The following is a 144,179-nucleotide window of genomic DNA, read 5'->3' as shown; positions in this document are numbered from 1 at the left end:
CTTCTGATCTCTTTCCCCATTATCCCTGGGTATCCTCATATATGAATACTCCCCAGATCTTAATGAGCAACTCATATCTTTCAGTGGAGTTCTAGATCTATATATCTAGCCACCCACTGGATAGCTTCACATCTGCACTTGAATACACAAACACCTAAAACTGAATTTATTCTCTTTCTTCACGGGGGTCTCCTCTTACCATGCCCATCATTTACTTAGTTTTCCAAGCCAAAGCCCCTAGAATCCTTGCCTTTCTCTGCCCCTCACTTCCCATCTTCTATGAGCCCCAATACCATGTCCATGACATATTCACAAGTTCTGGGGATTAGCAGGTGGATACCTTGAGGGCCATCATTCTGCTTACCACATGATCCATCAGCTTATCTTTACTAAAATGAAATGGCTTTGTCTTTCTACCTTTGTCTCAATCATCCCATTGTATCCAATCCATTGGAAGGATTGGAAGATTGTGACCTGGGTGACCTCTCTGCAGCAGGGTTGGTTCCTGACAGGCTCAGGGTTGTCTGCTGACAGCATTCTTAGAAGCTGGGGCAACAAGCTCCTTTCTTGAAGGAAGAACCATATGGTGTATCTCCAAGTTCATCAAAATTCACTCTTTGAGCCATTTAGATTCACTTCTTCACAACTGTTTTGGGAACAGCTCCTCTTGGATTCTGGTGAGTCTTTCTGTCTGGGAGAGTTTCACAATAAGTGGTGGGGAAAAGCACAATTCTGACCACTGCTGCAGATCCCGACTGACACTCATCTTCTCCCTCCCCACTAGCAAGCCTAGACCCCTGTTAGCCCTGGCGCACCTCACGGCACAATGCAGATCCTGTTTTTGATCAAAGCGCTTGTTCATTTAATGTTACAACTGAACAAGGGAGTATGCAAGTTGTCCCCACATGAGTTACTCAGCATATTCTCTGCCCCTGGTGTATACTTGTAGCCCTGCCTCTTCTGATCAACTGGGATCAATTACTTTAGCCAAGATGGTGACTTCTCTTCTTTCCTGCTGATATCTGTATCCCTTGGTGGGAGAGTTCTTCTGCTGAAGACCAAGATTTCTAACCCTGCAAAGGCAAGAGCCTTATGAACAGGAGGCACCCATTTCTCAAATGGGTCATGGACGTCAAGGTAAGTGTGGTCACTCTGGCTTCTACCCCTTGGCTGCTAGATCTTTTTGGTCTTCCTAATGATGCAGCACTAAATGAAGTTTTTGATTCAAGGTATGTCCTGTGTCCTGGAGGATGGTCCACCATGTTCATAAAGTATCACCCTCAAGCTGGCATTTTAGCTGTACTTTGAGAAGGCTATCCTACTTTCTTCCCAGAAGCTTCTTAGTGTGGAGTACGGGATGGGACCAGTGAATCCTGCGGTCATGAGCCCCTTCCTGTGCTTCAGGTAATGTGAGTTCACGGATTTGCCATAATGTTTTGTGGGGCTCCTGGGTCCATAGAACAAATACTCTGCAAGCTCTTGGTTAATAACACTGGCTGAAGCCCTGCAGGTTGGAAAGGCAAACCCATACCAGGAATATGTGTCTAGTATGATCATGAATCACTGGCCGTTTCAGACTAAAAGTGGCCCAATGTAGTCAACTTGCCATCAGATGGTCAGTTCATCTCCTCAAAGAATGGTGCCATATAGGAGTCCAAGCTAGTCTCTGTTCATGGCAGGCTGAACATCAAGTGGCAGTGGCAGCAACACCAGCCTTTGTTAAGGGGGCCCTGGCTGGCTGGGTCGGGAAGGTCCCCTGGAGGAGGAAATGGCAACCCACTCCAGTGTTCTTGCCTGGAGAATCCCGTGGACAGAGGAGTCTGGTGGGCTGCACTTCATGGGGTCGCAAAAAATTTGGAAAACTCAGCAGTGGCCACAGGACTGGAAGAGTCAGTTTTCATTCCAATCCCAAAGAAAGGCAATCCTAAAGAATGCTCAAACTACCGCGCAATTGCACTCATCTCACACTCTAGTAAAGAAATGCTCAAAATTCTCCAAGCCAGGCATCAGCAATAGGTGAACTGTGAACTTCCAGATGTTCAAGCTGGATTTAGAAAAGGCAGAAGAACCAGAGATCAAATTGCCAACATCCGCTGGATCATAGAAAAAGCAAGAGAGTTCCAGAAAAACATCTGTTTCTGCTTTATTGACTATGCCAAAGCCTTTGACTGTGTGGATCACAATAAACTGTGGAGAATTCTTAAAGAGATGGGAATACCAGACCACCTGACCTGCCTCTTGAGAAACCTATATGCAGGTCAGGAAGCAACAGTTAGAAGTGGACATGGAACAACAGACTGGTTCCAAATAGGAAAAGGAGTACGTCAAGGCTGTATATTGTCAGCCTGCTTATTTAACTTATAGAGTACATCATGAGAAACGCTGGGCTGGAAGAAGCACAAGCTGGAATCAAGATTGCCAGGAGAAATATCAATAACCTCAGATATGCAGATGACACCACCCTATGGCAGAAAGTGAAGAGGAACTAAAAAGCCTCTTGATGAAAGTGAAAGAGGAGAGTGAAAAAGTTGGCTTAAAGCTCAACATTCAGAAAACTAAAATCATGGCATCTGATCCCATCACTTCATGGGAAATAGATGGGGAAACAGTGGAAACAGTGTCAGACTTTATTTTTGGGGGCCCCAAAATCACTGCAGATGGTGATTGCGGCCATGAAATTAAAAGACGCTTACTCCATAGAAGGAAAGTTATGACCAACCTGGATAGCATATTTAAAAGCAGAGACATTACTTTGCCAACAAAGGTCTGTCTAGTCAAGGCTATGGTTTTTCCAATAGTCATGTATGGATGTGAGAGTTGGACAGTGAAGGAAGCTGAGCGCCAAAGAATTGATGCTTTTGAACTGTGGTGTTGGAGAAGACCCTTGAGAGTCTCCTGGACTGCAAGGAGATCCAACCAGTCCATCCTAAAGGAGATCAGTCCTGGGTGTTCATTGGAAGGACTCATGCTGAAGCTGAAACTCCAATACTCTGGCCACCTCATGCGAAGAGTTGACTCATTGGAAAAGACCCTGATTCTGGGAAGGATTTGGAGGCAGGAGGAGAAGGGGATAACAGAGGATGAGATGGCTGGATGGCATCACTGACTCGATGAACATGGGTTTGGGTAAACTCTGGGAGTTGGTGATGGACAGGGAGGCCTGGCGTGCTGTGATTCATGGGGTCGCAAAGAGTCGGACACGACTGAGCGACTGAACTGAACTGGCTGGCTGGGCCCAGGCATAGCCTCCATGTCTGTCTTCACGGCTGCTGCATGCATATTCCCATGTGTTGGTAGTGGAGTGACTGATGACACGGCCTTGCTGGTGTTATCTGGTTGAGTCATTTTGTCTACTTTGTGGCTGAGTGTCTCTTCTGTGTAGTTGATGCCCTGTGGTAGACTTTAAACTGTGATAGAATGGTCTGTTTTTGCCCACTCCCTTCTGTGCTTTCATGGATCTACCTAGTCCTCCTTGTCTCCTTATTTTTCTAATCTTCCTGCTTTCATGCTCCTGACCATCTGGCTAGGCCATTTGCCTCTACCTACGAGTTGTACATATATTCTAACTTGGGCCATTTCTCTCTATACAAATTGGATGACCCCCTGAAGCTTTGCTTATTGGAAAGATTTTTCCTTGCTACAGTTTTGGTTCTCAGGGAAGGTGTACAGGATATCTATTAGGGAGTTTCCTTGATTTCCTTGCAAGGACTGTGGAAAAAAGAGAATGGAAGCAAGATTAGGTAGGGGGAGATGGACAGATTGTTATGGGCCTGATGGCAATCTGATAGGAAACTCTGGAGCTAAAATGATCTTTTAGAGTTGTGCTATACTGTTCTATCATGGCTGGGCCTTCATATCTCCATCTCAACTAATCACTGGATCTAGGCTGCTCTGAGAAAGGCGTGATTCTGTCAAGGAGTTTCTGTGAGGCTGAGTCAAACCCTGAACAGTTTGACAGCTGAAGGTTGCAACTGCTGACACTCCCAGAATCTGTACAACAAGTCTTCTCTTGTAGGGGAATTGGGTGGCACATTTCTGTGTCCACACACAATCAGAGAGCCTGAACTCAAATCCTGTCTGTCTTATTACTTCCTGGGTGATCTTGGATAAATTAATTAATTGTTCATTTCCTCATCTGTAAACTGGAAGTCACAGTGTTACTTATTTCCTAGGGATATTGTGAAATTCTAGGACATAATTCATGTAAAGCACATTATATGAATCACTAGGAAGAGTCCAGTGAAACTCAGCTATTATTATTATTTTTTATTAGAAAACTAGACCAGGCTATGCATCATAGTTCTTCCAGAACCTTTATTGTTGGATAGCTATCATCAGACCTTCTCCTTTTAAAATGTGTTCTATTTTTCTTTCTGAGTTTAGATGTAGGATGTTGGTGTTTTTGTTCAGTTTCTCAGTCATGTCCAACTCTTTGCAACCCCATGGACTGAAGCATGCAGGCTTTCCTGTCCTTCACCATTTCCTGGAGTTTGCTCAAACTCATGAATCGGTGATGCCATACAACCAACTCATCCTCTTTCATCCCCTTCTCCTTCTGCCTTCAGTCTTCCCCAACATCAGGGTCTTTTCCAATGAGTTGGCTCTTCACATCATGTGGCCAAAGTATTGGAGCTTCAGCTTCAGCATCAGTGCTTTCAATGAATATTCAGAGTTGATTTCCTTTAGGATTGACTGATTTGATCTTCTTGCTGTCCAAGGGACTCTCAAGGGTCTTCTCCAGCACCATAGTGTGAGGGCATCAGTTGTCACTCAGCTTTTTTTTATTGTCTGTTCTTGCATCTGCATTTTTGACTACTAGAAAAATCATAGCTTTGACTAGATGGACTTTTGTCAGCAAAGTATTGTCTCTGCTTTTTAATATGCTGTCTAGGTTGGTCATAGCTCTTCTTCCAAAGTCAAGCGTTTATTAATTCCATAGCTGCAGTCATCATTTGCAGTGATTTTGGAGCCCAAAAATATAAAGTCTGTCCCTGCTTCCATTGTTTCCACATCTATTTGCCATGAAGTGATGGGACTAGATGCTATGATCTTAATGTTTTGAATGTTGAGTTTTAAGGCAGCTTTTTCACTCTCCTCTTTCACTTTCATCAAGAAGCTCTTTAGTTCCTCTTCATTTTCTGCCATAAGGGTGGCATCGTCTGCATATCTGAGGTTATTGATATTTCTCCTAGAAATCTTGATTCCAGCTTGTGCTTTATCCAGCCCAATATTTTGCAAGATGTACTTTGCATATTCATCAAATAAGCAAGGTGACAATATATAGCCTTGACATACTCCTTTCCCAATTTTCAGCCAGTCTGTTGTTCCATGTCTGGTTCTAACTGTTGCTTCCTGACCTGCAGACAGGTTTCTCAAGAGGCAGGTTAGGTGGTCTAGTATTCCCATCCCTTTCAGAATTTTCCACATTTGTTGTAATCTACACAGTGCTCAAAATTCTCCAAGCCAGGCTTCAGCAATACATGAACTGTGAACTTCCAGATGTTCAAGCTGGTTTTAGAAAAGGCAGAGGAACCAGATAGCAAATTGCCAACATCTGCTGGATCATAGAAAAAGCAAGAGAGTTCCAGAAAAATATCTTGTTCTGCTTTATTGACTCTGCCAAAGCCTTTGACTGTGTGGATCACAGTAAACTGTGGAAAATTCTTAAAGAGATGGGAACACCAGACCACCTGACCTGCCTCTTGAGAAACCTGTATGCAGGTCAGGAAGCAACAGTTAGAACTGGACATGGAACAACAGACTGGTTCCAAATAGGAAAAGGAGTATGTCAAGGCTGTATATTGTCACCCTGCTTATTTAAATTGTATGCAGAGTACATCAGAGAAATGCTGGGCAGGATTAAGCACAAGCTGGAATCAAGATTGCCAGGAGAAATATCAATAACCTCAGATATGCAGATGACACCACCCTTATGGCAGAGAGCGAAGAACTAAAGGGCCTCTCGATGAAAGTGAAGGAGGAGAGTGAAAATGTTGACTTAAAGCTCAACATTCAGAAAACTAAGATCATGGTAATCCGGTCCCATCTCTTCATGGCAAGTAGACAGGGAAACAGTGGAAACAGTGACTGACTTTATTTTGGGGGGCTCCAAAATCACTGCAGATGGTGACTGCAACCATGAAATTAAAAGACGCTTGCTCCTTGGAAGGAAAGTTATGACCAACCTAGATAGCATATTAAAAAGCAGAGACATTGCTTTGTCAACAAAGGTCCATCTAGTCAAGGCTATGGTTTTTCCAGTGGTCATGTATGGATGTGAGAGTTGGACAGTGAAGAAAGCTGAGTGCTGAAGAATTGATGCTTTTGAACTGTGGTGTTGAAGACTCTTGAGAGTCTCCTGGACTGCAAGGAGATCCAATCAGTCCATCCTAAAGGAAATAAGTCCTGGTGTTCATTGGAAGGACTGATGGTGAATCTGAAACTCCAATACTTTGGCCACCTGATGCAAAGAACTGACTCTTTTGAAAAGACCCTGATGTTGGGAAAGATTGAAGGCAGGAGGAGAAGGGGATGAGAGAGGATGAGATGGTTGGATGGCATCACCGACTCAATGGACATGAGTTTGAGTAAACCCCAGGAGTTGGTGATGGACAGGGAAGCCTGGCGTGCTGCGGTTCATGGGGTTGCAAAGAGTAGGACACGACTGAGTGACTGAATTGAACTGACACAGTCCAAGTCTTTAGCATAATCAAGGAAACTGAAGTAGATGTTTTTCTGGAACTCTCTTGCTTTTTCGATGATTGATCCAACAGATGTTGACAATTTGATCTCTGGTTCCTCTGCCTTTTCTAAATCCAGCTTGAACATCTGGAAGTTCTCAGTTCCTGTTCTATCGAAGCCTAGCTTGGAGAATTTTGAGGATTACTTTGATAGCATGTGAGATGAGTGCAATTGTACAGTAGTTTGAACATTTTTGGTACTGAAATGACAACTGACCTTTTACAGTCTTCTGGCCACTGCTGAGTTTTCCAAATTTGCTTGCATATTGAGTGCAGCACTTTAACAGCATCTTTTAGGGTTTGAAATAGCTCAGCTGGAATTCCATCACCTCCACTAGTGTTGTTCACAGTGATGCTTCCTAAAGCCCACTTAAGCTTACACTTCAGGATATCTGGCTCTAGGTGAGTGATCACACCATTATGGTTATCTGCATCATGAGGATCTGTTTTTTTACAGTTCTTCCATGTATTCTTCTTAATATCTTCTGCTTCTGTTAGGTCCATACCATTTCTGTCCTTTATTGTGCCTATATTTGCATGAAATTTTCTCCTGATATCTCTGATTTTCTTGAAGAGATCTCTAGTCTTCCCCATTCTGTTTTTTTCCTCTATTTCTTTTCATTGTTCACTTAAAAAGGCTTTCTTATCTCTCCTGCTGTTCTTTGGAACTCTGCATTCAGATAGGCATATCTTTCCTTTTCTCCTTTGCCTTTCACTTCTCTCCTTTTCTAAGCTATTTGGAAGGCCTCCTCAGAGAAACATTTTGCCTTTTTTGCAGTTCTTTTTCTTGGGGTGGTTTTGATCACTGCCTCCTGTACAATGTTATGAACCTCTGTCCATAAGTTCTTCAGGCACTCTAAGAGATCTAATCCCTTGAATCTATTTGTCACTTCCACTGTATAATCATAAGGGATTTGATTTAGGTCATACCTGAGTGGCCTAGTGGTTTTCCCTACATTCTTCAATTTAAGTCTGAATTTTACAATAAGGAGTTATCTATACTGTATTTAGATTCACATCTCTGGAGTAGTCTGGCATTTTCCTTGCACACACAGCATCTCTTATATGCAGGAGGCTTGCATTTCTTCTTGCAGCTAAAGGATATGGCAAACACAGTATGGAGTCTTGGGGCAGGCTGAGTAGGGGATGGTGGACATCATCGTTTTCTCATGACCCCAGATGGTGACTGGCTCTCCAGTGAACTCCACCTCAGCTATCTGTGAAGAGGAGCCTTCCATCTGGCATGTACTCAGTGTTGGTTGATTTTAAATAATCCCTAGCTAAATATCATCTTTTGTAAGGAGCCTAGGCACCTTGGATTTAAGCTGAGTAACCATACTTTGTTGAGGGATCAGACTGGCCCCTAGTGAAGGAAACAGTGAGGCCAACAGCCCCAGAGAGGAGCACTCCAATCCAGCATCTTAGGTAAAGCCCCGAGGGCAGCGGCTTTGGGCTGCAACCCATAAAATGCAAAATCATTTTATTTATTTAAGTGGATGTGACTAGTTTTTTTTTTCCCCCCTTTGAATGAGCTAAAGAAATATAAAATATCTGAATGTATTAATATTTAACTTAATAATATTACATTATTCTTACATAATCTTACTGTTTCAGAAAACTTTTTCGTTTGTTCATGTATTGTTTTTTTCTGGAATACAATGTAGAAAGAGGGTGTATTTGGTTGTGTATCTGGTTGAAACACAGCCTTAGGGAGAAGACACTTATAATAAGAACAATTACCCTGACATTCTTAGTCCAGAAGCCTTACTTTTCTTTCCTTTTTTTTTTTTTTTTTTTGAGGAAGGGTTTGAGACATTTCTCTTAATCCTGCCCTTTTCATTCATCTTCTGTTCATCCTACTTGGGATAATCAAGAAAGAAAACATTTGCTTCTGTCCCTCCGATGCCCCTTCTCAGTTTCAGGCCGTGCCCAGGAGAGTCTAGAAGCCTGGGCTACTCCATCTCTCTCCTCGGGGGCAAAGCAGTCAAGAGTGAGCTGGGCTGCTGGGTTCTGGAGAGGGGTTGGAGTAGCCTTCTTACCTAAGATAGACGACATCTGTGAAAAAAATTACAGAAAATCTCCTTTGGATCCTCAAACCTAGGTTGCTAGGCAGAAATCTGGAGCCAGTGTGCAGAGACAAACAGTGTTTAAAACAAAGTAGAAAAAAAAAAAAAGTAGAGGAGGAAGAGTTGATCTTGCAGTGTTGAAATGGGAAGAGGGGAGGTTAAGGGGAAGAATTCCCAAAATGAGAAACAGCCATAGTAAGGCTTCATGATCTGAAAATGAGAAAAACTAAAAATCTGTAAGCTCTTTCCTTATCTACATATTTACATATTTTAAATATGACCAGAAGGAGATGACGGAGGTGTGTGTTACATGGGCATATCTGTTTCCAAATTATGTAGCTAACTGTGCATTTCAGTACATATACATTTTACTTAAAAAAAAAAAAAATAGATCCCTCCCACCATGTGAGGGTACAGTGAGAAGGCTCCAGCTATGAACCAGAAAGGAGGTCTTTACTGGAGAAGGAGACCATGCTGGTACCTTGATCTTGAACTTTCAGCCTCCAGAACTATGAGAAATAAATTTCTGTTGTCATATATACATATGTTAAATATATATGTATATATACATATATATATATATATATAGAGAGAGAGAGAGCAACAACAATTTATTTCTCATGATTCTGGAGAGGACCATGAGAATTAAATTAGACATCAAGAGGTCCTCTTGATAAATTTAGACCTTGAGGTCCTCTGGTAAAGACCTCCTTCTTATATATATATATATATATATATATATATGACAACAGAAATATATACATAAAATTGAATAAGAGTGGGAAGTGTATGGGGCTTCCCTGGTGGCTCAGATGGTAAAGAATCTGCCTGCAATGTAGGAGACCTGGGAAGTGTATGGCGGTACATATGGGTCAAGAATGGCTGATTATAAAGGCTGGGTGATGGGTACATAGGGATTCATGATATTATTCTGTTTACTTTGTGTTTGAAAATTTTCACAGTATCTCAAAAGCCATTAGCAGTCTTCCTTGTTATTAATTCACCCAAGGGCTGATATTATGTTTTTCTCCATAACCTGTAACCAACATGGAATCAATGAATGGGCTACATTTTTCCACATTCTTAACTGCTCCCAACAGCCAAGTCCTGAAGTCAAGATAGACAAAGGTCTCCAGGAGTGGTATAGCTACCACATTTACACTGGACAATCAGAATAGATCTAAAAGAGACAATGAATTTGTGTCTGAAAAATTTATTACATCCAGCATTCTACAGATCTCTTTATTTATTTATTTTAATTAGAGGCTAATTACCTTACAATATTGTAGTGGTTTTGCCATACATTGACTTGAATCTGCCATGGGTGTACATGTGTCCTCCATCCTGAACCCCGCTCCCACCTCCCTCCCCATCCCATCCCTCAGGCTCATCCCAGTGCACCAGCCCTGAGCACCCTGCCTCATGCATTGAACCTGGACTGGCCTCTTTAATGTCAGACCTTTCCAGAAGTCTGTGGAGGTAAGAAGAGACTTATGCTTGTTATATCTGTGTGCCTTGATAATTAAGGAGGCAATAAGACTTGTAGCTACCTAGCAAGTACCTGATGTTGTCAATGATGACTGAGAAGGTGGGATGGCAACAGCTGGAAATTCAGCACATGTGGTTTGCTCTAACAGGAAGCCACAAACTAATCTTTGAGACCCAACACAGCATGAAACTTGCAGAATTGCTTTCTCAGAGCTAAGAATATAAAGGCTTGCTAGGGAGGAAATGGTCCCCTTCATCTACCTCCTCATTAACAGGTCCAGAGTGAGGGTGTGCTGCCGGAGGCTGATCTGGTTGCCTAATGACATGAAGTAGAACTGGAGCACTGATGTGAAATTATGTAACAGAAAGGCGTTCTAGTCTTGAGTCTTCAAGTAACTACAGTACTGGACAATCCATCCAGCTAAGTTATACTTTCATGAGGTAATTTGGTTGTATTTTAATGGTCCCTTTTATTTCTAAAATTCCATGATTCATTTGCCATAGTTAAAGTTTCACTCACCCATTACATGAGTAAATTATCAATAAGGCAAAATTGTCCTCTGCTCATGTGTGACCTAATTTTTTTTGTTGAAATATAGTTGATTTACACTACTTGTTAATTTCAGATAAGAGTCAATCTCACAAGGAGAGAGAATAATAATTACTTCTATGTCATGATTTAGGGCATAATGAGATGGAATCTGAAGTTTGCAAAACCTCACTAGCTCTAGCATTTCCTGAAATTACAATAGATTTGTCTCTTTATACTTTGGAGATTCCTCAAGACTCCGTTATTAAATGGAAATGCACTTGTAAGTATATTCAGCCCTTAACACCGATTTAAAACTTTATGAGAGTAGTCTATTAGGTAGGGCTTTGGGGCAGGAGGAGAGGAAGGGGTGAAGAAGAGTAACACAAGTGTGAATCCAGTACACTTCCTGAAGGATGGATTAGTTGTTATAGGACAGGGAATATAGGGGAATTAAGGTGAGACAGTTGTTTGGGGAGACTTGAACCAGTTGGAGTCAACATGAATTTTAGCATCTCTCAAATTCCTTTCATCTCTGTTATGGACTGAATATTTGTATCCCCTGAAATTCACATGTTGAAACTCTAACTTCTAATGCTATGGTATTTGGGGATGAGGCCTTTGGGAGGTAATTTGGGTTCAATGAGGCCATGTAGGATGGGACACTTATGATGAAATTAGTGCCCTTATAAGAGGAAACTTGAAAGAGTTTACTCTCTTCGTATATACACACAGTTTACTCTCTCTCTCTCTCCATACATACCAAGGAAAGGCCATGTAAGCATACAGTAAGAAGGTGGATGTCTGCAAACTGCAAAGACAACTCTCACCAGAACTGGACCCTATTGGATGAGACTGTAGGCTTTCCAGCCTCCAGCACTATGAGAAGATAAATTTTTAGTTAAAGCCTCAGTCTGTGCTACTTTGTCTTGTCAGCATGAGCCAACTAATACAATCTCCTTTTAATCATGTAGCCCCTTTCCCTTCCAGTGTTAGCCATGAACCAATTTGCCAGAGTAAACATGAAAGAAATGTCCCTAAGATATCTGTCCAGGATTATTCTTTAATGTTATTCCTCAAGCAGAGGTTACCAGGCTAGTTTCCTTGTGGTACTGTTGCTGACATTGACTACTTTCAGAGTCTATTCAAACATGGTGGTTACATTTCTTAAAGAAACATTTCTTTCTTAACCTGTCCCACGTGTGAAGTGGGTTTATTAACTTGATATCTATTGGAACTGAAAAGACTTATAATTTTTTTAAAATTATCAACATTTTCAAACAGGTTCCAAAGTAAAGAGAATGCTACAAAGAGAACCCGTATACCCATTACCCAAATTCAGTGATTACCAGGATTTTGCTGTTGAAGATTTTAAAGAAAAATACAAATGAGTGACAAAGGATTGCATTTAGCATGATATGGGGAAAGTAAGCTCAGTATTTTGTGGGGTGTGAATATACTATCAAGTTAGAGAAAAAAGCATATATCTAATTCTTCTTCAACTATATGCAAGGGTAAATTTGACCCAAGCTTTAAAGACTTAGATTCTTTAATAAAATGCAAACATTAAAATTCAGTGATAAATCTTTTTTTTTTTTTTGACTGCACTCTGTAGCTTGAGGGATCTTAGTCACCTACCCTCAGCAGTGAAAGTGTGGAGGCATAACCACTGGGTCACCAGGAAATCCCCAAGAAATCTTTTCTCCATCAGTAAGTTCTTGATGTTTTTTTCTCTTTAGAAGATCCTAGGAGAGGATTTCCAGGAGAGGGTTCCACAAATAGATAGGTTCTTTCTCTTCATTTCTGAGTTCATCTGAACACTCTTCTGAGGGAGAAATCTAGGGGCATTCACTCTCCAACTGTGGCCTACCAGGCTCCTCTGTCCATGGGATTTTTCCAGGCAAGAATAATGAGTTGGGTTGCCATTTCTTTCTCCAGGAGATCTTCCCGACCCAGGGATTGAATATGGGTCTCCCACATTGTAGGCAGATGCTTTACCGTCTGAGCCACCAGGGAAGTCTCATTCTCCCCACCCTACTGCATTCTCTCATAGATTCTATCTGATTCTTTTTATGCTGCTGCTGCTGCTAAGTCACTTCAGTCGCGTCCGACTCTGTGCAACCCCCATAGACGGCAGTCCACCAGACTCCGCCGTCCCAGGCAAGAACACTGGAGTGGGTTGCCATTTCCTTCTCCAATGCATGAAAGTGAAAAGTGAAAGTGAAGTCGCTCAGTCATGTCCAACTCTTAGCGACCCCATGGACTGCAGCCCACCAGGCTCCTCTGTCCATGGGATTTTCCAGGCAAGAGTACAGGAGTGGGGTACCATTGCCTTCTCCGGATTCTTTTTATAACCACAGCTAAATCCTAACTTTGATTTTTACAGCCTACTCTTACGGGCCCCCTAACAGCATCATTTCCCTAAAATTCAACAAAGATGTGTGCCAAGGGACATATTTTTATCACTCCTATCTTCCAAACAGTATAGGGGTTCTACTTCCCAGTAAACTCAATTTCCTCTGCTTCAAGACCACAGATTGGACTCATATGTCTCCCTTTGGGTTGCTGCTTTCTTCCTTGCTTCCTTCAACCTGCCTTGCTGTGTTCCCAGAGGGTAGTCTTCAGGGTTGTGACATGGTACTTTATCTTCAACACCCTTTTGCTTAGAAAGTCCTTCCCTGTGAGCTTTTCCATACCTCTTCTTCCCCTTTTACTGTGTGTCTCTTTAAAATTACAACTACTTAAAAAACTAGTAGTCATATATGGATGTGAGAGTTGGACCATAAAGAAAGCTGAGTGCTGAAGAATTGATGCTGTTTTGGAGACGACTCTCGAGAGTCCCTTGGACTGCAAGGAAATCAAACCAGTCAGTCCTAAAGGAAATCAGTCCTCAGTATTCATTGGAAGGACTGATGGTGAAACCCCAATACTTTAGCCACCTGATGTGAAGAACTGACTCCTTAGAAAAGACCCTGATGCTGGGAAAGATTGAAGGCAGGAGGAGAAGGGGACGACAGAGGATGAGATGGTTGGATAGCATCACTGACTCAATGGACATGAGTTTGAGCAAGCTCCGGGAGATGGTGATGGACAGAGGAGCCTGGTGTGCTGCAGTCCATGGGGTTGCAAAGAGTTGAACATGACTGAGTGACTGAAATGAACTGAAAAAACAAGTAAGACAGTCTGTAAGAGGTGATCTTCCTCTTCTCCTCAGTCATCCTCAGCATGAGATAGCATATGCTGGGTGAGTTATACAGTGCCTTTGCTGGCCTAATGTACTCACATTTTGGTGCTGAGCTTTAGTGTTTGGGAGAGGTTTAGGGGGTCCTAGATATTTTGAAGGCATATCCTGTAAAATATTCATTTAAAATTTACACTCTGAGACCTAAAATGCCACGCTTATTTCAATTTTCCTCCAAGTGCTAAATATATAGTGTTTGATATTTCAGGTAACAGTTGGGATATTCTACAGTGATATGATAGCAGATAAGAAAAAGAGGAAGAATACAAAATAGTCGATAGCAACTTGATAAGAAAAAGAAGAAGAATATAAAATAATTGATAGCAGCTTTCACAGTCTATTTTTTAATTTTTAAGTATGAGCATTGTCTCACATGAACCTGCTAACTCAACTTCTGCTCTGATTACTGCAATTACAGTTGTTCACAGTTGTATTGATATATCAAAACTAATGACAGTCAAGGAGGGGCTAGAGCAAAAGATAGATTTCTAGTACCACCTTGTGGCCAACTTATTAACATACATTTTAAGCCAATTACTATGTAGGCAGGAAGGTAGATACATATAGAGAGAATTAGCAAAATAAATATTTTTGATGTATCTGTAATTATACATGTAACAAATGATAGAGCTGGAAGAAATTTCACAATTACTGAACACTTAGGTAGTGGGGACAGATTTCACTACATAGATTTTGACATGCAGGACTTAATTTCTATGTAATTAAGTTAATCTCAGTTAATTCAGTGGCCCCTAGGCTTGTTATTAAACTCTGGATGACTCAAGCGGTGTCATGACATTAGAAAATGTGGTTTCTGATCTTTTGTCATCTTATTACTTGTCCTGAGTGGGCACAGGAGGGCCGAGAGGAGCTACTCCACGTTCAAGGTCAGGAGGGGCGGCCGTGAAGAGATACCCCACGTCCAAGGTAAGAGAAACCCAAGTAAGACGGTAGGTGTTGCGAGAGGGCATCAGAGGGCAGACACGCTGAAATCATAATCACAGAAAACTAGCCAATCTGATCACATGGACCACAGTCTTGTCTAACTCAATGAAACTAAGCCATGCCGTGTGGAGCCACCCAAGACGGACGGGTCATGGTGGACAGGTCTGACAGAATGTGGTCCACTGGAAAAGGGAATGGCAAACCACATCAGTATTCTTGCCATGAGAACCCCATGAACAGTGTGAAAAGGCAAGATGATAGGATACTGAAAGAGGAACTCCCCAGGTCGGTAGGTGCCCAATATGCTACTAGAGATCAGTGGAGAAATAACTCCAGAAAGAATGAAGGGATGGAGCCAAAGCAAAAACAATACCCAGTTGTGGATGTGACTGGTGATAGAAGCAAGGTCTGATGCTGTAAAGAGCAATATTGCATAGGAACCTGAAATGTTAGGTCCATGAATCAAGGCAAATTGGAAGTGGTCAAACAGGAGATGGCAAGTGTGAATGTCAACATGCTAGGAATCAGCGAATTAAAATGGACTGGAATGGGTGAATTTAATTTAGATGACCATTATATCTACTGCTGTGGGCAGGAATCCCTTAGAAGAAATGTCATCATAGTCAACAAAAGAGTCCAAAATGCAGTACTTGGATGCAATCTCAAAAACGACAGAATGATCTCTGTTCGTTTCCAAGGCAAACCATTCAATATCACGGTAATCCAAGCCCATGCCCCAACCACAAACGCTGAAGAAGCTGAAGTTGAGTGGTTCTATGAAGACCTACAAGACCTTTTAGAACTAACACCCAAAAAAGATGTCCTTTTCATTATAGGGGACTGGAATGCAACAGCAGGAAGTCAAGAAACACCTGGAATAACAGGGAAATTTGGCCTTGGAGTACGGAATGAAGCAGGGCAAAGGTTAATAGAGTTTTGCCAAGAGAACGCACTGCTCATAGCAAACACCCTCTTCCAACAACACAAGAGAAGACTCTACACATGGACATCACCAGATGGTCAACACCAAAATCAGATTGATTATATTCTTTGCAGCCAAAGATGGAGAAGCTCTATACAGTCAGCAAAAACAAGACCGGGGGCTGACTGTAGCTCAGATCATGAAATCCTTATTGCCAAGTTCAGACTTAAATTGAAGCAAGTAGGGAAAACCACTAGACCATTCAGGTATGGCCTAAATCAAATCCCTTATGACTATACAGTGGAAGTGAGAAGTAGATTTAAGGGACTAGATCTGATAGACAGACTGCCTGAAGAACTATGGACAGAGGTTTGTGACACTGTACAGGAGACAGGGATCAAGACCATCCCCATGGAAAAGAAATGCAAAAAGGCACAATGGCTGTCTGAGGAGGCCTTACAAATAGCTGAGAAAAGAAGAGAAGCAAAAAGCAAAGGAGAAAAGGAAAGATATACCCATTTGAATGCAGAGTTCCAAAGAATAGCAAGGAGAGATAAGATCAGTGATGAATTCAAAGAAATAGAGAAAAACAACAGAATGGGAAAGACTAGAGATCTCTTCAAGAAAATTAGAGATACCAAGGGAATATTTTATGCAAAGATGGATTTGATAAAGGACAGAAATGGTATGGACCTAACAGAAGAAGAAGATATTAAGAAGAGGTGGCAAGAATACAGAGAAGAACTGTACAAAAAAGATCTTCATGATCCAGATAATCATGATGCTGTGATCACTCACCTAGAGCCAGACATCCTGGAATGTGAAGTCAAGTGGGCCTTAGAAAGCTAGTGGAGGTGATAGAATTCCAGCTGAGCTATTTCAAATCCTAAAAGATGATGCTGTGAAAGTGCTGTACTCAATATTCCAGCAAATTGGGAAAACTCAGCAGTGGCCACAGGACTGGAAAAGGTCAGTTTTCATTCCAATTCCTAAGAAAAGCAATGCCAAAGAATGCTCCAACTGCCGCACAATTGCACTCATCTCACACGCAAGTAAAGTGATGCTTAAAATTCTGCAAGCCAGGCTTCAGCAATACGTGAACTGTGAACTTCCAGATGTTCAAGCTGATTTTAGAAAAGGCAGAGGAACCAGAGATCAAATTGCCAACATCTGCTGGATCATCAAAAAAGCAAGAGCGTTCCAGAAAGACATCTATTTCTGCTTTATTGACTATGCCAAAGCCTTTGACTGTGTGGATCACAATAAACTGTGGAAAATTCTTAAAGAGATGGGAGTACCAGACCACCTGACCTGCCTCCTGAGAAACCTGTATGCAGGTCAGGAAGCAACAGTTAGAACTGGATATGGAACAACAGACTGGTTCCAAATAGGCAAAGGAGTAGGTCAAGGTTGTATATTGAAAAAAAAAAAAAAAAAAGGCTGTATATTGTCACCATGCTTATTTACCTTATACGCAGAGTACATCATGAGAAACGCTGGGCTGGAAGAAGCACAAGCTGGAATCAAGATTGCAGGGAGAAATATCAATAACCTCAGATATGCAGATGACATCACCCTTATGGCAGAAAGTGAAGAAGAAATAAAAAGCCTCTTGATGAAAGTGAAGGAGGAGAGGGAAAAAGTTGACTTCAAGCTCAACATTCAGAAAACTAAGATCATGCCATCTGGTCCCATCACTTCCTGGGAAATAGATGGGGAAACAGTGGAAACAGTGTCAGACTTTATTTTGGCGGGCTCCAAAATCACTGCAGATGGTGATTGTGACCATGAAATTAAAAGACGCTTACTCCTTGGAAGGAAAGGTATGACCAACCTAGATAGCATATTAAAAAGCAGAGACATTACTTTGTCAACAAAGGTCCGTCCCTAGTCAAGGCTATGGTTTTTGCAGTAGTCATGTATGGATGTGAGAGTTGGACTGTGGTGTTGGAGAAGACTCTTGAGAGTCCCTTGGACTGCAAGGAGATCCAACCAGTCCATCCTAAAGGAGATCAGTCCTGGGTGTTCATTGGAAGGACTCATGCTGAAGCTGAAACTCCAATACTTTGGCCACCTCATGAGAAGAGTTGACTCATTGGAAAAGACCCTGATGCTGGGAGGGATTGGGGGCAGGAGGAGAAGGGGATGACAGAGGATGAGATGGTTGGATGGCATCACCGACTTGATGGACATGAGTTTGAGTAAGCTCTGGGAGTTGGTGATGGACAGGGAGGCCTGGCGTGCTGCGATTCATGGGGTCGCAGAGTCGGACAGGACTGAGCGACGGAATTGAACTGAGCTGCCAATGCCTGCAGGTCTGGTGTGTATTTCTGCCCATTCAGGCCCTCTGGCACCGGCATCTGTGTTCTGTGCCACTTGAATCCCACCTGCCCGGATACCCTCTTCACCTCTCTTCCCGGGGCTCCGCCTGAGAGAGGAGGAGTCAGGCTGGTCCAGGGTCTCCCAGACCAGGTGGAGCTTCTGTTTTGTCCTCCTGTAGGAGGATAGAGCTCAGGATCCTTTTTATTTCTTACTTTATTTTTTAAAATTAAGAAAACACTTCTGTCCGTGTTGTGCAGTATGCCGGATCTTACTTCCCAGACCAAGGATTGAGCCTGTGCCTGCTGCAGTGGAAGCATGTAGTCCTAACCACTGGACCTCCAGGGAATTCCTTCAGGATCCTTCTTAGCGACTCACTAGCATGTTAGTACTTGACTTCTTGCTCCCCGTTTCCCCATTTCTTCCACCTCCTAGCCCCTAACAACCACCTTCCCACTCTCTGTTTAATTGAGTTTGACCTAATTTTTTTTGTATCTTAAAAAAAAAAATCACCTTTAAGTGCTTATAATTCCACATGCAATGTTTGTGTTTCTCTGTCTGCCTTATTTCACTTAGCATAATGTCCTCCATGTTTATCCATGTTCTTGCAAATGATAGAATTTCCTTATTTAAAAAAAAAATATTTCCTTACTTTTAAAAAAATGTGAATGACATCCCATTTTGTATATGTATATGTGTATATATATATATATATGTACATATACACCATATTTTCTTAATCCATTCATCCATTGACAAACATTTAGGTTGTCTCCTATAAGGAAGGATGTTTCAGTGAACATGGGAGTACAGATACCTTTTTCAGGTAATAGTTTTGTTTCCTTTGCATTTATACTTAGAAATAGGATTGCTGGATCATATGGTGTGAAAAGTGTGTGAAAGTGTTAGTTGCTCAGTTGTGTCTGACTCTGCAACCCCATGGACTGTAGCCCGCCAGGCTCCTGTGTCTATGGAATTCTCCAGACAAGAATACTGGGATGGGTAGCCATTCCCTTCTCCAGGAGAGCCTCCCAACCCAGGGGATGAACCTGGGTCTCCTGCATTGCTGGCAGATTCTTTACCATCTGAGCCACCAGGGAAGCCAAGTTGGTATTTCTCTTTTTAATTTTTGAGAGGCAACAATTCTTTTGTCCACAGAGGCTGTACCAGTTTACATGTCCATCATTCATGTACCTGTTGGTCATTTGTATGTCTTCATACAAATGAGGAAATGCTTTTTCGGGTCTTTTGCCCATTTTTACTTGGGTTATTTGTTGTTTTGCTATTAAGTTATGTGAGCTTCTTATATGTTTTGGATGTGAACCCCTTATGGGATATATGACTTGAAAATATTTTCTCCCATTTCATAGGTTGCCTTTTCCTTTCGTTGATCGTTTCCTTTGCAGAGAAGAAGATTTTTAGATTGATGTAGTCGCACTTATTTTAATTATTTTTTTTTGCTTTTGTTGCCTAATTCAAAAAATCCAAGGCCAATGTCAAAGAGATCAGTCCATGTGTTTTATCCCAGGAGTTTTGTAGTCTCATGTCTTATGTTTAAAAGCTTAATCCATTTTGAATTGATTTTTCTGTATAGTATAAGGTAGGAGTTCAGTTTCTTTGTTCTGCTTGTGGTTGTCCAGTTTTCTCAACACCATTTATAATTAGAATACTTCTGTAAGGAAGAGCTGTCCTTTCCCTTATTTATTGATATATTCAATTATATATTAATATTACTTTCAGCTCATGGATGTTTATTTTATGGGTTATATTCTAATACTATCATTATTTTATCAAATTATACCAGCACTAACTCTTAGGAAGGAGCTCCTTGAGGTTGTCTCCTGTGTTCTTTTGATAAGAACCCTGTTTTGAGCAATTCCTTGCTTTCTGATATATAAAGATGATTCAGGTGTATTTTGTTCTGTCCTTTCCAAGCCCTAGAATCAACCATTTTTTTAGGGAGCCTGGGTTCCTTTTATTAGAGAGTGGTATTTAGAAAATAGGATCTGAGAGCTAGGTGAACTCAAAGGTATCAGGGTGTCACTTGCTTCCAGGCCATCTCAGTGTTTACACTCACACATACACACTTATTTTTGTCTATCTATCCCTCTCTGTGTATATATTAAGACCCAGATACTGCTAATTCCAATGCAATACCACAGACCTCATTCTGATTTTCCCTCTTATTTGTAATTCCTTCTTCCAAAATCCAGCTGCAGATTAGAGAAGAGGGAAAATCACAGGAGGAGGAAAGTAAATCACTTCTGTAAACATTCCACTGGCTAGAACTTAGCTATTTGGCTTCACAATTTCAAGGCAAAATTAGAGGCAGACACATGAGAGGATATGGTAGAAATACGGTCTAGTGTTCTTAGAAAGAAGAGGAAAAACATGAAAATTTATGAGCATGAACATTCTCTGCCATATACGTGGTGCCGGACAAATATTGTAATTTTCAAAGTGTGCTATGAAGTGGAAAAGTTTGGGAAGTACTAATCTAGAGAGACTCAATGATTTGTAACAATTAAGGATCCACTACATTTCTTCCAATTAAATGATGTTATCTAATTAGGGCTGAGCACAACAATTTTACTATTATTATTATTAGGGAATACTTTTGAAAAGTAAATAATGGAGTTAGTGGAAAAACATCAAAACTTAAGTGTAATAAGTAGCTCAAGGTTTCAATTCAGAACACGTATTTTTACCTTAATCTCTAAGACAAATAGAAATCTGAGTGTTTATGTATATAAGTCTATTTGTTGTGTTGGGTTTTTGGGTTTATTTTCGGAACTATCATTATTTGTGACTCTGTGACATCCTGGGAAATCTGTAAAAAAGTGACTAACATGGTAGAATAATAATTACTCTTTAACAGATACTGGGTTGCCAGTTCAAATTCTATGTGGATGTATGAGTGGTGTGGTTTTTTCTACTTTAGTAAAGGAGACAGTTACTTTCTGTGGCCTACTTTCTAATTTCTTATGAAGTCTTAATGCACCTTCTGGGAATTAAAATATTCTACCCTCAAAGATAGCTGTTCTTCCCCTTTTAGTGTAACCATATCTCTGTTATTTGCTTGTGGAAAATTAGACATATTTACTTGAGATAAATTATCTGAACTAAACAGATCTGCAAGTTAGTACCTGGTATAAGGGACTATTTAATTAATAAAGAATATTTGATCATTCAATTTGAACTTATAGTTCATTTTAAAACATAAAAAATCACATAACAACTCTGTTTATCTGGAGGGCCAAGAATGACTTTTATGAAGAAGGAAAACCAGTATACCTATGCCTTCTGTTATTATGTAGGAAAAAATAGTATTAGATTCTAAGTCTTGTAGGTTATTTTTTTAAAAAACAAATTTACTGAGGTATAATTGACTACAATAGTACATATATTGGCAGTGCATCATTTTAAAAGTTCTGAAATATGTGCACATAAGTGAGACCATCACCCAAATCAAGGTAATGAGTACACCCGTAACCCAGACTTTGCTCACGCCGCCCTGAAACCCCTTCCTGTCCATGCTGTGCCTAGGCAACAACTCATCTGCGTTCCGTCACTGCAGATTAGTTTGCACTTTCCAAAGTGTTGCATGAATGTAGTTATATAGCTGTACTCTTTTTGTCTGACCTCTTTTATTTGGTATATTTATTCTGATGTTCATCCATGTTGCTTGTGTGTAACAGTAGCTCATTTTTTTACAGTTGGGCAGTGTTGCACCGTACGCCTGTATCACCATTTCTTTATCCATACACCTGCAGGTGAATGTTTGTGTTCTTTCCAGTGTTTGAGCTATTATGAACAAAGCTGCTATGAACATTTGTGCTCTTGTCTTTGTAGATACATGCTTCTGTTTTTCTTGGGTAAACACCTAGGAATAGAATGGCTGGATTTTGTGGTAACTATATGTTTTGTGTTCTAATTAACTAACTTTGGCTCTGCTCAGTCTTTGCTGCTATGCATGGGTTTTCTCTAGTTGCAGAGAGTGGGGCTTCCCCTCCAGCTGTGGCATGCAGGCTTCTCGTTGCGGCACTTCAGTAGTTGCGGCTCTCAGGTTCTAGAGCATAGGCTCAACAGCCATGGCACATGGGCTCAGCGGCTGGGCAGCATGTGGGATCTTCCTGGATCAGGGCTCGAACTCATGTCTCCTGCATTGGCAGGTAGATTCTTTACCACTGAGCCACCAGGGAAACCCTGTGTTTTATCCTTTAAAGAAACTGCCATACTGTTCCAAAGTGCTTTGTTTCCCATCTTAGAATATGAAAATTCCAATTCCTCAGCTTGCTCTCTGATAATTTGTAAAATCAGTTAATTTTAGATTTAGACATACTGATCAGTAGGTAGTGGCATCCCTTGGTGGATTTAAGATGCATTTTTCTAATGATGAATGATGTGTAGCATTTTTAATGTATGTATTTTCCACCCATATATCTTTTTTGGTCAAGTGTCTGTTCAAACTTTGCCCAAGTTAAAAAATTTGGTTGTTTGTTTTCTTAGTATGGTATTTGAGGGTTATTCATATATTCTAGACATCAGATATATGATTTGTAAATATTTTCCCCCAGTCTGTGTTTTATGTTTTAACAATGTCTTTGAAAGAACAAAAGTTCTTAACTTGGATGAAATCCAATTTAGCAGTTTTTTACTTTAATGAGTTGTGCTTTTTGGTGTTATATCTTAAAAAAGTCTTTGTCTAACCCAAGGTCACAAAGATTTTCTTTGATGTATCCTTAGAGAAGTTCTATAGCTTTAGTTCTTATACTTAGGCAATGCCTATAATCCATTTTGAGTTAATTTTTTGTATGGAATGAGATAAGGTTTGGAATTATTTGCATTTGGCCTTTCAGTTTCAGCACCATTTGTTGAAAAGCTCAGCTTTCCTCCAGTGTGTTAGCTTTTACCTTTGTCAAGAATCAGTTGTCCAAATATATATGGGTTTATTTTTAAACTCTATTTTGTAGCAATGTTTGTTCAAATTTATGTCAGCACCACACTATCTTGTGAAATGTAGCTTTTTACTAAGTTTGCAAATCAGATTGTGGTAGCCCTCAAACATTTTTTTCTACTTAAAATTGTTTTGGATATTTTAGTGCATTCCCATATGAAGCATCAGCTTGTTACTGTTTTAGAAAAAAGTTGTGCTGGGTTCCAGAAAATCATTTATTTCTGCTTTATTAACTGTGCTAAAGCCTGTGACTATGTGGATCACAACAAACTCTGGAAAATTTTGAAAGTGATGGGAATACCAGACCACCTGACCTGCCTCCTTAGAAATCTGTATGCAGGTCAGGAAGCAACAGTCAGAACTGGACATGGAACAACAGACTGGTTCCAAACAGGGAAAAGAGTACATCAAGGCTATATCTTGTTACCCTGCTTATATACAGAGTACATTATAAGAAACGCTGGGCTGGATGAAGCACAAACTGGAATCAAGATTGCTGGGAGAAATATCAATAACCTCAGATATGCAGATGACACCACCCTTATGGCAGAGAGTGAAGAGGAACTGAAAGGCCTCTTGATGAAAGTGAAAGAGGAGAGTGAAAAAGTTGGCTTAAAGCTCAGCATTCAGAAAACTAAGATCAAGGCATCTGGTCCCACCACTTCATGACAAACAGATGGTGAAATGTTTTTTGGGGGCTCCAAAGTCATTGCAGATGGTGACTGCAGCCATGAAATTAAAAGATGCTTACTCCTTGGAAGGAAAGTTATGACCAACCTAGACAGCATATTAAAAAGCAGAGACATTACTTTGGCAACAAAGGTCCGTCTAGTCAAGGCTATGGTTTTTCCAATGGTCATGTATGGATGTGAGAGTTGGACTATAAAGAAAGCTGAGCACTGAAGAATTGATTCTTTTGAACTGTGGTGTTGGAGAAGACTCTTGAGAGTCCCTTCGACTGCAAGGAGATCCAACCAGTCCATCCTAAAGGAAATCAGTCCTGAATATTCATTGGAAGGACTGATGCTGAAGCTGAAACTCCAATACTTTGGCCACCTGATGCGAAGCACTGACTCATTTGAAAAGGCCCTGATGCTGGGGAAGATTGAAGGCAGGAGGAGAAGGGGACGACAGAGGGTGAGATGGTTGGGTGGCATCACTGATTTGATGGACATGAGTTTGAGTAAGCTCCGGGAGTTGGTGATGGACAGGGAGGCCTGGCGTGCTGCAGTCCATGGGGTCACAAAGAGTCAGACACAACTGAGTGACTGAACTGGACTGAATTGATGCTGATAAGAGGAGAATTGCTGTCTTATTTCTACTGACTTTTCTCATCCCTGAACACAGTATATGTTTTCATTTGTTTAAGTGTTTCATTTTTCTCAGAAATATTCTCTTGTAGTTTTAGGCTTTTTAAACAATTTGGAGTAGGATAATTTTCTTTCTTTCTTAGACATGTTTTGTTAGTTGTTTTAGTTGCTCTTAGACATATTTTGCAGTGAAAAGTGAGGTCAAAATGAAAGTGAAACATAGCACTTCAACTCACCCCTCACTGGCCAGAACTAATCAAATGGTCCCACCCAACTGCAACAGGGCCAGGCAGGACAATTCTGAGACATCCTGGAAAGGAAGAAAACCAGAAATATTTGATGAAATCATTGTTGACTGACATATCCTTTGTTGCCTATGCAACAGTCATTCTCCACCCTTTTTTACTTGCTACGAGAACATAAATTCAGTCCATTTTCTTCTAGGTGACCACACTGTTCAACACAGACCAGACATTTCATGTTTGTTGTTCAGTTGCTCAGTTGTGTCCTACTCTTTGTGACCCCATGACTGCAGCACGCCAGGCTTCCCTGTCCTTCATTATCTCCCAGAGCTTGCTCAAACTCATGTCTATTGAATTGGTGATGCCATCCAACCATCTCATCCTTTGCCATGGTAATCCCACTTTTCTTTGCTGGTTGTTGGGTTAGCCATGTTCTGACTAGGATACATAAGCATATATACTTCTGGAACTTCTAGGAAAGCTTATCTTAAAAGAAACATCAGACAGGAGGCACTTATCTTGTCTTTATCTCAGGCTTTGTAATGATTTGCTTACTTGGACCTACAACCAAAAGGGTAATGTCAAGCCCTAAGGAGGCAGGCTGGTAAGGTGGACAGATTCTGCATGACTGACAACATCGGTATGCAATGTTGAAATAATCAATTCTGGAAACACCCTATCCTGTGACTTTATTTGGGCTTTTTTTTTTTTTTTAAAACTTGGGTTTCCTGTTACTTGAAGTTAAAAGCATCTAGCAGTTAGTGCTGACTGTTAAGACTGAGCCAAGAATTGTACTAAGTACTTCATTTGCATAAGGGTAATATAGTCTAACTTAATTCCTATAATATTAATAACAATGTGGGTCAGGAAGATCCTCTGGAGAAGGAAATGGAAACCCACTCTAGTATTCTTGCCTGGAAAATCCCATGGACAGAGGAGCCTGGTGTGCTACAGTCCATGGGGTCACAAAAAGTTGGACACGACTGAGTACGCGTACACACATAGGGAAGGTAAGTCCTTCCACAGACCGTAACTATACAGTGGTAAAAACAAACATTAAAACTTTAGGTCTCTCTGACACTAAGTTCAACTTGAAATCATTTGTAAATATTCCATATCTTCTCTAATTTTAATTTTTCCCCCAAAGCATATGTATAAAGTAGAATTGCAGTGTTTCACCCTAAGCACCAGAAATTTCTAGGAGTATGCAAAAATGTTAGATAATGAAGAATCTGATTAACCTTATAATTTATTGATATATAATATAGGTAAATATTCTCTTTTATTTCAACAAACATATTCCCTACTCTTACTAGGTACTGCTGCTGCCGCCAAGTTGCTTCAGTTGTGTTTGACTCTTTGCAACCCCATAACTATAGCCCACCAGTCTTCTCTGTCCATGGGATTCTCCAGACAAAAATACTGGGGTGGGCTGCTCTTTCCTTCTCCAAGTAGGACTATGAATATTTTGGCATTTATTCCAAAAGAAAAGAAAGAAGGAAAAAAGAAGCACACATCAGATCAATGCTTGATATTTACATCTTATGTCAAACTCACAGAAATCCTATAATATAATATTAAAATACCCGTTTTATGGATGGGAACATGAAGCTAGGAAGACAAAGTAACTGGTCAAGTCACAAAGCTTATAAATGATGGAGCCAATAAACAGTGGAATAAAGAAGTTATGGAGGGAGATTAAATATATGTCTGACCCCACATAAAATATTTTCAGTTTCATCACAATATTCAAATATTATCTTCTATTTATGATTTGTCCTGGAATGAAACTAGGCCTCATAATCAGCTGGGCCTAGTTTCCATTACCTCATTAATTATTGCTAATTAATAAACCTTGGACCAGTTTTAACCTCATCCAGCCAGTTTCCTCATTTGTATCTGAGGTAATATAACTACTTCATATGAATTCATGAGGATTGGAAAAATAAAAACAGTGCCCTGGGCACTTAATAAATTGTGGGCATTATTATTGCACAGCTAAGGAACTTAGGATACACAGAAATCAACATAGTGTTAATAGAAAATGTCCACACAGTTCACTGGTAATGCCAGGACCAGGGTACAGGACCCATTTCTGCTTATCAAGAACTCTTTCTAGCGGCCAATCAAATTGATTCAGTTCAGTCACTCAGCCATGTCTGATTCTTTGCGACCCCATGGACTGCAGCACAACAGGCCTCCCCATCCAACACAAACTCCCAGAGTTTACTCAAACTCATGTCCATCAAATCAGTGATGCCACACAACCATCTCATCCTCTGTCATCCCCTTCTCCTTCTGCCTTCAATCTTTCCCAGCATCAGGGCCTTTTCAAATGAGTCACTGCTTCACATCAGGTGGTCAAAGTATTGGAGTTTCAGCTTCAGCATCAGTCCTTCCAATGAATATTCAGGACTGATTTCCTTTAGGATGGACTGGTTGGATCTCCTTGCAGTTGAAGGGACTCTCAAGACTCTTCTCCAACACCACAGTTCAAAATCATCAATTCTTTGCCACTCAGCTTTCTTTATGGTCCAAACCTCACATCCATACATGACTACTGCAAAAACCATAGCGTTGATGAGATGGACCTTTGTTGACAAAGTAATGTCTCTGCTTTTTAACATGCTGTCTAGATTGATCATAACTTTCCTTCCAAGGAGTAAGTGTCTTTTAATTTCATGGCTGCAGTCACCATCTGCAGTGATTATGGAGCACCCAAAAATAAAGTCAGTCACTGTTTCCACTATTTCCCCATCTATTTGCCATGAAGTGATGGGACCAGATGCCATGATTTTAGTTTTCTGAATGTTGAGCTTTAAGCCATTTTTTTCACTCTCCTCTTTCACTTTCATCAAGAGGCTCTTTATTTCTTCTTCGCTTTCTGCCATAAGAGTGGTGTCATCTGCATATCTGAGGTTACTGATATTTCTCCCGGCAATCTTGTTTCCAGCTTGTGCTTCTTCCAGCCCAGTGTTTCTCATGATGTACTCTGCATGTAAGTTAAATAAGCAGGGTGACAATATACAACCTTGAGGTACTCCTTTCCCTATATGAAAACAGTTTGTTGTTCCTGTCCAGTTCTAACTGTTGCTTCCTGACCTGCGTACAGATTTCTCAAGTTACTTTACTAGCATGTGAGATGAGTGCAACTGTGTGGTAGTTTGAGCATTCTTTGGCATTGTCTTTCTTAGGGATTGGAATGAAAACTGACCTTTTCCAGTCCTGTGGCCGCTGCTGAGTTTTCCAAATTTGCTAGCATATTGAGTGCAGCACTTTCACAGCATCATCTTTTAGGATTTGAAGTAGCTCAACTGGAATTCCATCACCTCCACTAGCTTTGTTCATAGTGATGCTTCCTAAGGCCCACTTGACTTTGCATTCCAGGATAGCTGGCTCTAGGTGAGTGATCACACCATCGTGATCATCTGGATCATGAACATCTTTTTTGTATTTCTTCTGCGTATTCTTGCCACCTCTTCTTAATATCTTCTTCTTCTATTAGGTCCATACCATTTCTGTCCTGTATTGTGCCCATCTTTGCATGAAATGTTCCCTTGATATCCCTAATTTTCTTGAAGAGATCTCTAGTTTTTCCCATTTGTTTTCCTCTATTTGTTTTCCCTATTGTTTTCCTTTATTTCTTTGCATTGATTGCTAAGAAAGGCTTTCTTATCTCTCCTTGCTATTCTTTGGAACTCTGCATTCAAATGGGTATATCTTTCCTTTTCTCCTTTGCCTTTTGCTTCTCTTCTATTCACAGCTATTCGTAAGGCCTCCTCACACAACCATTTTGCCCTTTTGCATTTCTTGTCCTTGGGGATTACCTTGACTCTTATACAATGTCATGTACCTCTGCCCATAGTTCTTCAGGCACTCTGTCTATCAGATCTAATCCCTTGAATCTATTTATCACTTCCACTGTACAATTGTAAGAGATTTGATTTAGGCCATACCTGAATGGTCTAGTGGTTTTCCCTACTTGCTTCAATTTAAGTCTGAACTTGGCAATAAGGAATTCATGATCTGAGCCACAGTCAGCTCCAGGTCTTGTTTTTGCTGACTGTATAGAGCTTCTCCACTTTGGCTGTAAAGAATATAATCAATCTGATTTCCGTATTGATCATCTGGTGATGTCCATGTATAGAGTCTTCTCTTGTGTTGTCAGAAGAAGTTGTTTGCTATGACCAATGCGTTCTCTTGGCAAAACTCTATTAGCCTTTGCCCTGTTTCATTCCGTACTCCAAGGCCAAATTTGCCTGATACTCCAGGTGTTTCTTGACTTCCTACTTTTGCATTCCAGTCCCCTATAATGAAAAGGACATCTTTTTTGGATGTTAGTTCTTGAAGGTCTTGTAGGTCTTCATAGAAACGTTCAGCTTCTTCAGCATTACTGTTTGGGTCATAGACTTGGATTACTGTGATATTGAATGGTTTGCCTTGGACATGAACAGAGATCATCCTGTCATTTTTGAGATTGCATCCAAGTACTGCATTTTGGACTCTTTTGTTGACTATGTATGGCTACTCCATTTCTTCCAAGGGATTCTTGCCCACGGTAGTAGATGTAATGGTCATCTGAGTTAAATTCACCCATTCCAGTCCATTTTAGTTCACTGATTCCTAAAATGTCGATGTTCACTCTTGCCATTTCCTGTTTGACCACTTCCAATTTGCCTTGATTCATGGACCTAACATTCCAGGTTCCTATGCAACATTCCTCTTTACAGCATCAGAGTTTACTTCCACCACCAGTCACATCCACAATTGGGTGGTGTTTTTTGCTTTGACTTTGTCTCTTCGCTCTTTCTGGAGTTATCATCTTATCTGAAAGATGATCTCCAGTGCCATATCGGGAACCTACCGATTTGGGGAGCTCATCTTTCAGTGTCCTATCTTTTTGTCTTTTCATACTGTTCACGGTGTTCTCAAGGCAAGAATACTGAATTGCGTTGTCATTCCCTTTTCCAGTGAACCATGTTTTGTTAGATCTCTCCACCACGACATGTCCATCTTGGGTGGCCCTACAGGGCATGGATCACAGCTTCATTGAGTTAGACAAGGCTGTGGTCCTTGTGATCAGATTGGTTAGTTTCCTGTGATTGTGGTTTTCAGTCTATCTGCCCTCAGTTGGAAAAGGATAAGAGGCTTATGGAAGCTTCCTGATAGGAGAGACTGACTGAGGGGAAAATTGGGTCTTGTTCTGATGGCAGGGGCCATGTTCAGTAAATCTTTAATCCAATTTTCTGTTGATGGGTGGGGCTGTGTTCCCTCCCTGTTATCTGACCTGAGGCCAAACTATTGTGGAGGTAATGAAGATAATGGTGACTTCCTTCAAAAAGTCCCATGCATGCACTGCTACACTCAGCGCCCCCAGCCCTGCAGCAGGCCACAGCCGACCCCCGCCTAATCAAATTGATTAGGATTCCTAGAATTATGAAGAAAACTTGTAGAGGATAAAGATGATAAATCTTAATTACAGATTCTATTATATAATATGGAAAATCAATAAATATTTATTGTATGACCATACAGTTCTTGCTGCTGATCAAATATTGACAAACAAGATAGGCAAGTTTCCTGCTCTTAAAAGGCTTATGTTGTAGTGGGAAGAGCAAATAATAAATATATAAATAAAGTAATTTCAAACAACAGTAAATGATAATGGATTACTGTGGGAGAGCCTATCTAAGTAAGGGATGGAATCCTGGCTTTAATGATGAGAAAGAGGCATCCATATGAAGTATTGGGAGGGAGACTGTCATTGCAGGAGGAAACTGTTCAAGTGGAAAGTTTCCCTGACAATAATGAACTTCATGTGTTCAAGGGACAGGAATGAATCAGTGCATTTGAGCACTGTGAGGATGAAAATGGTTACAGATGAGCCTTATGGAGGTAGACAGATGCCAGATCATGCAGAGTCTTAAGGGTCTTAGTAAGGAAATGAGGGTATTTTAGAGTTGCAGTGGGGACTGATAGGAGTGCGTTGTGTAGGGATGTTATCCTACTTGGCTTGTAGAGTTGTCTCTCTGTCCGCAGGGATTGGTTCCAGGACCCCTTGAGGATACAAAAATCCAAGTCCCTTATCTAAAATGGCAGTGAGTGAAAGTCACTCAGTCGTGTCCAACTCTTTGTGACCCCATGGACGATACAGTACTGGAATTCTCCAGGTCAGAATACTGGAGTGGGTAGCCTTTCCCTTCTCCAGGGGATCGTCCCAATCCAGGGATCCAATCCGGGTATCTTGCATTGCAGTCAGATTCTTTACCAGCTGAGCCAAAAGGCACTCCCAACAATACTGGAGAGGATAGCCTATCCCTTCTCCAGGGGATCTTCCAGACACAGGAATCGAACAAGGGTTTCCTGCATTGCAGGCAGATTCTTTACCAACTTGAACTATCAGGGAAGCCCTTAAAATAATAGTAGTATTTGCATATAACCTATACACATCCTGTTATATACTTTGAATCATCTCTAAATACATATAATACCTAATAGGATATAAACACTATGTACATAGTTGCAATGCATAGTAAATTCAAGTTTTGCTCTTTGGAACTTTCTGAATTGAAAACAATTTTTTTTGGCTTAGTGGTTGGTTGAAACAGTGGATAAGGAACTCAAAGATACTGAGAACCAAGATATTTTTAATGTGTTTTAAAAAAGATCATTCTAGTTGCTTTCTGGAGAATGGATAATAGGAAGACCAGAGTGGAAGCAGTGTGGCTGGGTTTAGGTTTGTGTTAGTGTAACTCTATAAACGTAAATGGACATTCTCATAATCTTCCTGGACTTCGCAGACTAAAGGGTCCATCTTCCTATTTATTCCATTACCTCACATAGCACTTACAACTACCATTTACTCATTTTTTTTTTTTTTTTTTGTTTATTGCCTGTTTTTCCCTTCTAGGGTTGCCAAATAAGGCCGCTCAGTTGAATTTGCATTTCAGATATTGAGTAATTCTTTACTCCTAGTGTCCTTGTGTTCTCAGTCGTGTCCAACTAAAGACTGTAGCTGGCCAGGCTCCTTTGGCCCCGGAATGCTACAGGCAAGAATACTGGAGTGAGTAGTTATTCCCTCCCCCAGGGCATCTTCTCAAGCCAGAAATCAACACCCCTGCATCCCAGGTAGATTCTTCACTGTCTGAGCCACTAGGGAAGGAAGCCCAGGGAATTCTTTAGTCTGTGTGCTCCCAAATACTGCATGGTAAAGCCCTATGCTAAAATTTTGTTCTTTATCTGACATTCAGAAAAACGGGGCATCTTGTATTTTTACTTACTAAACCTGGCAACATTACCCCCAATAGAACGCAAACTCCTTGAAGGCAGGAACCCCTTCTGTCTCCCAATTGGTTTCCCAATGTATACCCAGGACATGGAGTAGGAGCCCACACATGCCTATTGAATGCATTAACAAAGGATTTAACTACAGAGCGATCGAACAAGAGCCCCTCGGTGAGGGTGCAGGTGAAGACCGGAGACAACGGGGAGAAACATAGGTGTTGACCTGGAGACGGGTGCAGCGCCACCGGGCCTGGGCGGCCTGCGCGCTGAGGTCACGGGCGCCGGCCCCGGTGACGTCATCACGGCCGCGCTGTCCGCCGGGCTGGAGCTTCATTGGCGCCGGCACCTCGCCGGCTGTTGTGGAGACCGAGGGCTTTCTGGTGCCCCCTGCGCAGTGCAGGCCGCCTGTGAGGCCGCCCAGCCCCGGCCAGGGCCCCAGAGGCCCACTCGCGCGGTCGTTGGCTGTCAGCCAGCAGGACTGGCCGCTCTACCGCGGGGAGAACGTCTCCTCAGGGCCATGTCTAGGCCGAGCAGCGTCTCCCCGCGGCCGCCGGCTCCCGGTGGGGGCGGGGGCGGCCCCGCGCCCTGTGGCCCTGGGGGCGGCGGCCGTGCCAAGGGGCTGAAGGACATTCGTATAGACGAGGAGGTGAAGATTGCAGTCAATATCGCTCTGGAGCGCTTCCGCTATGGGGACCAGAGAGGTGAGGTTCCTGACCGGGACCCCGCCGGCTGCCCCACCTCCCGGAAGCCCGGCCCCTCGGTGGGCAGGGGCTGTCTCACGCGTGGGAGGGAAGACGGCTCGGCGCAGGCGAGGAGGGCGGGGGGCGGAGGCCGGCGTGGTCGCCCTCTCCCGGGATGTAAAGAGCCGCAGAGTGCTGCGGGTCAGCCGAGTTTCCGGACCCTTCGTGGCGTCCGAAAGCGAAAAAAATCAGGTTGCTCCGTAGCGGGAGGCATTTCTTTCCCTAGGGAGAGGCCTTCCGGTAGCTTTGCCACAACTTTTAGGTATTGTTTAGCCCCTGCTTTTTTTTTTTTTTCCCCCTAAATTGAGGTAGATTTAGTTTGAGTTACGGAAGTAGGGGAGCGGAAGGAAATCGTAGAGATAAATGAAGTGGCAACATGTAGTCCTTTGCTTAAATCCTGGAAGCATCACTCTATTGAACAGTTAAAAAAAAAAAAAGGAGTTAGACTCCTGGTAGACAAAACATCTTCCACACCTCTTAAGGTTAGAAAGCGACGTGAGTCACGCAGTGCAGAGCCAGCAGCCGATCTGTGATCAGTACAGTATATATTAAGTGCTCATTCTGATTTGCTGGTCTAAGTACAAGACCCCCTTACTCTGGAAGCTTAATTAAAAGCGTCTTAAAGAAAAAGAAGAAAAGAAAACAGATGTGAAGCCCCAGAAATACGCAACATATCCAGTCTGAGATAGTAAAATATGAATTCTGTGCAGTTTTGAAGGCAAAGACAATGGAATCTGATGCTGAGCGTTCATAATTCTTGAGCATATCTCATCATTGAAGGAAATAAGCATTTTGTTAATTAAACAAGAAGTAAGATAGTAAACTTGTCAGTTTTTATAGGAGCTCAAGCAGCACAAGTAAGAGTAGTAATCTTTGGTGAACATCAGAGCCCTTTATCATATTTAGGTTTAAGTGTTACTAATATCAGAATTCTGGTAGACATTAAGTGGTTAATTAGTATAGGTATATCTGATTATTACACTTTATTGTACTTTGCAGATTTTTTAAATAGTTGTTTTTTCTTTTTTAAACAGTTGAAGGTTTGTGGCAATTCTCTGCTGTCAGATGATGGTTAGCATATTTTATCAATAAAGTATTTTTAAATTACTGTGTATACATTGTTTTTTAATACATAATGCTGTTGCACATTTAATAGACTACAGTGTGGTGTAACCATAAATAGGCCCAGGAACAAACCAGCATAGGCCCTGGAAACCAAAACAATTTGTATGACTTGCTTTATTATTTTTTATTATTTTATTTTATTATTTATTATATTTGTTTTATTGCAAGAGTCTGGAACCAAACCCACAATCTCACTGAGGTATACCTGTATCTACTTTTCACATAAAATATGGTAAATGTGATTATATGCTTCTATGATTTTTTCAAATTTTATAAATATATGTGTACTGAAATACCTTGAAAGAAATTGCCTATCAGCAAATGATGCTTTGTGGGTTGTTTTTCTTTTTTTTTCATGTAGAAATGGAATTCCCTTCTTCTTTGACCAGTACAGAAAGAGCCTTTATTCATCGATTGAGTCAGTCTCTTGGTTTGGTTTCTAAAAGTAAAGGGTAAGCTGATAACTTTTCTTAATTAGAGAAACTTTACTGAAAAAGAGAAATGTTTTTGACTAAATAGTTAATACCATTTTAGATTCACGTTCTCAATTATATTGTATATAGAAGATCTGATTTATGTTTGTACCAAAGTCAGCTCTTTGCTTTTCTTCCTATCCCCCTTTTTTGGTTTCCCTGATTGGGAGAGGGTGGGAGAAGAAGGTAAATTTTAAGATGTTAGCAAAATGGTTTAAAAGTTGAAGTTGATTGCATTCAGAAAGATATTTTCTTTTCTTATAGAAACCAAAACTCTTTTTTTTTCCCTTGAAGAATGGATAGCCTTAAAATAATAAATACAATTATTAACAGAACTTATCTTTTAAAGCTACTGTACTATAATGGTATGCTTTAGAACACATGCTTATTGTTTTCTTTCATACCAAGTCACAAAGCTGATTAGAAATGATTAAATAAAATGGAACTTATGTTCACTCCTGAGATCTTTTATTTTTAATCTCCTAGAATTAACTTTGTTAATTTAGCAAATTAGTCTTTCTGTTTTTTTTTTTTTCTTTTGTGCCTGGTATTATGGTTCCATTATACCTATTTGAGAGGTATGGAGAAAAGGGCAAGAAACCTGGATTCTACTCCCAGGCTGTCAGTGCTTCATTCTTTAGTTTGATCATGTCCTTTAACTTTAAATGCCAGTGTTTTTTTTAATGTAAAAAAATGAAAGAGTTAATCTCTTTGTGCTAGTTGAGATTCTGTGATCCTGCAGTTTATTTTGAGCTTCTTCTATGAGTTTTAAAAACAGATCGCAGAATTACTGTGTGATAATTTACAGTTGTTTTTCTGATCACTTTTTTTTTATATCCTTTCTTTTGAAATGAAGCTATGTATGTTGGATTTTGTTTTTCATCTCCTCTTAGAGAGTTGAATTTACTTTGAATTGTTTTTTTTTTTTTAAATAACTTCACCTTTTGCTGAAAATACTCTTGTTAGAATAGCACTTGTTTTATGTTCTTTACTATATCCTTATGTTTTCTTAGAAATTCCAGTCAAGTATTCCCATACCGCAGATTTTACCTCCTTATAATTTGTGTTATTTTTCCTGAACTGATATCACTATGTTTTGGTTCTAAGAGCACACTTTTCTGAGTCTTTAATTTGTTCATGAATAAAACAAAATTGTTTCCTATTCTTCTTAGTCCAAGTTAGACAAAATGAAACTTACAAAGTGAACTTGTTAAAAACTTGTAGAGGGAATAGATATAAAGTATATGAAAGCAGGTTTTCCAAGTACAGGTTTTTAATCTTGTGATTGCTGAAGGTGCTGCTTAATAGGTATACACGTATTTCACTTGGGCTTCCCAGATGGCTCAGTGGTAAAGAATCTGCCTGCCAATGCAGAATATACAGGAGACACTGTTTCGATCCCTGGCTTGGGAAGATCCCCTGGAGGAGGAAATGACAACCCACTCCAGTATTCTTGCCTGAGAAATCCCCTAGACAGTGGAGCCTGGTGGGACATGGAGTCGCAATAGTCCAACACGACTTAACGACTGAGCGTGCGCACATGCGGCGTGCATGCAAGTATTTTTCTCACCCTGACCAGGATGCTGTGTCCTTCAAGGCCTTCCTTTCAGATATGAATTATTGCCTCCCTTACCTTCTGCCCTAGAAGATTGAATGCTGCACTCCCCCTCTCTTCCCCTAGCTAAAATAAGAAAAATGGGTTAAAAGTGAGGAACCCTGTTAATGAAGTTTTGGAAATCCATTAAAACCCTGTGATGTACAGAAATAATAGTAACAGTAGCTAATATTTATTAAGTGCTCTTGTGCAACAGGCATTGTGCTAGGTGCTTTAAGTAAATTATCATTTGATCCTCACAATAGTCTTGTATGGTAGGTTCTACTTTTTTAATACGTGATTCCTATATAACAGATGAGGCAAGTCAAACTTAGAGATATTAGTTTTCCCAGGTTCACACAGGTAGCAAGTGGCAGAGCCAACAATCAAACATAGTTACTGTTTAGCTAATTTTTGTTGTTTGTAGTGAATTCATAGCAATGTTTTAGGAACTATGAGTAGTTAAGAGGGAAATATTAGATAATGCTCATTTCGACAAGGAAAAAAAATTGTCACAAACATAGTGTGACATGGAAATAATTGTGTTTAGTGACAAAATTAACTCGGTTTATTATTTCTGAGCTAATCATGAAAAGGCACAGATTTGTGTGGTGTAAACTTCAATAAATTTGTAAATTTGTATTACAGTATTGAAGGTAAAATGGTTTGGAGTTAGGTCTTTGCATCTGTCTGCCTGTGCTTAGTCGCTCAGTGGTATCTGACTCTTTGCCACTCTTTGGACTGTAACCACCAGGCTCCTCTGTCCATGGGATTTTCCAGGCAAGAATACTGGCGTGGGTTGCCATTTCCTACTCCAGGGGATCTTCCTGACGTAGGGATTGAACTGGCATCTTCTGTGTCTCCTGCACTGCAGGTGGATTCTTTACCTGCTGAGCCATTGGGGAAACCCCTCTATCTGCCTAGTGGAAGTATAGATTAAAGGGAAATGAAATTAAGTATTTGCTAGACATTAAACAAATGTGTATTATCTTTGTGAAGTGAAGTGAAAGTTGCTCAGTGGTGCCTGACTCTTTGTGACCCCATGGACTATACAGTCCATGAAATTCTCCAGGCCAGAATACTGGAGTGGGTAGCCTATCCCTTCTCCAGGGGATCATCCCAACCCAGGAATTGGACCAAGGTCTCCTGCATTGCAGGTGGGTTCTTTACCAACCAGCTATGAGGGAAGACTTTGTATCTTTGTATAGAGACATTAATTCCTTGGTGGCTGAGAACTTTTAAGTAGTGCTTTCAGATTTTGGCTCTTCAGCAGATTTTTAAACATTTCTCAGGTTTGTAAAGTGGGGAATAGCTGTATGGTTGTATTTGAGGTAAATTGTTCAGTAATATACTGTGTAAATGCAACATTTATGTCGTGGTCCATGAGTGGGTTGGAAAAGAATTTCCAGACATGAGACAGAATGAGAGGGAAATAAAGTTTATTAGAGTGGGGGAGGCTGTTAGAACAGTGGGCTGGCCCAAGGGAGAGCTGACATTGAACAGGTCCTTGGTCTATTTTTATAGCCAGGGCACAAGGAGTGGGATAGGGGTCTTGTGGGTCATTTGCTGATTGGATGAGGCCTGTATACTGAGTCGGGGATGAGTAAGGCAAATACTTTTTCTCTGTCGGGTAGAAGGGGAGACAGGTTATGCTGCTCAGGAGGACCTGAAATTTGTTAATAGTTACAGCATGGGTGAGGGAGGGAAGGACACTAAGGGTCTGGTTTTTCTGTTCCTACATTCCAAGGCCCTCCTTGGTTTCATCTGCTCTTTCATCCTTGGGTCACCACAATTTATTAATATTAAAGTTGCATCAAATTTGATTAGTTATATAATCATTTCTTTAAAAGGAAGAAGCTGTTGAAATATCAGAACTTCATTATAATGTATGATTACTTTTCCCTTTGAAAGTTAGAAGTTACGATGTTCTTACCTGTACTTTCAGTCCATCTATACTTAAATATGGCATATGTGGCTTGCGTGCTACTATATTTTTAAAACTTCTTGTGAACTTCACTTATCTAGCATCTTTCCCACATTTTTCAGGTTTCTAGTTAATTTTGCTTTGTAAAGGGACTACTAGATTTTCATGGTAGTGTGTTACCTTGGAATGAAATCATGGTGAGATTTCATTGTATTAATTTACTTAGTAGGACAGCTGCTGTATAGAATGTTTTCATCTGCACAATAACAAAGTGAATATTTTGCCAGAATTTCACTAATTTTTGAATTATATATCAGTGCCACTGTGGTGTGGAATGGTATAGGGACAGCACTAATATTGACAAGTAGAATTTTTTACTAAAACATAAAAGCTAGTAAGTTGGTATTACCTTTCTGTCCACCATCTGTGTTCAGACCAAATTTAGTAAATTTTAAATGCTAGTGGCTAAGTACTCCCACTGCTTAGTATGAGTTATTTTTATACATTGTTTTGCTGTCTTTTGCAACCCCATGAACTCTGTAGCCCATCAGGCTCCTCTGTCCATGGAATTTTCAAGGCAAGAATACTGGAGTAGGTTGCCATTTTCTTCTCCAGAGGATCTTTCTGACCCAGAAATCAGAGTAGCATCTCCTGTATCTCCTCTTTATCACTGAGCCACCAGCGAAGCTCATTCTTATACATTAATTCTGTATGATTATTAGGCAATCTGTGTTAGGAAAATTTCAACCTAACCCGTTAATTTAGTTGTTAGCTTACTGAGGAAAAGTGTGTTTTCCTCAACTTTGTAATTCTGACCTCTAGCATAGTGCCTGGCATACAGTAGGTATTCAGTATATGATGAATGATTGAATAAAAGAGAATTAAAAGTAAAATCTAGGAAAACTTTCCTGAGATGATTTTTAAGAAAATTAAAACATCTTGGAACTGATAGACATATTCGAGATTCTACTGTGTCAGAGAAGTAAATTGATTTATTTTTGATCGCATCGTTACTTGAAAGATTATTACTAGGTGAACAGAAGCCTCCTGACTCTTGCTGTAGTGCTCATTTCAGCACACTCTGGCCTTCTATAGTTAAAATTTTATGAAGTAAATGAGAAAGAAGGGGAATGAGTGACTGATGGGAAAAGAACCTACTACGGAGAACATCTCTAGAATCCAGTAATTCTAATTTACCATGGAATTGACTAAAATTTCTAGATAAGTTTAAATTTTAATAAGTTCATCTTTATGTCATCATTTAAGCATCACTAAGCACTTGTTCAGGAGTAGATGATGGCATAGAAAGGTTATAATTCATGGAGGAATTTTCAGAAGTTAAAAATCTTGGTAAATTGAAGACCAAGACTTAGAAAACTTAGATAGCTGAAACTGTATAAGTTAATCTTTGGTTTCATGTCATTTTATAGTGAAGGTATTGTTGAAAAAAATTTAAATCTAATGAGAATTAGAAAAATTATACATGCATTTTTCATTGTATTTGTGGCTTTGTTCATTTTTGTAAGGTGATAGTGGCATTAACAAATTGTAAAAATTTTATTATAAAGTTTTGGTTAACTTTTTTGGTATAAGAAATGATATTTTTTCCTGGCTATGATAATTGCTTTCATTTATTATATTTAGTATGTACACAGTAACAGATACTGCCCTTTATGCATTATCTCATTTAATAATGTTAATAGTTCTTTGAGGCAGGTGTTATCATCATCATCATCTTAGGCTCAGAGCTATTACACAATTTGCTTGTGGTCACAGCTAGTAAGTGGTAGAGGTAGGATTCAAATCCAAGTCCATGTGCTTTCAGAGCCTGAGCTCTTTACCAATACTACATTGTACTAGATTATAGGCATGTATTATTAAATCCTTCAAGATACATCTGAGGACTTCCTCTGTGTGTGACATTGTACTTAGTACTCTTGAAGCTACAGAAGTCATCAAAGATATAATTAGGACTCGTTGAAGAATCTGGTAACTTGAGAACAGTTATATATCATCATTACCTTATAATCAAAACTTGGAGTCGGAAACTTTGAAAGATTTCTTTTTATTTTTTTTTCCCAGTATACAGCTTATCAATAATGCTGATTTTTTGGTTCAGCCACTAAACTTGGCTTTCTTAACAGGTTTTTCATGGGAGTGTGACATTACCAGCATACTGGGAAAACACTCAGTGGGATATATTAGTCTGGATCACTGTCATAACTGGACCACCATGGCATTGTCATTATCATTTTTAGATTCTGTTGTTCAAATTGATTTTCTCCCTCTGTATATTTCCCAGCATGTATTAGTTGGTGATGTTTCATCCACCATGAAGCCTGCTAAGACAAAATTTCAGGGTAAGTAAGCCTTTTTTGCTGATTAAAACTGGATTTGCAGCATTTTTAAATTTTAATTGAAAATGGTCCTGTGGCCGCTTTAGCACTCAATTCCTCTTTACTGAATTTTTTGGAGATTTTCAGCATCTTATCTCAAAGCATTTTGATCTTTTTCAATGTTTTGCTTGAGACATGTTTTCTAAGTAGCCATACATCATATGTGAACACATTGACTTATATAGTAAATAAATGATTTTTATTAATATTCAGAAAGGGAGCAAATAGATACCTAACTGTGAAGAAGAAAGATGGATCAGAAACAGCTCATGCAATGATGACCTGTAATTTGACTCATAATACAAAACATGCTGTTAGGAGCCTAATTCAGAGATTTCCTGTCACCAATAAAGAGCGTACTGAACTTCTGCCTAAAACAGAAAGAGGAAATGTGTTTGCTGTTGAAGCTGGTATGTATTTTCTGGGGAGATTCCTTGTTTATCCTTTTATTGAATGACTATTCTTTTTCCACTTAACATTTAAAATTTTTTAACATTTTAAAACAACATTAAATAAGATTTCTTACTGTGAATAAGTTTGTTTGAAATGATTAGAATTTGTAAGTTTTGTAATGAAATGCAGTGTTAAGGCATGTCATTAAGTTAGACAGGGTTTTTGTTTTTGTTTCTTTTTTTACATGTTATAGTAATAGCTAACCATTTATTGAGCACTTATTGTGTGCTGGACAGCATTGTAAACTTGATATAGAGCCTCATGGCAACCCTTCCAAGGTAAGAATTTCCCCTATTTCACAGGTGAAGAAACTGGGCTCAGAGAAGTTTAATAATTTGTTCAAGGCCGCTCAATCAGCTAGTAAACTGCAGAGCTGGGGTTTGACTCCAAGGTCTGGACTTTACTGTTATATATTATGCTGCCATGATACACTACGAGTGGAATTTTGAATTAGAGTTTCAGCTTCTGCGAAGAGATAGGACAGAGTCTTCAGTATATTAACTTGCTCAGAAGTAGATAAATATATATATTTAGGTTATAAAGTGAAGTTGTAATTTTACTGTTTGGAAAAATAATTTTCCTAATGAGAAGTTTATTTCTTTTGTTATCTCCAGTGACAGAGTTTCTGTTGGTGAAGTAGGTTTGCAGAATGTAGAAAATGCATGGTCCTAGCTATCAAGGAGCTTTATTAATAAAAATACTTTCACACAAAAAAATATTTTAAGTTACGTGAAGAATATAAAACACATCATGCCTTTTTTATTCTTACCTGCTTAAATATAGATGTTGGCTAAAATGCACAATTAGGAGATTTGTTAAGCATTAAAGCCTTAAGTTTACACGTTATTCTGTTTGATCACATGCTAACTTCAAGAGGGGTTTTTTCTTTTTCATGTGTGTTTTCATACTGCATGTAATAGACTTTACAAGTATAATGTATATTGTTTCCTACTCTAAAATTTTGTTCTAATTGATAGAAACAAGTTTGAGAATCATTTTAGGATATCAAAATTGGATTTTATTTTTAATGATTTTTGTTCATTTTAAAACATTATACACTAGGAATACTTCTGAGAAGTTTGCCATCTAATTGATATCAAAACGTGTAAAGTGTTCTCTAAGAATACTGTGTAGGAGTTAAGCAGCTGAGGTACTGCTTGCTAATTTTATGTTGACTGAGTAGAGAAGAAACACTTAGAAGGTACTAATTACTTACTTATGTTTTTAACTGTATTGTTGATCATAAATTTTTTTTTGTTCTCTGATTTATTTTCAAAGAAAATCGGGAAATGAGCAAGACAAGTGGGCGACTCAACAATGGCATACCTCAGATTCCAGTAAAAAGAGGAGAATCTGAATTTGATTCTTTCAGACAATCTCTGCCAGTGTTTGAAAAACAAGAGGAAATTGTTAAAATAATTAAGGAAAATAAAGTAGTTTTGATTGTCGGAGAAACTGGATCTGGAAAGACTACACAGGTTTGTTTCTACTTTGTTGTTTATAGAAGAAGAATATTTTACTTCATGTGATAGTTTTGCATCAAATTTATACTACATATACAAAGTAAACATAATTATAGTTTTTAAACTACTAGTTTGGCTGAAATTTAAAAATTCATGAAATCCAGCATTTGCATAGGTATTGAGAAAACAACATCTTCTGCTCTTTTGATAAAAGTATAAATTGTTTTGAAGGGCTGATTGATCATTTTTATGAAAATTAAATTTATATACTCTTTGACTCAGCATATGTTTGTCTTTGCAAAAGTATTTGAGGATAGATGCTCAGTACAGTGTTCTTTTATAGCAAGCAACAACATCAATAATAACAAACCTAAAAAAGCTGGACATTATATGTAATCGTATTTGTTAAATTATAGCACATCCATTAGATGGAATGTGCAGCTGTTAAAATGGATTAGGTAGATCTGATATGTTGTTAAGTGACATCAGCAGATTACAAACATTAAGTATAATAATGACTTCATGGGAATAAAAGCCTGTTTATATACACAAATATTTTAAGTTGTATAAACATATTTTCCCCCCAAAAGAGTTTATGAGAAACTTAACCAGTAGTTACTTTTGTGGAGAGGACTGTTGGTAATGGTAGGGGTTGGTAAGACTTTTACCTTATATTTTAAATCTTTTTGACCTGTTTGAACTTAATTATATAAGAGTGTTTGCAGTCCTTCTATTAGGCTATTTCTGATTTCTTTATACTTTTCGCTATTTAAAAGAGTCCAACAGAATTTTATTTCATTGACTTTATAGGATATTTTGGAGAGAATTGACATTTTTGCAATATTGATTATTCCTGCCCAGGAATATGTCATATTTTTTTAGAATGTTCCCATCCTTTATGTTTTTTAGTAGTGTTTTATAATCTTTTTCATGTAAACCTTAACTGTTTCTTTATACTTTTGTTTTTAAGTGTTTTAGTTTCTATTGTGAACAAAATCTTTTTAAATTACATTTTTTTAGCTGATTATTAGCAGTTAACATGAAAGGGTTTTTTTTTTTTATGTTTGGACATGTTACATAACTTTTTTAGTTCTAATGATTTTTCAGTTGACATAGATTTTCTGGATATACAGTTATGCCATCTTAATAGTACTTTAAAATTTGTTTCAGATTCCTCAGTTCCTTTTAGATGATTGCTTTAAAAATGGTATTCCCTGCCGTATATTTTGTACTCAACCAAGACGATTAGCAGCTATTGCTGTGGCTGAAAGAGTTGCTGCAGAGAGGAGAGAAAGGATTGGTCAAACAATTGGGTATCAGATTCGTTTAGAAAGCAGGTAAAGACAATTCACCTGTAACCTTTTATCATTCTTAGAAAAGACTAAATATTTGTATTTCACTAAACATAGAGAATGTGTTGAAAAATGAGGTGGTCATTTTGCTTCAAGTAAGTTTGCGAACAGAACATTGAGGTCATGTCTAAACTTATTGAGGTTTTGAATAAATAAATAGTTTGAAAAGAAATCCTGTTTCATAGTTTCATGATAAAGTGCAAGTTGTATCACCTCTTTGAGTCTTAGTTTCTTCATCTGTAGTATGCGGTTAATGAAAGCATCTAGAGCACAGGTTTGATGTGAAGTTTACAGTAAGCACTCAGTAAGTGTTAGTGACTGAATTCATTATTATTATTGTTATTGATATTAGTAGTACTTAGTAGTGCCTTCTTGACAGGTAGTACCATTTCTTTGCTCATAGTTATTTGGGTATAATGATTCAAAAAGCTGATCTCATTTATGATATACTGTTTTCCTCAAGTTAAAAATGGTTGGGATCTTAAAAACAATCTCTTTGTACTCTTTAACAAAATAATTAATTAATAAAAGGCTATTAGTATACGAGAGGAACCGCAGGTTCAGACATTTGGTGTATGTGCTTGGCTGAGGAGCCAATGGGGCGAAGCTAAAAAAAAAAAATAAATAAAAAAAAAAAGGCTATTAGTAATAATAAATTTGTGATATTATCAAACATAAAATATGTATTTCATATAACTTTGCTAATAAAGCATGTATACCAGTACACTAGATGTATATGTATACCAATACACTACATGTATACCAGCGAACTAAAATGGACTGGAATGGGTGAATTTAACTCAGATAACCATTATATCTACTACTGTGGGCAAGAATCCCTAGGAAGAAATAGAGTAGCCATCATAGTCAACAAAAGAGTCCAAAAGGCAGAACTTGGATGCAGTCTCAAAAATGACAGAATGATCTGTGTTCGTTTCCAAGGCATACCACACAGTTGCACTCATCTCACACTCTAGTAAAGTCATGCTCCAAATTCTCCAAGCCAGGCTTCAGCAATACGTGAATCATGAACTTCAGATGTTCAAGCTGGTTTTAGAAAAGGCAGAGGAACCAGAGATCAAATTGCCAACATCCACTGGATCATCGCAAAAGCAAGAAAATTCCAGAAAATCATCTGTTTCTGCTTTATTGACTATGCCAAAGCCTTTCACTGTGTAGATCACAATAAACTGTGGAAAATTCTGAAAGAGATGGGAATACCAGACCACCTGACCTGCCTCTTGAGAAATCTGTGTAGGCCAGGAAGCAACAGTTAGAACTGGACATGGGCAGCAGACTGGTTCCAAACAGGAAAAGGAGTATGTCAGTGTTGTACATTATCACCCTGCTTATTTATCTTATATGCAGAGTTCATCATGAGAAACGCTGGGCTGGATGAAGCACAAGCTGGAATCAAGATTGCAGGGAGAAATACCAATAACCTCAGATATGCAGATGACACCACCCTATGGCAGAAAGTGAAGAAGAACTAAAAAGCCTCTTGATGAAAGTGAAAGAGGAGAGTGAAAAAGTTGGCTTAAAGCTCAACATTCAGAAAACTAAGATCACCACGTCCTGTCCCATCTGTTGGCAAATAGATAGGGAAAGAGTGGAAACAGTGGCTGACTTTATTTTTGGGGACTCCAAAATCACTGCAGATGGCATGACTGCAGCCATGAAGTTAAAAGACACTTACTCTTTGGAAGGAAAGTTATGACCAACCTAGAGTAGTCCAGTGGCTAATACTCAGTGCTCCCAGTGCAGTAGGCTTGGGTTCGATCCCTGGTTGGGGAACTAGATCCTGCATGCCAAAACTAAGACAAGCCAAATAAATGGTCCTACAAGACCTTCTAGAACTAACACCCAAAAAAGATGTCCTTTTCATTATAGGGGGCTGGAGTGCAAAAGCAGGCAGTCAAGAAACACCTGGAGTATCAGACAAATTTGGCCTTGGAGTGCGGAATGAAGCAGGGCAAAGGCTAATAGAGTTTTGCCAAGAGAACGCACTGGTCATAGCAAACACCATCTTCCAACAACACAAGAGAAGACTCTACACATGGACATCACCAGATGGTCAACACCAAAATCAGATTGATTATATTCTTTGCAGCCAAAGGTGGAGAAGCTCTATACAGTCAGCAAAAATAAGACCGGGAACTGATTGTGGCTCAGATCATGAACTCCTTATTGCAAAATTCAGACTTAAATTGAAGCAAGTAGGGAAAACCACTAGACCATTCAGGTATGGTCTAAATCAAATCCCTTATGACTATACAGTGGAAGAGAGAAATAGATTTAAGGGACTAGATCTGATATATAGAGTTCCTGGTGAACTATGGACAGAGGTTCATGATATTGTACAGGAGACAGGGATCAAGACCATCCCCGTGGAAAAGAAATGCAAAAAGGCACAATGGTTGTCTGAGGAGGCCTTACAAATAGCTGTGAAAAGAAGAGAAGTGAAAAGCAAAGGAGAAAAGGAAAGATATACCCATTTGAATGCAGAGTTCCAAAGAATAACAAGGAGAGATAAGAAAGCCTTCCTCAGCGATCAATGCAAAGAAATAGAGGAAAACAACAGAATGGGAAAGACTAGAGATCTCTTCAAGAAAATTAGAGATACCAAGGGAAGATTTCATGCAAAGATGTGTTTGATAAAGGACAGAAATGGTATGGACCTAACAGAAGCAGAAGATATTAAGAGGAGGTGGCAAGAATACAGAGAAGAACTGTACAAAAAAGATCTTCACGACCCAGATAATCATGATGGTGTTATCACTCACCTAGAGCTAGACATCCTGGAATGTGAAGTCAAGTGGGCATTAGAAAGCATCACTACGAATAAAGCTAGTGGAGGCGATGGAATTCCAGTTGAGCTATTTCAAATCCTGAAAGATGATGCTGTGAAAGTGCTGCACTCAATATGCCAGCAGATTGGGAAAACTCAGCAGTGGCCACAGGACTGGAAAACGTCAATTTTCATTCCAATTCCTAAGAAAGGCAATGCCAAAGAATGCTGCAACTACCACGCAGTTGCACTCATCTCACATGCTAGTAAAGTAATGCTCCAAATTCTCCAAGCCAGGCTTCAGCAATACTTGAACTGTGAACTTCCAGATGTTCAAGCTGGATTTAGAAAAGGCAGAGGCACCAGAGATCAAATTGCCAACATCCGCTGGATCATCCAAAAAGCAAGAGAGTTCCAGAAAAACATCTATTTCTGCTTTATTGACTATGCCAAAGCCTTTGACTGTGTGGATCAAAATAAACTGTGGAGAATTCTTAAAGAGATGGGAATACCAGACCATCTGACCTCTCTCTTGAGAAACCTATATGCAGGTCAGGAACAACAGTTAGGACTGGACATGGAACAGCAGACTGGTTCCAGATAGGCAAAGGAGTACGTCAAGGCTGTATATTGTCAGCCTGCTTATTTAACTTCTATGCAGAGTACATCATGAGAAACGCTGGGCTGGAAGAAGCACAAGCTGGAATCAAGATTGGCGGGAGAAATATCAATAACCTCAGATATGCAGATGACACCACCCTTATGGCAAAAAGTGAAGAGCAACTAAAAAGCCTCTTGATGAAAGTGAAAGAGGAGAGTGAAAAAGTTGGCTTAAAGCTCAACATTCAGAAAACTAAGGTCATGCCATCTGGTCCCATCACTTCATGGGAAATAGATGGGGAAACAGTGGAAACAGTGGCAGACTTTTATTTTTTGGGGCTCCAAAATCACTGCAGACATGAAATTAAAAGACGCTTACTCCTTCGAAGGAAAGTTATGACCAACCTAGATAGCATATTAAAAAGCAGAGACATTACTTTGCCAACAAAGGTCCATCTAGTCAAGGCTATGGTTTTTCCAGTGGTCATGTATGCTTTTGAACTGTGGTGTTGGAGAAGACCCTTGAGAGTCCCTTGAACTGCGAGGAGATCCAACCAGTCCATCCTAAAGGCAATCAGTCCTGGGTGTTCATTGGAAGGACTGATGCTGAAGCTGAAACTCCAGTACTATGGCCACCTCATGCGAGGAGTTGACTCATTGGAAAAGACCCTGATGCTCGGACGAACTGGGGGTAGGAGGAGAAAGGGACAACAGAGGATGAGATGGCTGGATGGCATCACCGACTTGATGGACATGAATTTGAGTAAACTCCGGAGTTGGCGATGGACAGGGAGGCCTGGCGTGCTGCGATTCATGGGGTCGCAGAGTTGGACACGACTGAGCAACTGAACTGAACTGCACTGAGAAAGCATGTTAAAAAGCAGAGACATTACTTTGCCATCAAAGGTCCATCTGGTCAAGGCTATGGTTTCCAGTAGTCATTTATGGATGTGAGAGTTGGACTATAAAGAGAGCTGAGTGCCGAAGAATTGATGCCTTTGAGCTGTGGTGTTGGAGAAGACCCTTGAGAGTCCCTTGGATTGCAAGGAGATCCAACCAGTCCATCGTAAAGGAAATCAGTCCTGAGTGTTCTTTGGAAGGACTGATGTTGAGGCCGAAACTCTAATACTTTTGCCACCTGATGTGAAGAACTGACTCATTTGAAAAGACCCTGATGCTGGGAAAGATTGAGGGCAGGAGGAATAGGGGACGACAAAAGGTTACATGGTTGGATGGCATCACCGACTCAATGGAGATGAGTTTGAGTAAACTCTGGGAGTTGGTGATGGACAGGGAGGCCTGGCATACTGGGGTTCATGGCGTTGTGAAGAGTCGGACACGTCTGAGTGACTGAACTGAACTGAACCAGTACACTGTTATGTTGGTAATACTTACTAAAATACTAAGGATACTAGCATTTTAATACGGCCATGTTTTAATTGCAAAAAAGATTTGTAATTGTAGTTTTTTTTTTTAAAAAAGGGTTTCTCCAAAGACACTTCTGACATTTTGCACCAATGGGGTACTGCTTCGTACACTGATGGCAGGAGATAGTACATTGTCAACTGTGACGCATGTTATTGTGGTAAGAATAATTAAATTTAAATAGCTAGTTAAGATTTTAGAATAGAGTATAAGTGAGAACCAATTTTTTTTTTTTAAAACAGGCTGTTCTAATCAAGTTACTTTTTATTTTCCATAATTATTAGAAATAAATATTTATATTAAGTAAAGATATTCTTGCCATCAGTTTTCATGAGTGAAAATAGATAGCTTTGTAAAAAGTGCTTTTTATATGTAAAAATGTTACATGTATTTCAAGAGTCTCCAGAATAGAGAAAGTTTTCTTTTTTCTCTGTGCTTAGTCATCTATTTTCTCTTCCATATGTTAGGAGAATACTTAAAGTCAGTTAAATTACTGGTTAAGCTGCTAAATTAACTAGCTGCTGATGAAATAAGTAGATGAATTAGCACCTTATTAAAGAATTCTAAGCTTTTATCCAGTTTGTGTCAGAAAACTTAGATTAAATTCTATAAGCTTGTGATAAGCAGCTTTTGGAGTTATTAGTTCTCTGCATTCAAACCACAATATGCACCTGGTCCTGATGCTAACAGAAGTATATTTAAATAGATTTTATATTTATTGAAAGTACATTAAATTAGACTGTACTAATTCAGAATTTGTTTTAGTTTCTACAGTTTTACATTCTGTGGGAAAAAGGGCAGTACGTTACCCACAGAAGATTGTTAATATCTGAGTAGTTCTAAATTGTCCGTATAACAAAATTTTCACTAATTGACTGTGTCCACATTTAATTTTATTTAGTGTGAAACTCAGCAGCTCCATAGTTTTAAAGACTTCACTTATTTTATGTTTTAACTGTTCCATGGTTTGTTTTTGTTTACTGCAGGATGAAGTACATGAAAGGGATCGATTTAGTGATTTTTTACTTACAAAGTTAAGAGATTTACTGCAGAAGCACCCAACTTTGAAACTAATTCTTTCTAGTGCTGCCTTAGATGTAAATCTTTTTATTAGATATTTTGGGAGCTGTCCAGTGATATATAGTAAGTAAAATTATCAGATTTCTTCTAGGATTTTACGAAAGAATTCTTTTCTGGCTTGATTTTATTTATTGAAATAGAAATATTAAGGAATATTCTGATGTATAGGGCATCCTTTTCTGTTTTCTCTGAGATGTGCTTAATCAGTCATCTCTATATATTTTCATCCTCTCCTTTTTCACTTTTTGGTATTGTGTAGTGAGCCAGTTTTCTAGTCTTAAAAGAAGATATGTTTTAATTTTGTATTCCTCTTTAAATTCTGTCTTACAGCTTCACCTTTATTGCTAGACTCTTTCACAGAGTAGTCATAGTCCCATGTTTATTTCCCATGTATTTCTGAGTATGTTGCCACTGAACTTTTGTCCTTGTCCTTTAATAATACCTGATTTTTCCACCAATCTTTAACAAAATGATTAATTTTCTTCTCAAAAATTGAAAAAGTTGTGTTTACCTCAGTTCAAACATGTAGGATGTAGTTTATTATATTGAACAGCTACTTTTATATTTCCTAATATGAATGTACCATGATTTATTTAACCATTTCTTAATTTTTAGACATTCACATTGGTCCTGGATCCTTCCTTTTGCCAACTATAAACCTTGTTGTTATGAACATCCTTATACATATATTCTTATATATGTATATATAGGTGCTCTTATTTCTGAGAATAGATTCTTAAAAGTGAAATTGTTGAGTAAAAAGTATGTCTGTTTTTAATTTTAACAATAATATGGTTTTGCCATTTTACTTTTCCAAAAGGCTGAAATGATTCACATTTCTGCAGTTTATGGGGCTATTCATTTATGCATTCTTAACAGTATTGTTTTGAAACTGATTTAATTGCCAAGCCTATTATTCAAATTTTATATAAAAATCTTACTTAAAATTGCTGTAGTATTTCTTGTAATCATTCCCCCTTTTTTTGTGAAATACTTATATTCCCATCATCTGTTTGCCAGCACTGCTTCCTAAGTCTCATTCTGTATTACAGCCTATACTTTCTTGGTCTTCTCTGTGGGCTTCTTTTGCATGGTGCTTAAATATTGGTATTTTTGAGGATTATTCCCATAATCCATTCTTTTTTTCTCTTCCTCTCTTCTTTTCCCTCCCCTTCCCCTCCTTTCCCTTCCTTTTTTGACTTCTTTGCTTTTTCTCTTTCCTGCTCTATGCTGCTCTCTACTTGATACTGGGAATGCATAGTTTGTTTCCCTGGAAGATCTCATTCTTACCCTTGACTTCTACTTCCTCTTTTATGGATGACTCCTGAATCTTTATTTCCCAATTCAACCTGTTCTCCAGAGCTTTGGACTTAGGAAGTTTATAAGCAGTTCACATCTAATATGCGCTAACTGAATACTAATCCTTTCTAAAAAATATACAAACAACTCCTGCAGCTCAATTTCAGAAAAATAAATGACCCAATCAAAAAATGGGCCAAAGAACTAAACAATTCTCCAAAGAAGACATACAGATGGCTAACAAACATATGAAAAGATGCTCAACATCACTCATTATCAGATAAATGCAAATCAAAACCACAATGAGGTACCATCTCACGCCAGTCAGAATGGCTGCTATCCAAAAGTCTATAAGCAATAAATGCTGGAGAGGGTGTGGCGAAAAGGGAACCCTCTTACACTGTTGGTGGGAATGCAAACTAGTACAGCCACTATGGAGAACAGTGTGGAGATTCCTTAAAAAACTGGAAATAGAACTGCCATATGACCCAGCAATCCCACTGCTGGGCATACACACCGAAGAAACCAGAATTGAAAGAGACATGTGTACCCCAATGTTCATTGCAGCACTGTTTGTAATAGCCAGGACATGGAAGCAACCTAGATGTCCATTGGCAGATGAATGGATAAGAAAGCTCTGGTACATATACACAATGGAATATTACTCAGCCATTAAAAAGAATGCGTTTGGTGCTTGCTTTGGCAGCGCATATACTAAAAAGAATGTGTTTGAACCAGTTCTAATAAGATGGATGAAACTGGAGCCTATTATACAGAGTGAAGTAAGCCAGAAAGAAAAACACCAATACAGTATACTAACACATATATGGAATTTAGAAAGATGGTAATGATAACCCTATATGTGAGACAGCAAAAGAGACACAGATATATAGAACAGTCTTTTGGACTCTTTGGGAGAAGGCGAGGGTGGGATGATCTGAAAGAGTAGCATTGAAACATGTATATTATCATATGTGAAATAGATCGCCAGTCCAGGTTTGATGCATGAGACAGGGTGCTCTGGGCTGGTGCACTGGGATGACCCAGAGGGATGGGGTGGGGAGGGAGGTGGGAGGGGAGTTCCGGATGGGGAACACATGTAAACCCATGGCTGATTCATATCAATGTATGGCAAAAACCACTACAGTATTGTAAAGTAATTAACCTCCAACTAAAATAAATAAATTTAAAAAAAATAAAAGAAGAGGAATATATAAAATAAAAAATCTGCTTCTTTTGTGTTGCCTGTTTTAGTTAATCATACCATTGACCAAATCACCTAAGTCACAACCTATAGGACTTTTTGTTCATAAGACCAACCTAGACAGCATATTAAAAAGCAGAGACATTACTTTGCCAACAAAGGTCTGCCTAGTCAAGGCTATGGTTTTTCTAGTAGTCATGTATGGATGTGAGAGTTGGACCATAAAGAAAGCTGAGTGCTAAAGAATTGATGCTTTTGAACTGTGGAGTTGGAGAAGACTCTTGAGAGTCCCTTGGACCGCAAGGAGATCCAACCAGTCAGTCCTAAAGGAAATTGGTCCTGAATGTTCATTGGAAGCTGCAGCTCCCATACTTTTGCCACCTGATGTGAAGAACTGACTGTTTGGAAAAGACCCTGATGCTGGGAAAGATTAGAGGCAGGAGGAGAAGGGAACAACAGAGGATCAGATGGTTGGATGGCATCACTGATTTGATGGACATGAGTTTGAGCAAGCTCCGGGAGTTGGTAATGGACAGGAAAGCCTGGCATACTGTGATTAATGGGGTCGCAAAGAGTTAGACATGACCGAGCGACTGAACTGAACTGAAGGCACATAAAATTTATGCATCTGCTAATGGAAGCTCATTTTGGCAACTAACATTTGACATGTATAATACCAGACCCCAACTCCCAGAAGCCAACTTGTTTGTCTTTAGCTTTCCTTGTCAACCTCAGAGAATGACATCTTCCTCTATCCAGGTTTTTAAGCTAGACTTTTAAGAGCTGTGGTTGATACTTCCTTATCATTCCTCCATATTTAATCTAATACTGAGTTCTGTGGATTTTACTTCCTGTCTATCTAGAGTCTGTCTGCTTCCATTTTTACTGTCACCAGTCTTATTCAGGTCATTGTCCTCTTCAGCCTGAAGAATTTTAATTGCCCCTGCCTAGTCTGTTCCATCTACTCTGCTCTGTTTTAAATCCATTCCCCAGGTTTCAGCCAGAGTGTTCTTTTCTGAAGTGGAATTTTGATGATTTAAACACTCTCATGAGCTTAAAACTTTGAATGACCTTTACCTCAGAATAAAGACCTAAACCCTTAATAAGACTTGTTTCTTCAGCCTCATCTTGAACTATAGCCCCCTCTCCACATCACTTCTCACATCATGTTCCAAATAGCTTGGCTTTTTAGTTCCTTGAGAACACCATACTCTTTCCCACCATAGGACCTTTGTGCATACTGTTTTTTTTTTTTCTTCTTCTTCATATTATACTCTTTCCTCTTTGTGTAGCTTAGTTATTTTGTTTACCTCCTTCTCTTGGTTCTCATTTTTCTCGGTGAAGATGTTTTTCTTGTCTTACCCAGGTTCTCTTATTATGTACTGTCATGGTATCTTGTACTTCTCTCTCATAGGACTTTTCACAACTTTATTTTTACATTGTTGTTCTGAATTACTGGATTAAGGTCTGACTCTCCTGCTAGACTGCAATCTTTAAGCTTCAGGAGAACAGGAGGAACTCTGTTTCTACTTGCCATTTATATTCCTAGTACCTAGTGTAATGCCAGACATACAGGTGAATAGCAAACACTTGAAAAAACATGCAAATAAACAGGTGTCTATCAAAGTTATATTTAAAGGGCAATATGAGGATTACTTGATCTATGGAATTGCCTTTGGATTAATACTCAGATTTATTAATTTGAGAATCTCATGTTTTTATGCAAATTATCTCTGAGATGCAAGTTGACTGTTTAAAATACTCCTATTATTTAGTACAGGGAAGACCATTTGAAGTAAAAGAAATGTTTTTGGAAGACATTTTAAGAACTACTGGATATACAAACAAAGAAATGTTAAAATACAAAAAGGAAAAACAGCGAGGTAAGCTCTTTATCAAACAAATATAAAAGAAAATTACTATTGATACTGACATTTTAGAGTACTCCAGTCTTATAGTGTGCAGATACAAGGATACTTGAAAGTATTTCTCTCTGTGTATAGTTGTAGAATATTATATTAGACTACTGTCCCAAATGGACCTTTTATATTGTGGTTTATGTCCACGAGTTATAATCTATGGAGAGGAATTGAAAGGGAATGCCAGAGCTGGGTAGGCTGAGTGTCTGCATCCAAAGATTCAGCCACTGTTTTAAGTAGGGAGAGATGATATGCTGGCTGTCCCCCAGCATATGTTACAGAGTGGGAGCGAGAGGCGGGTGAGGAAGTGCAAAGAGTTGTGAGTGATGAAAGGCTCATCTTTGTTATAATTGTCAAGTTCTTCAAATCTTGATATTGTTATGAATTGCATCTGAATTTTGAATGTAGCATGACCTGCCTATTAATACATCTCTTATGATTTATGCTATATGTCCACTTTTGAATTAAGGTTAAGTTCCTTCTGGTTACTTTTAACTACATTATTCATGATGGAAGACTTCAAGTTTTGATTCCTTTGTTTAGTTAGTATAACTTTGGACAAATAATCTTAACTTCTTTGGATTCTTTGCTTGAAAAAAGCAATTAGCAATGCCTGTTTCACAGTGCAATGTTGAATCACTAATATGTACATTATAAAATTTCTTGCTCTGATCATAACTTGTATCTCAAACAACTAGCATAGTGGTAGAAGTTCAGTAAATGATTTCCTTCAAAGTGCCATATGGATATTAGTCATTGGTTTAAACAATATTTGTCACATGGATAAAATACTGTTCATTAAATTATGTACTTATATAGAAGTAAACTTCTTACCAGTAGATGAACAGATGAAGTTTTTTAAAGCAGTTTCATGTCTCCTTTTGGTTCAGCATAACATGTTTTATTGAATGTTTCTAATTAATTAATTTTTTAAAGTAACTTTAAAATGAGGCCAACTTTTAGGTATTTTCAAATTCACTTATTTTTTTAAAGAAATGTGTTTCATAAAACAAAGAATGTGTCTACTTATTTTCTTTGGTAATTAATTTAGAGGAAAAACAACAAACCACACTTACAGAATGGTACTCAGCTCAAGAGAATACTTTCAAGCCTGAATCTCAGAGACAGAGAGCTATCCCAAATGTGACTGAAGAGTATGATTTATTGGATGATGGTGGTGACGCTGTCTTCAGTCAGCTGGTAAGACCTCTGTGGTTTTACACTGATAGTTTGAGAGAAAATTGTGTAAACAGTATTTTATGAGATTATAATTTTTATTGCATTATTAAAGCATAATTCCCTTACTTTATCTTAGACTACAACACATTTTTCAGAATAACTTTCTATAAACTTTTTTTTCAAATAATGAGACATCTTTTATTGTTTCATTCTGAGTTAAATTATTTCAATATTTTCTATAAATTGTTTCAAGAAAATAGTTATAGTTATTATGTATATACATTATTATTGCTTGATATTTTATCATGTCAAAAATTTAAGGACCTATGAGCTAAGCAATGTAAGATTAGCTAAGTTAGGAAAACACTGAGAAAAGACTGTTGGTATTAAGGCAAGTATAATCAAGACCAGTGTTTCCACCACAAAGCTGCTGCTGCTGCTCCTGCCAAGTTGCTTCAGTCATGTCCGACTCTGTGCGACCCCATAGATGGCAGCCCACCAGGCCCCCCCATCCATGGGATTCTCCGGGCAAGAACACTGGAGTGGGTTGCCATTTGCTACTCCAGTGCATGAAAGTGAAAAGTGAAAGTGAAGTTGCTCAGTCATGTCTGACTCTTTTCGACCCCATGGACTGCAGCCCACCAGGCTCCTCCCTCCATGGGATTTCCCAGGCAAGAGGACTGGAGTGGGCTGCCATTGCCTTCTCCCCACCACAAAGCTATGTGACTGTAAAGTCAGTTACACATCATAGATCTCAGTTTCTTCTTCTTTTCTCCCTTTTATTTTGCCACAAAATCTTTCTACAAAATCTTTTTTGTAGACATCCTGCCAACTCATCCCTCACTCTCCACCTCTACTCCCTAGGCGGGGCTTCTGCTACTTTGGGTTCCATGAAGTCTATTTGAAAACAACCTAATGAATTTCCTAGGTTCCTTCTGGTCTTTGATTGTGGTTTAGAATTCTTAAGGGCTTCCCTGGTGGCTCAGATGGTAAAGAATCTGCAGGCAGTGTGGGAGACCTGGGTTCAATCTCTGGGTTAGGAAGATCCCCTGGAGAAGGACATGACAACCCACTCTAGTATTCTCGCCTGGAGAATCCCCATGGACAGAGGAGCCTCACAGGTTGCAAGAGTTGGACACAACTGAGCGACTTTCACTCAGAGTTCTTAAAAAGGCATTGGCAATTAGATTAATGGCTGGGACTGTATATTTTTTAGAAAAGGAATTAAACTGTATTGAGCATGAGAATGCAAATATGCTTGGCAGTTTTCTCCCATTGTTTAAAGTTCTGATGCATCCAAATGAACTATTCTTGTAAAGAATGTATACTTTTAAAGAATGTTTAAAAATTGTTATTTAGTGTTGGGAACATCCATTTGGTTCGGTGAATAGCATTTTGATCCTGTAAGTTAGTGATTCTTAAGTCTGGCTACATATTAGCATCTCCCAAGGAACATTTAAAGTCCTGTGGAATCTGGCCTCCATCTGAAATTCTGATGTACTTGCTCTGGGGTGGGACTTGGCTTCAGTGTTGACAAGCTCCAGGTGATACTTCCTCTGTGGTACAGTTGGAAGGGAAGACCACTGATCTGCAGGTATATTTAGCACGTTGTGTCAGAAGCACAGTTAATATTGTGACTGGATCATACTGCTTTGTTGACAAGCTCATTCTCAGATAAAAGATGAATGTGAAAACAAGATACAGTATTGGGAATGGTAATGTTTATGATGAAAAGACAAACTTTTATGTCAAATCCTTTGATATAACACTGTATGACTAACAGTTCTTATGGTCATTATGGCCATCTTGTGTTCTTTGCCAGCAAAGGTTAAGTAATTTATAATTTTTGCTTCTTTTTGAAGACAGAAAAAGATGTGAATTGCCTTGAACCATGGTTAATAAAGGAAATGGATGCTTGTCTTTCTGACATATGGCTGCATAAAGATGTTGATGCCTTTGCTCAGGTCTTTCACCTTATTTTAACTGAAAATGTTAGTGGTAAGTATAAATTATTTCAGTTTTTTAAATTACTCTTGCAGTTATTTATTATGATAGAGATATAGTTTAATTCATAAAATTCAAAATTCAGTTTTTGTTCATGACCAATAATTTGTTCTTTTGGAGTACTTATTTCAAATATACAAGTGAGGATTTTTTTTATTAGCATAGTAGAATAGATATTGTACAATAGAATAGTATTGTATTAAATCAAGGATTCTTAGCCTAATGTCTCCAGAACAGTTTTATGGGGTCTGTAAATATATGATAATTATATGCAAAAGTATTTTTATGTGTATAAGATTTGTGATATAAATATACTCACTCCAAAATCACCCCTCTTCCCCCTTGAAAATCCAAATGTCTTGGATTTTCAAAGAGATTTATGATTTCAAAACATGGAAAAATATTACTATCTTTTGCTCTAGATTATTCCTTCAATAAGTGAAAAATTTTAGTATACCTTTAGTTATTTAGGCTCAAGTTCTGATTCACATGTACCTGCATTATATCATGTGACGTATTTTCACTAATGATTTATTCTGATTTCATTAGTTGAATATAATGGATATTAATAATCAGAGGTGAGTTTTAGAACCCTGAAGGCTTTTAGACAAAAGGTAGAATGATGGTAATGGAACGTCAGTACTGAAAGGGACTTAGGTGTCAAATAGTTTATCCCCTCACTTGAACTTCTCAGCATTATTATAATTGACCACTCCCTTCTTGAAACATGTTCTTCAGTTTACTTCTGATATTCCATACTTGATTTATTTTCTTCTCGTCTCCCTGACTGGTAGGTCTTGGTTTCCTTGGCAGGATTTTTTTCTTTTTCTTGACCTCCAAATATGGAATGTCCTGGCCCTCAGTCCTTAAACTTTACTTCTCTTTACACTTACACCTAAGTTGAATCTCATCTAGTCATAGCTTTAAATATTTATTTAAAATGACTCCTGACTTTATGTCGTCTCTAATCCTGACCTCCCGCTTCACTTCAATATACCTCACTACTTGACATTTCCAGTTGGAAGTCTGTAAGGGGAATAAAGCTAGATTTACACCAAACAACTTGATTTTCTATCTCCTAATCTCTCTCTCAACCTGCTATTTTGTGAATGTTCCTCTAGTGATCATTATCAGTTTCAGACCCCATTAAAAATGCAAGTGCCTGGCCATCCCAAGCACACTGAATCTAACCTTACTGTACTACCATTCACCTAGTTGCTAAGGTAACAAAATATAAAATCATCCTTGACTTTGCTCTCATACCTCACGTGTAATCCATTAGCAAATCTTGTTAGTTTTACCTTATAAATAAATCCTGAATCTCACCATATTTTACTGCCTATACTGCTGCCATCTAGCCCAAGCCAGCGTTTTTCTCCTGGACTGTTACACTGACCTGTTAACAGCTTCTATTCTTACGTTACTTATAGTCTGTTCTCCAGAGAACAATCGGATTGATCCTTTCGAAAAGGAAATTGGATCATGCCACTTCTCTTCTCAACTCTCCAATGGCTTTCAATTACACTTTGAATAAAAATCAAAGTCTTTTCCCCTGATTTAGTCTCTGATAGTCTTTTTAAATCTCATTTTCTACTGTTTGCCTTGTTCACTGTAATTTAGCCACTCTTATCTTCTTGCTCTTCATATATGCTGTCTCATTCCCATCTTTGGGCCTTTGCTTTTATTTTTTTTTTATGCTTGAAATGGTCTAATATGGTCTAATATGGTCCAATGCCTACTTCATTTAGGTTTCTATCCATAAGTTAGGAAATTTGAACTCTGAGACACATTGCTTTAAAACATTTATGAAACATTTTAAAGTATTTTTGTATTATCTTTGACCCTCTTTTTAGATATTTCTTTTGTGACTACTAGATTATTACTTTGATAATGGTCATCTCTCCTTTATAGTTTTATTGGACATTTTTCAGAGCCCAGTATTCTAATGTCTTAAGCCACGTGTAGTGAACTAAAATAAATGTTAGCATATCTCTATGAACAGTAATTTACTTTCCATATTTTTATTTCTCTTCTAAAATCTCAATGCTTAATTTTAAGGTAACAGAAGTTGAAAATACTTCATGTGATCCAGGAAACCTTTGGCTTCATAGATTTCTTTTTAACTATGTCAATTTTCCTGTGTGATCTTGTGTAGCCAGGTAGTAATTAGCTGGTTTAGTAGGACTAGGCATTCCGTGGAATGCTGGATGCTAGTCATCTTTTGCTGTGTAAGAAATGATTCCCAAACTTAGCAACCTAAGACGTTTATTATTTTACATAGTTATTGAGAGTCAAGAATCTGGGAGTGCTTTAACTGAGTGGTTCTGGCTCCTAGTCACTTGTAGACTGATAGTTAAGCTGTTGGCAGGGGTTGCAGTCATCTGAAAGTTTACTGAGACTGAGGATCTGCTTCTAAGATGGCTCACTCTTGTGGCTGTTGGTCAGAGAACTCAGTTTGTCTCTGCTATTAGCAGAAGGCCTCTGTTCTTTGCCATCTGGACCGTCCATAGGATTGCCTTGTTCTTCTCAGAAAGTGACAGCTGGCTTCTCCCAGAGTGTGTGATTCAAAAGGGAAAAAGGAAAAGCAAGCAGGAAACTGTAGGTACCTTTCATGTCCTAGTCTCCAAAGTGGCACACCCTTTTTTCCACTTTATTCTGTTTGCTAGAATCAGTCACTTAGTCCTGCTCACACTCAAGGAGAGGCGAATTAGGCTCCACCCCTTGAAGGAAAAAGTATTAGTGAATTTTTGGTTTTCAAACTCCCACGCTTATTTGTACCCCTAATTGAATTGAATTACTACATTGAAGTAGTAATTCTCATATAGTGAACGTAAATCATAATCTTTGCAGATCTTTTTAATAATGCATGTGCTTTCCCACCCCAGACTACTGAATCTGAATCTAGAATTAAGGCATAGCTATCTGTGCTTTCAGAAATAAAAAGCCTGAGGTAATTCTCTTATAAGTCCCCCTGTCTACCTTAAGAACCATTGGTTTATATTAATATTTGATACCATGTTTTAGAGGGTTGTTAACCTGTTTTACTATAGAGGGTTTTTATCAGTAGTGATTTCTTTCTGAAATTAGCAATTTTGTACTTAATGAACATTAGTTCTAAGTAATTATAATATATCGCATTGCTTGAAATATATTTTAAGATGGAATTTAAATTCAATAAAAGTTTATTTTTTTTCTCATGGAGGGTTTTATGGGAAGTAAACTTTCTGCCAGTGTTACTCTCTTTAAGCATCTTATAAGATGACCCTGGATTGATGGGGGAATAAAAGCAAAATAAAAGGATGTAAAAAAGTCATTTTAAATTTTTCATTTGCCCTTTTAAGCTTTCACTACTAGATTCTGATGACAATTAACTTTTTAATTATATCTGGTCATTTGATTAAGTCAGAATCTAGATTTAAGAAGGTTACTTAATAGTTCAACAAGTTAGTAGCTTTCCTTTCTATTTTGATTAACACTGTCTCTCCTCCTCCTGCCTTCCAACTTGTGGTACTTACTTTATCCTGCTTATACTAATGACACATCAGTATCAGATCTTGGATGATCTGAGTTAAGGCTTATACAGTGCTGTTATATATTTAGGTAAATGACCATGTCCTAGGTTAATTCTCTTAACATTCAAGTAAATTAAAATGTGTTTAAGTAATTTGAACATTTAACATTTACATACCTTTTCTTTCTTTTAGTTGATTATAGACACAGTGAAACCAGTGCAACAGCTCTGATGGTTGCTGCAGGACGAGGTTTCTCAAGTCAAGTAGAACAGTTAATTAGCATGGGAGCCAATGTTCACAGTAAAGCATCAAATGGCTGGTAATTTTTAATTGCATCCATCCTTTGTATACCTTTGTATAGCTACATATGTCTGTTTTGATTTCTTATATTTGCCTTTATATTAAAAGCTATTGTGAGGGGACTTCCCTGGTGGTCTAGTAATGAAGACTCTGAACTTCCACTGCAGGGGACATGGGTTTAATATCTGGTTGGCAACTAAGATCCCGCAGACCATGCAACACAGCCAGTAAATAAATAAAGTTGCTTAAAAAAATAAAAAAGAAAAACTTAAAAAATAAATGAAAGCTGTTGTGTAAAATTGCTCATACATCTCTACTTTAATTGATGAATGAATAACTTTGAGTAACTAGTTTCCTAATTTTGAGAACATTATTTCTCTTTTTTAATTTGATACCTTTGAATTTTGTCAGGATGGCTTTAGATTGGGCTAAACACTTTGGTCAGACTGAAATTGTGGATCTTCTAGAATCTTACAGGTAAAACTTTTTGCTATTTTTAATTCAAACTCCTTTTGAAAAAGGTTAGCCATATAAATCATAGAATGTGACCTATAAAAGCTATTTATAGTATCTTATCCACCTGTATATATATTTTTGTAGTTCTGAGAACATTTTCTAATAATAGTTTTCAGTTACTTTGTAGGTTGCTAATAAGATTTCCAAGGCAAACCATTCAATATCACAGTAATCCAAATCTATGCCCCAACCACTAACGCTGAAGAAACTGAAGTTGAATGGTTCTATGAAGACCTACAAGGTCTTCTAGAACTAACACCCAAAAAAGATGTCCTTTTCATTATAGAGGGCTGGAATTCAAAAGTAGGAAGCCAAGAGATACCTGGAGTAACAGGCATATTTGGCCTTGGAGTACAGAATGAAGCAAGGCAGAGGCTAATAGAGTTTTGCCAAGAGAACGCACTGGTCATAGCAAACACCCTCTTCTAACAACACAAGAGAAGACTCTACATGTGGACATTACCAGATGGTCAACACCAAAATCAGATTGATTATGTTCTTTGCAGCCAAATGTGGAGAAGCTCTATACAGTCAGCAAAAACAAGACCTGGAGCTGACTGTGGTTCAGATCATGAACTCCTTATTGCCAAATTCATTCTTAAATTGAAGAAAGTAGGGAAAACCACTAGACCATTCAGGTATCACCTAAGTCAAATCCCTTATGATTATACAGTGGAAGTGATAAATAAATTCAGGGGATTAGATGATAGACTACCTGAAGAACTATAGACCCATGTTTCTGACATTGTACAGGAGGCAGTAACAAGACCATCCCCAAGGAAAAGAAATGCAAAAAGGTAAAATGGTTGTCTGAGGAGGCCTTCTAAGTAACTAAGCAAAGAAGAGAAACTAAAGCAAAGGAGAAAAGGAAAGATATAAGCATCTGAATGCAGAGTTCCAAAGAATAGCAAGGAGAGATAAGAAAGCCTTCCTTGGTGATCAATGCAATCAAATAGAGGAAAACAATAAAATGGGAAAGACTAGAGATCTCTTAAAGATAATTAGAGATACCAAGAGAATATTTCATGCAAAGATGGGCTCAATGAAGTACAGAAATGGTATGGACCTAACAGAAGTAGAGGATACTAAGAGGTGGCAAGAATACACAGAAGAACTGTACAAAAAAGATCTTCATGACCCAGATAATCACGATGGTGTGAGCACTCACTTAGAGCCAGACATCCTGGAATGTGAAGTCAAGTGGGCCTTAGGAAATATCCCTACGAACAAAGCTAGTGGAGGTGATGAATTCCAGTTGAGCTATTTCAAATCCTAAACGATGATGCTGTGAAAGTGCTGCACTCAGTATGCCAGCACATTTGGAAAACTCAACAGCTGCCACAGGTTGAAAAGGTCAATTTTCATTCCAGTCCCTAAGAAAGGCAATGCCAAAGAATGCTCAAACTACCACACAGTTGCACTCACCTCACACACTGGTAAAGTAATGCTCAAAATTCTCCAAGCCAGGCTTCAACAGTATGTGAACCGTGAACTTCCAGATGTTCAAGCTCGTTTTAGAAGAGGCAGAGGAACCAGAGATCAAATTGCAAACATCCATTAGATCATCAGAAAAGCAAGAGAGTTCCAGAAAAACATCTATTTCTGCCTTATTGACTGTGCGAAAGACTTTGACTGTGCGGATCACCACAACCTGTGGAAAATTCTTAAAGAGATGAGAATGCCAGAACATGAAGTTAAAATATATTAAAACATCTATTATTCAGGAACACAAAATATTTATTTGACTTAGGTTTTTATTATATTACATCTATAGATTTAGTGTTGAATATTTATTGGGAATATCAGACCACCTGACCTGCCTCTTGAGAAACCTATAGGCAGGTCAGGAAACAGTTAGAACTGGACATGGAACATGGACATGGACATGGAAAATTAGAGTTAGGGTTAGGTTAGGGTTAGGACTAGTTCCAAATAGGAAAAGGAGTACATCAAGGCTGTATATTGTCACCCTGCTTATTTAACTTGTATGCAGAGTACATCATGAGAAATGCTGGGCTGGAGGAAGCACAAGCTAGAATCAAGATTGCAAGGAGAAATATCAATAACCTCAGATATGCAGATGACACCACCCTTATGGCAGAAAGTGAAGAAATAAAGAGCCTGTTGATGAAAGTGAAAGAGGAGAGTGAAAAAGTTGGCCTAAAGCTCAACTTTCAGAAAACTAAGATCATGGCATCCAGTGCCATCACTTCATGGCAAATAGGGAAACAGTGGAAACAGTGTCAGACTATTTTTTTGGGCTCCAAAATCACTGCAGATGGTGACTGCAGCCATGAAATTAAAAGACGCTTACTCCTTGGAAGGAAAGTTACGACCAACCTAGACAGCATGTTAAAAAGGTGAGACAATACTTTGCCAACAAAGGTCTGCCTAGTCATATGGTTTTTCCCGTGGTCATTTATGGATATGAGAGTTGGACTATAAAGAGAGCTGAGTGCTGAAGAATTGATGCTTTTGAACTGTGGTGTTGGAGAAGACTCTTGAGGGTCTCTTGGACTGCAAGGAGATCCAACCAGTCCATCCTCAAGGAGATCAGCCTTGGGTGTTCATTGGAAGGACTGATGCTGAAGCTGAAACTCCAATACTTTGGCCACCTGATGCAAAGAGCTGACTCATTTGAAAAGACCCTGATGCTGGGAATGATTGAGGGCAGGAGGTGAAGGGGATGACAGAGGATGAGATGGTTGGATGGCATCACCGACTCAATGGACATGGGTTTGGGTGGACTCTGGGAGTTGGTGATGGACAGGGAGGCCTGGCGTGCTGTGGTTCATGGGGTCGCAAAGAGTCGGACACTATTGAGCAACTGAACTGAACTGAACATCTATAGATTTAGTCTTGAAAATTTATTAGATGAAGTAAACATTTGATGTATGAAATTAGTTTTGTCATTTTAATTTCATTAAATGATAATGTAGTATCTCAAAATTCTTGGCAGATCCAAATGCTAATGCTGGTGTGGTGGGTTTTGTTCTCATTTCATTAATTGCACCCAGAACTTGCAGTCCTTTTAATTCTAACACTTTGAAAATTCCATTCTTATGGTGTTAGGTATAGCTTACTGGTTACTACAGATTATCACAAAAGCAGTTATCTGGATAATATTTTAATTATCCCAGCTAAGTCAGATTTCTTTTTGTTACATAGATTGTGATATTATCAATTATAAATTTAAAATATTTAAATTAAGTTCATTATGTTTGCTGGATTGAAAAAGTTTATAGCTTTAAACAACACAGAAGTAAAACAATAAACTTGAAATGTTTTAAGTTTTAAAGACTTAAAATTTTAAGTCTTTAAAGTCTTAAAAATTTAAGACTTAAAAATTTTAAATACTACAGGTATAAAGTTGCAAAAGATTCATATTTTTCCTATTGAAAGCAGTCTTATTTTTCTGTTAAGCTCTTTAAGAGACATTGAGCTGAACTGAACTTTCTAGAAATCATATTGATAATTGCTAGTGATGGCAGTAGTCTATATTTTTACATACAGCATGAAGAAACAAGTGGGTTATTCCAGTAATTTCTGCTGATGCTGACTTTTGGGAAGTAGCACAGTCAACCTACTTTTAGTTTGAAGTGAAAGTCGCTCAGTTGTGTCCGACTCTTTGCAACCCCATGGACTATACAGTCCTTGGAATTCTCCAGGCCAGAATACTGGAGTGGGTAGCCTATCCCTTCTCCAGCAGATCTTCCCGACCCAGGAATCGAACCAGGGTCTCCTGCATTGCAGGCAGATTCTTTACCAACTGAGCTATCAGGGAAGCCTACTTTTAGTATAGGAGAACCAAATTAACAGTCATGTTAAGCTGACACCTGTACAGTTCTTTTATTTTTAATGAGAACTATTTTTCAGAATATTGTTTATAATAATGAGTAGTTAGAAACAACCTATTAAAATATAAGTGATGACCAAAAGTTTGTGTTTTTTAAGTTTTATTGATATTCAATTCACATATCATATAATTCACCTACTTTACTGTGTATTCCAGTGGTTTTTAGTATGTTCAAAGAGTTATGCAATCATCACTATAGTCAGTTTTGATAACATTTGCATCACCCCAAAAAGAAACCTATGCTCATTTGAAGTCCTTCTTTTCCTCAACTTTCCCAGCCCTAGGCAACCACTAATCTACTTCCATTTTCTATAGATTAATATTCTGGACAATTCATATAAATGGAATCGTATAATCTGTGGTCTTCTATAATTGGCTTCTTTCACTTAGCATAATGTTTTCAAAAGTCATCCATGTCATAACATCCTTTTGATGACTTAGTAATATTCTGTTTTCTGGGTAGACCACTGTTTGCTTATTCACTCATTAAATGATGAACAGTTCATTTCCACTTTTGGGGTGTTATGAATAATTACTGGTATAAATATTTGTGTACAGATTTTTTTGTGGACAGATATTTTAATTTCTTCTTGTGTATATTCCTGGAAGTCTAACTGCTGGGGCACATGGTAACACTGTTTAACATTTTGAGAAACGGCCACATTGTTTTCCAGAGTGGTTACATCATTTTACATTTCCACTCAGGTTCCAGTTTCTTCACATCCTTTCTCACACGTATTATTTGTCATTTGGTAATAGTCATTCTCGTGGGTGTGAAGTGGTATCTCATTGTGGTTTTGAATTTCATTTTTCTGATGACTAATGATGTCATGTGCTAGTTGGCTGTTTATGTATTTGCTTTGAAGAAATGTCTTCAGGTTGAGCTTTTTAAAAAGCATCTGTTGCCAAGTTTTACTTTGAATAATATACTTGAAACCAAAATATGAATTACATTATAGCTAGAGCATTAATTGTCACTTGACCTTCTTAGAGTATATTGAAAATTTGAAGGTGGACATATGGGAATAATTGACAAGGGTTACTCTTTTTAATGGAATTTGACTTGGTCTATTTTTTTTTTTTTCCCTAGTGCTTCTTTGGAATTTGGAAATCTGGATGAAAGCTCTTTGGTTCAAACAAATGGGAGTGATCTCAGTGCAGAAGACAGAGAGCTTCTGAAAGCTTATCACCATAGTTTTGATGATGAAAAAGTAGACTTGGATTTGATTATGCATCTTCTATACAATATCTGCCATAGTTGTGAAGCTGGTAAATGAGTATTGTCTAAAAGAACTGGAACAAAAATATATTCTTTGTTTTAGAAATTAATATTTTGTATATATAAATTTTTATATGATTCCATTGATAATAATGCACTCTCTCTTTAAATGTCATAGGAATTAGAGCTTATCAGTACTTGAAAACAGATATATAGTTCATTATATCTAGTTGTTTTTATTGATTCTTGTTTCACAAAGAGATTGAATGTTAAAAAAATCATTCTTCTTCAAGGTGCAATACTGATTTTTCTACCTGGATATGATGAAATTGTTGGTCTGAGGGATCGCATCCTGTTTGATGACAAGCGGTTTGCTGATAATGCACATAGGTAAAAGCTAACACTTTGCATTTGTTACTTTTAATAACAGTTAGGTATCACAGTGTATTTTCTCTTAATTGTCAACAGATATCAAGTCTTTATGCTTCATTCAAATATGCAAACATCTGATCAAAAGAAGGTATTAAAAAACCCACCTGCAGGTGTTCGAAAAATAGTAAGCTTCATTAAATCTTCATTTTTCCATTTTGTTAGTCATTGGTTTTACATTCATATTAACTATGATATAAAATTCTATTGCAGATCCTTTCTACCAATATTGCTGAAACCAGCATCACAGTCAATGATGTTGTCTTTGTTATTGATTCTGGTAAGGTGAAAGAGGTATGTATGAATAAATTGCATTTTTACTTAAATGAAGAAGGTTAAGTTCCATAACAATAAATATTTTTATGAGCAGAATTCATCTTAATGGGGAAACTTCTGGTTCTAGGATGAATTTGACATAGTAAATGTTGGTTTCACTGAAGTGAATATTCTACCTTAAACAATTCAGTTTGTAGGGTTTGTCTTATTATTCTAACAGTTTAGTTTCTCCAGCTTCCCTGTGGCTCAGATGGTAAAGAAACCGCCTGCAATGCAGGAGAACCAGGTTTGATCCTTGGGTTGGGAAGATCCCCTGGAGAAGGAAATGACAACCCACTCCTGTATTCTTGCCTTGAGAATCCTATGGACAGAGGAGTCCATGGGGTTGCAAAGAGTCGGACATGACTGAGTGACTAACACACACACACACTTATTATTAGGAAGAAAATGAAGCATTTGGCTAGTAACTGAAAGTGTTGTCAGTGTGGAAATTTGATTACATACTTTGTATGTTTTCTTTCTACTTATGGGCATGGACTCTGTCCTTGTTCACTGTTACATGTCCAGTGCTCTGCATGTAGTATTAATGGGTATTCAAAAAATATTTAGTTCAAAGAAACTCTCTTTACTTCAAGAAAACAAACATAAAACCAGGCTTCAGCAAATGATGGCTACCAGAAGAATTGGGCCCATCAACTGCTTTTGTAAAAATGAGTTTTATTGGAATAATGCCACGTTCTTGTCCACTTTTACCCATTGTCTGACTGCTTTCATACTGCAATGGCAGATTTGAGTAGTTGCAACAGAACCCCTCTGCAAAGGCTAAAAAATTTCTGCTAACACCTGATATAAATAAAAGTCAGTGTTTATTTCCTTGTAGTATTGCAGTGCCCACCAATTCTCAGTATCCCTAATTTTGGTCAGCCCTTTCATGAAAGAATTGAAAATTTTTGGTTTTTCAAGGAAATAAATGCTATCCATGTTGGGAAAACAAATCATGTCTGCTCTAGTGGATATAAATGATCATTTTTAATGTGAAAAGAAGTTACCTTTGTGTTATTAAGAAAACTGATGATAGTGTCAAAAGTTATTTTATACACAAAATTGATAAATGTAATATTTTATTAAAAACAAAATAAGCAGCATCTTTTCTAAAAATGTCATAATAAACTATTAAGAGAACCCATTTATGTTTATTTATGTAGTTATTTTATGAAAAGGAAGGTATAAAGTCACTAGAGTGTATATATTCTAGTTGGCAATGAATTCTTTTAAAATATTTCTCTATAGTAAATTTTCACTTTAGTAGTGAAAATATGGGGTTAGTAGTGGTTCTTTTTCACTTTCTCTTTTGTAACATTCTGGATAGGCTAATACATTAGTAGTTCAGCAGGAGATAAAATGGATGGGGTTGAAAATTCTTCATTTGGGAATAGGATTACTTTAGTGATTATTACTGTTCTCTCTGATCAGCTCCTGAAAAGTATTTCAGAAAATGTCTTTCCCTGATGAATCCTATTCCCCACAATGATGTAAATCTGATAGAAAATGACCTTAAGAGAATAGATCAATTCTCTCCAATCTTGATGCTTTTTCAGAACTGACTGCCATTATCCAAGTGTAGTAGAGTAAAACAAATAGCTTAGCAAGGCACAGCATGAGGAAGTTTTACAGCTCTTCAGAGTTTAGTTTTTCTTCTTTTCTCTTAGAATGATTATAACCAGAAATCTGGATTTTTTTAAAAAATCAGTACCCTGTGCTAATTAGTCAAAAGGGACTCTGAATTAAACTTGGCATGTTAAAATATATTCATAATGTTTTCTATCTCATCTTAAATACCTTTTATGTATTAACATGAAGGTGATTTAAATATTACAGAAATCCTTTGATGCACTGAATTTTGTTACAATGTTAAAAATGGTATGGATTTCCAAAGCTAGCGCCATACAACGAAAAGGCAGGTAATGTATATTTAATGAACATTCATTCAATTCCCATTCAAATGGGAACATATTTAATGTATATTCTACTTTCTATAAAATGTTAAAATCTTCATGTTTGTCTTAATTTTTATATTATTTTTTCAAAGCAGACCATTTTAATACTTATTTTAAAGTCAAATTTAGGTTATATTAAAAGTAAAAATTTTTGCCTGTATAATCTACACTCAGAACATGTAAACAATTTAAAAAATGAAAATAAAAGCAATGTAAGATAAAACTAATTTCTGTACTATACAAAAAAACTCGGAATAAATCAGTTAAATAAAGATCACTACATTAACCTCATGTATACCACATGTATCTCACATATATGTGAAGAAACGCAAATTAATGAGGTACTAGTTTTTGCTTATCAGATTGGTATCAATGAAAATGTTTAAGTTGGAAAAAGCATAGGTCAGTAGGCTTTCATAGTTTGTTACTGGAAGTGTAAATTGGTGTGACTTCTTCACAGGATGATTTGAAATTGTTTATCCAGACCTCCCTTTTTGCATTGGATTCCACTTCTCATAATTTATCTTGAGTATACTTGCACATGTGTGCAAAGATATATGTTTAAAAATGCTTTTAGGCAGTATATTATTAGTAGTGAAAAATCTGGGAACACTGTAATATCCATAAATAGTGAAGTGGTTAAGCAGATTATATTATTGCCACATAATGTCTTACTAAGTAACTGTTAAAAGGAAATATGTAGATATATGTGTCTTATGTGGATAAGTTTTCAGAAACCTCATATTAATTGAAAAAGTAAGGTATAAAGCATATATCTAGTATTTTCTTGTGCTAAAAAGTATCTGTATATGTTTACATATGTATTTAGACATACATTGTCAAAGCAGAGAACAATATTAAAAAACAGGTTTTTGACTGAGAAGAAGGACAAAACAAAAGATTATATTATCTAAACTTAGTTGATAAAGCAGCAGCAGAGTTTGAGAAGATTGACTCCAATTTTGAAAGAAGTTTTGTGGGTAAAATGCTATCAAATAGCATGGCATGCTTCAGAGAAATCATTTATGAAAGGAAGAATCCATAAATGTGGCAGACTTCATTGTTGTGTTATTTTAACAAATTGCCATAACTTCCAGCCTTCAGCTGATCAGCAGCCATCAACACTGAGGCATGACCCTCCACCAGCAAATAGATTATGACTTTGAAAGCCCAAATGATGGCTAGCATTTTTTTTAGTGATAATTTTTAAAATTAAGATATACAAATTGTTTATTTAGAGGTAATGCTATTGCATGCTTAATGTACTACAGTATAGTGTAAAACAACTCCTCTGGGTACTTGGAAACCAAAACATTCTTGTGACTCGCTTTGTTGTGTGTGTTACATCGTTTATTGTTATGTTGTTTGTATTATGTTTATTATGTGTGCTTTATTGCCATAGTCTGGAACTGAACCTGAAATACCTCTAAGGTATGCCTGTAAATAATTCAAGAGGTACTCAGGAGAGTAATATTGGTGATTGTATGTTCAGGAGGTGAGGGGTAGGGAATAGAGTGGAATGAAGGATGTCTTACAGGTTTCTAAGAAAATTTTGTGGATGGTGGTGCTATTGTCAGGTGAAATGTGAAAAGTGTTGATATGAGGACAGTTAATTTTTGATTGTGTTGAGTTTGAGTTGACTGTGGAAAATCCAGGGGGAGCTAAGAGGCTTCTGAAATACAGGTCCAGATTAGGATAATGAAACCTAGATGGGTGAAATTTGAAGTTATGAGGATTATTAATTTCACTTGGGAGAGAGAGTAGAGTAAGGAGAGCAGAGATCTGAGGTCTGACCTCAGAAGAACATCAGCATTTAAGGACTGTGGAAGGATAGGAATTTCTTAGAGGAGGCTAGTTAGGTGGGAAAACTCATGTGTATGTAGTCAGGGAAATGGTGAAGGAAAGAATGGTCCAACAATGTCAGATTTTCTAACTTGTATCACACTGTGTTATAGTTCTGTTTTTCTCTCTGGATTGTGAACTTTGTGGGAATAGGGATATTTCTGTATCTCTGTCACTTGATATTAGCCTTGCTGTTAGCTGACACAAGGACATTAAATGAAATTAAAAGTCACTGCTTTTCTTCAAAGTATATTTCTGGTACTTTACAGAACATTATGCAAGTCTCTGATGATGAGGTAAATGACACTCCTTTAAAGTTGTATAAATGCATAACTTCCACAACTCTTATCAGTGGACCTAAACACAGTGCTTGGTATCAGCTTCATAAAACTGATTAAATTTAAATTGCTATATATTTATTCATACTTTATTTTTTATTCACTTTTATTTGTGTGTGTATATGTATATATGTATTAAATTTTTTTACCATTTTCTAGAAGTATTACTTGTCAGGTAGATATCATTCATGAATCTCACTTGTAAATGAAATAATTGAATTTCACACCTATGAAGTATCTTTTCAAAGGTTAGGGGATCAGTATCAGAGTACAGATTGAAACTCAGATGTCCTGATACTGCTTTATTGTTCTGTCTCCTAAATCACATTGCTTTTCCAGTTTCCCTCTTATGGTTTTTATTCCTTGTTTGAGCCTTAATTTTGTGTTTTAATTTTAAGGGCAGGGCGATGCAGACCTGGAATTTGTTTCCGGCTGTTCAGTAGACTTCGATTCCAGAATATGTTGGAATTTCAGACTCCAGAGCTTTTGAGGATGCCATTACAGGTGGAAATTTACTAAATTTACTAAATTCTGTTTGTGGGTGAGGGAGGAGAGGGATCATTTCAACTTACACCGATTGGACCTAAAAACAAATCAATTTATAAAATAAAATTCTAAAATATATATTATGGAGGGTCATTATATAAAACGAATATTTTTTTCTATAAGAAAATTTAATTCAGAAATCTCCAAAATTTTAAAGAGCTGCTTGAGTGCATTTCAGTTATAGTATAGTATGTAAATATACTGTTCTTTTTACTGTACCATTTTAGGATTCTGGCAACCACATCAGTGTTCACCTTTTAAATTCTCAATGAGAATTAGAAATGAGAAGTAGAAAACAAATCATTTCTGCTTCTCTCAATGAGAAGTAGAAAACAAATCATTTAAGGTCCAAAAGATAATACCAAAATCTCAGTTCAAGTTGCTGAGCTTACCTTGTTAGTTTTGTAACTGAGTTCACTGAGATTTCCTGGTCTATATCAATTATTTTCCTTTTAGTTTTCTGATTTAATGGAACAATCAAACACTGTGTAGTTTGTTGGGAAAACTATCAGAAGTACATTAATTTGATTCTTTGGTGTACCAAGCTACATGCTGGCTTCCAAATCTTAAAGAGACACTGGATCATATTATTGGCATCCATATACCTGGATGACTTCCCACTTCTCCATGCCTATGTGCCATTATTTTCTGTTCTTCTTATGATGGAATGCAGAATTCTTAACAAGAGCCTAGATCATCTCTCCTGCTTGTGTCTCTGGTTTTAATTTTTAATTCATACCTTTCCTCTTCTCTCTACTCATACTAGTAGCTTCAATTTTTCAAGCACATTTTGTTTCTTTGTATCTCGGGTCCTTCATATGTGCCATCCCCTCTCCATAGAATCCACCACATTATTCCTTTTCTGATTAACTAATCTTTACATAGGAGTTAATGCAGGAGACTAAAGAGATGTGGGTTTGATCCCTAGATCAGGAAGATCCTGTGGAGGAGGGCATGGAAACCCACTCCAGTATCTTTGCCTGGAGAATCCCTTGGACAGAGGAGGCTGGAGGGCTAGAGTACATAGGGTCGCAGAGAATCAGGCACAACTGAAGCTACTTAGCACGCACAATCTTTACATCTTAATTTGCGTCATTTCTTTAGGGAATTGTCTTTGACTTCCCATGACCACCTCCTCTTGCCATTATCTTGAACCTCATGTTTACGTCTTTAGTTCCTTTTATCCTTCATTATCACAACTGTAATTAAGTAGTTAATTATATAATTATTCTGTTTTTCACACACAATGAACATCCATGAAGGCAGTGTCTGCCTATGCTCTTCTTTTTCTCCAACTTGATGTGTAGTGCCTAGCATCTATCAAGCACTTAAATATTTGTCGAATGGAGAAAAGGTTGTAGAATGCAGTATAAAGGGGGAAAAAAAGATTTTTGGACAGTGACTATTATTGTTACATATAAGGACTATGTGAGAAGACACTGCCAGCAGGGACAGTGGTGATCTTGACAGGAGTAATGGGAGGTGGTTATTAAGATTCTCACTCTGAAGTATGGGCCCGTCTTTCATAGAAAGATCTTTCATGGAGTGACATTGTTTCCTTTGCTGGTCATTTTAATCAGGGACTCTACTAGTCTCTGTTGGGGATCTGTAATTTCTATGATTTTTTAAAAAATGAAAATCAGCTATAAATGTCAACATTTCAAAATTATTTGCTCTTTTTATTTACAGGAACTGTGTTTACATACAAAGCTTTTAGCCCCAGTTAATTGTGCTATTGCTGATTTCCTTATGAAAGCTCCTGAACCTCCACCAGCTTTAATTGTAAGAAATGCTGTACAAATGCTTAAGGTTGGTATCTTTATAGACTTATTTTACCTGACTATTTTACTTGAAGTTTAAACCAATTGATAATATGTCTTAAGTAATTTTGTACCTTACCAAATTATCTTAATAATCATGTATTTTAAATAATGCTTTCATGGTAATTATATTATAAAACAGTAGGTATGGTTCATTTTTACATGATATATTTGAAGCAGAAAATTTTTTTATGTCTCATTACAAGCTATTGCTTGTAATAGCAAAAGAAAATTTATGTTCTTGTATCTTGCTTATGGATTTTTAAGTATAGGGTTTGATTAAATAGTTTTGATCATGTCAATTTATATTTCATATCCTTTTATTTAGACAATAGATGCAATGGATGCATGGGAAGATCTCACTGAACTTGGGTATCATTTGGCTGACTTGCCAGTAGAGCCACATCTTGGTAAAATGGTCCTGTGTGCTGTTGTTTTGAAGTGTCTGGATCCCATCCTTACAATTGCCTGCACACTAGCTTATCGAGATCCTTTTGTCCTGCCAACTCAGGCCTCTCAGAAACGTGCAGCTATGCTTTGTAGGAAACGTTTCACTGCAGGAACCTTCAGTGACCACATGGCACTTCTCAGAGCATTCCAGGTAATATTATTGTCATTTTATTTTTGAAATGTTGCTAAACACATTTCTAGAGTAAGCGTAACAAATTAAAAAAAGTAGATATGATTCCATTAATTTTATTTCATTATAAAGTCATGTTTTATTAATAGCTCCAAAGAATACCTTCCTACTACTACTATGTTAAAATTGTCATGTTTTTCTCTAGTTTCTTTCATTTTCTCAATTTTCTCCTTGTAGAAATATGTGTGTATATACATTTTTTACTTTTATATATATTTATTTTTTTATAAGCTCAAATTCCTTATCTTTAATCATATCTTATTCAGGAATGCTGTAAAATTTTAGTTAAGAAGCAACTGTGTATTACTCAAAGTGTATAGAACAAAACTTAGAAGAAAATCATTTTGAATTTAATATCTATTTATTGATTTTTCAGAGTATATCTCTTTCTTGTGTACTCAAGACAGTATACTAAGAATTTAATTTTATAAAGCAAAATCCAAAAATCACTTAAAAATTTTAAGATAATGTGAGAAATTGAGGAAAGTGATAAATGGGAAAGAAAGGATAAGAATAGTGAGCCTGAATAAAGGAAATGATATTGCAATTAAAAAAATAATAATTGTAAGCTCTTTTGTGGGCATTATTGAACAGAGGTTGATGCATTGCTATTAATTGGGTATATCAGATACTATATATCATAATATTAATTGATAATATTGTAATCAGAGGAAGATTTGGAGTGGAATTCCTTTCTAGTCTGTTTTTTCCCCAGCTTTTCAGTTATATTCTGAAACAAGAGAACTCATTTTCAAAGAGAAGCTTTACTATCCTACATATAGGTAATTTCTAGGAATCTCACTTTCCATTCTTACACAGAGTAGGAAGTTGATATAAAGGTTATTTTTAGAGGCCTGGAGTTACAGGATTCTTAGATATAATGGTATTATGATGGCTTAGTTGGAAATCTCTCATACTTAGTGGAGGAAAACTAGCAGGCACATCTATAAAGGTGAATATTTTTACATAGCTAGGTATTTAGGTTAACTGATACTTCATTATTGTTAGAACTTTATAAACTCAGTGACTTTCATAGCATCATAGCTTTGAGTATAAATTATCTAATGATAATTCTATTTGATTACAAAGTCTTAGATTTTGTTTTATTTATTTATTATCATTTATTTTTATTAGTTGGAGGCTAATTACTTTACAATATTGTAGTGGTTTTTGCCATACATTAACATGAATCAGCCATGGATTTACATGTGTTCCGCATCCTGATCCCCCCTTCCCACCTCCTTCCCCATCCCATCCCTTTGGATCTTCCCAGTGAATTGTTTATTCTTAAAAAATGAGATATAATTGACATATAACATTATATTAGTTTTAGGTGTAGAGCCTGATGACAGTATTTGTATATATTGTGAAATGATCACCACAATAAGTCTAGTTAACATCCATCACTATGTTGTTGTTTAGTTGCTAAGTCATGTCTGACTCTTTGCGATCCCATGAACTGCAGCATGCCCGGCCTTTCTGTCCTCCACTGTCTCCTGGAGTTTGCTCAGACTCATGTTGATTGAGTCAGTGATGCCATCCAACCATCTCATCCTCTGTTACCCCTTCTCCTCTTGCCCTCAATCTTTCCCATCATCAGGGTCTTTTCTGGAGTTGGCTTTTTGCATCCAGTGGCCAAAGTATTGGCACTTCAGCTTCAGCACCAGTCATTCCAATGAATAATTACAGTTGATTTCCTTTAGGACTGACTGGTTGGACTGCTGTCCAAGGGACTCTCAAGAGTCTTCTCCAACACCACAGTTCAAAAGCATCAATTCTTCAGCACTCAGCCTTCTTTATAGTTCAAATCTCACATCCATACATGACTACTGGAAAAACCATAGCTTTGACTAGATGGACCTTTGTTGGTAAAGTTATGTGTCTTCTTTTTAATGCATTGTCTAGGTTTGTCATAGCTGTTCTTCCAAGGAGCAAGCATCTTTTAATTTCATGGCTGCAGTCACCATTCACAGTGATTTTGGAGCGCAAGAAAATGAAATCTGACACTCTTTCCCCATCTATTCGCCATGAAGTGATAGGACCGATGCCATTATCTTTGTTTTTTGAATATTGAGTTTTAAGCCAGCTTTTTCCTTCTACCTTCATCAAGAGGCTCTTTTCGTTCCTCTTTACTTTCTGCCATTAAAGTGGTATCATCTGCATATCTGAGGTTGTTGGTATTTCTCCCAGCAATCTTGATTCTAGCTTGTGCTTCATCCTGCCCAGCATTTCAAATGATGTACTCTGCATATAAGTTAAATAAGCAGGGTGACAGTATACCATCTTCTGCCCAGTTTTGAACCAGTCAGTTGTTCCTTGTCCAGTTCTAACTGTTGCTTCTTGCCCTGCATACAGGTTTCTCAGGAGGCAGGTAATGGGGTCTTGTATTTCTATCTCAGTAAGAATATTCCACAGTTTGTTGTGATCCACACAAAGGTTTTACCATAGTCAATGAAGCAGAAGTAGATGTCTTATGGGAATTCGCTTACTTTTTCTATGATCCCGTGTATGTTGGCAATTTGATCTCCGGTTCATCTGCCTTTTCTAAATCCATTTTATACCTCTGGAAGTTCTTATTTCACATACTGCTGAAGCCTAGCTTGAAGGATTTTGAGCATTACCTTGCTGGTGTGTGAAATGAGTGCAGTTGTACAGGAATTTGAACATTCTTTGGCATTGCCTTTCTTTGGGATTGGAATGAAAACTGACCTTTTCCAGTCTTGTGGCCACTGCTGAGTTATCCAAATTTGCTGACATAATGAGTGCAGCACTTTCACAGCATCATCTTTGAGGATTTTAAGTAGCTCAGCTGGAATTCCGTCAGCTCCCCTAGCTTTGTTCATAGTGATGCTTCCTAAGGCCCACTTGGCTTCAGACTCTAGGATGTCTGGCTCTAGGTGAGTGACCACATCATTGTGGTTATTGGGTCATTAAGAGCTTTATTGTACAGTTCTTCTGTGTATTCTTGTCACCTTTTCTTAATATCTTCTGCTTCTGTTAGGTCCTTGCTGTTTTTGTCCTTTATTGTGCCTATCTTTGCATAAAATGTTCCCTTGGTATCTCTAATTTTCTTAAAGAGATCTCTAGTCTTTCCCATTCTGTTGTTTTCCTTTACTTCTTTGCATTGTTCCCTTAAGAAGGCTTTCTTATCTTTCCTTGCTGAAAATGTTTTTCTTGTGATAAGAGCTTTTAAGGCCTATTCTCTAGTCTGTTAACTAAAATTGTGATCATTTCACAATACATACACGTATTGAATCATTATATTATGCACCTAAAGCTAATGTTATAAGTCAATTATGTCTCAATAGAAAAAGTTACTCTTGGGGACTTCCTGGTGGTCCAGTGGTTAAGACTCTGTGCTTCTAGTGCAGGGGGTGCAGGTTTGACCCCTCATCAGGGATCTAAGATCCTACATGCTGTGTGGTGCAGCCAAAAAACCAAAATTACTCTCAGATGAACTTATTTACAAAACAGAAATAGAGTCACAGATGTTGAAAACAAGCTTATGGTTACTAAAGGGAAAAGGAGGAGGGAGGGATAGATTGAGAGATGGAGATCGACATGTATACACTACTATATATAAAATAGATAGCTGTTGAAAGCTTGCTGTATCGCACAGGGAACTCTGCTCAGTCCTCTGTAATGACCTATGGGGAAAAGAATAAAGAAGAGTGGATATATGTATGCGTATAACTGGTTCACTTTGCTGTGCAGAGAAACTAACACATTGTAAATCAACTATATTCCAGTAAAAATTACTTAAAAAATAAATGTTCTTGTCAAAAATGAAGAAAATTACTCTCTTAGAAACTTTATAGTATACAATATAGTGTTATTAACTATAGACCATGCTGTACATTACATCCCCAGGACTTATTTATTTTATAACTTGAAGTCTGTACCTTTTAATCCCCTTCACTTGTTTCACCCACTCTCCACTCCCCTAACCTCCCCCCTCTTGCAGTCATCAATCTGTTCTCTATATCTATGAGTATGTTTTTGTTTGCCTGTTTTCTTTATTTGTAAGAGAATTATAAAAAGAAGAATTGACTTTTGAGTGGTTAATATAATGATTTTCAGTGACTTTGCTGCCTAACTGAGAGTGATGTGTCTTTTGTGTAATTTTGTTTTTATAGGCATGGCAGAAAGCTCGAAGTGATGGGTGGGAACGAGCCTTTTGTGAGAAGAATTTTCTTTCACAGGCTACCATGGAAATAATCATTGGCATGAGAACTCAGTTGCTTGGTCAGCTTAGAGCGTCAGGTAAAGTTTTCCTCCAGAGAACCTGTTTCAGCTACTGGGAGTGCCCTGCCTGTACCTTATAGCACTTCTTCTGTTAACTAACGCCATCTTGCATTGTCTTTAAAACATTATCATGTTGTCTGTCTTTTGTTCATAAACTGCTTTGTATTAACTTTGTAGACTTCTGCATGATGTCAACTTTATTTGTTGATTAAAAAAATGATATTTTGTAGAAGCTGTGGGTGATATAAATGAATGATACAATGTTGGCAATAAACAATTTATATTTTTTGGGAAAATAGATTTAGGTATGGTACTTGTTACATTTTATCACTATTAATAGTTTTTTGGAAGAGAAATTGCTAAAAATTAAGTAGATTGATATGAATGCTGTCCTTTATATTTTTGGAACATAAAACAACTAGTAAGCACGTGAAGACACTTGATTTTTTTTTTTTAAGAGAATGTCAGTTTTGCTATGTCATTTTAGAATTGTTTCTTTGAATTTCTGTTTGAGTGGCATTTTATCTTGAGGAAATAGAAGAAAAGTACCTGAGCCTGGATTCCTAGAATAGCTCAAGTGCCAAAGTGATATAAGGCATGAACCAGAGGATTTAGAGTTGTTTCAAATATGGGGAGATATGAAGGACTATTGAAATTCAAGCAAGAATACTTTATATTTATTTGACTTCACTTCCAGGATTAGTGTCTATCACAACCAACATGATATTAATACCATTCAGCAGAGTATTTTAGGTTTCTAGGTGTGATTTTAGGATGCTTCTGATAACTGTTTATGGAGAACTTTATTGCAAGAGTGTGTATTTTCTTTTTAAGTCCACAGCTTCCCAGTGTATCTACTGCTGACTTTAGTCTAAGTAAACCTAAACTTCCTTAGAACATTGCTTCTGTATGTTAAACTTTTCAGAAGATATATTATGAATTATTGTGAAATTTGAATCATTAAACTTGCATCGGTTACAAATTATTTTTTTGTGTGAAAACCACAAATTTAAAAGTATATCTTGTGAAGTAAAAAAAGTTGGTGTGGTTTCTTTTGTCTTTCTAGGTTTTGTGAGAGCAAGAGGTGGTGGTGACATTCGAGATGTTAACACAAATTCTGAGAATTGGGCTGTTGTTAAAGCTGCACTGGTTGCAGGCATGTATCCTCACTTAGTTCATGTGGACAGAGAGAATATAGTATTGGCAGGGCCAAAGGAGAAAAAAGTACGGTTTCATCCCACTTCAGTTCTCAGTCAGCCTCAATATAAAAAGGTAAAACTTTTTGAATGCTTTTTGGCCTTGAGGTAAAACTTGTCTAATTTAAATAGTTGAAAATCAATGAAAAATGTTCCCAATACCAACATGCTTTGCAAAATTAATTAGTTATAAATGTACAATTCAATACTGAAACAAAACTTTGATAGAATTGAAAGAAGTAATGTGTTAAGTATTAAGGGACTTTTGTACGAACTACGTGAGCAATGATTTGCTTTAATTCTTGTTTGAGTAGTAATATATGCATCCTCTATTTTGCTGAGGGACTTTATACATTTTAAAAGAATTACCAGTAAGTTAAGTGATAAATTCAGTTAATAGTTTTAAAATTTATCTTCCGAATAGATTCCTCCAGCTAATGGTCAAACTGCGGCAGTCCAGGCACTGCCCACAGATTGGCTCATTTACGATGAGATGACCAGAGCCCACAGAACAGCCAACGTCAGATGCTGCTCAGCAGTGACGCCCGTCACTGTGCTGGTGTTCTGTGGGCCGGCGAGGCTGGCGAGCAGCGCTCTTCAGGAACCTTCATCTTTCCGTGGTAAGTGCATTGCGACGGAAGCACAAATCTGTTTGAGAGAAAAGTCTGTGTTTTTCTTCTTATTGAACCAAACAGAATTTGAAATTATAGAAATTTATGTGGTAGTAGCTCCCTTTTGATGTATTAAGACTAATTAAAAAATATTAAACTACACCACTATTCTTGAAATTGATTTCTAAGGTAGCTTGATATTGATTTGTACATTTTTGATTAATCTTGCTGATAGGAAGTTTAGTTTTTTTTCCACTTGAATTTAAATGATAGTTTAACATAAATAAAGGTAATTGTTTAAAAGAAATGTTACCCATAATCCTACTAACTTTATGCAGACACTTTTTAATATTACATATTTTTTTCTGTGTGTTTAAATATTTTAGGTATTTCACCCATACTGTTATTTTATATTCTATTTTCATTTCACAAAATACAAAATATAGAAAACATTTTTAATATTTTATATTAATGGTTGGAAAATATTCTGTCACATTAAAGTGACAGAATGCATTTAAAATATTTCTTTATAGTTGGATATCTTGATTGTTTTCAATTTTTTGTTATTTGGTGTTTCAGCAAATATTTATTTATGTCAATTATTGTGCTGGGCATTGAGGATGTAAAAATTTGAGAAAAAGATTTGAGAAATTCTGATATTTAGAATTTGAGTAGAGAAATAAAGAATGGCCAGATGTTGACTTTTAATTTGTGACCTACTAGAGATGGAGAAGGCAATGGCACCCCACTCCAGTACTCTTGCCTGGAAAATCCCATGGATGGAGGAGCCTGGTAGGTTGTAGTCCATGGGGTCGCTAAGAGTCGGACTCGACTGAGCAACTTCCCTTTCACTTTTCACTTTCACGCATTGGAGAAGGAAATGGCAACCCACTCCAGTGTTCTCGCCTGGAGAATCCCAGGGACGGGGAAGCCTGGTGGGCTGCCGTCTATGGAGTCGCACAGAGTCGGATATGACTGAAGCGACTTAGCAGCAGCAGCAGTGTTTAGAGAACTGTCCACACAAATTGTTAGTATATAAGGAGGATTTGTTTAAATGCAGAGTATCTGTATTGGCTTACTTTTTTTGCTGTGATGTTAGATAGTAAAAGTGAATTTTTTTCCCTTTCCATACGTGTTTGAACAGCTGATGGTATTCCTAATGACAGTAGCGATAGTGAGATGGAAGACAGGACTACTGCTAATTTGGCAACTTTAAAACTTGATGAGTGGCTCAGTTTCAAACTAGAGCCAGAGGTAAGTTGCTTTCTAGTAGTGTGATAGATTCCTTTCATTCAGTTGTATGAATTATACACGGTGTGATGAAAATTGTCTCTTTAAAATTGAGCCCTTAGCGTGAGAGAATAGAATACATCTTGTTTTTCAGTTTTCATAGGGCCCTGTTAACATTCTCTGACATGTTGCGGTTTATTCCTATAGAGGATTTGAAAAACCTAGGTGTCACTCAGTATTTGAACATGGTGATATTTGAATATGTTTGAGCATGTTAGAAAATACTGAGTATTTGGGTACACAAGAAATTCTTTTATATAACTCTGTTTAAAGGGAAAGATATTAGGTCATTCTGTTTTCTCTTTACATGTATCTCTCAAGTAGGAAAGATGAATGTTTGTTATCAAATTAAAATTATTGACAAAGCCTTCCCTTAATTCTATCTTTACTTTTAAAGATCATTTTATATCCTTTTGGGGAACAATATGAACTGTCAAAAGTTGATACTGGCTAGTGCTTACTTTTTTACATGCATTACTTCATCACTTCAAGCTACTGCAGTCTCCTTTCCATTCCTATCGATTTTTCACTTCACTGAAACTGTCCTTGCCGAGGTCGATGCTGTCTCCTCCATGTTGTCAAAGCCAGACTGCTGTTCTTGATAAATTTGGCCTTTCCCTCGTAGTTAACGCTATTGCCCATACCCTTCCCCATTTCCTTCCTCACCCCTGTCCAACTTCTTTGTCACTAGTTTTTATACTACTACTCTTTCCTGATCCTTCTATCTAGAGAGGCTGTTCCTTCTTAGGTTCTTTCATGTACTTTTTTGTATGTGCTTGTACCTTAAATGTTAGATGTTCACCAGTAGTATGTTCTTTACTCTGTCTCTGCACAGTTTCTGGGGACCTTACCTCTGTGTGTAGATTTGGTAATCATTTATACATTGATAACTTCCAGGTACATCTTATCTGTATCTCTAGCTTAGGATTTTCTCTGTATGAATTCAGCTGCTTTCTGGACACCATCATTTGGCAGTAAAATAAAGTATGAGTGAAATTAAATGTGTTTTTTTCTTTATTTACTCTGCTGTTACTTTTCCAGTATTAATCACACTTTACCACACATTGTTTTTCTTACTCTCATCATTGGACTGTGTAACTTGATTTTGTGTCTCTAGTGCCTCAAAATGGTAAAGAAGAAATTTTATTTCTTTCATGCAACAAGATGAATGAAACTGATAATGAAATATATTAAATGTGAAATGTGTTCTTTGGAAACAATTTCAGACTAATAAATAATTGTCTTGCAAGTGTGGTACATATTTTGCTGTTACCTATTTGAACTGGGGGCTTCCCTGATAGCTCAGTTGGTAAAGAATCCACCTGCAATGCAGGAGACCCTGGTTCGATTCCTGGGTCAGGAAGATCCACTGGAGAAGGGACAGGCTACCCACTCCAGTATTCTTGGGTTTCCATTGTGGCTCAGCTGGTAAAGAATCTGCCTGCAATGTGGGAGACCTGGGTTCAGTCCCTGGGTTGGAAAGATCCCCTGGAAAAGGGAAAGGCTACCCACTCCGGTATTCTGGCCCAGAGAATTCCATGGCTGTATAGTCTATGGGATCGCAAAGAGTTGGACCCAACTGAGTGATTTTCACTTTCATTTGAACTGAAAAAAAGCTATTTTATTACAGGCAGCCAGTTTATTGCTGCAACTTAGACAGAAGTGGCACAGCTTATTTTTACGTCGAATGAGAGCTCCATCCAAACCTTGGTCTCAAGTTGATGAAGCTACTATAAGAGCAATTATAGCTGTTTTAAGCACTGAAGAACAGTCTGCAGGCTTACAACAGCCATCTGGGATTGGCCAAAGGCCAAGACCTATGTCTTCAGAAGAACTTCCTTTGGCATCATCTTGGAGGTCAAATAATAGTAGGAAAAGTTCAGCAGATACTGAATTTTCTGATGAGTCTACTACTGCAGAAAGGTAAATTTATAGCATTTTACTAAAATGAGATATTTTCTCTAGGAAATAGTTATTTATCATAGAATCACATGCTTTTACAATATTTAAAAATTACTTATAATCTGAGATAGGCAAAAAGGTTGCAATAAAATGGGAATAATTTATTACTTTTAAAACATAATTCTTTTAAGTGTTAGATAATACGAAGAATTTCAAGCTCCTGGGGTCTTGAATTATTTAAAAAGGATTTTTTTTTTTTTTGTCAGGAAAAGCTCAAAATGTTTAATTTTCAGAATTTACAAATTTAGGGTCTATGAAAAAGATAACAGCATTTTTTATTATGCATTTTAGTTCATATATGTCAAGTCATATCTTTCCTAGATACCTCACAGCAAAAAGTGTTGGCTATGGCCATTTAGAAGAACTGTCTCCTCTCAAGTCTTACCTAGGTATTAATAAAACTGATTGGTTTTTGTACAGAAAAGTACTTTATTCATTTGTTCATACAGGGACATATTAAATGCTTAGTGTTCTTGGTGTGAGGCATATAGCAGTGTATAACAAATAAAAAACAAATCTTTTCAGAAAGGTTACCTTTTGTTGAAGAAAGGAATACATATATTAAAAAAGGAAATTTACTGTCTTGGCAAAATTTCTTAGAATTTAGCTAAATTCTTTTATCCTTTCTATCATTTGGCAGTTAGATGTGAATTTTTTATTCTATGATTATTGAGAGCTCTTATATTGAATCATTTTTCCAAAATGTATTTGGTAATATGATAGTATTTATAGTGAATGGTTGGCCATGATTTAGAAATATTTCTGGTTGTAAAAATGTTTGTTAGAACCCAATTTGTTTTTCTTTATATCAGTTAAATTTTTTTTTTTTTACCCTGATAGAATGGATAACAGAGACAACATTCTTGCCTAGAATGCTAGTTTGAACAATATAGTAGATATTATCTCTATGCTAAGAATATTATTTCATTGTTAAAAATTGAAAATAAAAATAATGGAAGCATAAAAGATATGTGATGCTTATTGTTTTTCAAGGATCAGATGGAATATTTAGTACCTACTGTCTTTTAATCAGATTTTACTTATTTGAATGAAGCATAAAGTCATGTTATCAGTTAAGACTTCAGTAAAAAGTAATAATACATGATGGTTTCCAAATTTTTCATATATAACATTTTAGGAATAATTCAACCAATTGCTTATAATAATGTGTGTCCCTAAACCTTTTTCTGTGATGTAGATACTGCCAAGAAAAAAGAAAACAGTAAAAAATACATTTTCTACTTAGATACTCCTCACTTTTTAAAAAAATTTTTCTAAAAATTTCCTTGAACAGGGGTTATTTCAAATACGTGAATACATTTGTGTAGAAATTGTGTGGTATACTTATTTATAGACTCCTCTGTAAAATATATATATATTCAGAGAATATATCTATTCAGATATATATATATTATTTAGAGAATATATATATATTCAGATATATATATATTCAAAGAGACTATTTATACACATGTGTTTATATACATACATACTATACACATACATTTATGAGAAAATTTTTCCTATTTTCTTTATAAAAGTAATATATACTCATTTAATAAAAATTAGAAATGCAAGAGAAAATCATAATTTAAGTGTAATATTAGTTATGCTTTAGAAACTGATTATCTTATAAATTCATTTTTTCTCCTGTGATAAGAGTATCTGCCATTTTCCTTTCTTTATAGGTTGTAACCTTGCTTTCTTTATTCTCTTATCTGTTGAACAGTGAGATAAAGAATTTCATGTACTTTTAGACTTTGTAGTTTTATTAGACAAGGCCTGAAACTGATGTAGCTTATTGAGGAATAGATTAAGGACTCTTCTGAAGATGTATTTTTGAATGGAGAATAATCTTTCTTTATAATCTTTCTGGAATTGCTTCTTGAAGAAAAGGTATTTATAGTTAGAGTTTTTACAGTAGGATGGCAAAATATAGATCAGATAATTTCTTTTAGTAAAAACATTTTATTAAAGTTATTTTTAAAAGCTTAAGAAACTATTAAAACATGGAAATTGCCCATATCCCATTATAAAATTAAACCAGTGTTTAAATTGTCATTTTTTACATAATAATTTGCTTACAAAGAATAAACATCTTTTCTATAAGAAAAATGAGATATAACTGAGTTATCAGAATTCTTTGTTCCTCTTAAATGAAAATGTAGGTGGAAGGTTTTATACAAATGCTTTGTTTCTACATGTATGAAATTTGAGGGGGAGCCAAAATTTGGGGAGGAAGAGAGAGGAAAGCGAGAATAGAGCACAGAATCAAAGATCAAATTGGAAACTGCAAAAGTAGGCATTTGGTTCTATTGGAAGCATCATTTTTTTTTAATAAGGTATTACTCTCAAATAAGTTCTGTTACCTAGTTTTCAGGTAGATAATCTGCCAAGGTAAGAATGATGGAATTTTAGAGGTATAACTTGATAATTCACTGAACTTCAATTCTTGAAGACAAAAGCCCTTAAAAGTTGGTTTTTTATATTTATCAAGTTCTTAATAATTATTCACATGTTTATTTATTATATATTTTTGTTAGCATTTTTAGGCTTTAGCTATTTTATTTCATTTGTGAAAGAAATATTGAATTCAAGATATTTATTGAAAGAGAAGCAAATTGTGGGGATAAGCTATTTAAACTTATTTTGAAGGCAGAGTAATTATAATTGCAAGACTCAGTGGAAGTTTATGAACTGTTTATGACTTATTCTTTTTATGCTCTGTTTAATTATTATATATAAACACAGCAAAGTAAATGATTGTTGTTGTTCAGTCTCCCAGTTGTGTCTAACTCTTTGTGACCCCATGGACTGCAGCACTCCATGCCTCTCTGTCCCCCACCATCTCCTGAAGTTTGCCCAAGTTCATGTCCATTGCATCAGTGATGCCATCCAGCCATCTCATCCTCAGACGATTTTCACCTATTTGCTGTATCTACCCAATTATTTTTTCCTTGCTTGCTTTCTTTCTTGTTCACGTATTTCAAAATCAGTCTCTCATATCATGTCATTTTACTCCTCTGTATTTAGAATTGTATTTCTTAAAAAACAGAGGCACTTTTCCTTTACAATCAAAATCCAGTAATCAGTCCCAATAAAATAATCATTTTCCCAGTTCTCAAACTATGTTTATTTGAAACAGCATTTAGGGCGGACTCAACTCATGCACTGTGTTAGGGTGTCTTGTTTCTTGAATCTCTTGTGATCTAGAGCAGTTTGTTCCTTTGTTGACTTTTCTTAGGAAACTAGGTCAGTGGTATGAGATGTACCACATTCTGGATATGTCTCTTTTTATTGCTATACCCTGCATATTTCATGGATGTGGTTAGCTATCAAGGCTTGATTAGATCCAGTATTTTGGCAAGAACATTTTTTTTCTTTTGGCAGGAATATTTTATAGGTAATGCTGTGAACTTTATATTATACTGCTTTAGGAAGTACTTAATGTCTTCTTTGTTTTTAATGTCTGGTTTTCCACTGAGATGTATACTTTAAAAAAAATTATAAAATTCTTGACTGTCATTTTTGCTGCATTTATTCATAGAACTTTAAAACAGAAGAATCTTAGCATTTAGCCAGTTTAATCCCTTTATTTAACAGCTAAGGATATTAGCTAAATTAAATTAAAAGAGAAATTAAAAGACTTGCCTAGGATCACCTACCTCATTAGTTGTAAATTTAGTTCTGTCTGAAAATCTTCTCTTCTGACTCTAGTCCAGTATTATTTCCATTTTGCCATGCTTTAATTTTTAGTATGCTTTTGAAATCTGTTTGGTTTTAAGATATACACAAGTGGAAGAGGAGTAGGTGATTTTTTAGTAACGGCCATTAGCATAGATGTGTTTAAATAATTTTAAAATGGTAAAGACATTAGGCATCGATATATGACATTATAATTGTTTAGGATTTCTTCTAGACTGTCATAAAAGATGTTAGGAGTTTTGTAAGGGAAATAATACATGGGTATCTAAATTAAAATTTTTATAGGTTGTTTTTAATGTATTTTTGTATTGTTTTAAAAAAATGTAATCTTTTTAAGTGTACCCTAATAGTACAATCCTTTCTTCTAAGTGTAATAGAAGAATGAAACTACCTTTTTAAATGCTATTCCATATATCACAGAATCATTGAACTTTGGTTTGAAATGGAGTCTGCTTTGTATTATGATCTTATGTGTAACTGATCTTTGCTTCCTTCTTTTTACTCAAGAGTACTGATGAAATCTCCAGCTCCAGCACTACACCAACCTCAGAAGTATAAAGATAGAGGAATTTTGCATCCTAAACGAAGCACTGAGGACCGGTCAGATCAATCTTCTGTGAAATCTACAGACAGCAGTAATTATCCAAGCCCTTGTGCTAGTCCTTCTCCTCCATCCTCAGGAAAGGTAGAGTATCAGGGATTTGTAGCACATCTGGTGTTACTTATTTAAACAAAATTATAAATAATTCTACTTTTAAATCACTGATCATGGCCTCTGTTCTAGATACAAATAGAAGTTTGCAAACAGTAAATTTTTTAGTTTTTCCTGCTTGCCAGGTATTTTTGGTCGGTATCATCCAAGGAAGTTTTCATACTAGTAGACCATTCCCTGATGGCATGTGGCTAAGCAGTTCATGATTCCCTTTCTGTACCTTTAGAACCTTTTTTTTGTTAAATACAAATGACAAGAGGAATTTCTTAAATTAATTTTGATTTGTACTTTCAGAATTGAAAACAATCTTTCATTCTTAACTGATTTCTTCAATTCAGTGGTTATATTAAAAATACAACACTAGATGGGGTTAGGAAGATAAGGAAATGTTGATAAAGAATTGAGAACTATGTATCTTTTATAAAGTTTATGATATGAATGATTTCAACTATTTAGAATAATTTTAATTTAACACCTGAATAAGTATTTGGTTAGTGTTTTTTAGCTATGTGATGTAGTTCTGGTGAAAATGTCTGCTAAAATACTATTGTTAAATAAGAGGAAAAGAAATGTTTTTGCAGATTTATATTCTTAGGTTTTAAGAGTATTTTTGGTTTTAATTTTAAGTGCCTTTATTAAGGCATAATTTACATGATAAAATTCACCAATTCAAACTGTTCAATTCAGTGAATTTTGACAAGTGTATGCAATCATGAACTGTACTATAGCCTCATGGATAGCATTCCCATTACCCTCGGATTCTGGCAACCACTAAGCTGCTCTTTGTTCTTAAAGCTTTGCTTCTTTTTGGAACTTCCTGTAAAGGAAATGTGTATAACTTTTTGTGACTGGCTTACTTCACTTTTGAAATTCATTTGTAAATTATTGAGTTTATTATTATTATTATATTAGTTATATTATATATAATATACAATGTTATATATTTTATATTATATTAATATAAATATATTTAATTATATTTGATTTATATTAAATTCTATTTATATAAAAATTATATATAAATATATAGATTATAAATTATTTACATATAAATTATATATAAACAATATATAATTATAATTTTATATAATTGATAATTATATTATATTTAATTATATTAAATTATATTTATAATATTTGAATTATTATATATTATGAATATTATAACTATTAACATTAATATATTATATTAATATTATATATTACATATAATATATCATATAATAGTATATGTTATTTATATTAGTATTATGTATAATATAATATAAATTATATTTTATATTATATATTATATGTTATATATAATATACTACAATATAACATAATAATTTAATATTATATATTAATATTATGTATAATATAATATACTAATTATTATATATAATATATATTAATAATATATTATGCAAGTAGAAGATAATTAATATAAGTGGAATATTAATATAATTATATATTAGTTACATATATTATTGTTATAATTATTATATTATTAGTTTATTACTTGTTATTGCTGAATAGTATGTATTCCATTGTGTGGATATATCCTGTTCAGTTCAGTTCAGTCACTCTGCTGTGTCTGACTCTTTGTGACCCCATGGACTACAGCACACCAGGCCTCCCTGTCCATCACCAATTCCCGGAGCTTACCCAAACTCATGTCCACTGAGTCGATGCCATCCAACCATCTCATCTTCTGTCGTTCCCTTCTCTTCCCACCTTCAATCTTTCCCAGCATCAGGGTCTTTTCAAATGAGTCAGTTCTTCACATCAGGTGGCCAAAGTACTGGAGTTTCAGCTTCAGCATCAGTCGTTCCAATGAACACTCCTTTAGGATGGACTGGTTGGGTCTCCTTGCAGTCCAAGGGACTCTCAAAAGTCTTCTCCAACATCACAGTTCAGAAGCATCAATTCTTCGGCACTCAGCTTTCCTCACAGTCCAACTCTCACATCCATACATGACCACTGGAAAAACCATAGCCTTGACTAGACAGACCTTTGTTGGCAAAGTAATGTTTCTGCTTTTTAATATGCTGTCTAGGTTTGTCATAAATTTTCTTCCTAGGAACAAGCATCTTTTAATTTCATGCCTGCAGTCACCATCTGCAGTGATTTTGGAGTCCCCCAAAATAAAGTCAGCCACTGTTTCCACTCTTTCCCCATCTATTTACCATGAAGTGATGGGACCAGATGCCATGATCCTAGTTTTATGAATGTTGAGTTTTCAGCCAACTTTTCACTCTCCTCTTTTGCTTTCATCAAGAGGCTCTTAAGTTCTTCGCTTTCTGCCAAAAGGGTGGTGTCATCTACATATCTGAGGTTATTGATATTTCTTCTGGCAGTCTTGATTCCAGATTTGTTTATAAACAGTATGTTCATCTATTCACCATGCATGGACTTTTGGATTGTTTCTACTTTTTGGCTATTATTAATAATATTCAGGTACACATCTTTATGTACAGATGTGTTCTCTGATCTTGGGTCCATACCCATGAGTGTGTTTGTTGGGTTGTGTGGTGAGTGTAACTTTACAAGAAACTACTCAACTGTTTTCCAAAACAGCTGCACTATTTTCTGTCCCCTTCAGTAATCTATGAGGATTCCATTTGCTCAATATTCTTAACAGTGCTTGACATTACTAGACTCTTAATTTTAGCTATTTAGATGTATAGTGAAGCGCCATTGTAGTTTTAACTTGTGTTTTCCCAATGATTAAGTATTATATTGACCATCATTTCACATGCTTTTTTCCATTTCTGAATCTTCTTTGGTGAAATATCTGTTCAAGTTTTTGTTAAAGTTTTTTAGGTTGTTTATTGGTTGTCTTTTTTTATTTAGTTGTAAGAGTTCTCTATACAAGTTTTAATTATCTGTGTTGTAAACACTTTTTTCAATAGTCTGTGCTTGCATTTACATTTTATTAATGGTTTCTTTTTTTGTCTTCATGTAACCCACCATTTTATTTATTTATTTAAGAGTGTTTTTAACTTTTTTTAGTTTTTAACTTTTTATTGAGGTATACTTAATTTACAATATCATATTAGTTTTAGGTGTACAACATAATGATTCAATATTTTTATGGATCATACTCCATTTAAAATTTGTTACAAAATAATGGTTATATTTTCCTGTTCTATACAATGTGTCCTTGTTATTTATTTTTAATTTTATTTTTATTTTATATTAGAGTATAGTTGGTTTACAATATTGTGTTAGTTTCAGGTGTACATCAAGGTGATTCAGTTATCTTTTAAAGAACAAATGCTTTTAATTTTGATGGAAGTCCATTTAATTTATTTTTAATATTTCATCTGTATTTTCTATTACAGTTCATATTTTTTGTGTCTAAGAAGTCCTTGCCTAATCAAAGATTTCAGAGATTTTCTACTGTGCTTTCTTCTAGCGATTTTATAGTTGGAACTCTTTGCATGCTGTACCTCACTTGGTCATTATGTATTACCCTTTTAAAATATTGCTGGATTTGATTTTGCTCCATCAAAAATTTTATTAAATGAGGGATCTTTGTTTATGAGGGATGCTATTCTCTAGTTATCTTTCCTTGTGTTATCTTTGTATGATTTTGGTATCAGGGTTGTGTGGTTATGTTATGGTTAGTGGGGAAGTGGTCCTTTGACTTCGATTTTTGAAAGAGATGTATAGGCTTAATATTATTCCTTCCTTAAGTGCTTGATGGAATTCACTACTTAAGTCATTTTTACCTTGTCCTAATGTATCTTGAATCAGCATTATGCCCTTTCAGTTATAGTTTGAGAACCTTGCAACAGTATATTTATATTATTACCCTTCAGTCCTTTGTTGATATTGGTTTCTTGCATTTTATTTCTACATGTTACAAATGTCAGAATATATTAGTTTTTATTTTACACAATTACCTTTATATCAAAAGTCAAGAAAGTGTCTTTTATATTTACTAGGGCAGAGGGTGGTTTTTATTCTGGTACGAATTTATTTACAGCACTAGGGATCCTTCCATGGGCTGATGTGCTAGGTATTACACATTCTTTCCATTCTGTCTGGGAAAAAGATGAAATATTCCCAAACATGTATGAGCTCTAAGAACTCTTTTTCTTTGAATTTTTCCTTGCTTCAGGTCATTGTTTCTTACTATGTTCAGGTCTTTACTTAGCCAAACACTTGTGAGGACCCCTTCTGTAGTTCCCTGTTTTCTTCCCATGCAGCTCCCTTCCATCTGGTACACTGCCATGCAAAATCTAGTTAACTTGGCCTCTAAAATGTAAGTTCAGTGAGGCCATTGGATTCCGTTTGTGTTTCCCTTCCTGCATTGTCACCTGGAAACTGTATCCAGGCAGTAAGCTGAAGCAGTTTTTGTTTTGTTTTCAGTCTTTGCAAGTTTATTAAGATATTTTCTGAAAGTACATTTGGAGTATAAATCAGAGTTTACTATTCTGAATGCTCTGAAAATCAGGACTTGGTTTTGGTTCTTTCACCTCACTTTGATTGAGTCTTGTGTAAGTTTTCAGCCATGATAGAGCTACTTAAATTTGTTGAATATTTGGTGAAATATTTTGGTTTATATATTTATAAGATGTTATTTAATTGAGCCTATTGATTTTGAAAGGTCAAGTTTCATTTCAAGAATTTATGCATTTTTTTTTAGGGCTCAAAATCTCCTTCACCAAAACCAAACATGCCTATTCGATACTTCATAATGAAGAGTAGCAATCTGAGAAACCTTGAAATTTCTCAACAGAAGGGTATCTGGTCCACAACTCCTAGTAATGAGCGGAAGCTAAATCGAGCCTTTTGGGAAAGCAGCGTGGTTTACTTGGTATTTTCTGTTCAAGGATCTGGACATTTCCAGGTGAGCCATCCTGAAACAGTAAAAGGACATTTTTCTGGCTGTAGATTAGATCAGTTAAATCATAGAGGTTAAGAAGAAGCTGGGTTTTTATTGCATTGGAACATAAGAATGCATTGTGCTTGACTGAGGATGAGGAATATATTGCACCTCTTCAAAGGAATGGTATAGAGGGATCCCTTTGTTTTTGCCTTGTTTTCCCACAGTCTCTCCAGATAAACAATTTTTCCTTCTAAGGACAACTTAAGATTTCAGGTGGATTAAAAGTAATGAGTAGTGTGACTTTGTGATAAAATGTTTATTTAAATAGTGCCAAAGAGATTAGTCCGACCATCAAGAAACTAAGTGTGTTTCTTAACTCAGCTTGACTTGATGTATATCTGAATTTATAAAATAATGGATTTATTATTTGATATAATTATCATTTTTTGAACTAAAAACCTGGAAGTTAGATTGTATTCATATGGTAAAGGAATAAATGTGGGTTTAGAACTATGATACATTATTTAGAAAATATGTGTTTGTATTTAAAATTATTTTAGAAAGCTGAAATCGGTCTTTCCTCTAAAATTTTCTAATTCATCTTCTTATAAGAAATACTTAATGAGTGTCTTTCTGGAATTTTGTTAGATATCTATTATTTTTATATTACATTGTTACCTTAAAAGTACAAAAACCTCAGGGCTTTCTCAGATAAATTGAATTTAGAGGTCTTAATATCATCCTCCCCTTTTCCCTCATTTTACTCACAGGGATTTTCTAGAATGTCTTCTGAGATAGGAAGGGAGAAGAGTCAGGATTGGGGCTCAGCTGGACTAGGAGGAGTGTTTAAGGTGGAGTGGATACGGAAAGAAAGTCTTCCGTTTCAGTTTGCACACCATTTACTCAATCCTTGGAATGACAACAAGAAAGTCCAGATAAGCAGAGATGGGCAGGTATACAATGGCATTTAATGTTTTTCTTCCACTCTTTGTTTTGTTTGGCTGTTACTGAGTGACTTGTTTGAGAAACAAATGCAAGAATACAAATTGTATATTCCCTGTGCACATGGGAAGATAATGGTTCAATTTGTAGAAGAGTTAGTTAAAAACCTACCTGCAAAGGTGCCTGACAGAGCTCTTTTTTTTTTTTTTTAAACATTTTGTAAACCTGACTTTGCTCTGTCATTGTATATATAATCTTTCATGTCAGTTCTTGGAGGTTCCTATTGTCTAACTAACGTGATATAATAAAAAACCTAGTGTAATCTGAAGTAATTTCACTAAAGTCTAAGGATAAGAACAGTATCTAAGTTCTTTATGGATTTAACTAATGATATAAATAGCAGCAATTTTATATTTTTGTGGCTTGTTTTATTTGTGTTATGCTTTGCCTTCATGATACTGCTGATAGGCATTTTAAACTAGTTAAGGTGATAGGAATTAACATATATATATTGATGACTGTGCTAGTTTCTTTATATGAGGTAGTTCAATTCTTAAGCCTAAAATAAGTTATTGACCAAGATTTTTGTAGGAGAAAATAGATTCAGAGAATCTATTTAGAGAGCTATCTAGTTATTCATTTAGAGAGTTATCTAAGGCTACATCTAATACTTCATCTGAACGAGTGTGACTCTTCAAATAACCGCATGAAAACTCTTAAGGTTCTTTTTAAGTGCACATGGTGTCACAAGAGGACAATAAATGACATTCTTTTCAATTATGTGAGAATATTTTAATTTTTATTCGATAATAATTTTGAAATCAATTTCATTCCTTAAGAATATTACATAGTATCTAAGAATCTTTCTTGAGGGAAAAAATGCAAACATCTAAAATGCTAAGTATTAACATAAACGTTTGGAAGTACAAAAGCTGAGTACTTTTGCTAAATCTTCATGAAAACAAAATTCACTATTTCCTGGGAGAAAAAATTCCAGAAGAACTCCCCAGAAATTTTTCACCATTTTGTCATGGGCAGTTGTAATATTTGCAGGTTAACTGCAACCTTGGACGTTGGGAAGTCAACTCTAAATCTTCATGAAAAGCATTAGAGCAGTGAAGGCATAACACATGATTTTAGTAGAAATATGAAATTTGATTTTCTTACATTTTTATCAGTATAGGTTTCAATCTAGTTGTTTTTATGTTTATTGTGACTTTTGGTTTATACTAGGAACTAGAACCTCAGGTTGGTGAACAGTTGCTCCAGTTATGGGAACGCCTTCCGCTGGGAGAAAAAACCACAACTGATTAATATTCAGGTTATACCATACTTAACTTTGAGTACAGGCATTATTTGTTATCATTAAGGAAATCTTTCAGATTATTTATATTTTCTTTTTTCCTTCTCCTTTTTTTGTTTTTAACTCTTTCAGAACTCTTAGCTTTCAGAAGAACATCATGCTTCCTTATAACCATTGAATGCACTGACGTCCAAAAACTGAGATGGGGTTGTGTTATGAATGAGCTTTTCTGGTTGAAAGTGTTTCTTGAGGACCACCATCTTCATATAAAAGAGAAAAGGATAATTTAATTTTTATAGTGATCATAGGGAATGATTATGTGTTTGTTAATATGTTTATAATTGAATGAAGTAGTTGTTTCTTTATTTAACACAGCAGCAGTTAACATATTTAATTTGAAGTTAAACAGTTGTTTGAAACACTGACTTAGATCTCTAATTGGTGATTTGTTTTAATGCAAGATAAATTGTTTACTTTTAAGAAAAGTCTGATTTTATCTGTCCACCTGAGCACTATTATAGAAGAGTCAACTCTAAAGATTTATCATTAAAAACAAAGAAAAGCAAATGACCAAAATGTAAAAATGTCCCTTTAAAAAAGTACATGCTATTTAAGGACTATTCATTCTGCCATTTTTAACCTGAGGTACCTTAAGGAAAAAAAAAAAAATAAGAAAGAATCTTCTTGTTCTGCAACTATGTGAAACACAGTAAAAACTGAAGAAAGGCAGAATTCCTTCCTGACTTGAATCACATCAGATTAAGTGCTTAATAGAGGTGCTACCTCTATTAATCTGATGTGTCCAAACCATCCTTTCTCCTACATGACAATCTTCACATATTATCTCTGATATAAAAACAGTGATTATGAACTCTTCATTTTGGCTAGAGAAACTTGATTTAGACAAGTTAAAGATTTAAGCAAGTTATACAAGTTGGAAAAAAAATGCTTGTAACAGTTAATGGTAACTTGGTTTCTGTATTTTTCCAAACTGAAGCTCCCAAACAACATACAATGTTTTCTAGTACTTTTTATCCTACTTATGTTTCCAGGTAAGATTTCTCTCTTGCTCCTTTTTTTTTTTTTTTTTTGCATTTGTGGTTTAATAAATGGAGAGTAACTTTTTGTAAACCCATGTTAGTGCCAACTCTTACCTTTCTTTGCCATCTCAGAATTATTTGGTTTGATCTCTTTACCACAGTTGTCTATAAAATTTCCTTAGAGGCTTTCTGAAGGGAAATGGAAGTTCAAGGAGAAATGAAAGAATTGTATTGGTTGCTGAGTTCTAAGTGAAACAGGTTTGATAGCACTTCTCATGATGCATTTGGGTCATTGCTATGTAACAAAAAACCAACATGAATCTAATTTAAACACAAAAAGAGTAAGTGTTCTGCTTCTTTATTTAAGAGTAAAGAAGTGAAAAGTCATTCATCAACATAAAATCTTGGGCACTCTTCTCTACTTTCTCTGGGAAAGCATTGTATGTTGGTGCATTAGTTTAAAATGCTGGCTGTAACTTTTGCCTGTACTTGTAGTTACTGGGATTTTGTTTGTTTTATACTTTGAAACATACCTGTAAATTGAGCCTGTGTGACTTATGTTCCACTATATGTATATTACAGTTCTTTTCCTATTAGAGCAAGTTGTGGTTTTCTGATAATGTATACATTTATTTAGGTATATATTTAGCAGTTCACAGTATTCTAATCTGGAAGTAAGAGCTTCTGAAAAATAGAACTTGTTTCAATTTCCACCTGTTTTCTAATCTCTATCCCTGTATGTAAATAATGAGTTTGTTGATATTTAAGATGAACACAATTTGAATGTAATTAAAATGCTGTTTTTTTTTTTGAGAGAGATGAACTCTAAATATACTTATTAAATGAAATTCTATTAAATCATTTAGATTTTGTTATTTCTGACATTATCAATGATCAACAATTATCCCTTGAGATATTAATGAATTTCATACACTTTGAAAAATACTAAATTGCAGTAGAAGGTGATGGCCTCACACCAGTACCTTTCCCTAGAAAAAAAATTACCTTATTATGATAGGGGCATGAGAAAAATCCCAAGGCTTGTTTTAACATAAAATCTGATTATTAATAGGCTATGTAGCTGTCCACCTTCTGTTCTCAAGACGGTGCATTATGCCATTGTATCCAGCCTCACTCTACCAATTACAGCAAAGATAAACAATAAGGAAAGAATAATCTCAGTTGAGTACTTCAAGGAAAGACATGTTCATTTAAGAATTTGTTCTCAGAGACTCATTCTTCACCATTTAAAATCTTATATCCTGAGACAGAGAAAATGTTGAGAAATAAGTCAAATGAACTTTACACCTGAATCAATACCAGGGTGAAAAGCTGGACACATAATTCACAGGTGACCACACGTCTTGGTCTGAGCAAGCTTCTCATACACAGATCCTCGCTGTGCTGCTGAGATCTCCATGATTGCTGTCTACCCAGAGGCCCACACAGTGCCAAGTGTGGCCAAGGCCACTGGGTGCATCATGGTTTTTCTAGCCAAATATGAATTTCTACTTGGCTGTCTAATAGAATCTCAAATTCAGTATATTCAAAATTTAGCCGCAATTCTTTCACCACAGTCTGTTCCACTTAAAGTTGTCCTGTTTTTGATTAGTGCCACTTTCATTCTTTTAGTTGTTCAAACCAGAAAACTTGGAGTTATATGTGATTCCTTTATTTCTGTCAATTTAATCCATCAGAAAATTTTCTTGGGTTCAGCTTCAAAATATATCTAGACTCCAGCTGGTTCTCACCACATGTGTCACAACTGCTCTGGACTGAGCCACCTTCATTCCTAAGATGTCTTCCCTTCTTTACCCCTTCCTCATGCTACCAGTCTATTTTCAACACAGAATCAGTCTTTAAAAACATTGAATCAATTTATATTATTCTGTTTGCTTAAAACCCTGCAGTGGCTCCCCAATTCACTCAAAGCCAAAGTCCTTATAATGGCATGATGATCTGGTCCCCTTTTATGAGCTGGTTCCCTATTCTCTGACCATCTCTCCTCTGCTCTCCTCCTCTACGCATTCCACTTTAGCCACGTTGACCTCTTCATTGTTCCTTCAATATCAAGTACCTTCCAGCATCAGAGACTAGTTTTCTTTCTTCACTCTACCTGGAATGCCTTTCTCAGAATACCTGTTTGGCCAATTAGTTATGTCATCATTTAGTGTTAGCTTTACTGTAAAGTTTTTTTTAAAGAAACCATATCAATAACTTCAGATATGCAGATGATACCACCCTTAAGGCAGAAAGCGAAGAGGAACTAAATAAAGATTAAGGTGAAAGAGGAGAGTGAAAAAGCTGACTTAAAACTTAACGTCCAAGAAACTAAGATCATAGCATCCGGTCCCATCACTTCATGGCAAATTGATGGGGGAAAAATGGAAACAGTGACAGACTTTATTTTCTTGGGCTCCAAAATCACTGTGGATGGTGACCGCAGCCATGAAATTAAAAGACACTTGCTCCTTGGGAAAAAAAGTTGTGACAAACCCAGACAGTGTATCAGAAAAGCAGAAATATCACTTTGCTAACAAAGGTCCATAGAGTCAAAGCTATGGTTTTTCCAGTAGTCCTGTATGGATGTGAGAGTTGGACCATAAAGAAGGCTGAGTGCTGGAGAATTGATGCTTTCGAATTGTGGGGTTGGAGAAGACTCTTGAGAGTCTCTTAGACAACAAGGGAATCAACCCTGAACATTCATTGGAAGGACTGATGCTGAAACTGAAGCCCCAATACTTTGGCCAGCTGTTGCGGAGACAACTCACCCGAAAAGATCCTGATGAAAGATTGAGGGCAGAAGGAGAAGGGGATGACAAAGGATAAGATAATTGGATGGCATCACCGACTCGAGGGATATGAGTTCGAGCAAGCTCCAGGAGATAGTGAAGGACAGGGAAACCTGGCATGCTGCAGTCCATGGAGTTGCAAAGTGTCTTAATAACAACAGTTTAACTTTAAAAATTAACAAACAGTAAAATCAAATGTTTCTTAGATATACAGCTCTATGACTTTTCATACATGTACAGACATATGTAATTTATACCACAATGAGGATACAGTTCCATCACCTCCAAAACTCCCTCATGCTATCCTTCGTAGTTACATACTCCTCCCACATTTAACCCCTGCCAGCTGGTCTATTCTCTGACATTCTAGTTTTTTCCTTTTGAAAATATATTAAAAAATTATACATATAACCTTTAGGGTCTGTTTTTTTTTTTTTTTTCACTCATCTTAATGCCTTTATTTATTTATTTTTTTACTTTTTTTTCCATTTATTTTTATTAGTTGGAGGCTAATTACTTTACAATATTGTAGTAGTTTTTGCCATACATTGACGTGAATCAGCCATGGATTTGCATGTTTTCCCCATCCCGATCCCCCCTCCCGCCCCTCTCTAGGTCTTCCCAGTGCACCAGCCCCTAGCACTTGTCTCATGCGTCCGACCTGGACTGGTGATCTGTTTCACCCTTGATAGAATACTTGTTTCAATGCTGTTCTCTCAGAATATCCCACCCTCACCTTCTCCCATAGAGTCTAAAAGTCTGTTCTGTACATCTGTGTCTCTTTTTCTGTTTTGCATATAGGGTTATCGTTACCATCTTTCTAAATTCCATACATATGCGTTAGTATACTGTATTGGTGTTTATCTTTCTGGCTTAATTCACTCTGTATAATGGGCTCCAGTTTCATCCATCTCATTAGAACTGATTCAAATGAATTCTTTTTAATGGCTGAGTAATATTCCATTGTGAATATGTACCATAGCTTCCTTATCCATTTGTCTGCTGATGGGCATCTAGGTCTTGCTTCCATGTCCTGGCTATTATAAACAGTGCTGCGATGAACATTGGGGTGCATGTGTCTCTTTCAGATCTGGTTTCCTCGGTGTGTATGCCCAGCAGTGGGATTGCTGGGTCATATGGCAGTTCTATTTCCAGTTTTTTAAGGAATCTCCACACTGTTCTCCATAGTGGCTGTACTAGTTTGCATTCCCACCAACAGTGTAAGAGGGTTCCCTTTTCTCCACATCCTCTCCAGCATTTATTGCTTGTAGACTTTTGGATAGCAGCCATTCTGACTGGCGTGTAATGGTACCTCATTGTGGTTTTGATTTGCATTTCTCTGATAATGAGTGATATTGAACATCTTTTCATGTGTTTGTTAGCCATCTGTATGTCTTCTTCGGAGAAATGTCTGTTTAGATCTTTGGCCCATTTTTTGATTGGGTCATTTATTTTTCTGGAATTGAGCTGCAGGAGTTGCTTGTATATTTTTGAGATTAATCCTTTGTCTGTTCATTTGCTATTATTTTCTCCCATTCTGAAGGCTGTCTTTTCACCTTGCTTATAGTTTCCTTTGTTGTGCAAAAACTTTTAAGTTTCATTCGGTCCCATTTGTTTATTTTTGCTTTTATTTCCAATATTCTGGGAGGTGGGTCATAGAGGATCCTGCTGTTCTATATGTTGGAGAGTGTTTTGCCTATGTTCTCCTCTAAGAGTTTTATAGTTTCTGGTCTTACATTTAGATCTTTAATCCATTTTGAGTTTATTTTTGTGTATGGTGTTAGAAAGTGTTCTAGTTTCATTCTTTTCTAAGTGGTTGATCAGTATTCCCAGCACCACTTGTTAAAGAGGTTGTCTTTTTTCCATTGTATATTCTTGCCTCCTCTGTCAAAGATACGGTGTCCGTAGGTACGTGGATTTATCTCTGGGCTTTCTATTCTGTTCCGTTGATCTATATTTCTGTCTTTGTGCCAGGACCATACTGTCTTGATGACTATACACCACATTAACAAATTGAAAGATAAAAACCATATGATTATCTCAATAGATGCAGAAAAAGCCTTTGACAAAATTCAACATCCATTCATGATAAAAACTCTCCAGAAAGCGGGAATAGAAGGAACATACCTCAACATAATAAAAGCTATATATGACAAACCCACAGCAAACATTATCCTCAATGGTGAAAAATTGAAAGCATTTCCCCTAAAATCAGGAACAAGACAAGGGTGTCCACTCTCACCACTACTATTCAACATAGTTTTGGAAGTTTTAGCCACAGCAATCAGAGCAGAAAAAGAAAGAAAAGGAATCCAGATAGGAAAAGAAGAAGTGAAACTCTCACTGTTTGCAGATGACGTGATCCTCTACGTAGAAAACCCTAAAGGCTCTACCAGAAAATTACTAGAGCTAATCAATGAATATAGTAAAGTTGTAGGATATAAAATTAACACACAAAAATCCCTTGCATTCCTATACACTAACAATGAGAAAACAGAGAAATTAAGGAAACAATACCATTCACCATTGCAACAAAAAGAATAAAATACTTAGGAGTATATCTCCCTAAAGAAACAAAAGACCTATACATAGAAAACTATAAAACACTGAGGAAAGAAATCAAAGCAGACACAAATAGATCGAGAAATATACTGTGTTCATGGATTGGAAGAATCAATATTGTCAAAATGACTATACTACCCAAAGCAATCTATAGATTGAATGCAATCCCTATCAAGCTACCAACGGTATTCTTCACAGAACTAGAACAAATAATTTCACAATTTGTATGGAAATACAAAAAACCTCGAATAGCCAAAGCAATCTTGAGAAAGAAGAATGGAACTGGAGGAATCAGCCTGCCTGACTTCAGGCTCTACTACAAAGTCACAGTCATCTTAATGCCTTTAAGCATGATCCAAGTCATGTATATCAAAGTTTACTTCTTTTTATTGTGAATAGTATTCCATTGCAGAGAATGTGCCACATTTTATATTTAACCATTTATTTGTCAAAGAGTATGTAGGTTGTTTTCCATATTTTATTTCCATTTTTATAAGTAGAACATTTAAATATTTGTGTACAGTATTTTATGTGGAACATGTTTCCATTTCTTGAGTAAATACCCAGGACTGGAATTGCTGGATCATATGGTAAGTTTATGTTTTATTTTATAAGAAGCTGCCAAAGTGTTTTCCACTGTGACTATGCCATTTTGCATTCCTATCAGTGCTGTCTTAAGAGCTCCTGGTTGCTCCACATACTTAACAGCACTTACTATTGCTAATACATTTATTTCCACCATGCTATCTGCAATAGTATCTCTTCATCATTTTTCAGTTGTAGCTCTCTAATGACTGTTATTGTTTGCCATCTTTTCATGTGCTCCCTTAGTCTGTTCAGGTTGGTAAAATAAAATATTACAAACTGTGTGGCTTGTAAACAACCAAAATTTATTTCTCACAGTTCTGGAGGCTGGAAGGCTAAGATCAAAGTGCCAAGTGTGCAAGCCCTCTTCCTGGTTGCAGGCTGCTCACTTCTTGCTGTGTCCTCACATGTTAGAAGGGGATGAGCAAGCTCTCTGGGGCCTCTTTTATTAAAGCACTAATCCTGTTCATGAGGGCTCAGCCGTCATCACCTAACCACCTGCCAAAAGCCCCAGAAATATTTCTAGTATCATCACATTGGACATTAGAATTTCAAAAGAAGAATTTTGGGGGCACACAAACATCCAGCCTCTAGCCATCACCCATACATCCTCTTTGGTGAAGTGAGTGTCCAAGTGTGTTGACTATTTAAAAATTAAAAAGGCTTGTTTTCTTACTCTTGAGTCTGAGGCTTTCATTATGTTTTTAGAATACAAGTTCTTTGTCAGATATGTGATTACATTCTTTTCTGTATTTGTAGCTTGTCTTTTAATTCTCTTAACAGTAACTTTTTTTGTATTTTTAAATTGTGATGAACTATAACTTACCAGTTTTTCTTCTTTTATGAATCATGATTTAGGTGTCATTTCTCAGAATTCCTTTACCTAATCCGTAGTCATGAAGATTTTCTCCTGTTTCCTTCTAAAATTTCTTTAGCTTTATATTTAGATTCATGACCCATTTTGGGTTAATTTTTGTGCAAGTTGTGATATTTAGGTTGAGGTTCATTTTTAATGCATATGAATGTCCAGTGGTTCCAACACTATTGTTAAAGACTTTAACCTTTATTGTCTTTGCACTTTTAACAAAAATCAGTTTGCCTATTTCTTTGGCTCTGTTTCAGAACTCTCTATTATGTCCCATTGGTTTATGTATCTGTCCCATCACCAATACTGAAGTCTTGATTATTGGTATATTAGGATAATTTTTTGAAATTGGATAGTGAGGAGTTTCACCTCTAAGATTGGGAGTAACATGAACCTTTACTTTTTTTCCTGAAACAAACAAACAAACAAAAAGACAAAATACATGAAGTTGCAGTTTTCAAGACACTGAACATCAGGTGAAGGACAGTAATCCCTGAGACGTAGGAAACAAGGTGAGTTCTACAACTGCCCAAGTTTAACTGCCTCAGAGAGTTTCCAAGTTGTGGCCTAGGGAGGGCAACTGAAGCAGAAGTTGAGAGTTTCTGAGTTGAGGAGACAGAGGTTACAGTGGGGAAACCAAAGCAGCTAGAGTTCCTAGAGCAGAGTAGCAGAGAGGGTAGAACTGCACAGCAGGCGAGGCCCAAACCCTGCAGTAGTCTCTCTGCAGTACTCCTCAGAGCGCTTCTCAGCGCATGCACACAGAGGTTACCTGAGGTGAGGAGCCACCTGAAAGGGCTAAAGGAAGTGGCGCTCGGTGCTTGTAACGGGCCAGGAATAGTATCTCTTCCCACTAGCCAGACTTGTAAAAATACAAAAGAAGGCAGAAAAGAGGGAAAAGAACACACAAAAATAGCAAATAGAAAACAAATAATGAGATGATAGACTCAGACCTAAAAAAATCAGTAACCATATTGCCTCACAATCCCAGTTAAAAGGGAAAGCTTTTCAGACTGGATAAAGAAAAAGACTCAATTACATGATGCCTATAAGAACTGTACTTTAAAAATGAAGACACAAATAGGTTAAAAGTTTTAAAAATGAAAGAAGTTATACCATGTTACTATTAGTTAAAAAAAAAAACAACAGACAAACTAGAAGGGCAGTAATATTCAGAACAAAGACTATAAACAAGGGATAAAGACAGTAATAATAGAATCAATTGACATAATAATGCTAAATATTTAGTCACTTAATTGAAAGAGCTTCAAAATCACTTTCACTTAAGTGAAAGGTGATAAAACTGAAAGGGTAAGTTCATAGTATTGTCAGATTTCAATACTGATCAGTAACTGATAGAGTAGACAAAATCAGCAAATATATTGTAGACTTAAAGAGCCATATCGAACAACTTGACCTAATTAGTATTTACAGAACTTGTCACCCAACAGCAGCAGAATATACATTCTTCAATGCACGTAGAATATTTATCATGATAGACCACTTTATGGGCCATGACACAAATCTCAATACATTTATTTTATTAATTGGTTTTATAAGCATGGTAAGAGCATTTAACTTTGGGTCTACCCTTAACAAATTCTTAAATGCACAATACAATAATGTTAACTACAGGCACGGTGTATAGCGTATTTGTAGAACTTATCTGCAATTCCCATTCCCCACCTAGTCCCTGGCAATCACTGTATTCTCTATGATTTTGTCTACTGTAGATATAAAGTGGAATGATGTGGTATTTGTCCTCCTGTTACTAGTTTATTTTATTTAGCATAATGTTCTCCAAATTCATTCATGATATGTTTGGCAGAGTTCCCCCCTTTTTTCAAGGCTGAATAATATTTCACTCTAGGATGGACAGCATTTTCTTTATCCATTCATCTGTGGATAGAAATCTGTGGATAGGTTGTTTCTGTATCTTGGCTATTGTAAATAATGATACAGTAAATAGACTGCACATATCTCTTTGAGATCCTGATTTCAGTTTTCTGAATATATCAGAAGTGGGATTGCTGGATCATAAGATAGTTTTATCTTTAAAAATCTCAATAAATTTAAAAATGATTCAAATCATGCAATGTTTTCTTAAAATAGACTTAAATTAGAAGTGAGTAACATCCTACTTTAAACCAGCTAGAAAAAAAAATGTTTTCTCACTAGTTTCCTCTAAGCTCCAGGATTGATTCTCATTGGATCAACTGGTCATGTGCTTCTTGTTCCACCAGTTACTATGCTAACTGGCCAAATCTGTGTCAAATATTCACCCCAAACACATGGGCCAAGAATAGAAGAGAAATGGCTCTCTAAAGGAATATCAAAGTAATATTACCAGAATAAGGATTCTGGGGAAGGCAAAATTATTAGCTATTCACTACCAAAAGCTACTAGAATTAATTAGTGAGTTTAGTGAGGTTGCAGGGTACAAGGTCAGTATTAAAAATGTACTTCTATTAACAAGAAACTATTGTAAATTAAAAGAAATGCCATACCAATAACACTAAAAATATAAAATACCTAAGAATAACTTGCAAGAGATGTGGAGAAACTTACACACTTAAAAGTACAAAGTAGAGGTGCTGGTAAGTAAGTGATAAAATGTGTCGCATCGGATGAAAGTTACCTTTGGGGTCACCTCTAAGAATCTGCTGTGTGTATCCATCAAAAACTGTGTAACTTAGTTGCAAGTAACACGTTCTGCTTATACTGTAAGAGGATTTACAGGATGTCAGAACACAGGGACTTCGCAGGTGGCACCAGTGGTAAAGAACATGCCTGCCAATGCAGGAGACAAGAGATGTGGGTTTGACCCCTGAGTAGGGAAGACCTCCTGGAGGAGGGCATGGCAGCCCACTCCAGCATTCTTGCCTGGAGAATCCCATGGACAGAGGAGCCTGGCGGGCTACAGTCCACAGAGTTGCAAAGAGTCAGACACGACTGAAGCGACTTCGTACACACCCACGTCAAAACAAAGGATTTAGAGAACTGATGAGATTGAATAACCAGATATGGAAATGGCCGGGGGAGTGGGTAGATGGGAGTTCAGCTAAAGAAAGGTCAGTCCAGGATTTTACCCCTGGCTTTTCTGCTACTGGACACTGACAATACCAGATCCCACTTCTTTCTTGGGTGATTTTTCCAGTCTTCCCTGTATCTTTGCCACACCCTCTCAAGAATCAAAGTTGCTGGGATCAAATGACTAGCCAAGTGGGTACCCTTCCTGTCAAAGAGTAGGAAGCAGGAGGTTCTGGCCTCTTCTGCCACAGAAAATGGGACCCTGCCTCCTACCAGCCCTAATACAATGAAGTATTCCTCCCAATAACAAGTTTTGAATTATGGTGTTTTTGTTTTGTTTTTTAAGGGAGACATAGATCTGTTATAGCACCTTCTGATTCCTGATGATTACAGGATAGTTTCTCGTTTTCCCAGTGGTTGAAATAATGCAAACAGTAGGGGCTCTTATTAAACTGCGGCCCTTGCATGATTGGAGAAGTCTGGAGAAGACCATTATATTCCCTGAAATTGTATGTAGAATTTTGGTACGTGTAGCTTTCTCACTGGGGCGGGGGGAGGAATCTCGAAGGGGCCCACAATGTATTAAAAAAAAATACTACGTGGAACGTTCTATAAAATTACTTTCTCCTAATGAAGAGGAAATTTCCTTTTGTTTGTATTAATTGTCACAATTGTCACTTCATTTCTTCCACTAGATGGCGGTGTTGCACGGCGTTTTCAAACCAATCGTAAGTATTACAGACATGAAAGAAAAAGTGCATTTAAATGGCACGTTTAAGTGGCACGTTCTCAAGATGATTTTAGGGTTGGAAAGAATTTAAGAAATCACAAAGTTCATGGTTTTTTTTTTTTTTTTTTTTTTAAACAGGTGAAGAACCTGTTGCCCCCAGGTTAAGGGAGAGGTCTGACTGAAAACAGGTCTTTGGAAAAATCTAAAGAATACCCTGATGGGAAGGAACAGTTGAAGCTTGGGCTCTTCAGTCATAACATACTGTACAGATGTGCCTCTGGCCGTTGAGGGACTGGAGTGATACTAGTTGTGGACTTTGACTCTTTGGCACTGAAACATTTGTATATTTTGGTTACATTTGTGAAGAAAGCCTGTCTTTCTCCCCTGAGGCAGAAGGGATCCTAGTAATGCCCAGAGGCTTTGGTTGAGGAGGGAGCTTGCCCAGAGCCTTCCTTCGACTAAGCTTCCTTACTGCCTTCACATACCTTGCAGTTATGTGCTTTATGTTCTTTCCACAGTCAAAGGTAACCCAATAAATGTGTGTATATGGAATATTGATGACACATAAGGAACATACTATATACTGATGTTTGGATTCCTCCTCAGACATGAAGAGAGAGGAAACTCAAGTCAAATGGGGAGACCACTTGGGCAAGGTGGCTGTATAGATTCTCTGTAATATCCCTTCTGTTCAGTTCAGTTCAGTCGCTCAGTCGTGTCCGACTCTTTGCAGCCCCATGGACTGTAGCATGCCACGCTTCCCTGTCCATCACCAACTCCTGGAGTTTACCCAAACTCATGTCCACTGAGTTGATGCCATCCAACCATCTCATCCTCTGTCGTCCCTGTTCCTCTTGCTTTGAGTCTTTCCCAGCATCAGGGTCGTTTTCCAATGAGTCAGTTCTTTGCATCAACTGGCCAAAGTAGTGGAGTTTCAGCTTCAGCATCAGTCCTTCCAATGAATATTCAGGACTGATTTCCTTTAGGATGGACTGGTTGGATTTCCTTGCTGTCCAAGGGACTCTCAAGAGTCTTCTCCAAAACCAGAGTTCAAAATCATCATTTCTTTGGCACTCAGCTTTCTTTATAGTCCAACTCTCACATCCATACTTGACCACTGGAAATCCCTATATACAGACCACTAAACAAATTATGCGGAAGAGCCATGGCATGTGCTCAGGACCCACATCTGAGAACCCCAAATTCTTTTTTTTCCTGACCATGTTGTGAGGATTACAGGATATTAATAATTTCCCTATCAGGGCTCAAACCCAGGCCCATGGCAATGAAAGCCCTGAGTCCTAACCACTGATTTGCCTGGGAATTTTCCTTTCCTCCCAGAATTCTTGAAGTGCCTAAGTCTCCAAAAGATGTGCTATTTTTCCCTCCACTTCCTTATTTTCTTTTTTCTCTGATCCTTTCTAATTTTGGTAATATTCTCAGCCACACTGTAGCCAAGACTGGAACTAAAGTGCTCACCATTTACACTTCTTTCCACTAAAGCTAATAATATTGAGTCAATAACATATCTTTTAAAAGAGCAACCTTTTCATTTGCACTGATAAATGTATATAACTATATCTAAAATTCAATGTTGTGTCTTAAATTTCAGTAAGCTACTGTGAAGGTCACTATGATGGATAGTTCTTGACTCACAGTTCACTTTCCTTTCTGCCCAGGATGCTGGCTTTTCTGTCCTCTGACTTCGTGCTGGGTTTGGCCAGTGGGAGGCAACAGCAGGAAGTAGGAAGGTGAGAGGATAGAGAGCTGAGAATTTACTTCCCTATGTCTGTCTTCTTCCAGGTGGCGCAGTGGTAACAAATCTGCCTTTCTGTGCAGGAGACGCAAGAGACACAGGCTGGATCCCTGGGTCAGGAAGAGCCCCTGGAGGAAGAAATGACAACCCATTCCAATATTCCTGCCTGGAAAATTCCACGGATAGAGAAGCCTGGCGGGCCCAGTACATGAGGTCACAGAGGGTCGGGCACAACTAAGTGCCTGGGTCACTGGTAGCTTCCCTGTGTCCTTGATCCTTTGCTAGAAGTCGTACTTTCTGTCAGATAACTCTCTCCTGCAGTTGGTTAGCTCCTGTCACGTAAGTCTCTCCTGTCACTGGGACTTTGTGGTTTCCAGCAACTTCTTGTTCCTTTGGGTCTAGAGGTGGCAGTAGCCTCCTGCTCTTGCAAGTCATCAGGTACTTCATTCTCCCTTGTTTTTTTCTAACCCTGCTTTCTCCTCTGTAAACAGACCCTTCAATTCAATCTCTTCAATCTTTTCATCTGTTCTTACTCAAAAACCCTGACCTGTTCAATGAAACTATTCAATTTCTATAGTATGAGATTCCTTTCAAAGGTCTGTTTGTGATGTTGGATTTCTGTGTGAATTTTCAAGTTGGAATGTTAATGGTCAAGTTTTATTAGACTGAGTTTGAAAACATTTATTAACCTTAAACATTAATCTTTAACCTTAAACATTATTTAAGGTTAAATAATATCTTTGAGAGACAACATCATTTGAACCAAATTAGAGAGGGATGCTCAGTGCTGAATCTTATGTCCTTTGATATTGGGAAAGGGACAGATTTCAAAATCTAAAATAGTGGATTAGAAAGAACCTCACTAGTAACTTTACCTTGATGCTATAAGGAGTAATCATATGAGTCGATCAAGGAGAAGTAGTTGACTGCACCACATTTCAAAACATGACGTATTCCAAAAACAACAAAAGAGATGATGTTGAAAGGTACTGAGTGCCTACAAACTTTATTGTTGAAGATCTGCTGGGATAACTTTCAAAATGGCCAGGATCCTAAGAGAATACTAGCATGTTTATATAACAGAGAGTTAGTGAGTTTTGTAGGAAAAGAATTTATAGTAAGCCTAGGTTTCTATGTAAAGGCCAAAAGAAAAAAAAATTAGAAAACCAAAATCTCCAAGAAAGGAAAGTGAAGTTTGTGTCAAAGATACTCTAAAGCAGATAGTTTTGACAATGAAATGATTAAGAAGTGAAATAGGGTACTGGTCACTGCTATAATATCTTGAGGAAATGTCTGATTTCTGGTTTGAACTTAGAGAAAGAGGAATAATGAAAAATTTCTGAAGTTATTTTCTTACATGCATAGTTTACTCTAATTCTGTTTGATTATTTTTCCCTATTAATGTTAGATCTTCATGTCACTAACCTAAACACTTTTTTTTATACTAAATAAGAAAAGGAACTGGTGAAGCAAACCTGGAGATTTCCCATGATTTTCATGGTTTAGGTAATTTCTGTTTTCTGTATCCTGAGATGATCAAGAGTTGACCGGAGGTGAAAATCATGTTGAAAATCTTTGTCATTGGGTGAGTTCTTTTCGTACTTCTGTGATTTCCAATATACACAAGTTATATAATGTCTTATCATTATTTCCTATAGAGAGTCTGTTGTCCAAAGACAAAGTATTAACCTCTGCCTTTTCTTATCTGTGTGACTTGGGGCAAGTTTCCCAATGTTTTCAGGTTTTGCCCTTATAAAATGCAGATAATGTATACCTCATACGGTAGTTGTAAGGATTAAATAATATTTCACAGAAAACACCTGATTTAGAGTCTGGGACAGAGAGACTGTCCTAATAATACATTGTTGTTGCTAAGGCAATGATGAGAACTCGTAAGTAACATGATCATGCCACAAAGAATGCTTCTTTCACTGAAGGATTTTGTCCCTCCTAGGTGGTAGCCCACTCGCATCTGTTACATTATCCTACATTCTTAAAATTAGCTAGCATAGCATTCTACTGGACATTTTATGGATGGGAATAATTAGAAATTTTATTTTTGGTTCATATAATGGTCTCTGAGCATATGGAAGCCTCCTAATTCACTGGCAATGAGTTCATAAACTCTGCTGGATCTACATCTGTGAACCTACAGTACACATCCTCTGGGCATTTAAAACAAACTTTTACTTGGTGATAATTAATAAATTAATAATTGGAACTAAGGGAATGTAATGTAGCATGCAAGGAGAAGCAGAAGCAGCAAATCAGAAATTCATGTGTCTATAAGGGACATGCTATTAGAACAAAAGGAAAGTTTGAAGGGTGATTCGACCTTGGCTAAGATACTAGCATGTTAGATTGATTATTTTCCACTCCCTTGTGATGATAACATGAGTCACCTTCATTTAAGCACTGATCACTGATGCTATGGAAGTTATCTTGGTTTATTAAGCTAGTGGTATTATGGGAGCTCCTGAATTATTAATGATTAGTGCTTAAGTATTAAATTCATACAGAATACATCTGCAGCCTTTTAAGGAAAAGTGATGTTCACCTTTTCTTTGAAAAATTGTTGCTGTGCAAAGTCTTATTCCTCTATATAATCCCTCTCCTTTAGTAAGGAAGATCTCTGTATATAGTTTCATAATCATTCTCAATAAGTTATCCCATGTTCAACACAATTGTATGCACCCAATGGTGAGTTCAATGCATATAGTGACTTTTAAAGGTCTTCTCCAAGTTGTTTTGCATTAAATATTTTTTTACAATAATTATTTTTAAAGTTCAGGGACCAGGAATCTTTGTTTATCAGAGATTATAGATTGTAGTGCCCTTCAGAAAGAGTCATGGCTTGAGAGTAAGTCTGTCCTAGTAAGAATAGTACCTCTGGCTTCATTAATTTCTTTTTTTTTTTTCATTTATTTTTATTAGTTGGAGGCTAAATACTTTACAATATTGTAGTGGTTTTTGCCATACATTGACATGAATCATTAATTTCTTTTGAAAAATGGAGAAAGTAGTGAGAGAGGTACATGAAAAGAATGTTGTTTTGATACCTTTCCTTTCTTTCTTTTTTTTTTCTGTGATAAACTTCTAACTGTGATCAGAGGCCATGTGAAAGGCTTAAGGTCCACACTGCCTCCTACCCACTATTTCCACTGGATGTCTCCAAGGAAACAAATTGCCAAGGTCACCATTTGGGTTCCCCCTTCCCCCATTCCTCACCCCCTTCCACTTTTGATTTCCTGGCTTAGCAAATGATACCCCAGTTTATTTAGAGGCATATGCCAGGAGCTGGGGGTGATTTTTAATCTGGAGACATCCTTCTGCTTCACCTTCCACAACCACAACTGACCAATTTACTTCATATCTTTTGAATGTTTCTCTCCATCATCAATGCCCTTGATAAACCATCCTCACATTTTACCCATACTTCTGAGCCATCTACTTGGTCTCTCCATTTCCACTTTTCCATTCCAATCCATTTTCTGCCACTCAAGCGATCCTTTAAAATCATGTTGGATTACATCCTGATCTATTTCAGATCTTTGCAGTGGGCACAAAGTCTGTCTGATCTGGCCCCTGCTTGTCTGTCCAGGTTTGCCTGACATCTCCTTTTCACTGGCTGCACCCTGTCTTAAAGTCCATCAGCTGAGAGGTGTTCCTCCCCACAGCAGGGCTCACTTCAGTCCACATCTTCAGATCTCAGAGCAAAGTTCCTCCTGGAGCCTCCTCAGATAGCTCAGGCTTGGTCAAATCCCCATTATGTGCTTTTATTGCATCAGCTATTTTCCCTTGGACATTTATGAGACATATACCCTGCGTAATCTTTTCTCAGTGTTTGCACAGTTTCTCTCCTCTCTGCTTACACATTTCTAAGACAGTTCTAGGGGCTTCTGAAGTAAGAATGTGAACAATAAGAGGACACCATTATCTTATCAGGCATACCCTAACACAATGCTTTATTTGTGCTAGACCTAAAATTAGGAAATAGAAGGAAACAAATGAATGAACCACTTAATCAATTTTAAAGGATAAAAATAGACTCCAGGGTAGAGTAAAATCTAGGACAACAGTGTTTTAGAAAATAAAATTGAAGATAATAAATAATGCCAAAGACACACAGTAAATGAAGCCCTTTTCAAAGCAAAAAGGTTAAATTAAAAACTTTCAGGCAGTTCAGGGAATTTAAGAAGCATATCATCTTGTTGAGCAACTTGTGAGTAGTGGGGAATTCAACTCAACATCTGTTTGGGAACTTTTTTTCTATTTAGGTCTCATAAAACCAAGTCCTGTCATTTAAGTTTCAATCCTTTGAAAAAGCAAGCCTTTAACAATAAAGGTGCCTTGCTCTATCAATTTCCTTTCACTTGGGATGGCACTCAGGGTGCAAATGATGTGTAAAGAGGCTGCAGTTCTCTCCTTAAGCTAGTTGAAGATAATAAATAATGCCAAAGTTGGTTGTGTTTCCATGGGGTCACTAGTGTGCTCTTTAGCATTTTTAATTCTATCATGGATCAGACTGGGGAGGAGGAAAGGTAGATTCTTTTTTTTTTTTTCCACCCTGTTGTCTAAACTTAGACATGTCCCATTTCTGAAGCATTATCATTTTTGGAATTGAGGAAGGAGAGCTGAATCGAGTCATCTAAGTTTACTTTCTGCTGGTTGGGTGTAGAAGCCTTGTGCATGCCCTCCCTCCCACATCCAGGAGGTCGTATCTGTTTGAGACTAATCCACTCTTAGAGGCTGAATGCTCTGAAGCAGACGAAGCAACTGACAGACAAATGATCATCCCCATTCAACACTGCTATAAAGTATAGAAAATGCTTCACAACTGATCTAATAAAAGAAGTTATCACTGCTTTCCAAGTTCAATCACGTGCTGACATCGCACAAGGCACTGAGGTAGGTGCTGACGCACATATTATTTCACTTCATTGTTAGTATCATCGTTTCCCCAAAGTTCCAGTGGGAAATTAAACGATACTATAAGCCATTTGTGGGTGAAATTGCTGCCAAATGCTTAAAGGAGATTCAGAGGTTTAATTTAAGACTTAAGTGAACCTACCTCAAATGCTTTTTCATTCCAGTTCAACTTGTGTTGTTTTTGCCTCATTCCTTGAATCTTCCACAAAAGGTCTCAAGTCTGAGACCTTGTCACTCTGAGCACTAGAACAATGAAGACATATTTGAAATCTACAAACTCTGCAAAGACACCAGGACCGACCTACAGGTGTCAAAAAGTCCATTTGTTACATTGATTCAGCTAAGAAGTTTGCATCCCAAGACTTGAAATTTACCAACTGCTTATAAAACCCTTAAGAAAGAATAGCCAGAGATGAGAGGCACGCAATAATATTTTATGACACTGGAGAAGTGCATCTCTGAAGCATAACTCTTAGTCCTCCATTTAGATGAGATGTTGACAGAGGAGCCAGAAGGAAGATCAGGTATGTGGGGCTTTCTGGATGACTGGACCTCAATATATATCTCTAGTCATATTTCAATTCCATATTTTAAAAAAACCCCTTTTAAGGCTGCGGGTCAGAGGACTTACTACCTCAGTTTTTAACCCTTACTCCAATTCACTTGAAAAGGCATTTGAGCCCAGAGACGATATAATACTGCGAAGACAGGTCAGAGGTCAAGCCTGAAGGCACGCATATGATCTGGTATAAGGACAGGAGATGAAAGTATAACTGAGGAGTCTCTAACATAACCACCAGGTCCCTTCACTCCCCTTCCTCGGTAAGGAGTTGGGGTGGGCGCCAGAAGAGCTTGGTTCTTGTCTCTCCCTGCCTCACAGCATAAAGCTTTAGCTTCTTCTGAATGTCTAATACAAGCCCCTGTGATGCCATTTCACTGTCAGGATGCTTTCCAAGGGGGCAAGGAGTTCACCACGTTCAGCTGGCACCAAGAATGGAAGTTACCCCCTGGGGAGAACAGGGGGAGAGCCCCAGCGGGGTGGGTGTTCCCGTCGGACACGCTCAGGCCCTCGGGTCCCCTCTGCCTCCTCCAGTCCGGATGAGGGCCTGGCTGCCCAGTGTGCGCAGCCACAGAGCACAACCTCGAGGCACAGAAGGGGTCACAGCTGGTGAAGGTGTGCCGCGCTTTTCCTAAAAGGAAAGTCAGTTCTTTAGTAGCACGGAATCTAGTACAGCAGCGTGGATAAGGAACGTTTTCTATTCAGAGCAAGGACAGCTCTGCCTGTGCGCGCACGTGCATGTGTGTTTATGTTGTGGTAAAATAGCATATAACATAAGCTTTTCCATTTTAACAGTTTTTCAGTGTACAGTTCAGTGGCACTGGATACATTCACAGTACTGTGCAACCCTTACCTCAGCTTTTCCTCATCCCAGATTGAAACTCTGAACCCATTAAGCATTGACTTCCTGGTCTTCCCTTTCCTCAGTCCCTGGCAACCAGTGTCCTCCTTTCTGTCTATATGAATTTGACTCTTCTAGATACTTCACAGAAGTGGAGTCATACAATATTTGTCCTTTTGTGGCTGGCCTGTTTCATGTTTTTAAGGTGTATCCATGTTGTAGCGTGTGTCACAATTTCTTTTGTTTTTTAAGGGTAAATAATATTCCAGTTTGTGTATGTGTGTCTGTATACATATATAAACACATATGTATGCGTCACCATAATTTGTTAATACGTCTGTCAATAGATACTTGGTTTGCTTTGGTCTTTTGGCTATTGTGAATACGGCGGCTATGAATATGAGAGCACAAACGTCTGTTTGAGAGCTTAGTGTTGTTACCATGAAAAACTACATATCTACAATTTGGGGTTGGAGCATTATATATTCTTATTCGGGTTAGCATTTTCATCCTTGAAGAGTGTCCCAGCACGAGAGAAAGGAGGATATTCCTAAGTGTTTGACTAGAAAAACTGGGCCCGGCCTGGTACTCTGAAGCACAGAATTCATGAATTAATGCTACTTTCAAAGGTTTCTCTGATGACAAAATCTTTCTGAGTGGTATGCTGCCAGTCAGCTTTCGAACGTGTTGGTTGGTCTGACTTTTCAAATCTTAACTGATGTTCTTGATGTTTGTTGGCCGGAGGGTAGTTTAATCAAGATAAATTACCTGCTTCTGGGGAAGACGAGGCGGATGCCGCAGGGCAGCCGGACCTGGGTTTGGAGGACCGGGTTTGGAGCTTCTTTTCAGCGTGGTGTTCTTCTGAAGATGCAGGATACCCTAGACCAGGGCCCTGGCCGTGGCTGGGCAGCTTGGGGTGCAGATATCCGCCCGCACGATGCAGCGAGCCCGCACCAGGAAGCAGCAGGAGCAGTAGTAGTCGATTCTGGTGGCGCAGCTCCAGTGGACACAACGCGGCGAAGGTCTGGCATCTGGTTGCAGTCCTGGCCGAGCGCAGTGGCTGTCTCGCTGGTGAGCCTCCCGGGCGGGAGCATCACCGGCGCTGGCTCGAAAGACCTCGCAGAGGCAGGCTCCTAGCAAAGCATGGTGTGAGTCTATTTTCCTTGGGCAATGGGCTAACGTGTGATAGAGACCTTACATAAATGTAAGGATTTTTGTACATTTTCTGTCTCTGGTTCCAGGAGCACACCATCTTTATCTAGTCATCTACTGCTGGGCACTTAAGTTGTATGCCTTTGTTTCTGTGAATAATGCTGCAGGCAATATAGGGGTGGTGTGTATCTTTTTGAATTGGTGTTTTCCTTTTTCTCTGGATAAATACTCAGAAGTGAAACTGCTAGATCATAAGCTAGTTCTATTTTTAAATTTTAGAGGAATCTCCATTCTCTTCTCCATAGTGGTTGTGCCAGTTTACATGACCATCAGCAGTATACCTGGGCTCCCCTTTTCTCTGCATTTTTGCCAACATTTATGGTTTGTTGTCTTTTTGCCACTAGCCATTCTGACAGCATGCAGTGATCTCACTGTTGTTTTGATTTGCACTTCCCTGATGGTTAGACAACATATTAACTGCATATGTTAAACAGCAGAGACATTACTTTGCCAACAAAGGTCTGTCTAGTCAAGGCTATGGTTTTTCCAGTGATGTATAGATGTGAGAGTTGGGCTATAAAGAAAGCTGAGCGCAGAAGAACTGATGCTTTTGAACTGTGGTGTTGGAGAAAACTCTTCAGAGTCCCTTGGACTGCAAGGAGATCCAACCAGTCCATCCTGAAGGAGATAAGTCCTGGGTGTTCATTGGAAGGACTGATGCTGAAGCTAAAACTCCAATACTTTGGCCACCTGATGCGAAGAGCTGACTCATTTGAAAAGACCCTGATGCTGGGAAAGATTGAGGGCAGGAGGAGAAGGGGACAACAGAGGATGAGATGGTTGGATGGCATCACCAACTCAATGGACATGGGTTTGGGTGGACTCTGGGAGTTGGTGATGGACAGGGAGGCTTAGTGTGCTGTGGTTCATGGGGTCTCAAAGAGTCGGACACGACTGAGCGACTGAACTGAACTGAACTGATGGTTAGTTACATGGATCACACTACTTCTGTTTGGTGTGTTGTATTCATTTTTCTGTCTTCAGGAGAGCTAATATCTTAGGCATTTGCTTCTGGCTTGCTGTTGTTGTTGCTGATACCGGGAGAAAATGGGAAGATACTTTCTTACCCCTGAATATCCACACCAACTAAACACTATAAAATGACAGTGGCCATGGTAAACGTTTCTCAGAAATGAAGTGATACCTAAAGCAAACTGTTGCTAAATGATTAAAATAAAATGAAGAGCACTTTCTGACATTACGGTAACTATTTCTTGTAGTTTTATCTCAGTAGTAAAGACGCATACATGTGCAGTGTGTGCTCAGTCACTCCAGCTGTGTCTGATTCTTTGCGACTCTATAGACTGTACCCCGCCAGGCTCCTCTGGTCAAGGTATTCTCTGGGCAAGAATACTGGAGTGGGTTGCCATGCCCTCCACCAGGGTATTTTTCTCACCCAGATCCATTATTAATCAAGAAAAAGGTCAATTTAATAGCTCATAAGTGGCATATGTTATAAAAGGATGTCTTCAAGACTGAATAAGAAAACTTTTTTTTTTTACACCTCAGGGGCTTTAATGAACTTAATTTATGTATCAGACAGTTTTACATAGTTATTGGAGTATAGTTGCTTTACAATGTTGTGTTAGTTTCTGCTGTGTGGAAAATATGTTTTTAAAAAAGTAGACGCAATATTTGCATGTAAGAATAATGGAAAATATGCACATACTTATAGATGTTAAATATGAGTGCAACTGGGGTAATATTCTTTTTTGGGGGGGGTAATATTCTTAAAAATATGTTGTATTTTTCTTTTTTGTCTCCTTGCATGTATTTTTCTTCTACAGCCTGAAGGACTCATATGGCTGATGGTGGGGATGAACTTATAGGATTGTTACAGTAGGAATATAAAGAGAAAGAAGGAATTCACATTCAATTTCTGCCATATGAAACAGGATTTTGCATTATGGCAACAGGCTTGTAAGACAAACTTTGTTGAGGAAGAGACAATTTTCTCAAATTTAGCACATCAAGAGCAAAACAGGGGGAGCTTGGGTTAGAGTATCAGAGTTTCTTCAATAAAGGTAAACAAAGATAAATGCCCATCTGTGGCTATTCCTTGAGGCATATGACCTCAAGGATGAAATGAAATCCTCTTGTCATGAGGGATTATGGAATAAAGACGGAGGAGAGAGGCAGAGTAAATGGTGAGGAATGGAGCTTTTCCTGCCATGTCAGTAAACAGAAGATATCACAGTCATTAGCAGCTACAGCCACAGCCTGTGGTGAGCTGGTGAGCCTGAGAGAACTCAGCAAAGAAGGAATACTTGCCATCTAGCAGACATCAGACTGCAACCACTCCCAGTGGCTGAACCCTGAGGAACCTCAGGATACGAAAACATAGGATACTGGTCACAAATAGCTGAGGTGCATATCAGAGGGATGATTTCAGTAAACCCAGACTCTTGCATCTTTCCATACACAGGAAAGCACTAAATTCTTTAACTTGCAATTTCTGGTTTTCTTTAACAGTAATCTATTGATGTTCTGATTACCTGCCCTTTGTTGCAAAACTCATATATATCCTAGCTCCCCCTTCAACTCCTCAGAGCAGTTCTCTCAGTGTTACTTGAGATGCTACCTTCCAGGCTTGAAGTCCTAAAAATTCCTGCCAAATGAAAGATAACCCTCAACTTTTATGTTGTGAATATTTTTTAAGTTGACAGTAGAGAATGAGAGACATCCCAGTCTCTCCTCTCTGGGCTAAAATATGTTAAATAATCTAAAGGAAATGACAAGATCCCTGATTGGCATTTTGGTGTGGGAGTAGGGGATTAATTTTTCTAAATTACAACCTAATTTGTGGAAGTTGTTGTTGTTTAGTCTCTAAGTTGTGTCTGACTCTTTGTGACCCCATGGACTGTAGCCCCCCAGACTCCTCTGTTATGGGATTCTCCAGGCAAGAAGACTGGAGTGGGTGGCCATTTCCTTCTCCAGGGGATATTCCTGACCCAGGGATCGAACCCACATCTCCTGCATTGGCAGGTGTATTCTTTTCCACTGTGCCACCTGGGAAGCCCCAATTTGTGAGAGAGACAACTTCAAATTAAACTTGGTGACTTAGTGGGTTTAGTTGTAAAAGAGGGGCTAAGCTTGGTTTTCTCATTCATCTTTGGTTCATGGCCTAAACAAGAACCAGATGCTTCCAATATTCTTTTGGAATGACAGAAAATTTTGCCATTTGCTCTAGATTTGAATAGGGGAGAGAGGGGGGGAAGTTACCATGTAGCTGAAGGTTGCAAGGCAGAACCCATGGGCCAGGATCATACAAGAGACACACACTTCCAGGGGCCAAGTAAGCCAACAAGTAATGCTAGGCCCAGAACAAGCCAAAGAGACCAAGCTAAAGACTATACCAGGGGTGTGTTTGTGTTGTAAGTGGTGGCAGAGGGAGAAGTGGCCAGCCTGAGTAGTGCAGTTGATCTAGAGAAGCAAGAGGACACCACTCAGATTATTAGATCCTTTTGCCCATTGCCATGAGCAGCGCCCCATCTGAGGACAAGGGTGGAGGAGGAGTTCTGAAAGCCTGGCCTTGGTCTGAGCCTGAGAGTCCCCAGTAGATGTTTGGCTGTATCTCCAGTATGATCCCAGGAGGGATCAATGAGTTTCTTCAAGAGATACTTCAGAGTATGATCTCAGACAGACAAATGACTAGATTGGACTGAAATGGGGATGTCTTCCTTCTGCTACTAGCTAGTGGGTGCTTCAGCACTTTAGAAGAGTTATAGGCAGGATTTTAAAACTACATTTTTTCTGCCCATGTCAACCAAGGGTGGGAAATTGACAGCCTTAATAAATCAATAAACACTCTTTAGCTATATAGTATGACAAATGACAGCCACAACAAATTGGAGTGAGAAAACCCTTGACATTTTTAAATTCTGGAAATGTATTGTGAAAATGCTGAACACCTTGGGGGTTGATTCTGACTGTTGTCCACTAGGTAGGGAATATGGGCCACTGCTCCTGAGGGCAGTGGTATAGAGCTGAGAGTGCAGGCTTTGGGCTCCAATCCAAACTGCACCGTTCCCTGCACTGGAACGTGGCCAGGTTGCATCTGTGTCCCTGTCTGAACATGGGAAGGACCAACCATCTTCATAGGGTGGCTTTCAGACACATGGGTTGATATGTGTAATATTTAATAAGTGCTGCACTTTAATAAGTGACACAGTGGTAAAGAATCCACCTGCCAATGCTGGAGACGCAAGAGGCGTGAGTTCAATCCTTGAGTCAGGAAGATCCCCTGGAGTAGGAAATGACAGCCCACTCCAGTATTCTTGCCTGGGAAATTTCATGGATAGAAGAGCCTGGTGGGCTATAGTCCATGGGGTCACAAAGAGTCGGACGTGACTGAGCATTCTTGCATGCACAATAAGTGCTCAAATATTCACTTTCACTAAAAATGTAGACTCTCTATTGCCTCATGTGAAAACAAAGTTGAGAACTGTCTAGGAGTAAATAAATCATAGAGGTCTTGCTAGGGGAGCTTCTCTGTGGGGCATACCTTTTGAGCATCCTGAGTCTGTATATTTGGCAGCAACTTTATTCTAAATCTTTAGATTCTTTAGTTGATAGTCATTCTTTTACCAGGTTATAAAAGAGCAGAAAAAAATACTATAATATGAGTAGTTCATTAAGAAGAATTCCATTGTGTTTCATCATATTAAATTCCACTTTCAGAGATCAGAATATGATCATAAGACTTAAGAAACCAGTTACAAATTAGCTTAGTATGTATATATTTAATGTCATATTAGAGCTCATTTCATGGTTTGGCATAACTTCCCTTAGTATTTAAGTGTTCTGTATAACTTATTTTGGGCTTCCCAGGTGGCACAGTGGTAAAGAACTCATCTGCCAATGCAGGAGACATAAGAGACCCAGGTTCAATACCTGGGTCAGGGAGATACCCTGGAGAAGGGAATAGCAACCCTCTGCAGTGTTCTTGCCTGGAGAATCCCATGGACAGAGGAGTTTGGCAGGCTACAGTCCATGGGTCACAAAGAGTCGGACACGACTGAAGAGAATTAGCACGCATAACTTATTTTGCATTTCTTACTCATGGGTTTTTCTAATGTGAAGAAATTCACTGACATAATTTCTTAAAGGGGATGAGCTCCCTCAGTTTTCCCCCACACTGTGTAGAAATTCCTTTTATTTGTAATTAAACCACCTCTCTCAAACAAAAATGTTTCACTTTGTTTTCAGACAAAAGGAATGAGGAAAATGCTGTTTTTGCTTTCATGATGCATACTAATCTTTGAAATGAGATAGTTTGAAAGTAGCCTGGCAACTGAGCTAGATTATTTACCAAAGTTCAGAAGACATTGTTCTTTACACATGAGTGAAAAACAGATGATTTCTTAAAATGACTGTGTACTGCCTATTACTATGAAATCCAAAGCCCTCTCCCAGGGGTTAGAATCTGGGGACTGTTGTCTTGGACCAAATATCTCAGTGAGGCTTCTATGCATTTCTGAGTCCTTGTTAAGTACAGCATATAATGTGGATATTCTTGTCTTTACTTTTCACTGGGAAATTAAGGAAAGAAGCTCCAGATGACTAGCAGTTTTGAATTGAGTGGTTGCATGTGAACTGACTCACTGGAAAAGACCCTGATGCCGGGAGGGATTGAGGGCAGGAGGAGAAGGGGACGAAAGAGGATGAGATGGTTGGATGGCATCACCAACTTGATGGACATGGGTTTGAGTGGACTCCGGGAGTTGGTGATGGACAGGGAGGCCTGGAGTGCTACAGTTCATGGGGTCACAAAGAGTCAGACACGACTGAGTGACTGAACTGACTGAAGTGATACTCAGTATACTTCTTGAGAAGAATGAACTGAAAAACAAAACCTGTATATGTTAGCAGACAGTTCTCCTTGTGCCTCATGCATTTCTGTATTTCTTGTGAGCAGAGGCACTGAGTGACTTCGTTTTGTTTTCAGTGTTTGTCTTGACTTAAAGGAAAATACACAGCTTAAGAGTTGTGAATTTTAAATTTTATTCAGGGTCTTCCTGAAAACTGTAGCCCAAGAGGCAATCACTTAGCTCTGAGAAAACTGCTCTGAACAGGTAGGGGAGAAACCAGTTTATACCCGACTTTTGGCTAGGGGCTATGTACAGTCAAGCATACATCTTTACAAAAGATTATTGCTAATCACCAAAAACAGATATCTCAAGTGAATGACTTTAGTGCTTTTCTATGTATGAGAAGATGCAAGAACCTGGGGTCAGATACACATCTAACTATATAAAGGACCTCCTTGTCCAAAGCACAGAATGCCTCATCTTGTTATCTCAGTTTCCTCTCAGAGTTCACTGTGGGTCAGCAGTGGGTTACCACTTAATGCTAATGGAACTAGGGTGGTGAACAACACACCTTGTTCTTTGTTCACATTTGTATAGCAAACAGCCTTGGAAGACAGAGACAGTGTGTCCCTCTGAAACAAACGAGAGGCAAGCTTACTATCCTTGTAAAAAAGCTAAGGTTCCTGCAACACACCCTGCTGTGTACAGGTGTCCCCTGACTCTCTTTGCATTGCCTTCTAGGAACCAGGGCTCGGGGAGCTGATACAAGAAAAGTACTCTGGTGACTGCTGTTGCTGTTAGTAGCCAAGTGTTTTTACTCTGACCCAAGAGTTTTGTGTCTTCTGGCAGGATCTGTAAACTGTGGCAGACTGAGAGTGAAAAAGGAGTGAATCTCCAAAAGAAAGCTGGGGTGCAATTAATTACCTAAAAAGGAAAAAGGATACTGCACAAACAATGACCAGATATCTGCTACCCTGACAGGTACTTTGGTATCAGTGCTCCTTTCCTCCTGTTGACTTTCTTGCTTAGCAGCTCTCCTTGTCCAAGTCCTAGTCTTCAACCAAGGCCAAGCAAAATCTCTGCAGCCTAGGAATGGCATCAGAACTCTGGTATCTTATTCCTAGAAAAGTGCATTCCATAAAGTAGGCATTCAGTAGATATTTGTTTAATCACTTTGATTTGTGCTCTTCTATGTCTTTTGGCTATAAGATCTTGGAGGACAGAGAGTATAGTATCTGGGATTTATTAAACTCTTTAGCAAATGTGGGTATACCAAGTGAAAAGAATTTTATTAGTCTATAAATATGTGTTAAAATTAACTATGTTGATAAATAGCTTATTCTGGGGTTCAAACTTATACCACAGGAAAAAATCACTTGCAGTAATATAAAATAAAGTGTAAAGTCTTCCTTTGGTAAAGTACAAGCTGTGTTCTTCTCTGTTCTGAACTTTTGGGTCATGCAACTTTTGGCTGTATCCTTGTGGAGAACTTTAAGATTTGGTGTGTGAAGGGATATATACAGGAAAATATTTTTACTTAAAATATTTCAATGGAATTTTGACAAGTTTGCTAAGAAATTAACAATAAAAATGAAAAAATGAATAAAAATGGAAAGGTGGTCTTTGGTTTCAATATCTAAGAGCTATGGCCATAAATCTAGCCTTGGTAAATTCAAAAAAATTGAAATCATTCCAGTCATCTTTTTCTGACCACAGTGCAGTAAGATTAGATCTCAATTACAGGAAAAAATTATTAAAAATTCAAACATATGGAGGCTAAATAACACGCTTCTGAATAACCAACAAATCATAGAAGAAATCAAAAAAGATTTAGTGTGAAGAGAGATATATACAGGGAAATATTTTTACTTAAAATATTTCACTGGAATTTTGGCAAGTTTGCTAAGAAATTAATAATAAAAATGAAAAGATGAATAAAAATGGAAAGGTGGTCTTTGGTTTCAATATCTAAGAGCTAATTTGACCACATATGTGGCTCAAGGTAAACTTCTCTTTGTAAAGATCAACTTGGCATGTCTCAGGACAAATGCTTTTATGATCCTCTCTAAGATCATGGACCCCACTTGAAAGTACTCCAAACCATGAGTACCTCTTTTCCATACTCATATCAAGATTCCATTAAAACCCCATCTCTTCCTTTATTCTCTGAGGTTAATACTTTATAGACCTTAAAGCTCTAAATGTTTAATCATTCTTTTTAGAGCAATTATTTAAAATGATGTGGATTTCCAGTGGGTACAATGATCTACTCAAAGGAATCAGATCCGAAGCAGCTTGTTTTTGCCTTTGGCAGAAATATGTATTCTGAGGCAAAGACTGGCAGATTTGTGGCTCTCTGGAGTAAGAGCAGGTCCTAAGATCTCAGAGCACAATCAACAGGAAAACATAACCATATATTCAATAAGATATTGTTTTGTTTTTATAAAAGCCTTCATTTTAATACAGATAACCACAAGGGAAAAGTTTAGGAGTTTTAATAAGCATGCAGAAAAAGTAAAACTGGAGCATTTTGAGCTTGAAGATAGTGAAAACATATAGAAACAGAACTGCTATGAAAGCAGTGGTTTCCAAATCTTGTGGCACATTAGGATGACCTGGGGGCATCTTTAGAAACTGCTGGTGCCTGGTTCTGCTTCTCCAATATTGCAGCTCTTTTGGCCTGGGGGTGCCAGCAGGGTGTTAGGACTTTTCCACGTGACTCTAGTGTGTAAGCAGAGTTTGGGAACCACCATGTCAAAGAGTGTTTCCTCAAGAAGGTCTCTTACGATCTGTGACAGGTTTTAAAGGACATTAGTGACCGGTGGTGGGCTCAGTAGTGGCCCCCCAAAACATATGTCCATTTCCTATGGTACTTTAATCCACGAACCTATGGACACCTTATCTTTGACAAAGGAGGCAAGGATATACAATGGAAAAAAGACAACCTCTTTAACAAGTGGTGCTGGGAAAACTGGTCAACCACTTGTAAAAGAATGAAACTAGAACACTTTCTAACACCATACACAAAAATAAACTCAAAATGGATTAAAGATCTAAATGTAAGACCAGAAACTATAAAACTCCTAGAGGAGAACATAGGCAAAACACTCTCCGACATAAATCACAGCAAGATCCTCTATGACCCACCTCCCAGAATATTGGAAATAAAAGCAAAACTAAACAAATGGGACCTAATGAAACTTAAAAGCTTTTGCACAACAAAGGAAACTATAAGTAAGGTGAAAAGACAGCCCTCAGATTGGGAGAAAATAATAGCAAATGAAGAAACAGACAAAGGATTAATCTCAAAAATATACAAGCAACTCCTGAAGCTCAATTCCAGAAAAATAAATGACCCAATCAAAAAATGGGCCAAAGAATTAAACAGACATTTCTCCAAAGAAGACATACAGATGGCTAACAAACACATGAAAAGATGTTCAATATCACTCATTATCAGAGAAATGCAAATCAAAACCACAATGAGGTACCATTACACGCCAGTCAGGATGGCTGCTATCCAAAAGTCTACAAGCAATAAATGCTGGAGAGGGTGTGGAGAAAAGGGAACCCTCTTACACTGTTGGTGGGAATGCAAACTAGTACAGCCACTATGGAAAACAGTGTGGAGATTTCTTAAAAAACTGGAAATAGAACTGCCATATGACCCAGCAATCCCACTTCTGGGCATACACACTGAGGAAACCAGATCTGAAAGAGACACGTGCACCCCAATGTTCATCGCAGCACTGTTTATAATAGCCAGGACATGGAAGCAACCTAGATGCCCAGCAGCAGATGAATGGATAAGGAAGCTGTGGTACATATACACCATGGAATATTACTCAGCCGTTGGAAAAAGGGTCTTTACAGGTGAAATTAAAGATGACAAGTAAGGAGATCATCTTGGCTTATCTGGGTGGGCCCTAAATCCAATGACAAGTGACCTTTTGAGAGGTAGGCAGATTAGACAAAGAAGGGAAAAAAGGGCTTGTGACCATGGAGGCAGAGATAGGAGTGATGCACCCATAAGCCCAGGAATGCCCAGAATCTGGGAGAGGCAAGGAGTGGACCCTAAACCCTCTGGAGGGAGTGTGGCCTGCCAACATCTTGATTTTGGACTTTGGGCTTCTAGAACTGTGAGAGAGCAAATTTCCATTGTTTTTGGTGACTTGTTATGACAACTCTAGAAAACAAATACATTATCTAATGCTGCTGTAGTAGCAGAGTAGATGCTAAGATGAGGGATGCAGTTGATGGATGCTAGCTTATTGCTACACATGAATTATGGCCACAGGGCAGCTTTGTAATTCAGGTTCACACGTTCCCATTGTGGGGAGCTCGGCTGGAGTTACAGCTTGGCAGGCCATTGTTTGCTAAAGCAAAACCTCCTCAGCCTCAAATATCTTTTACATTTGTATCATTTAGGAATTTTACAGTTGAGACAGAGTGTTCAACTGACCTCCTCCAAACTGGCAGATAGATGATTGACTGAGATGTCCTAGTGGAATGCTCAATAGCTTACGTCAAGGATTAAATAGTGGAAACGGGACAGAATTCTTTACATACGGCAGCTCTGTCCGCTCCACGTGGGCTGCATTCTCAGACAAGCTCGGTCCTTTGAGGGCAGAGAGGAATAACTGCAGACCTGTGTCCTCACGGTAGTAGCTGCCTCTGCCTCAGAAGTGTCAGAAGACCTCTCCCAGTACATCACTGCAGGTAGTGGTCAGAGGCTAGTCCCCATGGGCGTAAGCTAGTGTGAAGAGTACACGTGTCTAGACATATGCTGATATTCCTGAATATGTGATTCTATCTCAAGGCTAAATTTTAATGATTAGGGGATCTTATTTACAGTAATTTATTCTTATAAGTAGAATACTTGTATTTTATTAATCTTTACTATTGTTTCTTTCATTTCTTTTTCATTTATTTCTGCTCAGATCTTTATGATTTCTTCCCTTCTACTAGCATTGGGTTTTTTTTTCTTCTTCTTTTCCCAGTTACTTTAGGTGTAAAGATAGGTTGTCTATATGATGTTTTTCTTGTTTCTTGAGGTAGGATTGTACTGCTATCGACTTCCCTCTTAGAACTGCTTTTGCTGCATCCCATAGGTTTTGAGTTGTCATGTTCTTGTTGTCATTTGTTTCTGGAAATTTTTTTATTTCCCTTTTGATTTCTTCGGTAACCTGTTGGTTATTTAGAAACATGCTGTGTAATCTCCCTGTGTTTGTGTTTCTTACACTTTTTTTCTTGTAATTGATATCTAGTCTCATAGTGTTGTGGTTGGAGAAGATGCTTGATACAATTTCAATTTTCTTAAATTTACTGAGGTTTTTTCCTCTGATGGACAAGGCTGAGTGAGGTGGTACTCCTGTCTGCCGATGATTGGGTTTGTATTTTTGTTTTGTTTGTTGTTTAGATGAGGCGAACTGCACGGGGTGCTACTGGTGGTTGGGTGATGCCGGGTCTTGTAATAAAGTGGTTTCCTTTATGTGAGTTCTCAGTATTTGATACTCCCTAGGCTGAGTTCTCTGGTCTCTAGGGTCTTGGAGTCAGTGCTCCCACTCCAAAGGCTCAGGGTTTGATCTCTGGTCAGGAACAAAGATTCCAGAAGTGTTTTTTTATGGCATTAAGGGAGAGTAAAACAAATATTCAAAAATGAGAAACCAAAGATGAACCCCATACAAATGGCAGTTACAAAATCAGGCAGATAATAATTAAAATAATGGAATATACACATATACATATACACCTATGAGTGAAGTGAAAACAGTCCAACAAAAATAAAGTACAGTAGATTGATCCAGTGAACAAAGGAAATAAAAAATTATATTTACCAGTTAAGAACAAAACTAACTAAAGCACAAACTGGAAAACAAAGCTAAAGCAAGGTACCAAGTGGGGAATAAAGCAATGAAAACAAAACTAACAAATATGTTGAGAGAAAAGGAAAGAAAGAATAGATATTCAAAGTTAAATAGAGGTACATAAAGAAGATTTATATACATTAAAGATTAACTGCAAGGAGAAAAGAACAGTAGGAAAGGCAAATGAAGGAATAAATGTAGAAAAATATAATAGGTTTAAAAAAATTAAAATTATAAAAGAGAGAAAAGAGAAAAAATGGAAGAAGAAAGAAAAAAGGGGAAAAAAAGGAAAAGTCCACAGAACTGCAAAAGCCTAATGTAGAGGCAGAGGTTTATAACAACAATAGAAAGTGTGACTGGATAAACAATATACATATATACCCATAAGAAAAATCAAAACAGTCCAGCAAAAATTAAGTACAACAGATTGACCCAGTGAACAAAGGAAACCAAAAATTATATCTACCAGAACAAAACAAATTAAAGCAAACTGGAAAACAAAGCTGAAGCAAAGTTCCAATTGGGGAATAAAACAATGAAAATAAAACTAACAAACATGTTGAGAGGAGAGGCGAGAAAGAAAAGAAAGAATACATACGCAAAGTTAAATAGAGGTAGATAAAGATTTATATACGTTAAAGATTAACTGCAAGAGGAAAAGAACAGTAGGAAAGGCAAATGAAGGAATAAATGTAGAAAAAAAAATAATAGGTTTAAAAAAATTTTAAATTAAAATCAAAAAAAGAGAAAAGAAAAAGAAAAAAAAGAAGGAAATTCCACAGAACTGCAAAAGCCCAACATAGAGGCAGAGGTTTATGACAAAAATTAAAAATGTGACTGAGGCGGGGAAAAAAGCTCAAAAGCTTAAATGGATTTCTTAGTGCCAATAACATTGACAACTGCAAAAGAGGGGGCAAAAAAGGTAAAAAAAAAAAAGAAAGAAAGAAAGAAAAAAAAATCCAAAAGAATCTACAGAACAAGTCAAAAATGGAAAATAATAGATGTTTTTCTTGAGTCACTGCTGTCAGCGTCCTTTCCGTCGCTGGGAAGCCCAGTCCGCCTCACCTCCCTAGGATGCCCTCCAACACCGTGCTGGTCTCTGGACCTGCTGCGGGGGCAGCTCAAGTTCTAGTCTGGTCCGACTCCTGTGTGTTCTTGCCTCCAATGTCCGCAGCTATCAGAGCTAGTGCGTTTTCTTCTGCGGGAGCTCTCAGTGGCCTTATATATATATATATATATATATATATATATATATATTTATTTATTTATTTATTTTTTTGAGAATCTCAGTGGCCTTAGACACAGACGCAGTCTGCTTAGCTGATCGTGTGGATTTAGTCTGCACCTTGCCCAGCTGGTGGGCAGGTTTGGGTCGCCTTCCTTAGCCCCACTGCCGCTGGGTTGCAGTAGTGGTTTCGTCCCCACCTCTGCCTGTGGGTCGCCCACTGGGCTTTGCTCCTGAGGCTGCCCTGGAGGGCTTGGGTCTGCCCCTCTGAGGGCCAGGCGCGGAGGTGGTGCAGCTGCCTGGGTCGCAGGGGTTCTGGCAGCACCAGGGACTCGGGGGGTGGCGGCTAGGGCGGCAGGAAATAGAGCGCTCCAGAAGGGCATGGCAGCCAGTGTTGGCCATTACGCTCCAGTGCTCCTGCCTGGAGAGCCCTCCTCTGACGGAGGAGCCTGGCAGGCCACAGTCTACAGGGGCGCAGAGTCGGACAGGACTGAGGAGGCCCTGCACGCGTGAACACACGGCTTTTTTTGCTTGGCTTGCGGGGACCCTGGCGGCGCCAAGTGTGCAGGGACACTGACGGCCTCCGAGGCAGGAGTTAGGGCCCGATCAGAGTCTTTTCTCGGCCTCTGGTAGCTGGTGCTCAGAAGGCCTCTTTGGCCAGTCTTTCTCCGAAGCTCCGCCCTTCAGGCACTTAGCGGCTCCCTTGCCTGGGGGCCTTCTCTGTAGTTCTCCGCCTCAGGGCCTTAAAGGGCCCCCCTGGGCGGGTCCTGGCCTATCGTTCAGTGCCTCAGGCATTTGATGGGCCAGCCTCTGTTGTTCAGCCTCCAATGCTGGCTGTGGAGAGAGGCTGTGTGAGAGAATAGACCCTTTGTGTTTGAGCTACTATAATGTGTTTCTTTATATGTAGCTAAACCTACTTCTAATCCGCACTGCTACCCCAGGCATGTCAAACTTGCATCTTTGCGTGTTGAGCACACACAAAGGTAGCAGGAGATCATCCCTGTTTTCAGGGCGCTCATGAGCTGGCGTGAAGGGCAGAAACCTGCACAACTCACTCTGGCACAAGGTAGAGTGGAAGAGGTGCAGGCGAGAGCGCAGAATGCTGTGGGGGTTCAGAGGAGAAAGAGGCGTCAGGTTAGTCACGGGGCACATGTGGTGAGACTCAGCAGAAGATGGATCGTGAAGGAAAAGAATAGATTTTGTGAAAATGCGGGAGGCAGGAAGGGAAGGCTTTCGAAGCAGAGTGAATAGCATGAGCAAAGGGGAATACATGGTATCTGTTGAAGGAATGCTGTATTGTCTAGATTGGTGACGTTTCTGCCTGAAGAGGAGTAGGGAGAGGTGAAGCTGGAGAGTTAGGCTGAGGCTACTTCTAAGGGGCGTGGAATGTCCAGGTGTTAGGGTCAATGTATTGAAAAATGGTAACACGTTATCTTTTTAAATTCTATGTACTGGAGTTTCTCCATCAGCCAAAGCATACAACTTCCTTTAGAGCACAGACATTAGAATTCTTTAAGGGTTTCCGTTGAAATGAAAACCAAGTGTTAATATTTAGCTTACGATATTCAAAATAGGATTTAGCGGCAAGACAATAAGCTTGGGAGCTAAGGTTTTTCTTAAAAGGAGGATTGCTTTCTGAATTCCTTTATCAGGCTTAGAGCAGAGCCCAGGGCTTCTGAGGGTGGATCTCTGCTACAGTGTTTAAAGATTCCCCTGTGTCTTTTGTTGTCTATGCCTGGAGGCTTGAATCAGGAATAAGGCAGAACAGGGCTTCCCAGTCCAGTGGGTGAGAGCCTGTCTCCTCTCTCCTAGTTTTCAAGAAAGCTTGGCATGACCTGAGGTGGCCATGTCCTTGGCTAGTAGCTGTGGCACCTGACTGGCAGTTTCTCACATGGACGGTTTTGTATGTGGCTTGAGCAAAACGGAATCAGGCACGCTGCCTATGCTTGGCTTAGGAGATGCTCTGCAGTTTGGACTCCACCAGCCAGCTGCTGGGCAGGTATGTTGCTACCCATTGTGGCCACGTGGCTTCCGATGCTGCAGGGGATTGCATAGGGCTGTGGGAAGCTCATCTTCCAGGTGCATGGGAGTGTGGGGTGTGACCTGAGGGTCATAGTTCAGAGGCAGAGAGGCCTGGCACAGACTCCCACTAGACCCAGTTATGGCTGTTTTCCCACAGATGATATATTTTTGCTCAGCTGCAGCAGATGCACTCTTTCATGGTGCCCAAGCTATGGGTGGAGAGGCTGCTCTAACAGTGCATGCGTCCTGTTCAAGTTAGCTTTACCGTTAATTAGCACACATATTTGCATTTGAGGTGCTTTTACATAATCACTTACGATTTCAATATCTCATTTGTCTATAAAAGAAAAGAAAGAGCTCACAGATTCTTTAAATGTCACTATTTGAACTGTTATAAATTTTTGAAGTTTTATACAATCCCAGATTTTGAATAGTTGTAGAATATTTGATGTAAAAAAAATGGTTCTAAATGTATCACATCTTTGTGGGAAAAAAACTTTCTCATCAGGGTCAACTTTCTGAATTTGAAGAGCTCATCATTAAAAACTTGGTCAGAAATTATTTGTACTTATTTGAGGGATAAAAACTGATACACAATTTGTGCATAAAGAGTCACACCCAAGTTTCTCTTAAAAGATTGAAAAATAGTTATGTATTTTATACAAATTCAAATTCAACAGCTTTCTTGATTCCTGTCTATTTATCAAAATTATAATTATAATGTATTTTTTGTCTATATGATTAAACTATAATATAATATATATTTTTAAGCAGGCCATGTATAGATGTCCCCGTCTCCTCCAGTGTGCAGAACAAAGATGGTGAACTTTTATGATTGTTATGAAAAAAGACAAGAAGCATTGGCAGAGAGAAAGAAAAGTCTGTGATCCCTCTGTCCCCTCTCTAAGGCTTAGAAAGAAGGGAAACCAATGAGGTCAGGCATCAAGGATTACAGAACTAGCCAGATAGGCATGTGAGGCCTAAGATACTAGTTCTAGTAGTGAATGGTCTCAGTTATGCTATGAGATGCTGCAGGATTTAAAAACAGCCTTGCAGCTGGCCACTACGAACATGGAAAGTGCAGATGGTACCCAGCAGCAATGGTGGAAATGAACAGGCCCGTGGCAGCCCTTCTGGTTTCATGGACTTGGAGTCATGAGCAAGGGATACAGGAACCCCTCTCTGCCCCAGGGAGGGGACGTGGAGGTGCCATCTGTGATAAGACCTGACGGAGGCCTGGAGTGAGAACATTGAGGTTACCATCTGTGGGGCCGTCTAGATGGAGGACAAGCTGCTGGGACAGGAGACCTAGAGATGGGTCCTCTCACGTCACCTCCAAGCAGTCAGACTTGACCGACTGTATCACGGAGCAAGGGCTTGCTGCCTGATAACACGTAGAAGCCGATACCGTGGCCCTGGCTTTTGAGAAGAGGATGCGCTTTATCACAAGGTCCACCAGCAAGGGGACAGGAGGCAGGGGCAAATCCATCTCCCTGATATGGGTTTGGTCAAACTTTATGAATTAGTGAAGGACGGGTTGGTATGAGGAAGCACTGGCAGGTCAGATTTTGATTGGGAGGATTTTAAGCGAGACCATTTATGATAAAGTCGGAAAAAGGGCTTTACCTACGGATCTTCCGGAACAATGGACCCCTTCCTCCTCCTGAAGAAGAGCTGGCTTTCAAGGCCTGGTTGTGTCCCAGGCCTTTGATTCCCTGGTGAGGAGAAACTTGGGTGCCTGGAGGTATCTCAGGTCAAAATATCCCTTTCTGCACGTGCTCCAGTTACATGACTCATAGTTTAGACTCAGTGCCCCTGTGAGATGACTTTGACATCCTGTTATTGACATGATAGGGCCAGACCAGACCAGAGCAGTGTGAACTGGTCTGTGATGGTTACAGTTGGACCCGTGGGGTCAGGCAATCCAGCCACTCAGCAGCAGGGGCCACTGGACTCAGAGGATGCTGTTGTGGTCTGACAGTCCCTCCTTGCCACTACCAGGAAGGCAGGGTAAGTGTCTTTTATCTATACAGTGGCCATCTCAGGGAAGTCGGAAGTAAGGGAGCGAAGGCTAAAGGACTGAAAATTTGATTGTAAGGTCTGTGCCATCCAAAAGAGATCAGGGAAACTAGCTGTTGCTCTGAGGCTAGCTTTGCGTAGACTATTTAAATGTGATCATTTAAACTGACTGTTTAAGATCAAAGACAGTGAAATATTACTAATGGCGCATCTAAACTACCCATGCTCCTGAGCTTGCTGGGAGTTTGATGAGGAAGATCAGGTCAGTCTTACAGAAAGAAAACACTAAGCTCTTCGGTCACATTGGATTGCAGTGTGAGTAGATGAGTATCCACTCTCTCCAGCCGAGGACTTTCAGCCTCATTTGTGAGGGAGAGGTGACTTTAAGTGTTTGTTGGCCTTAGTGGCTCTCTCTGAGCTATAGACTGGAAAGACACCTTCTTTCCCCTTCCATTCTCCTGAACCTCCAGACTCTTCCAAGATGGACACATGCTACTGGAACAAGGGCATCCTCACTCCTCCCAGCAAACCAAAGGAAAACCTCTTTTTAATTCAAATGATGCATTTTCCTGTTAGGAAATAGTCTGGCCTAATAAATATGCTCATTAGAGCTTTTATTTCAGTTCACCCTATCTTTTCTTCCTAAATGCTAAAATATACTAAAATACATTAGGTGGCAGGAAAGTGATGAATCCCCTTATGTAAAGTGGCTATAAGTAGAGACTGTTTGTAAAAAGTTGGCATTGAGACATCACCAAAAGCATCCTCTCAGGTCTGCAGGAAGGATTTTGGAAATGATATGTGATACATTAATTCTAACTTACTGCTTCCCACATACCATGGAATGGAATATTCACTTTTTTAAATGCTGAAAATATTGGATGATTATTTCTAATGTGAAACTTTTAACATCATAAAATATGCATTGTGAAATGCCTGTCATATATATATCTGTTGGGTTGGTAATCTCTAGGATAAAGACAAATAAATATGAAAGCAGAAAAATGAATGTTGTAAGGGAGCCAGGCCTGTCCCTGAGGTTCCTGGTGTGTCTAGGCCGCTCCCACCAGTGACACGAGTTTTTTGCTGAGGATTCTGCCTCTTAACTGTCCTGCTTGCTCTGCTGTCCTCCTTGAGATGCATCTTACTGCGTGCCCTTTCTCTTGGAACACTCATATTTTATCACATACTGTATGGGAGTCATGTACTAAATATCTTTGTGATCTAGAAAATGTGATTGCTAAAATTTTTTTTTTTTTTTTAAAAAGTGAAGAGTCCAGTTAAGATGCTCAGACTTCAATTATATACAGAAAATGTGACTACAGCTTCTTAGCCATTCTCTCTTAAACTACACCACTGATTGAAATGTTATAAGGAATAGCTGGTCCATGAAATATGATTAAGAGTGACAGATGCTTCGATTTTAAATAAAAAAGGTCAGGTCCTTAATGTATCACAGAATCCTAGTTGAAAAGGTCCTGTTTTATCAGCCTGCCCATCTCCTTTGTCTCCCGGATTTTCTTTATTTTAAGGACACGACGATGCTGTTGGTTTAGGGCAGGGTCCTCTGCTGTAATAGCAGTAATGGAAGATTAGGGAGAAGTCTCACATTGACGATGCAATCTTTCCTTTATTCTGACAGTCTTGTCTTTGAATGCGAAAGGGTCAGTATGTTCACTACAGAAATTAATGATGAGCCTTTTTTCCCCTAGAAAAGAAAAGGAGAAACATTAAAGTTTCAGATGATAATTGCTCTTTGACTCTGGACATGAGTCTTTGGAGAAATTCCCTTTGGTAAATGCAGTTCACTGCCATGCAGTGGGAAAGGCCATCAGAAGCTTTCATAAAGAAGCTAATAGTATAGAGTAATAACTATTTTGCCAGGGCGTTGGGGGAATTCACCAGAGAGGTTCTGTAAAGTGGTTTAGAGATGAAAAGTGCAATATAAATGCTAAGTAGCCACATGTTTTTTCTGGGAAGAGGTGCAGCAATTGTAACCAGGGTTCCGCTCAAGCTGAGCTGCCTGATGGCCACCTCCACACTCATACTTCATGTTGAGAGAATCACCTGCAAAACGTCCAACAGAGCATCTTCTCCCCTGCTACCACAATGTAAGCCTTTTCCACAAAACTTCGGGCAGCTCAAGTCTCTGAAAGCTTTTGCATGATTGTGAAGAAAAAACCAGCACAAGATACTTACATAGTAGGTGCTCTGTTGATTTAGTTTTGTTTAACCATTGTTTGCTGCTGCTGCTGCTAAGTCGCTTCAGTCATGTCCAACTCTGTGCGACCCCATAGACGGCAGCCCACCAGGCTCCCCCGTCCCTGGGATTCTCCAGGCAAGAACACTGGAGTGGGTTGCCATTTCCTTCTCCAATGCATGAAAGTGAAGGGTGAAAGTGAAGTTGCTCAGTCGTGTCCGACTCTTAGCGACCCCATGGACTGCAGCCCACCAGGTGCCTCCGTCCATGGGATTTTCCAGGTGAGAGTACTGGAGAGGGGTGCCATTGCCTTCTCTGACCATGGTTTGCGGGAGCCCTTTATTCGGGTGCTTCTCAGTGTCTCCAGGATGTCAGCACTAGATGGCGCTCCATCACTGCAGAAGACTGGCCCCACCGGCAGTGCTGGCAGGAATGGGAATCTCACTTTGTAATTAGCCAAGGATGCAGATAAGCAGAGGTTTATTTTAAGCCATTTTCTTCTCGTTTTCCTTGATAAGAAATCCTGACCTTTTTATTCTGGAGGAGACGGGGTAGCCAGGGACCTACTGTCTGACTTTACCTCTGCATAAAGCAAATGCAATTTGATTTAATTCTCACTTTGAGGGACAGAGTGCCAGGCTGCTGGCAGCTCTGTCTCACAGTGTGTGGTATCGGTTAATGGGCTATGATGGCATGCCCCCTGCCACTGACTCTATTTCACGTGAGCATTCGGAAGGTGACTGGAGAGACGGAGGTGTGTGATCGATTCTGTGTGATCGATTCTCACGATGAGAGTATGTTTACTAGTCTTTCCTTCTCTGAAAGCTACTGACTTTAATTTTCATCAGAATGAAAGTATTGGTTTTCTTATAGTCCTTGGAAATTCCCATAATGGACTGAAATGTTCTTTTGCCCATTAAAAAACAGTTTTCAATGATTCAGACTATTAATATGATTTTTAAGATAACTGAACAGTTAAACCTTAAGGTAATGTCTAAGAGCGAATGCTTAGCAGAAGAGATTACTGGCTTTCACAATAAATAGAATTATTTTTGTGGGCACAGGGACTATTCCCTGCAGCTTCCCATTGTCTACAGGTGCTGTGAGATGTGTTTTAATTCGTTCATTGTGTTATGATCAGTTTGGTGTTTAAAACATTCAGTTCAGTTCAGTTCAGTTCAGTCGCTCAGTCATGTCCGACTCTTTGTGACCCCATGAATCGCAGCACGCCAGGCCTCCCTGTCCATCACCAACTCCTGGAGTTTACTCAAACTCATGCCCACCGAGTCGGTGATGCCATCCAGCCATCTCATCCTCTGTCGTCTCCTTCTCCTCCTGCCCCCAATCCCTCCCAGCATCAGGGTCTTTTCCAATGAGTCAACTCTTCGCATGAGGTGGCCAAAGTATTGGAGTTTCAGCTTCAACATCAGTCCTTCCAATGAACACCCAGGACTGATCGCCTTTAGGATGGACTGGTTGGATCTCCTTGCAGCCCAAGGGACTCTCAAGAGTCTTCTCCAATGCCACAGTTCAAAAGCATCAATTCTTTGGGGCTCACCTTTCTTCACAGTCCAACTCTCATATCCATACATGACCACTGGAAAAACCATAGCCTTGACCAGACGGACGTTTGTGGGCAAAGTAATGTCTCTGCTTTTTAATATGCTATCTAGGTTGGTCATACCTTTCCTTCCAAGGAGTAAGTGTCTTTTAATTTCATGGCTGCAATCACCATCCGCAGTGATTTTGGAGCCCAAAAAAGTAAAGTCTGACACTGTTTCCACTGTCTCCCCATCTATTTCCCATGAGGTGATGGGACCAGATGCCATGATTTTAGTTTTCTGAATGTTAAGCTTTAAGCCAACTTTTTCACTCTCCTCTTTCACTTTCATCAAGAGGCTTTTCAGTTCCTCTTCACTTTCTGCCATAAGGGTGGTGTCATATGCATATCTGAGGTTATTGATATTTCTTCCGGCAATCTTGATTCCAGCTTGTGCTTCATCTAGCCCAGCGTTTCTCATGATGTACTCTGCATATAAGTTAAATAAGCAGGGTGACAATATACAGCCTTGATGTACTCCTTTTCCTATTTGGAACCACAACATTCAGAAGGAGTTAAATCCTTTAAAGAACTTAGAGGACAAAGGAAATGAGTTCTTCACCAGAATAAAGGCCTCTGAATGATTGCCTGGTTATTTATACATTTGTCCCTTATTGAGGCAATCGTGGGGCTTCCCTAGTGGCTCAGATGGTAAAGAATCCATCTGCAATGCAGGAGACCTGGGTTCAATCTTTGGGTCGGGAAGACCCCCTAGATAAGAGCGTGGCAACCCACTCCAGTATTCTTGCCTGGAGAATCCCCAGGGACTGGCGGGCTACAGGCCACGGAGTCGAGAAGAGTCAGACATGACTGAGTGACTAAGCACAGAGGCAATCCCAGGGGGCCCTAGTGGTAAAGAACCCGCAGTGAGATTCCTTAGAGCAGATACTCAGAAAGGAAATCGGGGAGGAGAAATTCTTGAAAGAAAAACCAGAGGAGCTACTGAAGAGGCTAGAAGTAGCTTGACCTAAGAGAAGGGAAGAAGTTCAGGTGTGTGTTAACACCACAGATCTTAACCTGTGTGCTGGGACACCCCAGGGAACTGCAGCAAACTCGCAGGGATGCCCCGTGACTGATTTTTGAGAGAAACAGAGCATCACCTGTCAGAACCCAAGCAAACCACTTCAGAGTTTCAGTACTGGATTGCGCTCATATTCCTTTAAATGACATATTTCTGCAAGGCTGGTTTTATTGCAGTTAAGGGCATAAAAAGCAAGCACTATTTTAACACCACCGAAGCAATGGACATGAAATTGGACAAACTTTGGGAGATGGTGAAGGACAGGAGTGCCTGGAGTGCTGCAGTCCATGGGGTTGCAAAGAGTCAGATACGACTGGGCGACTGAGCAACAAAAATTTAAAAATCAACATGTAATAGTGAGGGTGACAGTGTCTGATCTGATTCCAACACCTGAGGAGTCGTGCAGTGTCCAAAAAGGCTCATAGATACCTTGTTTGTAAGTGACTGTAGTTTACAAGTAAGTGAAACCATTTTTTTTCCCCTTCAGTTTATGTGTATTATTTTTTCAACTGGCTACTAAAATTGTTAGGATGTAAATACTTATTTGGTGTTTTGGATCTAACTACTCAATGAAAGGAACTATTAGGTATTTATTTTGGCATGGAGGTCCATGAAAAGAATTACTGAGAACCTTTAGGGTATCATGACCTTTGAGAAAATTTGAGCACTTCTGGGTTAACTTTTAAGTGGCTCCTCCATCTTCCTTAAGTAGTGGCGGACATGCTCCATCTCCAAGCCTTTGCATTCACTGTATCTCCATGTGGCTTGTACTTCCCTCAGATACCTGATTGATTGAGTCCATCACTTGCAGGAAGTCTACTCAGATCTCATGTATTCACCGAGGCCTCCACTCATATTGCTCACCTCTCCAGTTCTCACCTGCTCCTTCTTATTCTATTTTTCCACCATGCATATCACTTTTTAAGGCACTAAATTATTTAGTTGTTTGTTATTTTTATTATTGTCTACTCTCTCACTAAACTGTGTCATATGGGAAAAGTTCTTTATTTACTGACTTGTAAATTAAAAAAAAAAGTGTTTGAAAGAGTGCCTGGACACAGAGTTCTTCGTAAATATTTATTGAAATAGTGAAAAATTGTTGGTGGTATCTCAAGCCTGGTAAAACCAAGTTTCCCATATATGTTTTTATACAAAAAGTTTAAAAAATTATACAGATAAAAATACCTTAAGAACGAGCTCTTCCTTGCTCAGAGATATTTTGTGGTTCACGTACTGGAAGGAAAGTTAACTGAGTCACGTTGTTGTTGCCACTTAAATAAATTCCTGTGTTTTTACTTTATAGAATGAGAAAGTAAATGAATCCAAAAGTTCTATTTTTGCTTTCCATAGTTCTTCATTCTTTAAGATTAGCTTAATATATACCAAAGCTATACTTATACAATTCCTTTCGTTATCTCCAGTAGATGTGATCTTTAGTTCTGTGAAAGAATTAAGAAATATCTGTGATGGTTCACTTAAAACTTGAGACCTCTCTGAAGTTAAGAAAACCTCAGGCCTGCTATAGTGAGGATTGGAATCATTACAAAGAAATGAGGGAAGAAGGTCAGCTAAACTTGGTTGATTCAAGGTAGAAAGACTCCATGTTGACTCAGTGTATCCGTTTTCTACACTGCATAACATGTTACCATAAGCTCAGTGGCTTCAAATAACACACATGTATGACCTCACAGTTGCTGTGGGGTGAGAGGCTGTGTACGGCTAGCTGGGCGCTCTGCCCAGGCCCTCCTAAGGCTGCAGTCAGAGTGCTAGCTGGCTCATCCTCTCAGGTGAAGGCTTGACGGGAAAGAATGGCTCCAAGCCTGCTTAAGTTGTTGACAGAATTCATTCCTGTGGCTGAGTGACTGCGGACCCCTGCTTCCCAGTGGCTCTTGGCTGGAGGCCCTCTTGGATTCTAGAGGCCGTGCAGTTGTCGGTCATGTGACTTTCTCCATGTCTGCTTTCTGACCTGCACTTTTTTTTCCCCTCTTGGGTCAGGCTGCATGGCATGCGGGATTGTAATTCCCTGACTAGGAATCCAACCTGTGCCCCTTGAGCAGAGTCTTAACCACTGGACCACCAGGGAAGTCCCCTCCATAGCTGGTTTCTAACATGGCTGGTTGCTTCTTTAAGGCCAGCCAGGGACTCTCGCTAAGACAGAATCATGTAACATGATTGTGGGAGTGACAGCCCATCACGTTTACTATATTTTATTGGTTAGAAGCAAGTCATGCATCTTACACTCAAGAGGAAGGGATTTTACAAAGCCATTGGCATCAAGAAGTGGGGATTATTAAGGTCTCCCTGCTATATCAGGTGGCAGAAATGGAGCACTTCTTTATTTTCTGTAAGAACTCTGACTCCTGTTTACCATGTCAGCTCTATAGTAGACTAATGCCCTTTTCCTTGCCTGTATTCTCCAGCAAGAGCTATGGAAAGGCCACTAACTGTGCTCCTGGTGTGAGTTCATAGTGAGGAAGCCCTTCAGCCCAGGCTGCTCTCTGTGCCCCCCGAGGCCCCCTGACCACCTCTGCTGAGATTGCTAGCCCCCTTATCTGACAGAGGTGGTTCAGCTTTAGGCTCTTTGCTGCAGGAACTCTGTGTTTGCTAAAAAATAAAGGTTTGAAAATACATTCCCTTCCGTGAGTTTTAGGCTTCATTATTTTATGTTTATTTTTTTTGAAGGTTAGTTGTTACATTTGTGATCTAATGAAGTACTACCTTGGAATCAATGATAACATGTTGTGTCTGGCAAAGCGTGTTTAGATATATTTAGATGATGGGACCTAACACATCTCATACGTTTTCTTATCACAAATATAAAAACATTACCTAAAAACTCTATAGCTTACCCCTATTCTTATCTAATTTGAACATCTCATCTATTTTATTGCTAACAAGAGGTACTCTCTTTCTATCAAGACAGACCGCAGTAATAGTGGTGAGCAGCCCAGTGGAGCAGCCTTGCAGCTATGCTGGATCACCCTGGATAGACACTGAATCTTCTGCACCCTTCTTTCCTCGCTCTTAGAGTTTCTTAATAGTCTCATCCATAAAACAGCCTTCAGTCCTTGGAAGGGTACAGGAGGGGCAGGTTGTTTTGTTCTCACTGGCTTAAGAAATGTTTGGGCAAAAACGTGACTCAGGAATGCAGGAAGATATTAAATGCATTTTGAAAACTATATTTTACTTAATTTGACCACACACTTTCACTGAAATACAGTGTGCATTTTATTAAATATTATTAACCAGCATCTTTAGAAAAACATAAGGATAGAGTTGCCATTTGGCATTAGAGAAAGAGACTCTAATACTGCTTTCTTGCATTAAGCTCTAAAATATGGTTTCATCACCTGATAAATTCTACTAATTGTAAAACTGAATTTTAGAAAGAAAAGAAAAACACAAAGTAGTGATTTAACAAAATTAATCTATCATTTTTACAATGAATATATATAGTTTCAGTAATAAGAACAATTAAATGTTATTAATAAATAAATTAACCTATCAAAAGACATGTGCAAGCTATTTAGAAGTCAGAAAAAAGTCATTTTTTGAGGTACTATGAAGTAAAATTTCACTGGGGATGAATACTGGAATGTTTTTCTCAAAGCTCATGAGAATCATAAATCCATGGAAACTGAGGAGTCTATTTGCTTTGGTGGAAAAGAACTGTGGGAAGCTTTGCCCAGGCTGTGAATTCACGTTTATAAAAGCCATAAAAATCTCGCTGTTTTTAATCATCTCACCTTTCTGTGGATTTCACTGTGAGTGAACTCTGTACCGTGGAAAGCCTATGATACATAGTTACCCAACAAGATAGTCAGGATTCAGCTATTCTAACAAATTGGTAAGTATTTTTAAAATATTTGTCAAGCACTGTTACTATCTTGGAGGCCATATAGAACACACTTGGTCTTCCCCCATGGCCTCATAATTCAAGGTTCGTGGCATCTATCCCACCACTGGTCGTCAGAATGCAGGGTTGTATGTATCTGCACATTCTCTTTAGAGGAATGTTGACTTTAACTTGTGAAGGTTTTGTAGGCTTGATGTAGACTTTATAGGTAAGAACAAATTCTTACAGGCTTTTAAGGTCGAGATTCCCCGTGCACATGCTGGGGTGCTTCGTGAAGCCAGTCAGTGTCTGTCCATGAGAGAGGAGTTTATGACAAGCAGGTCCATGGCTGCTCCGAATGGGGACCCACATTGAGAAGGCACCATGTCCGCAACAGCAGACTTATAGCAGTGGTTCTCCAATTGAAGCTTCTCTCAGAATCACTTGCAGGCCTTGCTAAAACAAAGATTGCTTCCCCACCCCCAGGTTCTGATTAAGTAGATCCGGCTGTGGGGTATGAGATTCGGCATTTCTAATAATGTCTTAGATGATGTGCAGCTGTTCTGAGAACAGCATTTTGAGAAACCGTGACCTGCAGGGTCATCCTAAAGGAACCAGTCCGTCCTAAAGGAGATCAGTCCTGGGTGTTCACTGGAAGGACTGATGCTGAAGCTGAAATGCCAATACTTTGGCACCTGATGGGAAGAACTGACTCATTGGAAAAGACCCTGATGCTGGGAAAGATTGAAGGCAGGAGGAGAAAGGGACGACAGAGGATGAGATGGTTGGATGGCATCACCAACTCGATGGACATGAGTTTGAGCAAACTCCGGGAGATGGTGATAGACAGGGAGGCCTGGCATGCTGTGATTCATGGGGTCGCAAAGAGTCGGACACGACTGAGCAACTGAACTTAACTGACTGCCTGGCGTGGAGGGTCAGACCGTTAGCTTGTTTGATTAGGAGCTGGCTGCTTGCAGGGAGAACATGAGGAGAGGCAAGCTGTAAGGAAGACCTGAAATTAGAGTGAGGACCCTGAGACTTGATATGAAATACTTTCTTAGGGAGTCCATGGCTGACAGTGATCTTGAGAGCAGTCACTCCCTCCCCTTACCTGCTGGCAAGAAACAAGGAATTGCTTATGTAGGGAGGCAGTTCTCATTGTGGTTAGGGCCACGGGATTTGGGGTCAGCTGAGAACCGAGTCTGAATTCCTGCTCCATCGCATAGCGCCAGAGTAAGCCATTTAACCTCTTTAAAGACAGGGTAGGTTCTCAAGAGCAACAGTGTGGTAGTCATCCATCCTTGCAAAGGAGAAGGAACCCCAACGAATGTAACTTCTGCTTGTCCTCCCTCTGCCCAGCCCTGGAACCAGGGCAGGGTTCACATAACCTGGCTTGGCCCCACTGCAGGGCAAGACTCTACCTCCAACCACCTTACGTTTTCAGCTTCATTGCTGTTGTTTAGTCGCTCAGTGTTGTCCAACTCTTTTGTGATACCGCTGACTGCAGCCTGCCAGGCTTCTATGTCCGTGGGATTTCCCAGGCAAGAATACTGGAGTGGGTTGCCATTTCATCCTTCAGGGGATCTTCCTGGATTAGGGATCACACCTGTATCTCCTGCACTGGCAAGTGGATTCTTTACCACTTGGGAAGCCACCCTGGTAAAGAATTTGCCTGCCAGTGCCCATGATGCAGGAGCCTCCAGTTCGATCCCTGGGAGGGAAAGATCCCCTGGAACAGAAAATGGCAACCCACTCCAGTATTCTTGCTTGGAAAATTCCATGGACAGAGGAGCCTGGCAGGCTACAGTCTAGGGGATCGCAAACAGTCAGACACTACTGAAATGCACACTCACACGTGGAAAACTTTTCAGCTGGGGCTCTTTAAAGAGAAACAGATTAACAAGAGACAATTGACTAATGTGCAGTGCATGTCCATTATAAAGAGTAACTCAGATGATGGCTTAGAATTCTGGCTTATATAGCGTCTTCAGCGAAGAACAGTAAATTTGTGGAGAAGTGACAAGACAGAGGAAAGTGATTTTAGGCTTCCAAAGACTGCAAACTGGGAAGGTAAATATCTGGGAGGGAACTAATGAGTAAGGTTGGCACACAGGTTCCTCTGGTGGGGTCTCTGGGCGGGTAAGTTAAAGCAGAATTTATATCCTGCTTTTAGGCAGAAAAGCGGGGAGGAGAGAGCAAGCGTTTCTTGCATTTGCTATTGTCCAATTGCCTTCAGCTTGAAATTATTTTTTATATCAAAGAGGTATATTTTGGGGTGACATATCCTGGTTTCCTTCAGCCATACAGATGTTCTGCTAAGAGTGAGGGGTGAGAACCAGTGGGGGAGACAAAAATGAAGGCATGGCTAGAATTTGTTGGTGGTCACAGCCCCATCGGTGCTGCCCCATCTGCAGTGGTGGCAGCATCCGGGGGTGAAGGCACCGTATCTGCTGCCAGAATTGCTCAGTGACTTCCCCTCTGCCAGGACTTTGCCCACATGTCAACTTCAGGTGACATCTTCCCTAAACTATTCTTATATAAA

The 144,179-nt window shown here is 38.2% G+C and overlaps 1 protein-coding gene across 1 annotated transcript; it reads left to right on the top strand.

The window, feature by feature from the left end:
* The first annotated feature begins 32,342 nt into the window (after positions 1-32,342).
* Positions 32,343-97,035, top strand: YTHDC2 (YTH domain containing 2). The gene is made up of 30 exons (XM_043920157.1): positions 32,343-32,744; positions 34,270-34,360; positions 40,509-40,705; positions 42,027-42,226; positions 43,382-43,548; positions 48,434-48,536; positions 49,363-49,519; positions 53,735-53,842; positions 54,930-55,078; positions 56,920-57,055; positions 60,766-60,892; positions 61,285-61,350; positions 66,336-66,514; positions 66,758-66,854; positions 66,933-67,020; positions 67,107-67,187; positions 69,048-69,130; positions 71,745-71,850; positions 73,582-73,701; positions 74,041-74,313; positions 78,489-78,615; positions 79,664-79,869; positions 80,218-80,413; positions 81,549-81,658; positions 83,325-83,617; positions 87,869-88,046; positions 92,710-92,913; positions 93,663-93,845; positions 95,068-95,155; positions 95,270-97,035. Exons 1-29 carry the CDS (start codon positions 32,561-32,563, stop codon positions 95,146-95,148), a joined length of 4,290 nt encoding a protein of 1,429 aa, XP_043776092.1. The 5' UTR covers positions 32,343-32,560; the 3' UTR covers positions 95,149-95,155; positions 95,270-97,035.
* The last annotated feature ends 47,144 nt before the right edge of the window (positions 97,036-144,179 follow it).

Source organism: Cervus elaphus, chromosome 12 (assembly GCF_910594005.1).
Source record: "Cervus elaphus chromosome 12, mCerEla1.1, whole genome shotgun sequence".
Lineage (NCBI taxonomy): Eukaryota > Metazoa > Chordata > Mammalia > Artiodactyla > Cervidae > Cervus > Cervus elaphus.
Note: the sequence above shows the minus strand (reverse complement) of the source record. Positions and strands in the feature narration are given on the sequence as shown.

What these genes read in the sequence shown, in the direction of transcription:
- YTHDC2 (XM_043920157.1), top strand. Translation starts at nt 32,561, where the DNA reads ATGTCTAGGCCGAGCAGCGTCTCCCCGCGGCCGCCGGCTCCCGGTGGG. An exon ending in TTTAACTGAAAATGTTAGTG is followed by an intron (nt 57,056 to 60,765) that starts GTAAGTATAAAT and finishes TCTTTCTTTTAG; the next exon opens with TTGATTATAGACACAGTGAA. An exon ending in GTCAGCCTCAATATAAAAAG is followed by an intron (nt 79,870 to 80,217) that starts GTAAAACTTTTT and finishes TCTTCCGAATAG; the next exon opens with ATTCCTCCAGCTAATGGTCA.